This window comes from Ornithodoros turicata, chromosome 3 (genome assembly GCF_037126465.1).
Source record: "Ornithodoros turicata isolate Travis chromosome 3, ASM3712646v1, whole genome shotgun sequence".
Lineage (NCBI taxonomy): Eukaryota > Metazoa > Arthropoda > Arachnida > Ixodida > Argasidae > Ornithodoros > Ornithodoros turicata.
In genome coordinates this window covers 28,047,295-28,168,643 of record NC_088203.1, presented here as the reverse complement: position 1 = coordinate 28,168,643, position 121,349 = coordinate 28,047,295, and the positions used below count along the sequence as shown (strand labels likewise).

Below are 121,349 nucleotides of genomic sequence, written 5' to 3'. Positions count from 1 at the left end.
CGCGTTAACAACAGCCCGTGTTCTACGTTAACTTAACCCTACACAGCGACCAGCCGAGGGCCACACAGGCGCTAATGACATTGGTGTTGGGCTGTTCACGCTCACTGTTTTTGGCGCCGGCAATCTTTTCGATAATGCTCTAGTATGGTAGTATCCCAGCAAACACTTATCGTTCACCGATTGATCTCAATGCCCACACCCGGATGAGACGATCCATGCGTCGTCCTTGCGAGCACCGTCCGTGACTAAAACCTCTTGATCCCACACCCATCCACCCGAGAGCGAAATGCGAGCATTCAACTCTTGAGGGCGCGGAGGTAGTGCGAAACTGTGGTGACTGTATAAAATCACCTAACCATTTTGGCGTTGATGCAAGTGCTACAATGGAATTAGTTATTTGCTATGTTACTGAGTTTAGTTCAAAGTGCACATACGTAACGGTCACCGTGGTACAACGTCCAGCGTCCGCGAGGTTCAATCGTGTTCTGACCGGTGGCGTGTGATCGTGCTCGTACGAAAATTCCGGATCAAACTTGATCAGCCCGGATCTGGTTTTAATCAGGCCGGATCAAGAGGAATCCGGGGTCGTTCAGGTCTCTTCCAGTTGGTTCCGGGCTGGATCTGCCTTTATCCTACCCGAAGAAAACCGGATAGTCCCGGATTCCGGAACACCCAGGTTTTGATCAGGCAAGTACATGCTAGTCAGGTTTAGTTCGTAGACCAAACGCGAACTTGGCATTGGTCGGTGTGGGTCGGGTTAACACCAGGCCTATACTGGACCCAGGTTGTGGCTTTGGCCGTTTCTTCTTTTTTTTTTTTAAACTCATTAAAGGAGTTATGTACAGAGAGAGCGAAACTTTTCTAATGTTGGGTCTATAATGTTTGCGTGAACTCAAAATTCGTAGCCCGCCACTATTGGTCTATGGTGGTTATTACACAACACCGGGAATTAACCGCATTTAACCGTTCGGTTTTTCGGTTGCGCCGATCCAAAAAATAAAAACAAAAACAGCACTTGAAATACATTCATACAGACTTTTGCCTCAGAATGAGGTTGTTTGATTTGGTGTCATGCGTTAACTAAGCTAACTTTGTTAATTGAACTCGCGAATTAGTCAAGGAAAGTTAGCATTTTCCTGCATGGATTTGGAATCCTGTTGCCATAGCACACAATTCCAATCAGAGTCACTTGGTTTTTCACAAGATTTGTACAGAAATTTGACAGCCGAAGATACGTCGCTTTGGGAAGTATATGGTCGGTGGAATTTGGCGTTTGCAGAACTCTCGGCTCCCCTTTTATCTAGACAAAGTGGAAAGAGCGACACGTTTTATTCCGATCAAGGGTCTTGTCGCCGTCATTGTCAGTGGCTGAGGGCAGACACTTTGACAAGAGTATACGTGCGATTGTGGCGTGGTTTCTTTTGTTTGCGCACACGAGGAAGGGTATTTGAACGGAGCCAAGAATTCGGCAAACGCAAATACCAGCGATCGCGCTTCATCCAATAGCGAATTTGCGACTGCCAAATTTCTGTAGAAACCTTGTGAAAAACCGCGCGATTTTGAGTGCATTTGTGTGCTAGTGCGATGCGCTTCCAGATTAATGCAGAAAAATGCTTCCGTTGCAGGGCTAGTTTACGACTTCAATTAACAAAATTAGCCTATTTAACGTGTGACAACGGCCCCCCAATCAGTGGCAAAAGTTTGTATGAGTGCATTCCAAGTAGCTGGATAATTTTCTTAAGTGAAGACTATTTTTGGGAATCTAATGGCATCCTCTCGTGGAACCCAGTGTATGTGCTCCCTGTTTTGAATTAAGTTTTGATTGAATTAAGATAAATGAAAACAATGCACTACAGAAGGACTTTGCTTTGAAAATTTCCCTTTTTCCAACTGCACGGTGCACTCAGCATATACTTTGAAATCTGAACACCATGCCTTGTGCCCGATTTGTCGAAAATCAGGGGCACGAAATTAAACAACCTTTAAGTTGTGCGCGCTCTCACTTTTCTCGAAGCTGCACATATTTCAGTACGCATTTTGGAATTTGCATGCCGTACTATTTCTGCACTCTACCTCTTTCTTGTGTTTCCGGCAGCGCGTGTGGTAGCCTGCCACAGGAACATTTTGTTAATTCATACATATTTGTTAATCAAATAATGTTCACGCACTGCTACGTTTGAGTATTTTCGGTATTTCCGCCGCATTCGTTATGTCGCATCAGACATCGACAATCCTAAGTCATATGAAATCGCATTTGGAGCCATTTACTCAAGAAGAACAGCTTTTCCAAAAAGAAACCTCAGTCACACTGGCAGAACGTGAACAATGACGGACAGAAGGGCGACCATTGGCCAGCAAATTCTCTAGCCTCTATCCTCCGCGATGACCTGGAAAACTTTCGTTTCACCCCGCCGGGATTTTCCATTCTCCCGCCGGCTCCACGTGAAGAGGACGTCAAGCTTTGGCGCGATTCACCATGGTATTTCGATTCCTCCTGGTCAAGCGTCACAGGTTTGTTGTTCCCATTAGCTTTGGTATATTGTGTTGCGTTAGCTGTTTAGCTCACTGTACTTTGCTGAGGAAATTGCTGTGCTCGCAGACACATACTATCTGGAACTGTAAGCGAAAATCATCCTGGAAGTTCACCCCCCCCCCTTTTTTTTTCAACAGCGAAGGTGTGATAAGGCGAGCTACGTAACCCCACCAGGCCCGACAGGTGCTGGGAGAAATTAAGTTGATCGACCAAGTTACGGCACTCCGTGAGCAAGTCAGCACATTAAGAAAAAGGTTGTTGAAATCGAAACATATAGAGGTGAGTATGCGCCGCGATTTTTCGTTTCTGCCCTCAACAAGTACTCTTATTTTATTTATTTCTACCTGTATTTCTTCTGTACAAAACATGTTCACAGAACTAGATCGTCTGCTGAGCAATGCCAGGACACTGGTGCGGAAGCTACAAAAACTGCCTGGGTTGAATGCAGACCTCCAGAATATGGCGGCCACCTCATCGGCAATGGCGGTCCGACACGCATCATCTTCGGGTGGGTGCAACATGTCGACTGACAAACGACAACTCAAGTACGCCGGCTCCCAGGAAGAGGTACGTACCTGTTATTTGCCACTGTTTTTTCAATTCATCGTGTCAGATTCGGGCATATTCATTGTGGCACGAAAATTTTTGTCTACAAAACACTTCCATGCGTCCATGCAGGTCACTGAGCTCATGACTGGGTCAAGCATATTAGTGCCACATTGCGAGATTTCTGGCGTACGTCTGGGAAGGATTGCCACACCTTGTGAAGACGACGGGCACGCGGCTCCGTGAGCTTAGGGCGAAATGGCGAATGAAGCTGTTTCCGACAAATGTAAATGAATTTACTGCAGGTTTTCAATAAATGCATGTCATATACTCACACATTTGTTACGTCTTTTGAAACGCACGTTGGACATACGGATGACCCTGGGGTTGAGGCTGGGGTTTAAACGAACTGAGTCAGCTTATTATCCGATATCGGCTCTGATCTGTACACGGAATGATCAGGAATAGGTCACGTTTTGATCAAAAGCTATTCAGGGGACAATACAAGTTTGATCTGGGTTACGACACCTGTAATCCAGATGTGATCAAATTTTGAATGAAGCTGTGAAATTTTATTGGGAGCCGATCAGTTTCTGATCAGTGATCTGAATCATGTTTTGATCAAAGGTTAGTCAGGAGGCGGTACAATTTTGATCCGGATTTGATAACATTTTGAATAAAGCTTTATCTAAATTTTATCATATGCTGATCAGTGATCCTGGCCAATTTAGGAATCAAACCGGATCAACCATCCGGGATCAGGACCGGATTCCAATTTGATTCCGGAATTTTCGTACGGGATAGAGGATCATTTCCAAGAGAGGTTCTTCTCCCGTTCTAATTGCACTACCAACGCTGCGGGTTCATGGGGGTGAACTCTACCTCGCTATGCCACCGGTATATGCGATGAACGTTTTACTGCAATGAGTAGTGTGCGAAGGCAGTAGACACAAAATCATGGCCTGTCCAACTCCTAAAGCAATGGGGCCAATGAAACGCAGGAACTGGAAGCTCCCAGAGGAGGGGATCATACCTGAACCATCTCATTTCTGCACTCTAAAAACTGAGAGGGGGGGGGGGGCTGTCGAGGTAGCTTGCCGTTTGTTGGCCGCACTCAAGTGGGCATCGTCACGACTATAGCCAAAAAAAAAAGGAAAGTGGGAGAGGGGAGTTGAGGACTTCTAAAAACTGAACTTCAGTGTATAACAGGCTATACTCCAACCATGGCCACGAGCGACTGATCTCTATAGTATAGGCTGGATCGCGCATAGTGTACTCGACAGCGTGGTCACCGGCCGGCATATTGGTGGGCCCAACGCGTCCTGTCGTCTGCATTTAGTTCTAGCGGGGCCGCCCGTATTTTTTAAAATTTCCTTTAAATTAAAGGGCATGTCATGCCATGAAGAGACCAAACTATCCGCCATGAAGAGACTTTGTGTTGTGTCGTCTGTTTTTCGTCTTTTTCCCAGTCTCGGGTTTTTCGTCATGTCATGTCAGTTTGTTGCAGCTTTGAGTACACTTCACACTGACAGAGAAAGAGGGATAATTTTTCACAGGTAAGCTCTTTCTTTTGAGGAAAAATATGTTTATTCGTATCGCATGCGTCTGACAACTCGGAATTGCTTGCATTACTACTTCGCTGGTGCCATTACGTACTAAGAAAGTATGCGTGGCTGCTCCCATCAATCTCAAAACTATGAATTGTCTATAAACAATGCGCTTTTGCTATACAGGTTCCCCTCATAGTCGCTCAGCTGTGCCGAAGAAGCGGATGCAGAACCTGCGCCAATATGTCAATTTGTTCCACTGTTCTTGTAATTTGTGAGGTACGGTGGAAGTAAATAAACTGCCGTGTTAACCTCGTATGTGAAGTCGCTCCTACAGCGTGTGTAATAAGTCATGCGTGTGCATGCTCTTCGTGCAAGCGCTTCGAATTTCTGTAATGAAATACGCTGACAGCTGAACAACTGCAACGCACTCGTGACAATAACGTTATTTTCAGATTAGGAATGGGGAGTTTGATCGCCAAGGGCTATACTCCACCGCATAGCTGGTGGTGGTAAATAAAATAATGAGCACGTTCACAATAAGGATCGAGGTCTTATTGTAGAACACACACAGATACACTCGTAAAACATAATACGATAATGGAAAAAGTCAAACGAGAACCATACAACACCAAACCACACAAAAACGAACGAGAACCGCGCGGAACACCACACGAAAACCGAACAACAAACGAAAACAAACAAAAAAAATATACAAACGGAAGTTCCTTACAATAACGAACAGTGTGAAACCTTTCTGAGCAAAAAGAATTAATTTTATAGGTTGACATTCACCGAATTCACCTTCATGCGTATGCTCCCTGTGCAGACCCCTATTCGGAGTACAGGCAGCGGAGAAGAAAAAGAACGCAATTATCATTAAAAACTACAGGAACAACGCTGAAGCACGTTTGGAATGCATCAGCGAACAGATTCCTAAGAAAGATGCGTGCTAATCAGCAATGAGGAGCGTTCAAAGCGCAATAAATACTCCAAATCAAATCGCTTCCCATTGTTTCCTATGGGAGCAGCCGGCGCCAGTGGGCCCTCCAACATGGCGGCCGGTTGCCGAACCTCTCTCCCACGAGCCCCTCTCCTATGCGCGATCCAGCCTTTATACATAGAGATCAGTGGGTGCGTAGAGGGTGCATGATTTCGTCGGGGGGAGCAAACTGTTTGATGGGTCTTGGAGCAAGACCTGCCTTCTGCAGAAAGAGGACAAGGTTTCTTGCTTTAGCAGAACGTGCGGCAGAACTACCACACACACACACACACACACACCATTGAGACAAAAAGGTGTACGCTCCACTGTGTCTTCCAATCAGAAGTGAGCCAGGGCTATTATTCCCGGCAATGGTTGGCGCAGAGTGTGCTATGCGATGAAGCTGTTTTTACTGTGTTCTAAAGGGGCGACCTTTACGCCACAGCCATCTCTGCTTTACATCACACTCATCACCATCACACTGCTGCGGCGTCACGGTAGAAAACGAAGACACAAAGCCTTCATTGCACTCTCTCCCACACTCTTTCCCGCTCAATCTTATTTACAAACGCTTTATGCATTTAGAGGCATGTTTAAGCGCACATAATTCGAAGGAACCTGTTGCAGATGGGTTACGGAAAAACGATCACTGGCTAGTATAATGTCCCGCATATTAATCTCTATACTCTCCTTATGCGCTTTGCTATGCGGAGCAGAATGTATTCAAAAGCGGCCGTATCCATTATCAAAACCTTGCGGTAGGCACATGGGTCCTCGTCTCGTAGCTCCCGTAGAAGGCTATTTTGCAGACTGTGCTCTTTCCTCAACACCCATTCTTTCGTCCATATCGTCCTTAACCACTTCTTTTCATGGCAGCATTCACTATTGTCAATGAGAAGCCACCAATTTTCGCTTTCTGTCGTCCATTGCGTACCAAGCGCCGTGCACATAAAATTAATGCCGCAACCTTCAAGCGCAGCGCGAACGTTATCCCCGGCCGCTAAGCTGACAGCACATTGAAACACTATCTGTGTAGGCAATCCAGGAGGGCGTAGCCTCAGCGCCTTATCATTTACCATCTCGCTCCTTCAGTCCCTGCGCCGTCAGAAAACACGATCGTGTGAATACACGGTACTGTCGAAAAACGCGGCAGACCCGTCGTAGTTTTTCAGACAGAGCACCCAGTGCTGACCGCGCTTTCTTCGCTCTTCGGTATTGATGATTAAATAGCCGGGCTTGCATAAAACGTAGGCTTCGTCGGAATGCCTCTCAGCATGGAGGAAGCGAGGGGTTTCAGGGACACGAGTTCCAAGATTTCGCTCTCGTACATTTGTTCTATGGGAAGGTGACCGTACGGTCCTTGTCGACGCACATGAGCTTGGGACACTCGGAAATCAAGAGGACGGTGACCGTGTGTGGAAGGGCTTTAGCGAAGCGTAATTGCAGGCGAACGTTTCCTTTTCGAAGGAGAAGAACACCTGTCCACGTCCAAGTTGAAGTAGAGGAGAAACCCGTTCGTTTTAAATCGGTCGTAGCTGTACTTGAAATGTTTTTCACCCAGTTCTTGCAAGAAGTTAAAGTAGGGAATTTTGACGAGGTCGTTCTTAAAGTCGTACTCGGCTCGCACTTGCTGACCGTCCACGAAGAGCATCGAATGAGACAGGTCGTAATGGCGGAATTTGTAGGGGTTCGACTGGATGTCTCCGAGGAAGTCGGACGTGGCGAGCAGGACGACACATAATTTGGAAGGCACCCTTTCGGAAATGCATTGCGGGCAAGGTGAAGTGCTTGTTTTGGGCGCGCTAATTTACCAGCATTCGCACCGATTTGATGAGCGTTGCAGGCTGTTATCGCAGCGAGGGCCGTATTAAAACTACATCTGTTAGGCTTTCATAAAGCGGCGTGCTTTGTTCTTATCGAATCGCTCATGCCTTTAGCGTAGAATTAAATGGTGTGTTTGTTAGTTAACCGTCAGTTATTTTTGTAAGTGCATGATAGATTGCGCGTTTGTCGTGCTTGTAGCTGTGTTCAAGCTTAGTTTTATCGGTAAAATTCAGAGTATGTCGTATGAGTAATAATTTACTGAGAGGAGAAATGTGTGTCTGTTAGTTGTTGTTGTTTGTTAGCGTGTATCTTCACGATTATTGTGTATGCCCTTTGCTCGATAAAGCATGACATGCATTATAACTGTTATGTTGATGAAGGTGCTGAAGTTTTGCAGTCATAGCTATTATAATTCCAGCAGCAATACGGGTATCTGGGCGCTTAACGCAGAGGGTAGAAATTATCGTCTCCGTGAATCGAATCTGGATTTCATTGCAATTTGTTGGAAGTAAGTATGATTATTGGATTTTCATAGCCAATGTGAACAAAAAAGGGACGGTTGTCTGCATGCTCATGGAAGCAAATTTCGAAATGGAATGGTGAAAATGACTTTCGAATGTGAAAGTTACTAATTCTTGCTATGCTTCATCGCATGACAGGACGCGGAAGTCGCAGGAAGGAATGAGAAGTAAGAAAAACTTGGAGCGCTTAATTGCTAGTTAACGGTGTTTTAGAAGAAAAATCAGAAAGATAAGTCGTTTTTTGTGAATAGTGCCGCCTCCCACCCGGCTATTGTGGCAAGGGCTTTGTTGAGCTACATTTGTTAGGCTTTCTTCAAACGGGTGCTTGCTCTTGGAATCGCTCACGCATTTAGCCCGAATTCAGACAGCAGAAACGAATGGGTGTGTCTGTTAATTGTTGTTTATCAGTTGTTTGTCACTGTGTTAGCTTTTGTCAGTCTTGTAGCTCTGTTCAAGTTAAGTTTTCCTGGTAAAACTCAGGGTGCGTACTATTACGCGCTTCAATAATTTTCGGACACTAGAAATGGGAGTGTGTGTTTGTGTATGTGTTCTGTCATGGTTGGCAGTAGGCACCTTGCTTCATAAGGCATGACACGCATTATGACTTATGTGTTGATGATGGTGCTTAATTTTGCAGTCGTAGCGCAGAAAATCGGGCATCTGAGCGTTCAATGCAAATTTCCGTCTCTGTGAGACGAATCTGCTGCAATTTGTTGCATTTCAAGTACCGTATTTTCACGCGTATTAGCCGCACCGCAGATAAGCTGCAGGACTCGTTTTTAGATACATTTTGAAAATTTTTTTGCAGATAAGCCGCTCTCGCAGATAAGCCGCGGATAATACGACGCGACTGCTTTGTGCGCTAAACCAGTGATGCACATACAAAATCAATATAGACTTTATCGCTATGAAAACGGGTATCATTTATTCGACAAAAAGAAAAAAAGGCTAACATCAGAAATATTACAGAGCGGCTCACTAAGACATGTTCCAGAAGACATGATTCACTGTCACCCCTTTTGTTAAAGCTGCGTCGGGGAATGTATCTGTAAGGTCAGACCACTCGAATATGGACTCGTCCCTGTTCGGTATTGTTCGTGCAATGGCAGGGCGGTCCTGTTCCGAAAAACATGACGCACTGTCTGCCCTTTCGTTTCATCCAGGGTATTGGGAAAATACCAGGGAAAGATAGTCATCAGATAAGCCGCACCCGCGCATAAGCCGCAGAGCGTCCGTGAAAACAAAAAATATCGCATAAGCCGCGGCTAATACGCCTGAAAATACGGTAATAATATTTAAAGTTCATAGCGAACGTGAACAAAAGAGGGAGGGTTGTGTGTCTGCTCATGGAAGCAAGCTGCAAAACGGAATGGTGAAAATACGTTTCATATGCTAAATTGATTCATTCTTGCCCTGCGTCACTGCATGACACATCATGCCTGTAGCAAGCAGAAATGGGAGTTGAGGAAAACTTGGCGCGCCTTATGGATAATAATAATAATTGGGGGTTAACGTCGCGAGACAACTGAGATCGCGCTTTGTGGGTAGTGGGCTACTTTTAAAGAGCAAAATCAGAAAGAATATGATTTTCGCGCATTGAGTAAGCCTACTGATCACTTTGAGTGGTCCAGGCTCGCTTACTTTTTTTCTCATCTTCAATAGGGACAGTTATTTCAGACAGAAGCAACAGCGTCCATGAACAGAGAGATGATTAGTTTCTAGAATTGTTGTACAAAAACTGTTGATATGGTTCTTAATGATTGAAACTAGAAAACGCGCTTTTTGATATGTTTATTTAGTCATTTAGTAAGTCTTCGAGGAAATAGCGCTTAATTACAAGGCTCAGTTTTTTTTTTCTCAGCTTTTGCGCATGGATGGTGTTTCCCTTAATGAGTGAATATAATTTGTGACTGTTAAAAATTAGAGTAATTTCATATAATCTTCAATAACAGGAGCAAAGGCATTTTTTTGTACTAGTAGTAGTGTAAGAATGAAAATCAGTAGTAGCGCAGTAAAGAAAATAATATGGCGATGTAAATTCGATTAATACCTGGGAGCACGAAGCAATCCTGTCTGGCGCGCATTCTTCAGTCCTGATAGCGAGAGCGAACTTTGAAACGTTGACCGTTGGGGCGGGGGTTGGGTGCTCACAGGAGCAGCCACAAATAATGGGAGGAAATGATGACGTCAAACAACGCGGTGTCTGGTGGACTAGTACCCCATTTGCGTAGGGGAAGCTAGGGCAACGGTTGTGGTGTAGGTGCGCACCCGTCTGGATTTCGCTTTAATGCAAGATTTCCATAAACAGTGACGTCATAATTGGTTAATGTATTTAACGAATAACAGAGGGGGATTTGCGAAGCTCTCCTGCCTGGACGACCTTTGGAAGGGATGACGTCACAACCAATGACAGTGCAGAGCTCCTGATGCCCTGGCGGAGAAATCAACGGACGCTTCATTGCTTCGGTTGGTTCTCTGAGTGGCGGTCATGCTGTTGGTGCTCTCCTCGCCACGGATTTCGTGACGAGCGACTTTAGGACGAAGACTGAGTTTTTGACTGAGTGATGTGTGTGGAAATACTCCGGTGCCGGTAAGTTGTCGTTCTGTTGTCGCGTTGACCCCCTAACTGCGATTACTTCAGCGTGTGTGCGATGCGATTTACCTTGTTGCGATTAGCAGAAAGTCTTCTTGTTGTTATTCTTGTCCGTGCATGCCCGCACATGGTCGCGATGGTGAAAATCTTGTGTGTGCCTGTTTTCGCGCGCGTTTTCTACTCGTTAGCACTTTCTGGAGGAGGAGTGTCGTTGGGAGGAACCCGAGAGGTCTGCCTGCCTGATTAGGCAGGCATGTTTCTCGGGAAGGGAAAGGTGGTGGAGAGGAGGAGAGGAAAGGGTGAAGTGGAAGACGCTCGGGGGGAGGATAGCTGCGTCCATGGGCCGACTTCAGGGGAACTGTGCCGGCATACGCCTATTACACATCTGAGGGAAACCCAGAAAAAACCTCAGACGGCACAGCCGGCCCGCGGATTCGAACCGCGGACCTCCCAGTCTCCAAGCGCACGCGTTACCGCTGCGCCACCGGAGCTGGTGTTAGCACTTTCTTGTTTTGTTTTTTTCTGCATTCCACGAAAGTCCCCATGATGACAGCGGTGCTGCCACCTGACGTGATGCTTTCCAACCTCCCTGGTATGACGCTTTGCAAATGACGACGCCCATGGGCTGATGCTGTTACCGAACCAGACTCATTAATGAATTGAGTATGTATAGTAATGACGTGAATTATTAAATGAGTTTAGAAAGTGTATTTATGGGTATGTGCGCTACTTTTCATGTGTCTCATTATAGAAAAATACAACTTAACGATAATTTGATATTTTCTCCCTCTTTCGTTGGAATGAATAGTAATTGAATTTATTAATTGAAAATTATATTATACGCTCTATTATCGCATTCTTATGCGTGTATCAGGGATTTTAAGCGGAAAAAAAAAAAAAAAATTGGTGGTGTTGGAAAGCGCAAAATTAGGAGTGAGAGAGGAGGAAGGTATCAAATTACTCGTTAAGTTGTATTATTCCATTACTACTGAGCTCCACCCACCGATAAGCGCATGGGCGACCCTCCTCCCACGCGCCGCACGGAGAAAAAAAAATTCGCGAGTGAAGTCGACCCTGGCAGAAAAATGTGCGACGATAAGCCGATGGGTAACGCTCAAGTCACGCGCCGCCCACCGGTAAGCGCTCGATCAGCCCTCCAGCAGAGTGCCGCCTGCCCCGCGCAGGAAAAATATGGCGAGTGAAGTCGGCCCAGGGGTCAATAACCGCGCCTGGAACTAATGCTGCTTTTCCCTCGGCATGCCACAGTACTATTCAGAGCCAATATGCAAAGCAAATTGATGTAGCCAGCTGGATGCACACAGCTGCTGGCTTTCTGTACACATCGCTTTTGGTGTCGTAACAAAGTAATACCTACCTACCAACACTGCGTATCGAGTTCCTTGGACAGACAGCTTTAAAGTGGTAACCGCGTACGATGAATTCTCGACCGAAAACTGGCCGCCGTCACCGTTTTTCCGGTGTGCCGACGCGACGCAGCGGTGGACAGAAAAATCCGGCGAAGAGCGGAAGTGGCCGCTCGACGGCAGCCAATAGGACCGCTCTACGCGCGATCGTTCCACGAGCGGACGCGGCGCGCATTTCGGATCCCGTTATGACCAACCTGGGAATTGGGAAGCACGCTGTCGGCCGCCCGCTGCTTTCTGAGGGCGCCTTTGTAGCGCTTTCTTCGCGAATATGCTTTGACCGCAAGGACTACTGTGTGCCACTATAACTTTTCTATGTGTAGCAAAAAAGTTAAATAAGTTAATTGAAATCAAATTTAACACGGACTAACGAAACGCCCGCTAGGGCGCCACGATCCGCAGCAGTGGAAATCTGTGCATGCGTTTCGTCCCGCCGTTTTTCGGTCGAGTTGTCGTGCCGGTGGGAAAGTTGGCCGTTGTTTTTCTGCCGAGAAATCGTCGTACGCGGTTACCACTGCAGTTTGAGCTGCGTCCGACGCCGTCACATATCGTGCCCGCAGAACGTCTCTTACCTCATATGCATCGTGAACGAAACGTCCGGAGTACATGCGCGTTTTGACTACACGTCACTTTCGAGTACACGATTTTTTTGTTGAAAATGAATCGCAACAGCTGCTTTTCTACGTATATCCGCTTTCGTCGCATTGTCGTCGACAAAAGACATGTTACACCCGGGTTACGTTTCCACCACTTCCATATACCGGATATTCTTTTCGCAGGTGAGACGAACTAGAAATGCTCGACGGTATGAACGGTATGATACAAGTTCGTAAATATTATTATTATTAGGTCGAATCATCCACGTAAACTCCCGCTTGTTCTCGAAATCAAGATGCGAGATGTATTGACACTGTAGTTCGCCACATTTTACAATACGTGTCTTTCGTTTGACTACATACAGCAAATTTATAGCCGTCGCCGTGGTCCTCGAGAACCTTTTGCAGGTCGTCTACTCTCACCCCTGCAAAAGGGCGCGAGAACGGACGATTTTCTCCTCCACTCACGGGTCTGCCACCGTAACGTCGTAGGGGATGTCGCTGTTGGAAGCACAAATCGCGATATTCTGGCGCTGTTGTTATCAACTTAATTCTTGACGATTCTGGACGAGCGAATTCACAGTATTACGCTTTCAGCAATGAGGAATCGAATGGTACGCTTTGTAGATGGGCCAGGGTGTACGAGACCGTCCCTTTAAAGGATCGCAGCAAAAGCATATCTAGCACGACGTCTCTCCAAGCGATGTATTTGTTACTCATTTTACGTTAAAGACACTTTTAACAGTTGGAGTGGGGAAAAGTTTCTTCGCAGTTCTAACCGTGGGAGCAGTAACTAGTTTGGGTTGGTCTGTTGTCAGGGCAGCAATTGTGATTTCACGCTGCGCGCAGAGCCCACAGTATATCACATGGGAGCCAAAGCACGGAAACACGGCAACAAAGCGTAAGCAAGCAGCATCGTTTTCTATCAAATTTGTATCCATATATCCACAATCATCTTCCAGGCCTTCCACAAGTGATCGAGTCATGAAATTCGGTGAGTGAAGACGACCAAATTCCGTCGCACGTGTAGAAGTTACTTTCCATGTGTTTCTTAACCCAATGCACGATGGCGAAGCTGTCAGCAAAGACCTGGTCGCTGCAGACATTCGTCGTATCTAGGTATTCCATGTCGAAGATAACCCAGCTTCCGTCGAAGCCAAATTGTTTTGCTGCGTTGCACATCTGCAAATGATCAAAGACGACAGACAACCCAAGATATAACGTATTCTGCTCAGGAAAAAGTGATTCAAGCATAACGTGACGTCAGCACCACACTCTAAGAAAAAAAGGAGTAAAACGGGGAGTAATTGCAGCTTCTACTCCCCTAGTCTGCAAGTACTCCCCATTTTAGTCCCCTAACCCAACATTTAGTCCCGACATTTTCTCCCCAGGACTGCGAATTGTCACTAAACTTCGCGAATGGTCTCCTGAATGCAACAGTCTACGTAAATATGTGCCCTTGGTCAATTTGAACGACATAAGGCTGTATAACTCAGACAACGTAGCAATTTTCCAACAACACGGAGTAAGAAACAGTTACCGCATCTTTCTTCGCAAATTGTGCCCTAGTATGGCGTAAGATTTTATATCACTCGATATATCACGGTTGAAGGTTTGCTTCAAAGTATTTTCATGCATGCGCACCAATTATGTACCTGGGACTCTTACAACAGCGCGTAAAATGCGGTCTTCACTCTGTGACGTTCATTTACTCCCGTGCATTTACTCCCGAAAGGGACTATTTTTTTGTGGCAATGCAATTACTGCCCAAAAGGAGTTGAAGTACTCCTTTTTTTCTTAGAGTGCAGGTAGTTGATAAGTTGTGATGAAATATGTTATGCTCTTGGAAATCCTTTTGTATTTTAAAAGGAATAGTGATAACATGCTATGAAAGGTCACTCTTCTGCACAGCTCCCTAGTTTCTCCCTTGGAACCACCTCACGTGACGTGTCCCCCTCACAACGAGGGTGTAAGAGCTCGCCCTCGAGCGAGGAAGTTTCTGCTATTAATCCATGCAGAGAACGATGCCGCTCTGCGAAAACCCGCTCACTGGTGCCTTGCGAGATCGCAGACACATTGTCACGTGAACAATGCCCCTCACACGCTCAGGGACACACTGCCGTAGCATATTCGCAGTTCTATGGCACGAGTTCTACGTAACTATGATCATGAGCAACATCCAGTGATCAGTCGGTTGATTCATTTCAATCATCTAGTGGGCTTTAAAGGTACTGTAAAGCAGCACGGATCAAATGTCATTTCGTGTGGCTATTCGATAGTCCAAGCCACCAGGGCAAAAACTGCACAAGTTTCATTCCAATCGACGGTGCAATTAATTAAAAAAATGCAATGAAAGATTACGGGCAACACTGTACTAGGTATTCGGAATGAATCCGTACTCCTGACACACACGGCGGCAACCACATTGCATGCGTATAACACTGGGCCCGACAAAGCAATCCACCGTAAAATCCGCCCTTGCAATCCACACAACGATCCACATCTGAGGATCAACGGATAAGCGAGCTGAAATGAAATGCTGAGCCGTCAGACGTTCAAGAAGCCAGACAGCGTCGGGACTTGTTTGTTCATTCGAAAGAGGCCGGGAACAGAAGGAGCGCGCAGGCGCAGCAAAGAAGTAGGGAGAGCCTCCATCGAACAGCGGCCAGCGCAGGGTTACTTCGCATAGAACACTGTTAACAGGGGTTTCAGAATGCATAGGTAAACAGGAAAACTAACAATATGGTTACTAAAATAACGAAGTTTCCTATGTAATAGTGTGTAATACCAATTTTCAGTGTTGCCCGCTGTGCAACGGGTTGTTTAACACCAGGCGTCGCACCGCTCCACTACGCCGCAGTACCGTGTATCGCAAAGGGAGTCTGTTCATTAGGAGGAGCCTAAAAAACAGGCTCGACCTGTCAGTCAAATTGAGCGTTTTTCATTGGCTGCTGTTTTCTATGCGGGCCGCGAAGACACCAAAATTTTCCCGAAAATGGTGGCGTAGCTTGGAACGGCGAAACGAGAACTTCATGACATTTTTTTCCCCCAAATATCACGTCAATTTTATTCCGTAAGTGTACATCGTGTTGCAATTATCTTGCAAATCACATTTAAATTACGCTCCAGTGTCGATGTTTACCTGAAAATAATGTTTCGTCGTCCTTGTTAGGCCTAGCAACGACAGCGATCACAGGCAAATAGTAAGAAAAACGCTACGGATGGCCAACAATTTGCATTTGATGACATACTGTTATCCATATACACACATTAGCCCGTTCTTGATTCAGTCTTGTTATATTTCATAGTTAAAATACGTAGAATACTGGCAGTCTGTTCCAAGTAGCGGTTCTGCCGGCCAATCAGTTCTGCTAGCAAGCACTTCTGCTACTTCTGCCCTTCTGCTATTCTGCGTGTTCCCGACATTCCCCTCTCCATCCAGATGGCGCCGTTAAAAGTGGACGCAAAATCTAAGGTCGTCAGGGAATATCCTATTTAATCTGATCCAATCCAGGTTCCCGAAAATGTCGGCACCCAGTGAATACAGGTAATATATAGCTTGGGTAGCCTGGGATTTATAGCGAACTGTATTTTGGCTCGTGATTGGCCAGAGAGCTCAAAAAGTGGGTGGAGCTCCAGGTATAGGCAGGTCCCATTAATGGCCAGACTCTCTTTGGCATACACGGCACTGCTACGCCGCATCTTTCATGGCAAATTAAACATGGTTATAGCGCGTTGGCGGTCGTATGCTTCCGCATATGGTATTTAGAAGCAACAAAGTCTCTAGTCACATCACCGGCATATCATGCTTGTCTACTGCTTTACAGTACCTTTAATACGCGCTTAAATTTCAGGATATTTAACTGTCGTCCCGGAAGGCGCAGTGCTTTGGCAGCCGCAAAAGTAGCTGACGCTTATCTCATGAGGGCACCGGTTTGAACCACGATACTAGTCAAGAGGAGACAAAAACGGCGTAAATTCCACAGCCTCAAAACAAGATAAGGTTTAGTTCATCGTACGCTATCACCTTTCCCTACGTAAGGCATGGCGTTCATGGTTGTGCGCACGCCCATAACAGAAAGAGAGCTTCGCGCAGTGCGCAGGACCACCAACGCCATCCCTTACGTACGCTAAGGCGATAGCGTACGATGCACTAAAGCTCACTAACTGCCAATGTTAGTAGATCGCTACGGGGAGCCCGGTATGCTACCGCGTTACCGCACCTCATCAAGATTCTTCATTCATTCTTCGCGCATTCTGTCATTGGTTCCGGTTGACGGTGGCGTAATGAACGGTCTACGAACACTCGGTACTGAAGACTACAGCTCGCGGCATACTTCTCTGGATTCGAGAGCTTGCGGTTATTCCCGCCTGGATTATCCAGGCATTGCAATATTGTACGTTTGGTCGCACGGGATAGCATGCCGTACGTGTCGATTAGTGAAAGGAGACATTCTTGGAACACCTGTAGATTTGAGACAGGATATAAACCGCAAGCTGTCGATTACAGACAAATATGTCGCAAGCTGTACCACCGTGAGCTTTATGGAAGGAAACAGCGCGGAGCTGATAGCCTCGTACCTCCGCGTACCCACATGCGGAGAGTCTGCTTGGAAACGCGAACGCGGCGCGGTAAACACTTGCCGCTGTGCGGGAAAAGCCTCCTCTGCTTTCCGCTTTTTGGCGATCGCGCAGTGCACGATTTTTAGCGGCATCCGCACATGCTTGGCCAATCGGGAAGTAAACAGAAGTTGCGTGCGTTCTTGTTTTCTTCCGGCTTCCCGCACGGAGAGCATTGACGGCGTCGTTGACTGGAAGGTATGTCGCTGTGATGCTCACATTTTTCAGCCGACGAATTTACGACGGAAATAAAATGTCATTGCTGCCTACACTATAGAGCGTTGCATTAAAATGACTTTTTGGGTCTACACTGGAATAAAATTTGGGAATGCAGGTAAGTAAAGTGTAAGATATTCACTGTCAGTGTTAGAAATAAACATTGTTCGCAAGAAAAGATTGCGCTATCGCCACTGCGAGTGAACCTAAAGCTTGCGTTTCTTGCGTCTGCAATGTTGATTCCGCAAAAGCTCAGATGTAAGAAAGGAAACGTTCACTACAGTCAGTATAGCTAGACTTCGCTGTCGTCCGCCATCTTGTCAACCTTTCGCTGTGGATAGTCGCGGGCGGAAGCAGTATAGCTGGAGCGGCATGCACACGCGTCCGCTTGCGGTAGGCGGTTGCGCACATCTCTACCGCATGTGGGTACGTGGCCTTAAGGCGACGCTTTGCGCCTCGATCTGAGTGGAAGTGGAAAGTATGTAAACGGCGCGGCCGTACCTTCTGCCGCCGTCACTTCCGCCGCTCCGCATTAGCAACTGAAGTAGTAAGAGGGCGGTGAGAAACTACAGGGGGTTCACTCAGCAACCTGGACCCCTGGGCCCTGGCCTGAGCCCTGCGCGTATTTTTCCCCGCGCGGGCGCGTGTGCGGAGGGTTGTCCGCGTGCTTATCAGCGGGGGGAGGGCTGCGTGCGCGCCTACCCGCTCACATTTTTCAGCCTGGGACAACTTCTTTCGACATTTTTTAGCCTTGGCCGATTTGCTTCGCGTATTTTTTCCCGCACCCGGCGGCTGGCGCTCGGGTGGAGGCGCTTACCGGTGGGCGGCGCGTGGCCGGAGGGCTGCGTGCGCGTTTACCCTCTCACATTTTTGAACCTTGGCCACCGACTTTCGTCATTTTTCAGCCTGAGCCGACTTGAATCGTAATTTTTTTTCCAGCTACAACAGGTGTGCAGTAGGCTGTTTACATGCAAAGGATAGCCATACACAAAAGTACAAGTGAAAATATATTTATTGAAGTCATTAGTGTCAGAAATTATGTTATGACTCTGCGTGAATGCGAAAAACTTAGCCAAAAATCTGAAGCAGAAGAAACACAATACAATACACGTAACAAAGAATATACTTATTACAGGTACGATGCAATAGCATTGAAGGGGTATCACAGATCAAACACAATATTTTTTATTAGTGATAATCACGCAAGTTTTCAATTAAGCAGAAGGAGTTGCACATTTTAATCAAAGAAGATATTTTTAATAAATACTATTACAATAAAAATTAAAAAGTTTTATTATAAAAAGTCTAACATGACCACCTTAGCGGAGTTTTAAATACAAAGAAGATATTTTGAATCAATATGATTAAAATCAAAATTAAAAGTTTTATTATAAAGTATTATACGTGACCACCATAATGGAGCTTTAATTGCAAATGCCGATAGTTAATTGTGGACAGCAGAGAAATTTCGTTCGGAAAATATTCGTAACTTTTAATATCCACGACATCAAAATTCGCATGATGTTATAGTGTATACAGAAAATATCAATCGATTAACTTCTCTGACATCGTGAAAGAGTGCTCGTCAAAGTGAGTGAGCTAAAGCTTGCGTATTGTGAAATTACACATTCTACAACACTGATCATAAATCGCAACACCTGTTCAAATTGTAATTAAACTCTTACTGATGTGTGGCAGTCACCACTTCTCCTGAATGTGAATCGATAAATTTTAGCAATTAATCCACAATCAAATATCTTGTATAGTATGTGTGAGTGTATGCACAACTTTTTAATCTATATCTTTAGAAAAATGCAAGAAATAGCGTGCAGTTTTGACTTTGAAAATTTAAAGAAGAAAATGATCTTTAGGGAGGAATTTGCATTTTAGGACGTTATGAGCTAAAGACTTATAAGTATGGCCTTTCCATTTGTAGTGCCCGGATGCTATGACACTAAAATAATGTGATAGTTTTTGTGTATGGTTACGAGAAATCTCGAGTATATTTTGTGAATTGGATCTACGTTTATGTGTGACCTGCGCTGATCCGGTTATTATAATTAATACAACATATCTTCCATTGTGTTTATGCATAGCACTCATCTTCATTGTATATTGTTTAAGCGCTTCTGATGGCGGTTCTGTGATCCGCTTCTCCCAAAATCTGATTGCCACTTGGAAATTATTTCATGTACGTTTGTGTGCCGTGTGTTACAAAGACTATGTGATTAGAAATGTAGACTTGGCCTGCACGTCATGCTCGTAAAACGTTTCGTTTGCATTGTGGCATCTGATAATAGATTCGCTTTTCGCGAAGTCTTCGTATTATCTCCCAGGCACTGAAGCCGAATGCGATTGTAAAAGTCGATGACACTGTGTCCCGAACACTTTGACTTATCCCGCCGCAATTTGTTATCTTGACTTATTTCCCATTTTGCCCTATCTTGGACGGCTCATTTTTCCTATCCCGTCATACAAACGGACAACTGTGTTGACAAAAATATGTATTTGTTCCGCACTCCAATGGGGTTGCTTGTCAAAGACGCCTTTTCTTTACTATGTCTGGGCTAATGCAACTGATTGAGAAATATACATGCACTGTGGAATTTAATTCATGAAATCTGATACGTTTTCACATGAGATTAGTGATCCTTTTTGCAATCATAGACTGATGTATCATGTCTCTAAATTTCAATGACCGATCCTTCTCCGGCAATCCTATCCTTCGGGTGTTGAACTTGTACAGAGTGTAGTCGAATAAAACCTATTCGGTGGTCAGGTCTCATTCCATATGAGAATTCTTACACAAATTGTGGAATATTCGTTTCCTTAGCGATCACTGTTCTCAGTCTAGCCATGCTAAATGTAAGGTGTTTTTTCATTGTGATGCGAAGAATTCATTATAATGATGACAAAGATTACATTTATTGTTTCAGTTATACACTTGGTTATTTCGATAAATTACAGTTCTATTTCAAACTCTGAAGTTTTCGTTTGTTGTCTTCATTGATGAATTACGAAGACATTAAATAGTTTATTCTGGTCATTGGGCGCTTGAATTCAGCGTTGATTAACGCAGGCGCTATGTTGACGCCGTGTTTGTATTGCTTCAACAACTTGCACTTTGTCGCGATGAACTTGCACAGTCTCTTATTGATGTTTCCTTTCTTTGTATGAAGATTCTTGAATGGCGTACAAGAGAGTATTAGATGAAAATCGTCCGGTGGCCCACCGCAATTGATATGTTTGTTGAGTTTCAACAGGTGATAATACATCAGACCTTGCACGACAATATTGAACTTCTGTTGATTCGACATCACTGACTGGTAGAATAAAATAAATGTGTAGGGGCTCTAGGGTGGAATATATCACGTGATAAGATTTTATGTACTTTCCATCTCAGATATGTGTAATTTCAACAAATCCGTAATGAATCGTGCGATATAGACCGCTTGTATATGATAATTTGATCCGACTGCTTTCTTGATGAACGCATTGCCCATTGCAATGATTACAATCACATCTGGTCTAGTGTATTTCAATTCTTCGTTGGCAAACCTCAAAAACTCCGCCATTAATCCCAGTGGCCCTTCCGACGTTGATGTGCAGATATTTTTATAAGTATTGTAGATTCGGCATATAAATTCTTGCACCTTCAATTCTGTAGTTTGTACCATTTCTCCAAATACGACCATGTCTAGGACGTATTGAAATGCAGCAATAATGAAATCGTTTCGCGGCTCCGCCTTTTCGAAGCAGTTTTTTTATCACATCTTCCCATGACTTATGGTATCGAATACAAAATCTGTCCATCTTTTCAATGTAGAGCAATTGTCTCTTCTGTTTTCAAGTGCACATCTACACTTAATTAAAAGCATATCTATGTTTATTTTATTTATTAAAACTTTATTATCTGGTTGAGAATGCTATAATATCCACCTGTCGTGAGAATTATCGTTTTGACTCTGTTTCAAGTATTCACTCGACTGATATTCTATGAGTTGTGAAGTTACTACCTGAAATAATTGTCTTACATTTGTTTCAATTGTTCACTCGATTGACATAAGTCAGTACCTCTAAGATGGGAATGCCTCATACCTCTGAGTTGCATTTCACATTTGATATTTCTGTGTGGCGTCTACACTTAATTAAAAGCATATCTATGGTCATTTTATTGATTAAAATTTTTTAGAATGTTATTAATATCCACATGCCATGAGAATTATGGAAATTGATTTACAAAAAGATGTGATGAGTAAGAAAAAATGTGCACTTTCAATGATTCTATGTACAAGGCCATACTAGAGCCCGTCCCTCCCTAACTTGATGATGTTGTTGGGGGTCGTCGGGTTTCATCACACTTTATCGCTTGAATCCACTAGTTAATCATGTTTATTTATTGAAAATGACAAGTTTCAGTACAGATTCTCTGGTGTATTCACGCTGCTTGCTTAGAAATGATTTGTCTCAATTATTGTTTTGTTTCAGGTTCGACTGATATTCTATGAGTTGGACATTATGTATGCATGATGTATTAATTGTGTCGTATTTGTTTCAATTGTTCACTCGATTGAGATAAGTAAAAATAATCTCTGAGTTGGGAATGCCTCATATTTCTGAGTTGAGTTTCACATTTGGTTTTTTTGGGTGGATCATCTATATAGAACTTTCTGTTGCAAGATATTACAAAATTAAGATGTAATTAAATTTGTTTCTCGTTTTTTGATTGAGTATTGTTGCTACCATTTAATAATTTGGACTTTCTCTACATGCTCAATAACAATATCGCATCTGTACAAACTTAGCCGACTTGTCAACCACTCTGACGAAAGATTTCCGTTTCAAGGAAAGGATGCGAAAAGATAATGATCCCCGCGAGTGATATCGACATCTATTTGCACTGCACAATAAAATATATCGCCTTTGAACTCTCTTATCTGACCTCTAGAGCGCCCCGTTTGCTGGACGAAGTAATATAGCCCCTAACCCTGTGAGTGATAAAGCATGCGCGGTGCTATGGTCACATAGATAGACACATAAGGTCTCCCGGCTTTGAGGAAAAGAGTGAAAACCGAGATGAAAACAGTGCATATTTTCTACGTCTTCGACACCTCCATCAAGGTTCGTAGTGTTTGTTAGAATGAAAATTGTATATTGGTCGATTTTATGATGGTTCAATGATAGATTATTTTCCTCTGTTGTTGTTTCCGTGTCGCCGCGTGTTCCCCTGTTCTTCAGCGTTAAGTCTGTGCTATTTCGCCTTTTGATAGATTGATTAGCTATTATTTCTCTATGTGTTGGATGGTGCGCAGGTTTGGCTCTCTATTAATTGTAGCTGTTGATTGTGTTGTTTCTCGTTATTTCCTTACATCTATGGTGTTCACTTAATAAGAAAAGGATTAATTAAAAGTTGAGTAATGTTGGAATATGAAACTGAGATTCCCTATTCTGCTCGAAATGTTATGACAGATATTCACGCTATTGCAATGATGGTTCTCACGTATAGGAATATTAGACTTTTTATAATACAATTTGTAATTTGATTGTCATCATATTGATTAAGAATATCTTCTTTGTAGTGGTATAGATTTTATTTCCTCTTGTGTTCTTGTCGTTCGTGTTCCGTGGTCTTCCATACATCTATCGGCACCCGTCTTCAACAAATCAAGGCAGATAACATTAGATCTGGTTGTCGGCTAGGAGCGTGCTATGTGGTGAAGTTCATTTTTAACATGTTTATTTTCTGATGAGTTTGATTTTTTCTTCTGATTTTCTGTATGCTAGATTACTCTGTTTGGTTCTCTATTAGCTGTTGATCGTGTTTCTCATTATTTCCTTGCGTGTGTCCTATTGTTTACACGTTGGCAGATGCGCCGTTTAGAGTGTTTCTCTGCTATTCAGTGTTAAGTGCGTGCATGTTTCTCGTTTTGATAGATTGTTCTTCAACTATTTATCATTTGTGTACCTCTTGTTTACGTGTTGGAGTTTGGCTCTCTATTAGCTGTTGATCTTGTCTGTTGTTTACACGTTGGCAGATGCGTCGTTTAGAGTGTTTCTCTGCTATTCAGCGTTAGCTCTGTGTTGTATTAAATTTATCATGTGCATCAAAGTGTTTTTCTGCTATTCATCCGTGCATGTTTATCGTTTTGATAGATTATTTTTCAATTATTTTCCTGCATGTGTCTGTTGTTTACATGTTGGCAGATGCGCCATTTACAGTGTTTCTCTGCTATTCAGTGTTAAGTGCGTGCATGCTTCTCGTTTTTGATAGATTGTTTTCAATTATTAATCCTTTGTGTACCTCTTGTTCACGTGATGGGTTTTGGTTCTCTATTAGCTGTTGATCGTTTTGTTTCTCGTTATTTCCTTACGTCTATGCTGTTCACTTAATAAGAAATAGGATAATTGTGTAATGTTGGAATAATCAACTTAGATTCCCTATTGCGCTCGAAAATGTTCATAACTGTCACAAAACAGGTGGACGCCTCCCGTCTTCAATGATTTTATGATATTTAAAATGATAGATTACTATGTTGTTTTGATTAGGAATATCTTCTTTGGTTAAATGTAGTGTTATAGATTTTATTTCCTCTTGTGTTCGTGTCCCGTGGTCTTCCAGGTTCTCTGCTGTCCACAATTAACTATCGGCATTTGCAATTAAAGCTACACTATGGTGGTCACGTATAATAATACTTTATAATAAAACTTTTAATTTTGATTGTAATCATACAGATTAAACATATCTTCTTTGTAATTAAAACTCCGCTAAGGTGGTCATGTTAGACTTTTTATAATAAAACTTTTAATTTTGATTGTAATAGTATTGATTAAAAATATCTTCTTTGAATAAAATGTGCTACTCCTTCTGTTTAATTGAAAACTTGCGTGATTATCACTAATAAAAAATATTGTGTTTGATCTGTGATACCCCTTCAATGCTATTGCATCGTACCTGTAATGAGTATATTCTTTGTTACGTGTATTGTATTGTGTTTCTTCTGCTTCAGATTTTTGGCTAAGTTTTTCCCATTCACGCAGAGTCATAACATAATTTCTGACACTAATGACTTTAATAAATATATTTTCACTTGTACTTTTGTGTATGGCTATCCTTTGCATGTAAACAGCCTACTGCAGACCTGTTGTAGCTGAAAAAAAAATTACGATTCAAGTCGGCTCAGGCTGAAAAATGACGAAAGTCGGAGACCAAGATTCAAAAATGTGAGAGGGTAAACGCGCACGCAGCCCTCCCGCCACGCGCCGCCCACCGGTAAGCGCCTCCACCCGAGCGCCGCCCGCCGGGTGCGGGAAAAAATACGCGAAGCAAATCGGCCAGCGCTCAAAAATGTCGAAAGAAGTTGTCCCAGGCTCAAAAATGTGAGAGGCTAAGCGCGCACGCAGCCCTCCCCCCGCCGATAAGCACGCGGACAACCCTCCGCACACGCGCCGCGCGGGGAAAAATACGCGCAGGGCTCAGGGCAGGGCCCAGGGGTCCAGGTTGCTGAGTGGACCCCATGCTTGTACGACACCCCCATTACTACTAACTGATAATGGGTAGCGATGCTCTTACGGCCTGGTAGCATACGCTGTTAAGGATTCCGTAGTCGTGGCGATAAGCTCGAATAATCATGTTTACTCCATGCAAGGGGCAACATTCCTTCGCATTCTACACCTCTTCAGTGAGAGTTTTGCTTGTTTCGATCGCTCACTCTCATGCATTTGACTTTTGGGGGGCGTTCTTGGTGTTAAAGAAAAAGGAGTCATTTTAGGCCTTGTGGGAACCAAACGCATTGCCACAAAAAATAGACCACTTAGGAAATAAATGCACGGGCCCGCATTTCGCGGTCTCTGCTAAGAGTATCAGGTGCATAATTTTTGTGCATGAATGAATGAAAATCATTTGAATGAACAGTCAACCGTAACATGTCGAGTTATATAAAATCTTGCGGCACGCGTAGGGCACAATTTCGCAAGAAGAACCAATTATTGTTTTCCTCTGTGTGTGTGGCAAACTGCAGCTAAGTTAGCTAGGTTATACAACCTTATACAATCGAGTTCATGAAGGATCATATATTTACGTAGACTCTCGCATCCAGGAGTCTGTGTGCCAAGTTCTGTGACTATTTGATACCTTGAGTTTCACGCTTAGGGGACTAAAATGGGGAGTAATTGCAATCTAGGGACTAGAAGCTGTAATTACTCCCCCATGGGAAGAGGGGGACAAGGGGGGAATCATCTTCGCCCATATAAACTTCCCATAGTGCCCCTCCTAAAATAGTTTTCTGGCTACGCCGCTGGCGTCGTTATTTAGCTTCATGTAATGTTCGTTAAGTTAAATGTAGTGCAGGATGACGAGCGCTCATAATTAGCATAGTTACAATTTCGATTAAAAACGGTGGTTGTATTTTAGGAGAGCCTGAGAGCGTGATGACTGCGATTTTGATGCATGCAATCAGGTATGTATCATAACTCAAATACTTGCAGTAACGTGTACCCATTTCTTAAGTTACTCCAAATACGCTCGGTTCATTAATTTATTTCAAGAAAAAAGAAACTCGAGAAAAGGATGACCTTGGACTGTTCTGGTTGGGCGCTACATGCGCATTTCATCTAAGGTACACACAATCCCTTCGCTGTTCTGTGGTTTTGCCTGCAGAAGATAGAGGTGCTTTAGATTTAGTGTGACGGAGGACAGACTCTCGGCCTGAAGGACATTTTGGCTAATGCTCGGGGTCTGCGGAAGCACCAGGAGCGGACTGGTGTCTCAACGTCATAGCAGGCGAGGAGGGTTATGGATGTTAATTGAACTCGACGGTTGATCATTATGGGCATTGACCAGGAGACGTAGTTTAGGGTGCCTTGCTCGCTTAGGTTTTGCCTTTTGGTGCTGTTCCTCCGCATCTGAGCGCATCACTTTGTGCCAGTTAGACAGCAAATTCCACATATTGTAGATTCGTAGTGTCTTGAAATTAACTAGGTACATTGAAGAGTATTCCTACTGAAATAGGTTTCAAGGGTGAATCTTGTACAAGTCGTCAGGGCAGCCACCACAAGTCGCAGTCCAAGGATACCTAAACGGACGAGAGTGCGTGGCATTGCTCTGTATCAATAACGTCCATCTTTCCATCGTTGCCCGCAACAGGCGGTCTAAGTTTTTCGCCATGTACAGCCGATTCACATGGACATCATTGGCTTGTCTGCCAATGATGATCTAACGCGGGGAGCTACCAGGCCTTGCTGCTACCAAGTATTTTACATCACCGGCTTCTATACTTACAGTTTTTCATACCTTAAACGTTAGCGTTGCGTTGGTTTCGTATGCGAGTATCCTAGTAAAATTAATGCTGCGCGAGAGTTCTTGCACCCCGTGGATGTCCTTTGAGTGCTGAATGGCATACGTGTTAAGCTCACAGTGTCTGTAGCCGCCTCTACAAACCTGAAGTGAAGCAAAACACTCTCTTGAACAGCATTTTCCACACCTGCCACGCAAACGCATGTAAACATACATATATAATGACAGACATAGATAGTACAGCTAGGGACAAAAGTTTACGGAAAACCAGGGTGTCACATTTCTCCAATGGAGCGGCAACCTAGCAGCACACCGAGGTCGGCACACATACTGAACAATGGATGGAATTGCCGGCCACTCGTTTCTTATTCGATCTCTCCCTGATAGCTAGGAGGGGGCCGCTCCGATGAAAAAATACGCAGGTGCCGTGTTCCGTAAGCTTTTGTCCCAAGCTGTACCATCTCAGAACATCGTCATCTGTATGAAATTTTTGAGTAAATATTTTGTGTGTGTAGAGAATATGCTCACTGTTGAGCAGTTAAATTCGTGCTTCTGCATGATACCTGTAGAAAAGGTTCCACTTTCGCGGCCATTTCTAAACTCGTTCCGCATGTATTCCTGGGCATTGAGACGAGGAGCCACAGAGACAAGAAGACTTCATTCTTTCTTGCTGGGCGCGAACTGATGGCGCATTCCATTGGCAGAGCTGGGTCAAAGTTTTGACCCAGTAACGCGTAAAAACTGTTCCATTGGCAGAAGCTGGGCATGAGTTTAATGTTCCGTTGGTGGAGCAGGGACAAAAGTTTTTGTCTCATCAATTACCTCAGCGGTACACGATAGAGAAGAGGAGGAAAAATCCCACCCAGCGACGGGCGAAAATTGGTGTCCCAGTGGAATTCGCTACCAGATAGCAATGGGGGGCGTGATCCCAGCTCCCCACTCCCTTGTCATCCCTATACGATGATTGTGTGCAAGTCCCGCCTTGGGGATGGATGCACCCTCCCAATGGGTATAGCTGTTGAACCGGACGTCGGATGACCATCTGATTTGGTAGCCTTGACTGACAAGCTCTTCGATGTTGGATGTGCCGTGCAACACCTTGTCAATTTGACATTGCCTGCGAAACATGCTAGGACCTTGTTCTTCCACTAATACTACGCCCCCGCACACGCGCGAATGGTTCGCGCTGGACGCGCTTCATGAAAACGCCACGCAGCTCTTGTGTACTCGATCCTTTCTCCATCTGGCCAATTGCCGCTTTGCGGCTTCTTGTCGAAACAACCAGGTTTCTATGATATCGTCATTGACATAGGTGCCACTTGCGCGTATTGAATGCTTGATATTCCTGCCTCCAATAATTGCTGCAGGGGTCAGAGGAGTGGTACTCTCAGCATCCGCGTAAACATACGTTAGCGGACGATTGTTTAAAATTGATTCGATCTCCACTAGGATGGTTTTGAGTTTCTTTGGGCTTCACCGTTCGTCCAACAGCTTTTCGTAATGAGTACTTGATGCTCCTCACCAGGCATATAAATCATAACCAGAGGGGCTAGCAGAAAAGCTGGGAGATAGAGCAATGGGAGAGACAAAAGGAGCTGTACGGAGGCGAGACCTCCTCCCAATGTCGAAGTCCGGGAGGTGCTGTGAACGATATTGTGCATTCGGCCACAGAACTGGAACGCGTGAAGGCCAGGCGCATTCGGCGCCATGGTATCCAGTCCAATCCAAGTAGTGCTTCATTCCTCTGGGCGCAGTGTGCGGTCTGGTTGTTTTGTCTGCTCTCATCGTGTCCCCTTGGATTGAGTCTTATTCCGTAAGGAACGAGTATCGTACTGTTTAAGCCTCGTGCTGTGACATTCCAGAACGGCGCACGGAAGTCGAAGGAGACATCGTTCGTAGCATACTATTGGCCTACCGTATCTGTCATAACGGCTTACTTGTTGAGACGCCCCACTTCGCTGGCTCGGTTTCTAGTTATTATGAGTTCTGTGTCACCAGGCGTTCATAGAATCCCCCTCACCAGGATGATCGTTCAACGATGCACTGCCAACGAATTATCTTGGCTGCTGTGAAGTTCCGAAAAATCGGGTCTTTGAGCATAGCGTTGATGTCCTTGTTGGCTCGTTTGAAAGACGGGACATCGCCGCTGTAGGTAGCACAATCTCTGGCGCGCGATGAATCTTCGAAACGCCCTGAAGAAAACCGACCTCACCGACGTTCGACCATTTCTAAGTGCACCGCTCTCGCGGTCGAACATGTTTCACGAAGGTCCCCTTGCTGAATAATTCGTAAATAATTGGCGCCATCGAAGAACTTTCTCTTTGGTAAAGATCCTTTGGACATCGGCCATGAACTGACTAGTGAACGGCTCATTTGCATACGCTCACTAATTAAATAAACATCGTAACTTTCAAAGTTTACTTCGCACGTTTTCGGAACCACTGTTTTACGTATCGGGGCCTACAGCGAAAAATATTGCAAGAGAAAAAACATCGTGCTTCGAATGCTCTCGAATCGAATCGAGTTCCTCCGACATGTCAAGGAAAATGCGAAGAGTGAAAAGTTGACGCTCAATATTTTGAATTATAATATGCTTTGCATGCAAAAGCGCAAGTGAAACCCAACTGTTGCGGCACGTAAGTTTGATAAGGAGGAGAGTAGTCGCGAGTGAATGAGGCTTGTGCAGGGACGTAATGTGTGGTCACGTGACATTGGAAACCATTTTGCCACACCGGAGTCAGAGTAGGGGGATGCCGTGAGTTGTTGAGGTATGCGTGCAGTTACGAGAGGGAATTTTAATAACACACCCTGCTGCCTCATTCGGCATGCATAATACGCTTGCGACGCATCCCCATGTTTTCCCATGTCCTGCACAGGCCTCATTATCTTCTAGAGATCTTTCGAAAACACTGGTCTGTGGTTTGATATCGTATTTCAATCTCAACCTTTAAATACCACAGTTATTTTATACTTCGGAAGAAATTTGGTTGCAGGCTTCTGTTACTTTTACGATTATTGACCGATAAAAAAACGTAGTTAAGGAATATCTCGACTGAAAAGGGCGCAGACCTCGCAAAAATTTTTGAAATGTGAGGAGCAGCGGCTCTGTACCGCCGCGTGAAGGACGTGTTGCAAGCAACACTGAGCGCCCGTCCTGTGTCACTGGGTATAAGTCCGCTTGATCTCTGCTTGTATGCGTTCAGCGCCTTGTAGTTTCCTCGCTTTTTGCGCAAGAATGTCTGCCGTATGTATGTATGCCGAATGAATGTATGAATGTATGCCGAATGCCCATGAATGTATGCCGAATGTATGCACGAGTCTGCCGACACGTGCCGCAGAGAGGGCCAGTAAACGGCGTGCGGCAAATCGTACTACCGTTGCTGGAGAAATACCTGTGACGCTCCATCAATACTAAACCATACTGAACCTCGCATTACTTCCGTATAACTATTCGTTTCCCGCCTAAGCCTACTGCCGAACCGACCCGCCATACGCACACTTGCCAAAGTCAAACGTAAACGTCGGCGCGCAGAAGCCCGCTTATGCGACGTGCGGCACCGGAGACGGACACAGGGGAATGTGGTGTGGATGAGTGTGCATGTGTGTGGTGTGCATGTGTGATGGGTATGTGGACCAACCACACGCAACGGCACAACGAGAGACTCTGTATTCATGCGATGTGTGTGTGCTGCATGGAATACATCTCCCACAACACTATAGACTGCCCATTCTCGGCGTCGCCTGAATTGAACGGCACCCATACGAAGAGGAATCGTACTTGAAAACATAATAAGTCAATCACCCGATTCCTTTGAAGTCGTTGTTGCTCTCTGATTTTAGAGCTTCCTTTATCGTATAGTTTCCGAATAGTGCAGCCGACCAGCTAAAACTCCAGAAAGTTCGCTTCTTCCGCTTCTGGAGTCGTTGTCTTTCGTAATGCTATCTCATTTCATACGTATTTGGCCGTGCACCAAAGGATACGGTCATTTTTCCAATACGATTTTTTTTTTCGTTACGTGAAACGTCCTATTTTTGCAGACAAGGGCACAATACATTGCCAAACGGAGGAACACCCAGAGTCATACGAGGTCTCCTTTTGTTTTGGATGAGGTGGAGCAGTGGTCATAACAGCGGAAATGTGCTATGCAAGTTGAACATTTGCGCTGGAGGGGACGGAGAAGTCACATGGGCAGCGTTCCTCCACTCACCGGTCGGTGCGAAGTAACCAACGTGCCTGATGTTGTGGTTGCGGTTACTTCGTTGCTTCTTTGCCACGTGAGCCGACCCACGTGGGCTCTCCGCGTCCAGTTTGTTGTGCTGGAGGTCCGCCAGTCATGTGCCGCGTTAGGTTACGTCAGAGGCTGAGATAAAGGGGAGATTGAGGAGCTGCCCTGAAGGGCATGACCTACTTGCAGAACGTATTGGAAGCGGCCTGGTGGCCAAAAAGCGCTGACAAAAAGGAGTTGACATTCTTCAACGCAAGAAGAAGCTTCTGCAAGGGTGGGTTGTTCCAGAAACGCGAATGGATACGGGAGGATTGTGCCCACCCCACACAACCAAGGCACATCCTGAGGATGTCTATATGATGTCACCAACTGGACAATCAGATGTCCGTAAGATATCCCGGATTGTCCTGATGACATACTATTGGACATCATTCGTACTTCGATTGCAACAGCCGGGGACTTGGTTTGGGCAATCCTGGTGGCGTCCTTTATGACATTTTCAGGATATTTTTCTAGGCATCTCAGGATGTTTTTCTGGACACTCCAGAACGTTAATGCAGTATGCCCCCCTGCCCCGTATGTTGTGTATACACCTTATAATGCAAGCTGCTCCATCACACAAGCCTGTTCACTGTGACAAAACATTTTATTGAATATTTTGTACTCCCACTCAAAAAACCCATCTGTATATCACCTGGCAATGAGCTAGTTAACAATGTATCAAGTTAACACGAGTTCTTGGAATGAGCAGCTGATGTAGGAACTGGTGTTTCATCTAAGTGGGTGAGTATCCTGAGTAACGAAGGCGGTTAATTAAGTTACCAGCACCATAAAGGGCATATAGATTCGAGCTAGCCCAGGCACTTTGGTACACCAAAAATGTGAAAATTGCTCGCATCCTAACATGAAGATATCACAGGGTAGAGCTGACATGTAGTATAAACAGTAACTGCCACCAAGGAATATTGGAGGCATAGATTAAGTAGGCAATTGTACTGAAACAGGTTTGCCACACAAACTTCCGCTTGCCCTTTTGAACAACCCAGCTGAACTCTGCAGCAACGCAGTTCGTCAGAAGGTACTACTCGAGTATCTTTCGTGTAGATTGCTTTACTTCACTACCGCCAAGCTAATCAAGCTCTTGAACCTAAAAGCAGGAAATGTTCCAAAAGCTCATCACACTTACAGAAAAAGATTACCACTGACTTAACACAACACATAATTGAGACTTTTCCTCTCTTATGCGGAAGACTGTTGGTGTCCCTGCGGTCTCATGATGTTTCCTGCATATGCTGTATCAACATGAGTAGAGCCTGAAAGGGTTTAACCAGCTAATTCCCCGAATCTACAATCCATATTGAAGGTTGCCTGTTTAGGGTGAAATTAGTTCTTTTACAAAGAAAATTGCCCTCACCGGAACTTACTCAAAAACAAACTGAAGAAAACGAACTGAAAAGATGCACACTAGCTTGTTTGGCAGCAAACGCAATTACATCACCATTTCTATGAAACCTGCACAGTTTGCTTGAGTAATAGAGTCAGATTTATCCTGAACTTTAGCATAAAGGAAGATTTCTACCCAGAATTCGCATGAATTTAGAGCATATGGTTATTTCTGCGATTTTTCACCCCCGAATTTGGAAAAAAATATTTCCCGAAACCTTCAGGCTCCAGACATAAGCTCACGTAATTATATGACGCCTAGTTTGATATGTTTCTGCATACGTAGTTAAACTGACTGATAGAAAGAGTTGACTAGCACCGCAATGCTTCTGTTCCTGGGATCACTAGAGCCGAACCGAAACCATGCGATGCAAATCAGTATTTTCTAAGCGTTTACACAGAACATAGGCATATCATGCATCATTGCATCAGGTAAACATGGCAAGATTACGTTGGTAATACTAGAGATTTTAAGCGCTTCGAGTGGAGCACGAGTACACATCATGAATGCAGTTCAGATAACTATAGATAAATATCTGGTCATCACTATACCAGCCGGTTCGGAACTTGCGACTTGTGTTCTACACACGCCGCTTCCCCTTTGCCGTAATAGAGCTTCTGCAAAGCTTCAGGAACAAAATGCACAAGGAAGCACCTCACTACACAGATGAAAAGACGTTCACATTTTTATACGTTCGGAAGAGTTGAAGGACAGGAGGAAACACAATTCACCAGGCTGCGTAGACGCTACGCCAACAGAAGTTTCCAAGTTCAAAACCGACTCCGAGTTGATGCCGATGCCGCTTGGTCGCATGTGACGATGAGAGCACTGTGGCTATAGTTAAGTTTCGGTTTGAAGGACCGGGAAAGCTCACGTCTCGCAACGTAACTAAAGCCAGGAACTATCGTATTGCACAATCAGTTTTTGCAATACTCAGTTATTTGGAGTTGTCTGCACAACTTTGTAAACTTTTGGTATATATTTATTTTATTATTTTACTTATTTGTTTTATTATTTAGTTAATTAATTTATGTTTTATTATTTTATTTATTTATTTTTATCTTTGAGCATGAATTATTTGCACACTTTGGACAATTTCCTAAATAGTGTATTGAAGACACAGAAACCAAACAAAGGGCAATAACTGCAGTATTTGAATTCCCTCTAAGGTAGTGGGAAATTGAAGTGACTTGATATCCGCGCTCTCTAACTGCGCTGAAGAGTCTTATGACGTCTACTGTTTTGTCTCGTCACACACAATACGCCAAGAGTGAGTGACGGGAAATGCTTCAATCCCCGTGTAACTTCGACTTGTCTGCTCAGACGTTTTTGCACAAATCTTGCAGTGAAATTTGCCAAAGGACTGTGCAACCACAGTGGCACTTGACATTAACCATTTTAACATGCTGTTGTACATATCCTTTTGTGTTCTGTGCTGTTTGGGACGACACACAATTAGTGTGAAATCATTCATTAGTGAGATCAGATTGAGGCAAGACTCCATGCTTCATGCCAGTTAAGAATGGATCATCCAAGAGATCCACAAAAAACATTAAATCAAGTAATCAGAAACAAAATGAGTCTTGGGCTAATTATTAAAATATTCGTGTAGCATGTCAATAGAGCTTAGCTGTTTTGCCTTTTTGCTATACAATACGTACATTGTATTATTAATCTGGCATGCAAGTCAGGAGAGAATTACACCCACCACATACTTTTGGAATTCATACCACATGATTTCAATCGCAACTTCTGGTTTGACATGAGACATGAGCCACAGGATGACTGCAGGATATCTACAGGATGTACGGTTTTATTGTCCCAACGGACATCGCAAATAGACATCCACAAGACATCCTATTTACGTCACATTCCGACAAAGATATTCTGACCATTTCAGGACGTCCTCAGAAGGGTTCCCGTCCAAGAAGTGAAAAGACTAGAGCCTGGTTCTCAACTCCATAGTGCTGTTCTTCGGGTTTCGTCTACCTTTGCTGTACGGGTGTCGGAAAAGGGTAAGAATATACCGTTCGGCTAATTTCTCGTTCTAGCGATAGGTGCAGTGGATGCTTAGATATTCCGAGCATTTTGCAGTCTTCTGAACGGATAGTGGAGAAAGGAGGGTGCGAAGGCTACCACACCACTCCCAGGTGTGCCCATTACCAGGTGTGCGCGACTAGCTCGTCGAAACCAGCTGCAAGGCTGTACAACAAGCTGCTGTCCAGAGCATTTCTGCGGTAGCTGACGAATTATGATAGAAATAATAAAATGAGTTGTGATTTTGCACGACGTTGAGACAGGCGACGTTGTTATTTGATTTCGAAATAAAAGTAATATGTGTAGGCTATGAAACAGTGTAGGCCATTATGTGTAAACATTGTACAATTTTAAGTTTGTGCTATAATTGTAGCTCGCAGGTGTTGTTGTAGATTGGTTTTGTACCACTTACTGAACTCGCCACTTTTTTGTACACCCCTCATGTAATGTCCGTGGGCCCTTGAGGTACAAGAATAAATAAATAAATAAATAAACGCTTCAGAAAATAGAAACGCCTACGTGTTCAACCCCTTTTTCGAAACCACGATGGGGATGTAGACTTTACGAACATTGCGCGAACATGAGAGACTGACAATGTGAAATATGGGACATGAACACGGGTTTAGATGTTGCTTTTGCAGCACCATACTCTCGAAGGCTAATGAGAGCGGCCTACTTCGTGGGGCGCCCTTCCAACTGTCACCCTTTTATGCTATAGAGTAATGGACCGGTAGTATCCATGTCTACGTGCAGCGCTATCATTCCTTTTCCTTCCAAATATCTAACCAGAGTAGTGTAATGTGGGCTCACGCAGACACTAACAAAATAGTGTTGTTGGGACTTTGTTAATTGATTGTGTCAACTTTGTAGCATGGTCTTGACAACGACGAAAAGGAAGGTGGAGGCTCGCGTGCATTGTGTGACGTAATGCTTTGTTGGGCATTTTTGGTTCGATGGATACGAGCACGTCGAGTTTTCGAATAAACGCATTCAGGAACGGTTGGACGGGATCTGTTGCTTTGACGCTGATTACGAAAAATTACCCATCCGTAGTTACTATATGGTGCCGAAACCCGGGAGGACAGAGGACTCCTGCAACGACTTACTGAACTTTGGACAGCGTTGAAGGGCAGGCATGTATGTCAAACTCCACGAAAAAGCGACAAGCCCTCTTCGGTCTCAACTATCCCGTCTGCTCTGCTCAACGTAGCGAACGGTTTACTTGGCGGGTCAGGACACATTGCAACGAAGGACGCGGAGATGCTGATCGAACGCTTGCTCACGTTTCAACGCCAACTCAACGGTGTGGATGCATAAATTGAAGAAAGTGGCGTCGAGCAAGAGGAGCAAGACAAGATATGCGAGTACGACGATAAGGTGGTCACCTGCATAAAGTTGAAGTACAAAGGTAGTCAGGTTCAGCGAATGATGCCACCGCCTGCGATGACAGAACGAGGATCAGTGAAAGTGAAGCTTCCCAGGCTGGAGTTGCTGAAATTCCATGGGAAACAGAAGAACTGGCACCCTTTCTGGGAGCAGTTCGACAGGCTGCTTCATCGAAACGAGGACATGTCTCTGTGTGACAAGTTCAGCTACTTGAAGTCGTTGCTGACGGGCGACGCAGCTGCGGCGATAGCGGGACTGCATGTATCCGCGGGTGCTACAAGGACGCCGTGGAACTCCTTCAGCAACGTTTTGGAGCTGACACAGAGATCATACAAGAGCACATGGAGGCACTCCTGAACATTCTACCTATCCTGTCATCGGGGGATGTGCACCTGCTACGAAAGCTTCATGACCGTCTCGGAGCGCACATGCGTAATCTGAACGTTCTTGGTGTAGCTGAGGATTCCTACTGCTCCCTGCTTTATCCTGTACTGCTGCGGTCCCTTCTGAAGGACCTTGTTCTACAGTACAGTCGGAAGACAGCGGTGGACTCTACACAGTAAGGGACCAACAGTTCGTCGAGCAACGAAAGCGGCGATAACGTGAATACTAGGACTTCAGAGTCCGCAGTGACGAAGTATGGGAAGAAGGTGGCGGATCTTCTGCAATTGCTGGGGATTTAAGTGGAGAGCCGAGAGCGTTTAGCTTCAGTGCAGAAGACCGACAACGGGGGTCACCCTAAGGGCGTGACTCACAAGAAACAGGCGAGACAAAACGCAGCTTCAGCAGCGGCATTGCAGCACGTTGAAGGACGACCGAGTTGTTTATTTTGCGAATCCAAAAAACACGGAACCGAGGACTGTGACGCCGATATTGTGTTGACCAAGAAAAAGGAAATACTAAAGTTGGAAGGGAGATGCTACCGATGTACCAGACCGTATCACCTGTCACTAAGGGGTGCAAGAGAAAGATACTCTGTCAGCGATGCCCAAGACATGCATTTTCAGTTTGCGATCCGGGTTACCAGCGGGGGGAGCCGCGCAGGGATAGTGGAGAAATAGAAGACGCTGTTAACTCATCAGCAGCGGTGAGTCTGCACTCTACCGCTAGCAGCACAGAGAATACCACGGTTCTCATGCAAACCGCAGCAGCCTGCGTAGCTGGCCGAAGGGCCACGTCGCTAGCAAGGATCATTTTTGATGGAGGAAGCCATCATTTCCTTATCATGAAAAGAATGTCTAGGAAACTGGGGTACAAATTTCTGGCTGAAGAAGATCTCACCGTGGAAGTCTTTGGAGGTCGACTCTCCGAGCGCACTTTCAGAAGGGTGTTGCTGACACGGGAAAGAAGAACTAAAGGGAACTTTTCGATTGAAGTTCTCGAGACGGACAAAATTTGCGAACAGTTTCTACCAAGAGTCAGCAAGGACATAAAAAAAAAAACTGGAAGACCTTGGTTTGCTGGTCGCGGACGTACAATCGGGTGTGGCGAGAAGCATTTCTTTATCCTGTACTGCTGCGGTTGCGACTATTACTGGGTGTTCGTCAGTGGGAAGGTTTTAAGCCTTGGAAAGGGACTCAGGGCTACTGAAACAGCGTTTTGTTGGTGTGTCCAGGGTCCGGTCAGTGGAGACGGTGCGGTGGTGCACTGTAACAACACTCTGTAACGACACTGTAATGACAACCTGGAGAGTAGCCCCAACCTCAACTCGGATTTGGTCGCCTTATTGCTAAATTTCCGGAAGTATCGGGTAGCGTTAGTGGCCGATATTGAAAAGGCGTTCCTACAGATTAGCGTCAACGACAACAACAGGGACGTGCTCCGTTTCCCCTGGCTGCAGGAAACTCTTACACCTGGTCATCCTTTGCAGGACATCGTAACGTTTCGGATGACAAGGGTGCCGTTCGGCACAACGTCGAGCCCTTTCTTACTAGCAACCACTCTCCAACACCACATCGAGACTATGGAAGTAAAGTACCCCAGCACCTGCCAGCTGCTCAGGACGTCTCTCTACGTCGACGACCTCCCAGTTGGAGAATCGGCGGAGTCAACCGACAAGATTTACCGAGAAGCCAACGACATCTTCTGAGCAGCGTCCATGAAGCTCCACAAGTGGGCGTCTAACAGCAGTCTGATGAGAGGCCGTATTCAATCTGAAGCGACGGGAGCCGCGCCATTGGGTGAAGTCACTGGGGTCCACAAGGTGCTTGGTCTGACGTGGAATCCAGCAGTGGATGCGTTGATGTTCCTATGAGCTCCAATTCGCGCAGCAGCGGAAGGCTACAAAGCGGTTCCTTCTTCAAACAACGGAAAATACTTTACGACCCCATGGGATTCCTTTCACTTTTCCTTGTGAAGGCAAAGATTTGATTTCAACGGACGTGGCAGCTCAAGCTCAACTGGGATGATGCTGTATCGAACGACATAAAGCAGAAAGGGCACAAGTGGTGCGAGGGTTTACCGCTCCTAGAGATGATACAAGTTCCACGATTCTATGCGCACGGCGTGGATGGCAAAGTTGTCCGCCGGATGCTGCATATCTTCGCGGACGCCAGTCCCTTAGCATACGCTGCAGCTGCATACATTTGCGTCAAGGATGCAACGGGTGAAGCAACCACTTCGTTACTTCTGGCACAAGCGAGGGTTGCACCGTTGAAGAAGCTGACATTACCCAGGCTGGAACTCATGGCGTGCCTCATCGCATCGAGGCTGCTTAAGTACATTTCCAGCCATCTCAAGTTGAAGACCGACGAAATTCACTTATGGAGCGACACCATGATTGCTCTGTACTGGATCCAGGGGAACGCAACCAGGTGGAAACCTTTCGTACAAAATAGAGTGGTCGAAATTCAAGAAAATGGTTCTTCTCACCCTTGGCACTATTGTCCTAGCAAGGAAAGCCCAGCAGACCTCTTGACCAGAGGAATCACGGCCAAAAGCCTAGTGGAGAACAAACTTTGGTGGAAGGGCCCAAGATGACTGGTTTACGGAGATAACCGGTGGCCAGTAGAGCAATCGCCAACACGGTCCTCCGGCGAAGAGCGTGAAGAACGGAGAACTGAGGTGCTGAGCGCAGTTACATCACCGGTGCCCGTTCTTTTGGAGGCAAGCAAGTTCAACTCGGCGGTAACACTTCACAGGACTACAGCATGGATCATGCGATTTGTGCACAACCTCCGGAGTTCAGAGAAAAGGATCGGTCCGCTTTCCACGGACGAAATAGAAGCGGCGGAGGCCTACTGGGTCAAGAGAATACAACACATGACGTTTCATCGTGAAATGAGCAATATAAATACGAACGTAAAGCTACCGAATGAGTCTCCTCTCAGGGATCTGGCGCCATTTCTCGACACTGACGGGCTTCTTCGTATAGGTGGGCGACTTCATTTCAGTGACGGGACGTATAACGAACGACACCCTCTAATCTAACCGGGAAGCCACCACTACACCAAGCTGCTTGTCATGCAGGTGCACCACCGCTTGCTGCATGCCAGTGTAAGGGACACACTGGTTCACATACGTGAAAAATTTTGGCTCATACGGGCGCACCAACTGGTTAAGGGCGTGATCCACCAGTGCATCACCTGTAAACGGCTCCAGGCTAAGGCAGCTGACCAGACGACGGCCCCTTTACCAGCGGACCGGATAACGAAGTCACGGCCATTCGAAGCCGTGGGAATTGACTTTGCGGGACCTCTGGTCGTCAAAGTGGACGAAGACGTCGGCAAATGTTACATCGTGTTATTCGTCTGTACAGTTACGAGGGCGCTGCACCTGGAGTTAACCAGCGATATGTCGACCAGGGCTTTCCTTCAGGCCTTACGGAGATTCGTCTTTCGAAGAGGACTTTGTCGGGTCATCTATTCGCACAACTTTCTGACGTTTAAACGAAGCAAACGTGAACTGATGGGCCTGTGGAACGCCGATCATTTCTCTACTTGTAAGATCGAATGGAAGTTCATCGTTGAACGGATCCCATGGTGGGGCGGCTTCTACGAGCGACTAGTAAGGGCTGTGAACTTCCCTGAAAGAGGTTTTGGGAAGGCGGCTTCTGGACGCTGAAGAGATGCGTACAGTGCTAACTGAAGTAGAGGCAGTGGTAAACTCACGTCCCATGGCCTTCATTTACGTGGACAGTGCAGAGGGCACCCCCCTTTCTTCAGCGTTTTTCTCGTGGGAAAGCGGTTGACGTCGCTACCAACGCCCAAGCGCGACGAGATTACTTCTACTGAAGCTACGCTGCACGGCCCATGAAGCAGTTGGCAAGAAGATCTTGCTCACTTCTGGAAACGGTGGCGCAAACAATATTTAGGAGAGCTTCGTTCAGCTCATGCATCCAAAACAACCAAGTCTTCATCGTCAACATCACTAAAGATCGACGACGTTGTTAACCTGCACGATGAGCATCGACCACGTCAGCTGTGGAAGTTGTGCAGAATCGAAGAGCTATTTAGCGGCAGGGACGGCAAGGTCAGGGCGTGCAACGTACGGCTACCAAACGAGACAACACGTAGACGACCCATTCAATTGCTTTATCCCCTGGAACTGTCGGACGTCTGGAAATGAGAAAACTCATTTGGGGGGAGTATGTTGCCACTTTGTTAATTGATTGTGTGAACTTTGTAGCATAGTCTTGATAACGACGGAAAGGAAGGTGGTGGCTCGCTACATTGTGTGACGTAGTGCTTTGTTGGGCCTTTTTGGTTGGATGGATACCAGCACGTTGAGTTTTCGAATAAACGCATTCAGGAACGGTTGCACGGGGTCTGTTCCTTTGACGGTGCTTACGAAAAATTACCGATCCGTAGTTATTATAAGTGTATTTGGAAAACAGCTCAGCGCATGAGGCCCCACAGTCCGCTGCAGAAAGAGATTGGCGCTACCTACCTGCACCAGCAGCCTCATTTTGCTATATGCATGGGTATACGAAGCACGAATGCTTTAACCACTGGGCAAATATGGTTTAAAACCGCCATGTGGTGCGAGAAATGAAAGGAAGCAGCAACGAGTCCCATATAGAAACATCAGACATACCCTGAAACTGTAGGATGCTATGTACATTTGTGTTGGTTACACGCAGTCTCGTTCTAACCGCAAAACTCACATATGAAGCAGTTCTCATGCTGTAGGCTTGCGTGCACTGGGGTATGTTGCGTTGGCCTTCACTCCACTCACATAGGTAGCATCCTGGCATCCGTATCATGCGCCCTCGTGGGCTGAATGAAAGCATAGATAGCGTACTTGACGGCAAGAAGACGCTACCCTTGAATTCCAGTGCGTCCACCTGTGTTGAGAAAGAACGCTTCCATGGAATCTTTCGGTATGATATCTCAGGATTTGTAATCAGCATGAGGATACGAGTAAGTACCGTACTGCCCCGTCTAATCGAGCCACCAGTGGGAAAGGGACTTCGGCTGTATTTCAGTTCTTACAGGGCTAAAATACCGGGAGTACAAAAAATGTAATCGAGGTAGGTATTAGCTGTGGTTCCACTCTTGTGGTCATCGTAATCTTTTTTCATACTCTCTTTCTTTTTTTTTTTTTTTGCAATTTCAGGCAATTTATGCATAGGTCGTCTTGGACGGTTCAGTCCTTACTCTATACAGCTGGTGTTCTGGTACGAAATGTAAAACCCAGTCTTACTAAACGGGGGTTGGTAATATCGCCCACATATGCACCGACATAACATTGTTTAAAAAATGTGAGAATCGATTTTTCGATTAGCGGCCGTACGACTGCCCTAGGTCTGCTGTATCCCTGTAGAAAGGAACGGGAGCCAATGCCGTCCCCTCTCAGGGTTATGCGAGAGAACTTGACTGACAATCTCTTAACACGTGACACATCACAGCGTATTAGTATAAGGCAAATGTCTTTTTCATTCGAGTGTTAACAGTCAGCTTTAGTAAACCAGTTTGCAACGTCTTTCTATTCACAATGGGGCCGCCTTAATTCCGTACGTCAAGAAGGTTCTAAGCGCATCCGGCGCGCTCTACCATTGGTGATAAAGGCTTCTTTCAAACCCTACATGAAAAAGGCCCAAAGATCCCACACGCTACACGCCGTGTAGCCAAAGCGGTGTCATCTATAGGCTCAGGCTGGACGTTGACGCCACGTACGTGGGCGAGACTAGCAGGAAACGAGACACGCGGATTGAAGAGCAGAAACCGTGGAAAGGGCGACCAACGCAACTAGGTCAAAGACGTAGCTCGTGCACCACTGCTGGACAACGGGACACGTGTTCGACTAAAAGGCGCGGTCACCCTGGCACGTGAACAGCGGTGGGGACCTAGAAAGTCCCTCGAATCCTGGCATATCCAAAGGGACCAAACAGCATGCAACGCCAACACTGGCCCACTTCCTGGACCACACTTCGGCCTCGACAAACCCCTAACTAGCAGGACTGATCTGGTTGCCCCTCAATTCTCGTCCCTAACTGTCTCCCGCATAGGAGACCGAACGTCTAAATAAATGTTTTTTTGTTGTTGTTGTCGTTCTTGTTGTTGTGTTAAGTCGGTGGCAGTGCTGTATTCTCCAGTTATGATACCCGGCTTTTGGAGCGTCTTTGCTTACATCCGGGTACTGTACACGATACGATAATTCGAGACGATATCACGATACGACGGACAGACGCTGTTGACGTTTTACTACACTGTGGAAGCAGACGGTACGGATAATTAACATCACATTGTTCCCATATGAGAAATCCCCAACCGGGAACTGTGAAGCGTTTCGGTGTTACGCTGTTGAGAAGTGTTACGCACCTCCATCTTGATTTTCGCGTAGCTACCCTAAACTCCTCTTCTCGGGGGACCCGCAACTCGCGTGACCCCTTCGATATGCTATAGTCAAGCGGCGTACGCTATTACACGAGGAGATTCGTACCCGCGATGCGTAAGCGGTACTCCGGTAACGCCGCGCATGCGCCATAAGAGCAACGACGTACCGCGTATCATATTGGAGATGCAAAAACGGTCTACTAAGACCCTCTATTGTCGCAGAACGTACCATAGATGGCTGGTCATCAATCTCGCTACCGTTCCAGATCGACATCCCAGGGAGCTTGCAGATAGGCGTGCAGGCTGGTTGCATGCAATCCGGTGGCGCCATGTATGTACTTCTAAACAATACCGCGTACGGATTCAGTTTTCTGTGTGGAGAAAAATTCAAAGACTGCACATATCCTTATGTCATTGCGTTTATGTCGTAAAAAAAGATGTCTAGGATGTGATTGGCCTTCACCTTCTTCTAATAAACTCAGCTTACCTGACGAGCCGAAGAACGTGGTCCCTCAAAATCTGACCACACGTCTTTGCAGCAGAACGTAATGGTGAAACACCTATCATTAAAACGTCGAGGGTATCTTGGCCTGCTTGGGGGGAGGGCGATCCTGGTATGCCGTGCAAGGCCTAAACAGATACAAATATTGTTGGTTTTCAATATCGATATAATGTGCAGGAGTCAGAGCATGATGCGATATTACGATAGGTCACCGTGCACGTGGGTGGGCAAGGTAATGATGGCATATACACGATTAACCAGAGATAGGCAGTGAGTACTTATTAACCGGAGTAAAAACTGCTTATTGAACTACTGAATCATTGAGGATAGCTGAAACTATTTTACAGCGATAGCTGTATGAGGGAACCTGTTTGTGAAGGACAGCGTAGGTCCTGACTTCCGACTCAGCGCTCCATTGGTTGTCGCAGCAGCAAATCGGAGAGCACATGAAAAGACGTCAGGAGCCACGCTGCGTCGTTGTCGTAAGTTACGTCCTTGTAAAAAAGAAAAAAGACGGCAGCCGTGCGCGGTTCAAGTACAGACACCACCACGACCTGCTCTATAGAAGCACGACCATGACACTCGCCGATCCCCCTATGGGTCCGCTGTCCGCGGCCCGAAGCAGGGAAAACCGGTTTCGCGCTCAACATGCTCGCTAGGGGGGCCACGTGCGCACCCCACGAGCGAACGGGAGAGGGCTGCTGTAATATCGGCAATGTTTATTAGCATTGTTTTGTGCGTATGTCTACGCGTTCTTTTCGTGTATCCTGATGCGAAAGACGTGTAATGTGCATGCTTAGCGCAAGTTAGTTCTACTTTATGCAAAATACATGAATTTTCGCGCCTAGAGCTGCCTTGCTTGAGACAGTGCTTGTACAGGATGTGTGGTATCCCGGGGGCCCCATTTGACGAATATCCTTGGTAAAACATTCATCGCTTCACACTGTGCTTCAACCGATGATAATACGAAGTTGAACTGAGATGAGTGATTGTGTGTTTTGTGGCGCAAAAGCATCACGGCCATAAAACGCCACAAAGGATGTAGTAATTGATGTACGCGGCTGTATTGCCATGCGCGATCGTGCTCCAACATTTATGCGTGGACCCGTAGTTACTTGACTTTGCGAATGAGTATGTTAGCTGTCATTTCATTGTCACTACTGGACAGCATGCAGTTTTAGTTGGTTTTAATTCAAAGTTGTACAAAGAACACAGCACACATAACTGAACAGACACTTCTTTTTATTCCATTTAATTTTGTCTGCTGACTATTTGGCAGAAATCTCACCGCATCTACTTTGCTTTTTCATTACAATCACGTGGCGCATACACTCGACACCTTCAGGACCTTTCGCGGTACGAAATACTCGGGTCCGACACTCCTTTCTTCGACTTGCAGAGTGGGACGGTGCAGTACACCATCACAAACCACTCAATGGACGACATGCGACTAACCAGAACTTCACACGGTAGAAACAGGCACCCAAGTCAGGAACGAAAACTACCGTATCAACACGTGGAGCGGCGTCTGATGTGGGGGTTACTTGTGACGCCGCGACCTTGCAGCGGCCACTAAGAGAAACATTTTCTCCGGCGCTGGAGAGGGGCGCAAGTGTCATGGTCGTGTTCACCACACGCTATATGGCGGCCACGAAGAGTGTGTACGGCGTCTGCAGATGGGGAGTGGAGAGCACACGCCGCTGTAGAACGCGAACGGTACTCGCCCTTTCTATGTGTCAAACAAACCGCCGCCACCGGTGATTGGCTACCCCACGCGCACTTCCGGTTGTTCGTTCCCGACCGCCTCTCCGTGAAGTGTTTACGGCTTTGTGGTCGGTTCTTCCGCGATGTGGCTTGTAGCTATACGGTTTCGTCCAAGGAAGCTTATTGCTATTGCTATAATTGCAACTATTTATTGCTGTGCGTTTAGTTTTCGTAAATGTACAGTAGTTATGTTAAGAATCTTGATATCACGTCGCAAGAGCGGCACAGACAGAAACTGCGTTTCCGAGATGAGGAGCTTCCAGACCCCATGGACGAAGATATTCGGAAGTACGTCTTCCGAGGAACCTACAGGCTGCGGGCACGCGTGGAGATCGCGACATTTTCGTGCATTTCGTCGAAGGCATGAGATACTACACCAGATAACAATTCAAAACCTACAAAGTGCATGACAGCTACAACTTGTTCATAAGTGGAAAAGTAATATGTGTGCCTTCAAAGTGGGAACTGGTGGCTATGGTGTTACCTTATTTGCGAGTACAGTAGAAGCCAGACAAAAACTGTCAAAGCTTTACTATTTCTGGACCTTGATGCAGAACGATGGAACAATTCCCAACGCGCATTGCACCTGCGTGGCAGGGTAAGTGTTGCCTGGGAAACATTTGAGTCTCTCGGCAAGCGTGTACTTCCTGCCTACTACCTTATCCGTTAAAATCAGCGCGTGATGTACTGTAACGAGCCTCCAGAACCTGATTCATTATTTCTTGGCAATGGGAAACAGACCAGGTTAATGGTGGTCGTTTGTTGTTCATAATGATTGACGGATGTTTTGCTTGCAGCCTTTGTGAGTGCTGGAGTCATGTTGCAGCAATTCTGTTCACGGTGGAGGCCGACATAAAATATGGATTGAATCATCCATCACCCACAGTTTCAACCAATCTTCAGATGAATTTAACTTGTATATTTATTACACTCAGTGCACTACCATAACATAGAAATATAGATTAAAAACCACGTACAAAATTCGTTTTTGCGCTGTTCTACACGTCTTTTCCTTTTTGATCAATAACTACTTTTTACTTTAATTAGCCAAACAATAAAAGCACTGAGTCTTAGCATTGGACTCCTGCAGGCAGCCCTCATTTGAAATATAGCCAAAACCAGGAAAGAGAAAACGACAGACACCTTGATCACTGGCTGTACAAGAACTATGTACTGACGGCCAGTCAAAGGGATTGCTAGAGGCAACGAAGGTAATGCAATCGAGCTCGAATTACAAAAACAGTGCAGTGACAGCTAGGTCCTTCCGATGTTTCAACACCAACCATTATTCGTTGCAGAAACTTGCTCCAAACACGGTCTTGTTTATAAGCCTTACTAGCAGTGAGGACACAAATTTGTATTCGTATTTATTTGCCTCAATGATACAGATAAGCAGACATAACTGTGGGGAGCCAAATAGCCAAAACCCAAAGGGCCAAAAAATTCATCCACGGAACTGCTAAACAGCAAGTGCAGCACCCTAAAGATACGACTGTTGAGTGCTCCATGAGTGAAACGCAGAGCACAAACTAACGTCATAAACGAAACACGTGAATGAAAAATATATTCACAAATAGAACGAAAAAAAAAAAACAGTCATGGTTATCAACACAATGTGGTGTAACGTGTGCGGCATGTGCTGCACGTTCTGCTACATGTGGCATTCGTAGGTTGCATAGTGCAGCACATACTACACTCTTAGAAAAAAGGGTGGAGCAGTTACACCTTTCAGGAAGTAATAGTTGTCGCATATGTTGCGCCTAAAAGGTTGCAAAGTCCTACCTGTTTCCGATTGGGTAACCGCTTCTGATTCGGTGAGTGAGGGGGGTGTACGCCTTTTTGTAGCAATTTGGATATATGATAAATGTTTTTACCATCCTTTTAGACCCTGTATCAGACGCTATGTTGACCTAGGTGGTAGAAATTACCACGGCCTTTCTTCTTAAGTGTAGAAGGGTCTTGTAAATAGTACACGTGTTCGTGCCACCTGGCCTTTTTAAATAACATGTGGGAAGAACCATTTCAAAAATGCGAAATGTTTTCAGTCTCCTTATTGACCTTTCTACGTGAATTCGCACGCTTGATAGCTTTCTTGAGGTGGTGACCTCAGCGCCTGAAAGTTGGTCCTTGCCGCTCGTGAAAGAGGGCATGTGGCTGTGGTATGACACTTGGTATGAGTAATATTGCTCCACGCCTGACTGCACTGGTTACAAAAATATTGCAGTCACGGGCTAACCATTCCTCCATTGGTACTCGTGCAATAAAAATACTAAATACTCAGTTTTGAACAGTATAGTTTGTGCTCGTAGCTGTTGCCTTGCCCAGACGGAATATACGTATGGCACGACCTCATCCAGCCATCATCCCGTAATAAAGTCGTTGTTGTAGCTGTTGCTCTCTTCTCCGTGTGGATCTTGAAGCGGCCACCCATCACTCCTCTCAGCGCAGAAGGGGTTCTCGACAATGGACGACTGAGAACCATTGATCTGGAGTATCAGGATTTTCTCTACTCGGCTTTAGAATATGTATGGAACTGCGCATGACACCAAAACGTAGCGCATATCATTCTCCCAGAACCAGAAAATAGTGTACTTTTTATTGCAATACTTCTCCACGCGCAGCTTACAAGTGCCTACGTTTTTCTTTTCGTAATATTGGAAATGTTACCTGCCCTCAACTCTTATGGTGAGCTCTCATGCGCTCGGAATGCGTGTGGCAGTCAAGAACGTCAGGCAAGGCGTCGACCGAAGGGACGCGAGTTGATGAAACCTTACCACCAGAACGCTTTGCTGAGCGGTCAAAGGGGTTGTGGCATCTCACCTCAAATGACTCCGGATAAACGCTTACTTGCATCCACGTACACCCACGTTCTAAGCCTTAAGTGAATGCACGTCTTACCTCGCGATTATCTAAACTCATTGGGACCCGATATCACACCAGTCAGGTGGGAGAAGTCACGAGCTTACGAGCAGCAATAAGTGTCTTTAATACGTGCATGATGCCATGAGTCCAATACATCAAGTGTCACGACCCCTTTAAGATAGTTCAGATTGAGAGGTGCCAAACGTCGAGCTGGTCCTGTTGATAATCCATAAGGTACTGTATCGAGCGCTAAGAACATACACGTAACGCTTCGGGTATTAAAAGCGCTATCAGAAGACAGAGAAGGCCAGAAGGAGACTAAAAGGTCGAACTCGGCTTCTTGATCGATGAGGTACTTAAAGGAAAGGTCACATCCTTCCCAGTTGATTTTCAAACTATGGTGTCATTATATTTGTCGTTCACCACTAACCACGGTATCGAAAATTCCACGACAAATGGTGAAGCAGTTTGGCTGCTATTCGATGGAATACGTGAAAAGAACAGATATCGGCCTCCAAAACTCGGTTTGTAGCGTGTTACCCCAACTGATGTCAAGCTTGAGAGTTCGAACCCCGCCGACCACGCCAGCAACTTGGTGGCGGGGTACAGGTTGCTTTGGCACGCCGTCTTCCGAGCGCCGTCCTCCGCGAGGGACATTAAATAGTGTTTGCTCTGTGTTGAGATTTGAGCGCACGTTAAGTAACTCTCAGGTGGACAAAATTCGTTCACAAATCGACCACTGTGACGTCGGTGATAATCATAGTGGTCTCGCATCAGCTTTGAAACCCAGTTTTACTCTCAAAACACATAGGGAAAAAATTCCTTGCGTCACCTCTGCCATGCCGTCAAAAATCGTCCTGAAGAAAAAAACAGAAAAATCTTTTCATGCCCCTGGCTCGTGCTTTCTTTGACGATGGGGGTTAATTCCGGACGCGAACCATCCCTTGATGATCCGTCCTCAGGCCACTCGGAGTAAAAATCGAACCTGATGTCTCGGTACCCTATGGGCATCCATCTCGTCCACCTCGTGCTCGAACTACGATTGCGGTCTTCGCTGCTTTTCTCAGACTCCACGGCAACGTCTCTCTGAGAATGCTGCCCGATGAAGGGAAGAAGTCGGATAGCTCAGCTGGTGTAACATGACGACTGCGGTCTTCGCTGCTTTTCTCAGACTCCACGGCAACGTCTCTCTGAGAATGCTGCCCGATGAAGGGATGATGTCGGATAGCTCAGCTGGTGTAACATGACGACTGCGGTCTTCGCTGCTTTTCTCAGACTCCACGGCAACGTCTCTCTGAGAATGCTGCCCGATGAAGGGAAGGTGTCGGATAGCTCAGCTGGTGTAACATGACGACTGCGGTCTTCGCTGCTTTTCTCAGACTCCACGGCAACGTCTCTCTGAGAATGCTGCCCGATGAAGGGAAGATGTCGGATAGCTCAGCTGGTGTAACATGACGACTGCGGTCTTCGCTGCTTTTCTCAGACTCCACGGCAACGTTTCTCTGAGAATGTTGCCCGATGAAGGGAAGATGTCGGATAGCTCAGCTCGTGTAACATGACGACTGCGGTCTTCGCTGCTTTTCTCAGATTCCACGGCAACGTCTCTCTGAGAATGCTGCCCGATGAAGGGATGATGTCGGATAGCTCAGCTGGTGTAACATGACGACTGCGGTCTTCGCTGCTTTTCTCAGACTCCACGGCAACGTCTCTCTGAGAATGTTGCCCGATGAAGGGAAGATGCCGGATAGCTCAGCTGGTGTAACATCACGACTGCGGTCTTCGTTGCTTTTCTCAGACTCCACGGCAACGTCTCTCAGAGAATGCTGCCCGATGAAGGGAAGATGTCGGATAGCTCAGCTGGTGTAACATGACGACTGCGGTCTTCGCTGCTTTTCTCAGACTCCACGGCAACGTCTCTCTGAGAATGCTGCCCGATGAAGGGAAGATGTCGGATAGCTCAGCTGGTGTAACATGACGACTGCGGTCTTCGCTGCTTTTCTCAGATTCCACGGCAACGTCTCTCTGAGAATGCTGCCCGATGAAGGGATGATGTCGGATAGCTCAGCTGGTGTAACATGACGACTGCGGTCTTCGCTGCTTTTCTCAGATTCCACGGCAACGTTTCTCTGAGAATGTTGCCCGATGAAGGGAAGATGTCGGATAGCTCAGCTGGTGTAACATGACGACTGCGGTCTTCGCTGCTTTTCTCAGACTCCACGGCAACGTTTCTCTGAGAATGTTGCCCGATGAAGGGAAGATGTCGGATAGCTCAGCTGGTGTAACATGACGACTGCGGTCTTCGCTGCTTTTCTCAGATTCCACGGCAACGTCTCTGTGAGAATGTTGCCCGATGAAGGGAAGATGTCGGATAGCTCAGCTGGTGTAACATGACGACTGCGGTCTTCGCTGCTTTTCTCAGATTCCACGGCAACGTCTCTGTGAGAATGTTGCCCGATGAAGGGAAGATGCCGGATAGCTCAGCTGGTGTAACATCACGACTGCGGTCTTCGCTGCTTTTCTCAGACTCCACGGCAACGTTTCTCTGAGAATGTTGCCCGATGAAGGGAAGATGTCGGATAGCTCAGCTGGTGTAACATGACGACTGCGGTCTTCGCTGCTTTTCTCAGACTCCACGGCAACGTCTCTGTGAGAATGTTGCCCGATGAAGGGAAGATGCCGGATAGCTCAGCTGGTGTAACATCACGACTGCGGTCTTCGTTGCTTTTCTCAGACTCCACGGCAACGTCTCTCAGAGAATGCTGCCCGATGAAGGGAAGATGTCGGATAGCTCAGCTGGTGTAACATCACGACTGCGGTCTTCGCTGCTTTTCTCAGACTCCACGGCAACGTCTCTCAGAGAATGCTGCCCGATGAAGGGAAGATGTCGGATAGCTCAGCTGGTGTAACATCACGACTGCGGTCTTCGCTGCTTTTCTCAGACTCCACGGCAACGTCTCTCTGAGAATGCTGCACGATGAAGGGAATATGTCGGATAGCTCAGTTGGTGTAACATCACGACTGCGGTCTTCGTTGCTTTTCTCAGACTCCACGGCAACGTCTCTCAGAGAATGCTGCCCGATGAAGGGAAGATGTCGGATAGCTCGGCTCGTGTAACATCACGACTGCGGTCTTCGCTGCTTTTCTCAGACTCCACGGCAACGTCTCTCAGAGAATGCTGCCCGATGAAGGAAAGATGTCGGATAGCTCAGCTGGTGTAACATCACGACTGCGGTCTTCGCTGCTTTTCTCAGACTCCACGGCAACGTCTCTCAGAGAATGCTGCCCGATGAAGGGAAGATGTCGGATAGCTCAGCTGGTGTAACATGACGACTGCGGTCTTCGCTGCTTTTCTCAGACTCCACGGCAGCGTTTCTCTGAGAATGTTGCCCGATGAAGGGAAGATGTCGGATAGCTCAGCTGGTGTAACATGACGACTGCGGTCTTCGCTGCTTTTCTCAGACTCCACGGCAACGTCTCTCTGAGAATGCTGCCCGATGAAGGGATGATGTCGGATAGCTCAGCTGGTGTAACATGACGACTGCGGTCTTCGCTGCTTTTCTCAGACTCCACGGCAACGTCTCTCAGAGAATGCTGCCCGATGAAGGGAAGATGTCGGATAGCTCAGCTGGTGTAACATGACGACTGCGGTCTTCGCTGCTTTTCTCAGACTCCACGGCAACGTTTCTCTGAGAATGTTGCCGATGAAGGGATGATGTCGGATAGCTCAGCTGGTGTAACATGACGACTGCGGTCTTCGCTGCTTTTCTCAGACTCCACGGCAACGTTTCTCTGAGAATGTTGCCCGATGAAGGGATGATGTCGGATAGCTCAGCTGGTGTAACATGACGACTGCGGTCTTCGTTGCTTTTCTCAGACTCCACGGCAACGTCTCTCAGAGAATGCTGCCCGATGAAGGGAAGATGTCGGATAGCTCAGCTGGTGTAACATGACGACTGCGGTCTTCGCTGCTTTTCTCAGACTCCACGGCAACGTCTCTCTGAGAATGCTGCCCGATGAAGGGATGATGTCGGATAGCTCAGCTGGTGTAACATGACGACTGCGGTCTTCGCTGCTTTTCTCAGACTCCACGGCAACGTCTCTCTGAGAATGTTGCCCGATGAAGGGAAGATGCCGGATAGCTCAGCTGGTGTAACATCACGACTGCGGTCTTCGTTGCTTTTCTCAGACTCCACGGCAACGTCTCTCTGAGAATGCTGCCCGATGAAGGGATGATGTCGGATAGCTCAGCTGGTGTAACATGACGACTGCGGTCTTCGCTGCTTTTCTCAGACTCCACGGCAACGTCTCTCTGAGAATGCTGCACGATGAAGGGAATATGTCGGATAGCTCAGTTGGTGTAACATCACGACTGCGGTCTTCGTTGCTTTTCTCAGACTCCACGGTAACGTCTCTAAGAGAATGCTGCCCGATGAAGGGAAGATGTCGGATAGCTCAGCTGGTGTAACATCACGACTGCGGTCTTCGCTGCTTTTCTCAGGCTCCACGGCAACGTCTCTCTGAGAATGCTGTCCGATGAAGGGAATATGTCGGATAGCTCAGTTGGTGTAACATCACGACTGCGGTCTTCGCTGCTTTTCTCAGACTCCACGGCAACGTCTCTCAGAGAATGCTGCCCGATGAAGGGAAGATGTCGGATAGCTCAGTTGGTGTAACATCACGACTGCGGTCTTCGCTGCTTTTCTCAGGCTCCACGGCAACGTCTCTCAGAGAATGCTGCCCGATGAAGGGAAGATGTCGGATAGCTCAGCTGGTGTAACATCACGACTGCGGTCTTCGCTGCTTTTCTCAGACTCCACGGCAACGTTTCTCTGAGAATGTTGCCCGATGAAGGGAAGATGCCGGATAGCTCAGCTGGTGTAACATCTCGACTGCGGTCTTCGTTGCTTTTCTCAGACTCCACGGCAACGTCTCTCAGAGAATGCTGCCCGATGAAGGGAAGATGGAGAAGAAGGGAAGGGGGGGGGGGGTCTTTTCATGACGCTGTCGCCTATATTTTTTGTTGGCCGCAGGGCGGCGAAGTTTGAGAACCACTGCTGTCTCCGATAATCAAGGAAAAACCTGAGAAAACACTTCTTCTAGCCTACGGCATACGGTGTCCTTCCGAGTGAAAAATAGCAGACGACGTTTCTCCAAACCAGTACAGTAGTGACGTCAAAATGACGCAGCAGCTGGTCGGCTCGGTCCGAGCATTGCCACCGTTGCGGACGAGCGCGATTTTTAAAATCAAATTCTGCGATATTTATGCATCTGTGGAATGAATCATTTCGCACGGTACATTTTAATAGGCGGGTTAACGGATTGGCTTGGAAAAATGGCAGTGTTTGCAGTGCTTTCTTGTCTCACAAGCTTTCTTGTCTCACTTTCAAGCTCACATGGGGACCACACACGTACCATGCGCATCTAACAACAAACGTTTACTCGGGGTAGAAAACGCTTAAAACATCGAAAGAAATTTCCTCCTTGTCAATAAGGCCAATAGACGGCTTCATGACACAACCTGCCCTGCCCCCTGATAGCGTTTCACGCTACTTGTATGTGCTGTATCTGCTTAGTACTCGATTGATGGATGAACAAGCCCAGTTCGACGTGTTAGTCACCTCTCATGTGGGTTATCTTAAAGGTGTGAAATGCGTTCCACTACAGGACCCATATGATGTGTGGAAGCTTTACTTCAGTTTTCATGTGGTGCCTGTAAGGGACCGGGTTCAGTCGCAGTTTAATGCTAAGTTTAATCGCAGAAAGTCGGCCATTCAGCCATCAGCAGCCATATGACGCCTGGCGCTCGCAAATTGCTAGTGTGGCGCCCGGGCTGGATCACGAGACCTTTTGCACCCGAACGTGACTGCCGGGAAATTAGCTGTTTTAGTCGATTGGATCGCACAAGGGCATCGTGGTCGCTCATGTTCCGGTTCCGTCATCTGCAAACCCATGTTAACTTCGGCATGCGGGTCTTGCGGGGATAGTGCGGTCCAATTAGAGCCAATACAGGTCCCTAACTGTGCGGATGTGACGACACCAGATACAGTTGTGCAACGCGCTGCCCGGCCTGGACGGGATCAATACAAAAAGTGCTAGCTGGCAGGTTCCAGCCGCTAGGAAAACGCAACACGAGCACGCGAGATTGCCAAGTTTTAACCAAGCGAATACAAGTGCTCAAAACCTGGCAAAATCTGCCGGGAAATGGCTACACGAATTCGCCATAACAATACGCTGTCCCATGAATAGCGTGTCATCCCCAGTTTACAAGTAACAAACGTGTTAAATAACGCTGAAAACATACACTGCTTGTCTCCTGCTTTGCGGTACCAACTGCTGCACAGTTTCGAGCTATTCTGTCGTACGACTGCACTGAACATACAAACATTTTGCGATTAATGATGTACGGTACTCGCCTTGAGGACTTTGATGATGTCCGTTGTGGCATCATGCGTTCGATCGCATGCAAGCATCGTGTCAAAAACTGAGTAGCTGACAACCCCGGATGACTTGTATGTGCTAATTACATTCCTGTCCGCCTGGTTCAAGAGATGTGTGTTCCAAAGATTGACATGCCTGGAGAGGTGAAACTGAATTAGCCCTCGAGACGCGGTAAGCTGATTTCCCTCAAACTTGTCCAGAGAGCAGCTCCTCGTACTCTCGTCTTTACTCCACGAGAATTATGCACATCAATGGGTGCCTTAAGTAAGCGTCCATTCCTCGGCGCACCCAAAGGGAGAGTATGAGACACCCGGAACTGCTTTGGGCCATTACACTGCTCTCTCAGTGATGTAGCTTCCTGCTGTCAGCTCATGCTGTGCACAAACTGAAGGTGTGGTGGTTTTATTTGGACGACAGCGATTTCCAGGATATTTTCTCGTAATAGCAAATGAGACGTGAACTATAGAAATTTTAAAGAGACACCATAGGAGATATTTTCTATTAAGGTGACTGTTTGGTGCACCAGGTACAAACGGCTAGAGCTGCCTGAAAAGTACTTCTAATTAGCTTGAATGATACGCTTGGAAGTAAAATACAGAGGGCAAGGTAGGTCAAGGCAAGGGCTTTGATGCAGCTGGCATTGAAGCCCTGCATGACCGGCGTATAACTGCCGACGTCCGCGTGAAAGTGGGTAAAAAATTAGTTTCTCGAAATGGGAGAATTCGGTAACATAGTACGTCTGTAGTTTGCTTCCAAGCGTACCACTCGAAGTAGGGTAGTTTCAGTTATAATCGACGAAGGGGCGCCGGTGACATTTTTATTTTCTTCAGGAAAAAATAAATGTTAATCCAAAAAGAAGGAAAAGAAGCCTAGTCGCAAGTCCCTGCAATATTTCGTTCTCAGTCTGCGAGGCTCCAAACAAATGAGCGCGACTTGGGTAGTTCCAGCTTTTCCAAATTTTGCGCACTGGATCCTCCGAACGGCTGCTCTCTTCTGAAAGCAATTTTTTTTTTCATTGGCAGAATGGGTGGTGAGGATTTGCTTAAGATAATTAAATTCGGTGGCAATGCCCGAAAAAAGTTCGAAAAAAAAATCGCAAAAACGCTTCCGAGGACGTTCGTAGCGCAACTTTGCCCATTTCTTACGGTGTCCCACAATTTCCGAATATGACGAAACTTATGTGAGATGAAAGGGTTTTTTTTATTCTTTCGTTGAGTATATAGCGCGTTATCATATCTTCAAGCATCTGTCTACAGTGACGCCGTAGACGCGAAGGGGTGCCAGAAAATCGCTGTTTTGAGGGTCGTTTTTCTCAAAAAGGCCATCTTTAATTCTGTTTTTATTTTGTGGATACATGCCTTGGACACCGCTCTTTCATATTATAAAACAAAATTTCTGCTTATTTTATTTATTCAGGGCGCGTGAATTCTTTTCCCGCGCCCTGGTCGATTCGAAGTGCCTGGCTAATTCGAAGTGCCGGAGAATGGTACTTACAATGGTGCTCTTATTTTATTTATCTTTTCTTGCTGAAGAGTATTGCATTACGGGCTGATAAGATTGGTTGACGCGCACCCAAGGATCGATCAAGGATAGTTACTGCAAACATATATTTATTATTACAGTCTTGCTGTAGAAGCCCTAGCACCAACCGCTTACGATTACATCTGTCCCAAGCGGCATTGAACGTTTGTGTTTATTCGATCTGTCCTAAAAGACTGCCGCAATTATAGCTGTTCGCAACGTACGACGCCCCCAACTCTTGTCCAGCTATATGAAGATCGCAGTCGGGAACAGGACGCACAGCGGACCACTGTCTCTTTTTTTCGCTTCTCTGAACGCACTTGAAATGAAACACTTCAGAATGCACTTGCGGCAGCAGCAGTGAAGTTTCTTCTTGAGCAGATTAAACAACTATTGTTATCGTTACAGATAAGTCGACGACATCCCGTGGGTGTATTTCTTGAGTTCAAACCGGAAGACTGCGGTTGATGGTGCATGTGTTGGTGGGAGTTTTCCTTGTCCCTGCAGATCGTCAGATCTACTTGCGGCAGCAGCAGTGAAGTTTCTTCTTCGGCAGATTAAACAACTATTGTTATCGTTACAGGTAAGCTCGAAGACTGCACCAGGGCGTATTTCATCTGAAACTTGACGCTGCTACAGTCCCAGCAACTTTCAGCAGTAGTTATATATGTGAAGTGCGTGTTTGGTCCTCAACTTTGGTGTCCGTTCTGCAGATAGGTCGACGACATCTGGTGGGTGTATTTCGTCAGCTCAAACCGAAAGACTGCGGTTGATGGCGCATGTGTTGGTGGGGGTTTTCCTTGTCTCGATTCTCTTTGCACATCGTCAGATGCACTTGGGGTAGCACCAGTGAAGTTTCTTCTTCGGCAGATTAAACAACTATTGTTATCGCTAGCGGTGAGCGTATGATCTAATGTATTTTTCACCTTTGTGACTGCTATATTCGACTGCTGCTGTTGCACGTGCATAATGTGACATTTGTTCTTTTGTACTGTACTTCATTTGTTGTTGTCGGAATGAGTGACTCTACCAAAATCACAATGAAAGAGTTACACAAACTACTCATTGAAATGTCGGCTAAGGTTGACGCTCAGTTCACCGAAACGCAACGAATATTTCAAAAATAAGCGACATGGATCGAAAATTCGGTGCTAAACTGGGGGAGCTCGAGAAGTGTGTGAATTTTGTGAGTGACTCATTTGATAGGCTACATGAGGCTCTGAATCACCTGACAAAAACATCCAATGAACATAAGGCCGAACAGGAAAAATTAAAGCAAGAAAACTGGCGCCTCCATAAAGACTTGGTAAGGCTATGGAGGACAGAACAAAGACGGCTAGATGCGACGAGATCAGCTACGGAACTGATCGTGATTTTAATTCGGCCGCGAGCCTTGAGCTCACTTTCTCTTTCTCGCCACAATGGCTTGTTGAACTCTGCCAAGAAAGCGAGCTGACGGATTTCTCGAGGGGGGTAGCGGCTATTGATCGGCGTATATCAGTGGCTTGTGATCAATATAAACGATGAATTGCTTGTCTTCCAAGAAATATAGGAAGTTTTTCACTGCGGTGAATGCAGCCAGAAGCTCACGACCGAGCGTGCTATCTGTATTTTCCTGAATACATTCTGAATCTGTATTTTTCTTCCGCTGGTGAGAGTTTCTTGGTAAAGAAAGCTAGTGGCTGCCAATGGCCACCGACGTGCTGCTGCAAGACCGCTCCAAGTGCCCGACCGGAGGCGTCCACCATTACAGACGCGGGAGCTTCGCAGACAGGATGGAATAACGTTGTTGCTGATGCTAAGGCACGTTTCGCTTGGTTAAACGCGTTGGTTTGCTCCGGTGACCAAACGAGACCCGAAGGCTTACTGCGGGCATTCTTAAGGAGCTCCTCGAGTGGACGGAGGATTGTCGCACAATGGGGGACACCGCCTGTAGAAGTTTACCATGCCAATAAATCGTCGGAGTTGCGTACATGATGTGTGTGTGTGTGGGGGGGGGGGAACTCCTGTACTTTAGTGGCTTTGCTAATCCCGCTGGCATCGACCCGATGACCTAGAAATTCGAGCGCGGGGACTCCAAATTCGCATTTGTCGGCGTTGATAAGAAGACCGTGGTCGGTAAGGCGGTGGAATAACGCACGGACCTCAATCAGTACGTCCTCGGGTAGCACTGACATCACGTGATGAAACTTTGTTGTTGATGATGTGACGTGGCCCAATGTGAACTGGCATTCTGCCTGGCTAAACCACAGATCAGGCCGAGGGCGGATGAAGATCGCGAAATGCGACAGAAGAGGGGCTGGTGCATTGTCGTCCATGGTGAAGAACGTCCGGGTCACGACTATGGAGGACAGAACAAAGACGGAGATGATGTATGTGTTCTTCACGGGAGGTACTGGCCACAAGGAGGTCGTCAGGGTAAGCAAAAACGAAGGGCAGGCCCCTCGTGATATTATCCATGAAGCTTTGGAACGATTGGGCAGTTCAAATGGCATTCGGAGAAACTCGAATAGGCCAAAAGGATTCACGATTGCTGTTTGGGGGATGTCCTCTTCTGCCATGGGTATCTGGTAGTATGCCTTTGTGAGGTCAATCTTTGAGAAAATCTGGGCTCCTGATAGACTCGCCGTGAAATCCGATAAGTTGGGTAATGGATAGCGGTCGGGAACGGTTGCCAATTTAAGTGCACGGTAGTCTCCACGTGGCCTCCAGTCGCCAGTTTTCTTAGGAACCATGTGGAGTGGCGATGACCAAGTGCTGGCTGATGGGCGAAGGAATCCGACGGCTAACATATGATCGAATTCTTGGCGTTCAATTGCCAGCTTTTCGGGACTCAGACGTCGGGCCTTAACGAAAACTGGCTGCCCGGATATGCGGTGGACTACGGGGTGTTTAACGGGCTGAGTCCAGTCCCACTGCGACGATAGGGACGGGAATTCCTTCAGGATCGCGGCATAGGCCGCATGTTCCGGAAGGAGAGTGGCGAAAACCATTGAAGGAAGGCTTGTGGTCACTCCGCTGATGCTAAGGCCTGTAAGAGCGTCAAGAAGCCTTCGCTGGCCGACGTTAACCAATATGTTGTGATGCGCCAGGAAGTCACTGCCCAGAATGCTGTGCGTTGTGTCGGCAACAAGAAAAACCCAGTGAAATACTCTTCTCAAACCAAAATCAAGGGTCAAGGAGCGCCGGTAGTAAACTGGAATACGTGATCCATTTACTGCCCGAAGGTACATAATTGGGCGTCGCTTGCGGTCGGCAACAGAGGCGGGGAGGACGCTAACTTTTGCCCCGGTATCTACTAAAAAACTGCTGCCTCCCGAGCCGATTTCTGACGTAGAATAGGCGACATTCTTGCCGATGATTATGGGAATCGCTCGTCGCCGCTAGTGATCCCCGCGGAAGTTTTCCTGCCAGCCGCAGGGTGCCTCACAGCGCCTTGCGCGATGGCGAAAACGGCTATGGTACCAGCCGAGGTGCCGTGGTGGGGGCGATCGGGCAAGCTCGGAATTTGCACGGTTCGGGCTGCTGTCGCGGCGCGGGCGGGAACGGCTCAGAGGGCGAGGAGAGAAGGAGCGGCGGCGTGGAAGGTTGTCGAAAGGAAAGTCCTCTATAATGTCGGCAAGTCGGCGCACCTGGTGACGTAGAGACGCGAAGTCTGCCTGGCCACTCACAGAGACTGCCGCCTGAGAGAGAGCACCGGGGTCGTTGCTGGGTGACTGGAGCGCAGAGATTCTAGTTGCAAAATCATTGCTTCGGCCTAGCTCCATGAGTTTGTCTGCACGCTCCGCCAACGCCTCAAGAGTGGTATCTTCCGAGGCGGAGAGGACCATCTGGACCGAAGGTAGAAGCTTCGACAGAAACATTTCCCGAATAATCCTGGTGTCGAGGAGCGGCGGGGGGCCACTGAGCAGGTACCGCAGTCGGCGGAGTAGTTGGGAGGGTTTGCAGCTAACGGCTCATTCGATGTCAGCTCGCGCAGACATTCCCGGTCGGACGGAGAGGCTCTGCTAATTATGGTGTTTTTCAAGGCCTCGTAGGGGTCGTCGGAAGGAGGGGAGCTTAGGATGTCTGCGACCTCAACCAGTACGTCCTCGGGTAGCACTGACATCACGTGATGAAACTTTGTTGTTGATGATGTGATGTGGCCCAATGTGAACTGGCATTCTGCCTGGCTAAACCACAGTTCAGGCCGAGGGTGGATGAATTGTGGTAACTTGATCGCGAAGTGCGACAGAAGAGGGGCTGGTGCATTGTCGTCCATGGTGACGAACGTCCGGGTCACGACTATAGAGGATAGAACAAAGACGTCTAGATGCGACGAGATCAGCTACGGAACTCATCGTGATTTTAATTCGGCCGCGAGCCTTCAGCTCACTTCCTCTTTCTCGCCACAAAGCTTACTGCTGATTTAATTTTACTGAAGCAGTACATTCGTAAAAATAATATCGAAATACGTGGTCTTCCACCTCGTGCTGATAAGTTCCCAGACACAGTTATAGAAGTGGGAAGTAAGTTGGGTCTAGAGCTGGCGGGTAGCGGTATCAATGCTGCCCATAGGGTACCGATTAAGAACGCTAACTCTCCTAACATAGTTGTCAGCTTTGTTTCTCGATTTACTCTTAATAGATTCCTGGCTATGGCCAAGCACAAACGGCTGACTACTGCTCACTTTGGATTCGACTCGGGGTTGCCGGTGTTTATTAATGAACACTTATGTCCCGAGCTAAAGGTTCTGTTAGGTAAAACAACCCAACGAAAAAGGGAATTATAGCGGAAGTTTGTGTGGGTTGCGGATGGCAAAATATTTATCAGAAGAACTCAGGGTTCTGAAGCCATCCATATTAACTCCAAAAGCACTCTGATGCAACCTGAGTGAAAAATACATGCAAGAAAGAAAAGAAAGAAAACTCTGAGATAACCCGCATACCACAACTCGCAGCCCCCAATGGACGGATTATCTCCGATGAATAGAAGGATTACCCATTGTGTAGGGTACACCACTAGAGGGCGCTACGAGCGATGCCTCACCACTAGGGGCCGCTGCTGTCGCATTCCGCGGATGACGTCATTGCTCCTTCGTGGAGCATGGTGAGAGATAGCGGGAGGCATTGGATGGCGATGCGAAATAGAGCGCCCCCTTGTGCAAGGCTGTGGTGGCGCTGCGGGCGACAGGACAGACGCTCTCGGTGGCGGCTCTCCACGGCGTTGTTATGGTCTCGTGACAGCGATACGCGGCGTCGGCGGCAAAAGGGTTTTGGGTCCAGCGTTGTGTACGAGTCTTTGAGCGGGTTTATATTAATCTCACTCCGTTTATTGTTCAACTGATGGTTGTTGTTTGAGAGCTCAATTGCTATGCTGTGAGATTGTGGTGTACGACACGCATATATACGGCATACGACGATATAAATAAATACGTATAAACAAAAGGACGTGCACGATAAATTACGCCACATTATTATAGCTTCCCGTGTTGCTACACTTTGCATTATAAAGGCGCTTTCGCGAACCAGTCCGTTCACAAACAGCCGTGTGCATCCCGTCGTGTAGATATTAAACTTGGATACTTTCCTTTTAATTACCTAATAACGCTTTTGCGACTCGAGCGCGTATATTAGCAGGCTCGAGACTCGCACAATATTATTTTGGTGATGGTGCATATGTTCAGACAAGAGCGGAGGAATGTTGTTCCCCCTTATTTGCTTTATGTATTTATTCACTTCAGTATATCATTCTCACATACTAGTTTAAATTTAATTAGCGATTAGTAATACTGCAGTATATGCAATTTAGCACACTACAGTGCTGTAAGATATATTGTAAGCACCTTGGCTGCAGAATCACTGGGTGGATATCTGTAAAATATTAGTGCCTTCTTTTCTGTGGTGGTCACTGTCACTAATAGTGATTCAGTTAAGTGTTGTGCCAATTCCAATGTAAACAGTCATCTGCTATATTGGAAAGTGAGTGATTATGGTCAAACAAGTCTCAATAAACATGATACCTTCTACAATAATAGAAATTTCAAAAACATGTGGTCTGCCTTATTGTTGCTCATGTTACACCGGTGTGTTCATGACCCCATACTGGCTCAGATTTTGATTCGATATCAGGTGTTGCACACTAGATGTCCAGCACGTTGAATATAAAAGTTATGGAAATGTTTGAGAAATTTTAAAAATACCTAGATGAGCATGACAAATGTGCATGATGGAACAGCGGTTTGCAACTTGTTGACATGCCGTCTACCTTATTCTTGCTCATGTTACACCGGTGTGTTCATGACCCCATACTGGCTCAGATTTTGATTCGATATCAGGTGTTGCACACTAGATGTCCAGCACGTTGAATATAAAAGTTATGGAAATGTTTGAGCAATTTTAAAAATACCTAGATGAGCACGACAAATGTGCAAGATGAAACATGCTCCCCGAAAGAGCAATGACGTCATCCGCGGAATGCGACAGCAGCGGCCCCTAGTGGTGAGGCGGCGCTCGTAGCGCCCTCTAGTGGTGTACCCTACACAATGGTTAATCCTTCTATTCATCGGAGATAATCCGTCTATTGGGGGCTGCATTGGAAACAACACCCTCATGTCATATCTAATAAAAATACACACACCGCCGCCCCTAACGCCATCCTTGCTATATTGTCTACACAATGAGTAGGCATTGTATCCTGGGACACACACTCGTTGTCCAACGACTAAGTTTCCGAAAAACTTAGTACGTCATATTTAACATTGAGACTAGACAAAAAAGATAAGGTAAGGTCAAGGTTTCTCTTTGCCCCCCTTACCTTATCTTTTTTGTCTAGTCTCAATGTTAAATATGACGTACTAAGTTTTTCGGAAACTTAGTCGTTGGACAACGAGTGTGTGTCCCAGGATACAATGCCTACTCATTGTGTAGACAATATAGCAAGGATGGCGTTAGGGGCGGCGGTGTGTGTATTTTTATTAGATATGACATGATTAGTTTTGTAGAAGTGACATTTCGTTCCGTGTTCCCGATGTATGTGAAGTATTGCTTGTGCAAGTGGGACAGTCCATCCTTCTTGGTTGTGTATAGCGTTCACCTTGGATAAGTTTGAGAATATACTATTCTCTGTTACGCTTGAAAAATTATCTCTTTGTGTGGCGGGGATCTTTAACATTGATTTACTAAAACCGTGTCAACCTTACACTCAGCTAATTGAATCATTCGGTCTTCGTAATATTATTCAACTGCCTACCAGAATATGTGACACATGTGCCACGTTACTTGATCACATTCTTATAAAGGATCAAAGACTCATCGAGGCTGGTGTGCTCGATATCGGGGTAACTGATCACTGTGCCACTTTTGCCAAGCTACAAGGTTCCCCTGTATGTAGCGCACAAAATTTAAAACGTCCTCGAATTTCACTCTCTCTCTCTTACGCGATAATTTACTCTTACGATAATACTACAAGCCAACTGGTCAGTAATAAAGGCCGTTGACGTAAATGAAGAGTTCACTCTATTTCTTGATAAATTACGATCAATTATTAATGTTTCTAGTTACATTCCTCAGTATCGATGTTTTGGATGTCAGCAACGATTTTAGATACATTAAAGCAGAAATCTTATTGGTACTCAAAGTGTAAGAAATACAAACATAACATATACTACCGTTCGCAGTTTAGGAAATATAGTAATTTGGCAACAACCGAAATCCGAATTCGAAAGAAACCATATTACTCAAACCTTATCTTGAGAAGTTCTGGTAATGCTAGGGAAACTTGGTCTGTAATTAATTCAGTTTTAAAACGTAATGTGCAATGTATAGTCCGTGACGATCATGTAGGCCTAGTTGACAAGTTTAATCACTATTTTACAAATGTTGGTCATGACCTCGCGCGAAACTTAACGCAGAGTGTACTCCCACTCTCCTTTACTAGAATTGGCAAAATAAGTAACACTTTTACGATGAAGTGTTGTAAAAAACCTGAAATCTTCTGTCTCCTCTGGGATTGATGGCATATTCCCGTTACTGTCTTTGACGTTCTCGGTGGCACATTAACCGTCTGTACAGCCATTCTATTGAGGTAGGCCAATATCCCGATATATTAAAAAGGGCCAAGGTTGTTCCCATTTACAAGAGTGGTGATCGTAATGACTATCGTAATTACCGACCTATCTCTGTGTTTTCTGTAATCAACACAATCTTCGAAAACCTTATTAGTGCGAGGATGAATACCCTTTTAGAAAAGTTTCATATTCTTTCTATCGCGCAACATAGCTTTCGGGCTGTGCGATCCACTTCTTCAGCTGTGGTAACTGCCCCTGAATTTATTAATACCACGTTAAACGACAACCCTTTGGTTGCTGGAATCTTTATGGACCTGAAAAAAAAAACACCTTCGATAGGGTGGACCACGATATCCTGCTGACAAAAATGGAGCGGTATGGCGTCCGTGGTCACGCCTTAGTTTTTTACTAGTTACCTGTCTTCACGTACACAGGTAGTCGTACTCAACAATGCTATATCCCAGCCTCGATGTATATAAATAGGAGTACCACAGTACTCCGTTCTGAGGCCAATATTATTTTCTTTATATATTAACGATCTTCCGAGCGGCCTTAAAAATTCCACATGTGTAATGTATGCTGATGATACGAGTTTCTTTATACCTGGCACAAGTGTTGCACAAATTCGATCGTGTGCTGACGGTAATTTACAATATATTAATGAATGGTTTAGATATAACAAACTCACGTTAAATACAGATAAAACTTGTGCGATTGTCTTTCATAGCACTTGGTCTAAATTACAGACCTTCACACTCAACCTTACCATTCACCGGCAACTTGTACAGCAAGTTAATGAAGTTAAGGCGGAATCACTTCTTCAGAAATCTAAGGGCGATTTTCGTTCGCACAAGACACGTGACCGCTCTAAACGATCATCATAACATTGGTACTGAATCTTCTTTTAGCTTATCTCTAGTCAAAGACGTATTTTTTAGAGGACAAGGTTGAGCTGTTGATGTTTAATGAACTAAAGTTTGGTGCGCCTCGAACATATGCTGCCATGTCGATAGAGTGTCGCACACTAAAATATTTGCGAATTCGGGCTGAATACAAATCAACGGATAGTCCTCGAATTCTACAAGATGTGTCGTTGACAACGGCAATACAAGGAGAACACGCCAGTACTTCTGTTTTGAGGGTATTTTACACCGTTTCTGAGCACTGTGCGAACAAACTTTTTCTATTGTCTTGCGAAGAAGTGATTCCCCCTTAAATACCTTGGTGTAATTACCGACGAGCATCTCCAGTGGAGGCCTCACATTTAACATGTCTGTCAAAAACTTTCCAAGGCTTGTTCCCTCCTCTTACTTGCAAGAGAACCGTTTCCTTTTAGTGTACTACGCTGTATTTATTTCATACTTGGTAATTCACATTTGGTTTACTGTACAAAATCATGGGGCCATAGCTATCAGTCCTATGTTGAACCTATTCTTAGGCTACAGAAAAGATGTTTGCGTATCATGACTTTTACAAACCGTCGCAGCCCCTCCTTGACCTTATTCCGAAATTTAAAAGTTCTTCCTGTTGATTATGTTGTGAAACAGCCTACAACTTTACTTATGCACAGTATTATTAATCGTAATTTTCCGTTTTCTGTTCATTTGTTACAATCCAAATTGAGGCCTACCAGAGAGAGAGAGAGAGATTTAGGGAACTTTAACCTTCGAAAGGTCAATAATGTTTATGGCCGTAGATCTGTGGCATTTCAAGGTGTTAAAATATGGAACGCCCTTCCCATAGACACAAAACGTACGCGTAATGTTGAACCCGCCCTCACCAGATTCTGTTTTGATTGTCTACAATAGTTGTGTTCTAATCAGGTTATGTACTCCTCATAAGAATGTTTACATGTGTTGTCCGTATTGTCCGTATTGCTGGACTTGACCACCCCACCGCCGACTATGACCACCCCACCGCCCACTTGATGAAATGGATATTTGAGAAATAAAGAATCTCCCGTGCACCCCCAACCCGTGAGGACCAAACGGAATTACATAAATAAAAAATTACATGCTTACATAAAGCGCTGACCTCGGACACATATGGACACCGCAAAGCGCATGTGAAGAGACTTCCATGCGAGACTTCCTGTTCTCACGTACAGCTTCACTGCTCAACCCTCAAATGATTAACCCTATGGGGAGAGGTGGGTTGGCTGCAGTGTGCATTTTTGTTTAAGTTAGTCATAAGTATCGAGGTACGTCTTGGTTTTGTCATCCTCTAATGACGTAGCCTTCGGCAGAAGGTAAACGGGTAAAAAACGCGGTTCTCCGACTCGTAGGATCTAAAAGCGACCAGGGCGCGGGAGAAGAATTCGCGCGGCATGAAGAAATAAAATAAACAGAAATTTTACTATATAATATCAATGAACGATGTCCAAGATATGTCTCTACAAAATATAAACAAAATTGAAGATGGCCTTTTTGAGAAAAACTGCCCTAAAAACAGCGATTTTCTGGCATGAAGGTACGATTTTCGAATGCGGTAATGGACGAATGGTACGAAGGTAAGGATTTTCGGATGCATAAAGGTACGATAACCCGCAATAAACTAAACGAAAGAGTAAAAAAAAAGCTCTTTCATCTCATATAAGTTTCGCCATATTCGGAAATTGTGGGACCCCGTAAGAAATTGGCAAAGTTGCCCTCGGAGGCGTTTTCGGAATTAAAAAAAATGTTTTTGGGCTTTGCCACCGAATTTAATTGTCTTAAGCAAATCTTAACCACCCATTCTGCCAGTGAAAAAAATTGTTTTCAGAAGAGAGCAGTCGTTCGGAGGATCCAGCGTGCCGAATTTGGAAAAGCTGGAACTGCTCAAATTGCGCTCATTTATTTGGAGCCTCGCAGACCGAGAACGAAATATCGCAGAGACATGCGACCAAGCTTGTTTTGCTTCTTTTTGGATTGGGACTAAGATTTATTTTTTTTTTGCTGAAGAAAATACAATTGTCACCGGCGCCCCTTGGTCGATTATAAATGAAACTACCCAGATATATATCAGGTGGATCGCGCGCTCAACGGAAACCATGTCACGCTTCGAGCGCCAAGTGCTTGGAGTGGAGTATGAAACACTCGAGCTCCGGGGCGCCTGCTTAACACACCCAAAGTTGTCGTCGAGAAGCCCACGGGCGGGAGCATGAGCATCGAGCATAGAATAAAGTCATGAGGAGAAATCAAAGGGCACCTGCACCCCTAGGCACCTGCAGCGGCGGCCACGAGCCATAGCATATTTTGGGACATAATTCCGGCGATTCCTATGAAATGCGAGTAGAGATTGGGTGCAGGGCAAGCTGTTACTTCATGATGATGTAGGAAAACTGAAAGGCGGGACAACACACAGATACCCAGTGAATATTGAATAAACGTTATCAAATAAAACGTTTTTAATAAAAGTTTCTCCTAACCGTCTTCTCATAATTGCACACGAAAACGCGGATTTTTGATATAGTCTGGTCGTCTGTTCTGTCGTATTCCAAAGAAAGCTAAAAATAATTGGATGACCGTTAGTTCCCCGACTGATTGTATTGTAAAGTTCATATTATGTAGACTCTCAGTTCGTAGTGGTACCCTCGAACCCACTGCACTCGTCTGCATCCAAAACTGTGCCAGCTCAACAAAGCATCGAAATTGCTCCAAAACAAATATCGTCTGCTGTTTTTCAAATTGGCTAAGTGCAAACCAAACGTTGTTTCCGAGTGCTCACAGTGAGAACAAATGTGATTTAACTACATTTCATTCAACTTACGAAGCTGTGTTTATCGATGTGGAGCTCACCGGTAAAACGCCTTGACGGATACCGTCTGGCAGCCTCCCAGGGTTTAAGGCCATATTTCAGCTACGGCCTTTTCTTTATGCCGTTGCCTTAAAGGCTGTATGTGTGCCCGTCTGACAGAGGTATTATGTGTTCACTGGATGAATAGTGTGGCAAGAAGAAAAACAAAGCGTCCATTTGGACAAGCCTACGAAACTACACATGGACTGGCTAGCACGCTGTTTCTCGTAACGGCATTCCAAGATCAGAAATCAATCAATAATCAGTGGTGATACGATCTTAATCAATAATGGGAACAAATTATGCATCATATTGGTGGGGGGCATCAGAGTTAGCGAACTTTTTTCATATGCAACTGAAGACTGTTAGGAGTACCATTAGTAAAGAGGTTTCGAGTAAAAGTTGCTCTTAGCACTCTTTTCATTATCGTTTGGAATAGCTTGGGCATTATGGCAGTGATTTACCCAGACCCCCTACCACCCTAACACCACCACCACCACCACCACCAAAAAAAAAAAAATCTGGAAGAGGCCCTTAACACTTTGTGAGATTGTACAACAATTTGTCAAAAACAGGTAAATACAACCCGGTGCGGAGCCCGACAACCCCCCAGCGACGAAATTCTGGGTAAACCGTTGTGTTATGGTTTGTACAAACTCTTTTGTTATGGTTTGTACAAACTCTTTGTACAAACTGTACAAACCCACTTTGATGTTGTACCCCACAACACCATCTGAGGAGCAGCGTAAAAATTGACAACACGAGATCATTCGCGGTATGGTTCTGTAATCGTCTTTGTCGTTTTACCATTTTGGCAACTGATAATGGCAAACATCGGCTGAATAGCCCGCTTTGCCCGTACAGGGGTCTGCTCCACCCACCTTTCACTGATATCAACTCCATACTTGCTGGCAGCAGGGTGGTCGCTGGCGAGCTTCAGAATCCATTGCCAGCCAAAGGAGCTTTGGGCAAACGGTGTAGGCGTCTCCACTGGACGGTAGAAATAGAAGGTACACAGGCCCGCGGGTGGAACTACAGTGTCGGTGGTCAGACTTGGGTCTCCGATCACGCACACCAGAATATTCCGTGCTGCACCGGAAGAGAGAAGGTGGCAGAGGTGACATAAACCCGTCATGTTACAAAATATCCTCAAGCGGGTGCTTTTCGCAAAAATGTCACCTTGACGTGGCCCCACGTCATACTCAACGTCATTTTGAGGTCATGCGACGTTTTAGCGCTGGCCGACTTCCTTCCCTCGGCGCAAAACAAGAGATGAACGTACACGTAATTTGCCAGCGAAGCTATATACTGCGCTTTCTTCCGCGATATGGTTACCCATTTCTCTTGTATACAAGTATACATCGCATCGTCTGAGTGCGTCTTAACGCGGGATCGCAATCACACCTTTGGAAGTGGTCAACAGTACGAGGCCTTATGCGCAATTCGGATAAAAATTATTACCGAGGCCGAAAGACGTTCAAAATGGCGGAGAGAAACAGCAAACGATCTGTTTACAAACGGTTTGGCCGCCGCCGATCATAGGTACGGTCATCTTTAAGGCCACGTGTGTATTGTCGCTTGTTGTGATGTGTGGCCATATGTGTGGACCTATTTCAGAGCGCATTGCGTTCGCCGAGCACGCTTTCCTCTATGCAGAAATACATTGGAGGGCACCCCTGCGGTGTCAGAGACACAGAACTGTGTGCTCTAAAATGAAGTACATCGTAAGAAAAATGGGGAGTCATGGCGTGTCGTTTCCGCGTTTTACCCCCTGTTCACCGGCTCTCCCCTCCCTCGCACCTGTTTTACTCCGCCATCAACCGTTTGCGCGAGAAATGTCCGCAAAAGGTGCACTTTTGTGTCGCCAAGTGCAGAAGAGAACCACGTGATCCCTGGCGCAATACGACTACCCCACCGTTATCATTGCCGCGAAGAGTTCGAAATTAACCCTACCTGCCGTAACTATGTGAGTGTGGTTGACAAAGAGGAGACCGTCTCTAATACGTTGCAGTGATTGCCAACGTGAGCAGCACAAACACAGCTTGAAGTTGGTGAAGCTTTGAATCAGCAGTTCAATGTGGTCATTTCACTTCGGCGTATCCAGTTTTTCCTGTGTTTTCCCAGTTTTTTCAGTTGTTGCTTATCTTCCGTCACCCCCTGTGTGTCAACCAGGTGGGTGAACACGAAACTGACAACCGGATAGCTGGTCCAAAGAGTGCATTGGTACTCTGCTCCGCGCAAGAAATATGTAAACCGAAACCAACTAATTCCTGGGAAAAATCACTAAGTATCGACGCTTTCTTTTTCCCCTTGGAATATTTTCCGCTGTAGGTCCCAATGCGTAAAACAGAGGTTCCGTAAGCGTGCGAAGTAAAATGTAAAAGATACCATGTTCAATTAGTGAGTATAATTATTTATATCCAAATGAGCTGCTCACCATATACTCAGTTTGTGGCCGATGTCCCAAGGATCTTTACCAAAAAGAAATTTCTTCGATGGCGCCACCGTTCACGAATTATTCAGCCGGGGGATTTTCGTGAAACACCCTGTATATGCATTCTTATCCGCTAATCCATTCACCATGTGAAGTATGATCTCAACATTAGGTAGGACAACGTTGTATCAACTAAGAATCACGGCAAAAAGAAATATAAAGGAATAAAAATAATAACTGCTCCCACGCCTTAATAATAATAACTGCTCCGGCATGACGGAGAAGCTATCTCTGACGTTAAAAGTAACCGGCCTTGGAGTGAGCAAAGGATCTAAGAGAGCTTCTCCATTGTGCTGGTACTGAAGGCGTGGAAGCAATTGAACCTCTGTATGCAATAAGTGGATAAGTCGATTTATCCCGTTTTTGCTATTTTGGCTGCAATGACATCTACATACCAGTATGTACTTGGCAAAGGAAATTTAGGATGATATTGCAATTTATTGGCCCGCTACAGGAGCGTAACAAACGGGAAACGCATCCATGTCAATGGGACGGACAATCAGATCAGGGCCCGTTTCTCGGTTTGAGATTTTTCGACTTATCCCCTTATTGCATACAGAGGTTTTATTATTCATTCTTTTTTTTTTTTTTGCCGTGGTGGTTAAAGTGCCGTGGTCTCTTAAAGAGACGTCAAACGGCTTGCAGGGTCTCTGTCTGGCGACAGTTTGACGCTTTTTCTTCTTCTTTGTTTTGTCTTTTTTTACGCCTGAAATGCACCCCCGTTGAATTTAATAGGCAGAAATATGATATGTTTCAGATAGCAGGCCTCCCTGCGAGCCGTTCTCCACTCAGAACACGCTCGCTTCGTATAGACCCTTTAACCGACATTGATTAACTAACTTCATAGTTAGCGGCTTTCCGGCAAAAGTGGTGTAGCAGAATGGGGCTCAATCCTCATTGAAAGCCAGTCGGATTTTCAATAACACTGGTGGAGGAAGCACGTACGTTGAAATATCCATCGCTAAATTTTGCTATGCAAATGAGTCGAAACCGACACCGCGCGTCTCAGGAGCGTGGGAAGCACACCATTTACTCCACGTCAGAGGGCCACGCGCTCTGCAGCAATGGAGGTGATTGGAGTGTGTGCTTCGCAGCCCAGATAAGCCTATACGACGATGAAGGCCATACACGCTGTAAAATGAACTGTATCGTATAGCACGCTCCTAGCCAACCACCATCTTGAATGACATCGTTATCTGCCCTGATTTGCTGGAAACGGGAGGCGTACGGCGTTTTTGTGACAATTATGAACTTCATAAGTGTCACAAAAAAGGCGTACGCCTCCTATTTTCGACAAATCACGGGAAAGAACGACGTAACGAGGTCATTTGAGATTATGGTTGGCTAGGAGCGTGCTATGCGGTGAAGTTAATTTTTAAGAGTGCACCTCCACAGGCGCGCGATTTGGGTTTCGGCTAATCTGTATAGCAATTTTCGACTATTCATATTTCAACGTACGTGCTCGTCACATGATTTTCAAACAATAGAATTGTTTTCGCATACCCAACTACTCTTTTTTTTTCTTCCTCAACGAGTCAGCTGTTCTGCCGGTGCCGCTCCAATGACATCACACACGCTGGGGCAAGAGATGTGATGGACATTACGTGATGCCGTTATGGAGAGACGGGCGGACAGAAAAACGCTCTAGGCGCTCTAACTTGCGTGAAAAGAATTCACAATCCCTGAGTAGCTAATAGAGTGACGAGCCGAGAGTGACGTTCAACGAAAGAACTACACCAAGAAGAACGTTCGATGTTTACGGGGTTGTCACTATAGCCGTAAACATACGGTGGGCAGAAGTAACATGCCCAATTTGTATCGATATGTGCCGCTCCACTGACATAGAGAAGACTGCAGTCAAGCAATGCAGTTTTCGTGCCTTCAGCAGGAGTGTAAACCCTCAGCGATTCCAGTTGTGATGACTACTGAAGATCCCCTACAGCATTTCAGAGGGATTACGTCTGGTCTCGTAATCTCTAATTTTTTGTTGTAAGTAGTATCGATTCAGGTCTCTCGCAAGAGGAAATGGCACAGGAAACTGAAACCAAAATGTAATTCAGTTACAGTTACTCTAAAAAATGTAGTTGAGTTACCCTTGAGTTGCTGCCGGCGGTGTCCGAAGAAACTAGACAGATATTACAATATGGTCCGCGACATACTTAAACGTAATGCTGTTCATGCCAGAAGTTCATAATTTACGCGAAGAACAAACTGATCTGAGCATTTAAGTGAACAACGTAGCTCATACAGAAAATGGAAAGTCGGAACAGCATGAAGATAGCACATCTAACGCTAAAATAGCGTGGATGGAGGCAAGCCGGTGGATTATAATTCATGATTGGGGAAGCCTGAGCTTGGGCACCTAAAAGGACGAGACAACACCAATACCTCTTGTTGGTGTAGTGTTGTCCCCTTAAGTGCCCAAGCTCGAGCTTCCCCAATCATGCTCGTCTAACGTAGATTTTATATGAGCAGGCATCTAGCACCAGACATTATACTCATTACTAAATTGGTGCCATGAATACCACATATTAAAACAAACTTATGAACTAATATGTTAAAAAGACTACATGCACTCTTCTAAGAAAAGGTATGGCAGAGATATAACGAAGGTATAAATCAGGGCTAAACTACCATATTTATCCCTCATCACCAACCTCTATACTCCGTTTAAACAATGTGAAAGGGTACAAATAGCCGCTATACCGCTATAATAATACCTTCCAGTTGAGGGTATAATACGGCACTTCTCTCTTACGTTTATACCTTCTACATTTTGTATAGCTGTAGCTTTGAACCTGTGGTGTGATGATCTGTAATTGATGATATGATTAATGATCTGATTAATTTGTGATGATCTCAGTTATGCAGTAACTTATTTAAGAAACACAGTCAGTAATACAGTTGTATCTTATTTGATAGGAAGCGAGTTATAGCAGCGTGCTATTTGTTCCTAAAATGACCAAATTTACGTGTCCTCACTCATAGAGTTGCTCCCCGGACGAAGGCGGTCCCATATTTTGCGAAGCCAGGATCCATTATACGAGTATCTGTTCTCCACCAACGCTGCTATTTGCGTAATCTGCACGAGCTCTCATTTCCGTTTTATACCTGCTGTTTGTGAATATGAGTTTGTGGGCACGTTTATGTGCGTGCGTGTCCAGGTATTTTCTTCCTTATTTTCCTTCTCGCGGTAGTTGATGTTATTAAGGCACGTGTCGCTCACTATTAAATATTCTTTTGTTCCGATTTTCTTTCGAGCTGGATTAGGAAAGTGCCACTCTGACATAGCGCTGAAATAAATCGAGCATTCCCGTTTGCAAAGATTACACCCCGGGTTTAAAAATATACCTCAAAGTGAGGATATATGTTATACTCTGATGTGCAAATAATATAGCTGCAGAGAGGTGTAAAGTTACTATACCTCGAACGAGGTATAGTGTTTATATCTCAAAAGGTATGCGCCCTGGGACAAGCCATTTATACCCTGAAAGGTAGAACATTTTCTAACAGTGAAATTGGTTGAGGTTGACCAGTGTGGAATTGAACAGTTACAGTGAAATGAACTTTGTTGTTAACCTTGTTGAGTAGGCCATGTTTTAAATGAATGCTGAAACTGGTGCGGCTCTAAGAAAAATGAAAAACCTGATCCCAGCAGAAAAGCCTCAGCCTTTGGAAAGAGGCGATACCACAGAAATTTACAACAGAATTGTTAAACCACGCAGAAGGTAACTCTGCCTTCAGTAAAGGATACAGGAAAGTGTATTTGCATTACAGCTACAGTAGTGTATTACTCGATAAGGAATTAATGAGCTATTACTTTACTGCTCTGGTATAGACTTAACTGTCTATATTTACGTAGTATAAAAATATTGTTGAAACCAGGAAATATAATACGTAGTACATATTCGTTTGGTGACTTACGACGTGGGCGTATCGTTCTGTAGGGCACACTGATTGTCTTGTCCGTAATGGCTGTATGCGGGTTTACTCCGGTGATGGCTGATAGCATCGTGGAACTCAGCGTCGTTAACTTTTTACTTGTGCCCCTGTAGCCTGTATCTGAGAAGACAGATAGATTATACACCTTTGCATGGCAACAGATGCGGTAATCGCGTAGAACCTCTGGCACCTTGTGCTGTGAGTAACACACTCCCTTGCAAAGGAGCGCACGTAATATTTACTCGACGAGAATTAGGTAATCTGAGATATTGACATCGGAAATGACGGTCAATACTTAAACAAGCTTGAACCCTTGTTAATATTGCGGATACTTTTTGCCTGTGCATTACTCCCAAAACGTACGTTTTCAGTAGTTACGTAATTAAATCCCGACAAGCGGGCATTGTTTAGGAGTTCGTGTGATTTGATATTTCTGTCCTATCTCCCTGCGAACGTCTCGTAAGGGCCCGTACCCACATGCGGCAGAGATGCGACGTGCGGAATCGCCTTCAGCATGCCGTGTGCATTCATGCCGTCTCCGCTGGACCGCGTCCGATTGGTCGAAAATGTGTAGCATGCCGCTAAAAATCTTGCGATGCGCTATCAACGAATAGCGGCTTTTTCCCACCCCGCGGCAAGACAATAACAACAACAACTTTATTTAAATGATGATGAGTGGGGAGTTCCATCGCCAGGGCCTCGACTCGACCTTCTACTCTAGCTCGCGGCTGCTTGTGGCTCGAGGGTCCAACGAGCGTAAGGGTCCAACGAGAAGGAGGATCCAATCGGGTCACGTGACGCCGTGAACAAGTATCCAACCTGAACTTGGGTCCAAGCAGAGACGGAAGATCCAACGGGAACAAGGATCCAACGGGAGGAAGGATACAATGCGAGACGAAGGATCCAATGATAGAGAACAACAATAATAAATGGTAAAGTTGAGAGCTCCGACACAACGTAACAAAATTTACTTAGAGGTTTCGTCCCTCATGAAATAGACATCGTTAGTGCCAGGCCATGCGAGAGCCTATACCTTTTGGAGTTCAATAGTTCTTCACAATGTCGGCCCCTCTGCCCTTTGGAATATTTCCTCCCGAATGTCTGACATGCCACCTACGCAGGTCACACGCGTCGACTCCATTGTTTGAAGACGATTCATCGGCTAAACAACTTACGACCATTGCCCTTCTGCTTAATTTGGTTGTGGTGGTCGGCTTGTGCGCATCTACCGTTTCTGTATGAATTCCAACTGGAGTACCCCGACGTATTAGCCCTCCCACAATAGGACCCACGACATCATTCAGTACCAATGCAGGAGGTGGACGAATTCTGTACTGGAGTTTTCGTTCAAATCGAAGCATCCGAGAGACCCTTCAATCAGCTACTATCGGTGCATAGCATACTACAAGGCCAGCAAATCTGCCAGAAAGGGAGGAGTGCGACGCCCGGTTGCCCACCTGTGTTGGTTACGGACCCTGACAATCCGAGGACACCGCACAGCTGCACACCACAACAGGATGCTACAGCTTCTCAAGTTCTGGGCAACAGGTATCCGTACGAAGTTCGGACGGAAAGCGAAAGCGGCCCCGTCAGGCATACGACGAAGCGTTGTCGGCCGTTGACGTCCGCTTTTCAGATTGTGACACCAACGTCCGGCAAGATATCAAAGTCAGTATGACGGCGGGCCACGGTTCTAAGCGGAGCGCGGTATCATCGAATCGTCATTTCACTGACCCACGAGGAAACTCACTGGAAGTATTGCTACCCCAGCTCTGACTAACTGCTGACGGAGAACTCCATAGAAGTAAAGTGAGAAAAAGAGCCTCAAAGTCTCATGAGGCTGGCTGGCAGTAGTGGCCGTGCAATGGCATTCCTCAATTACATTCCTTGTAAATTAATTACATTCAGCCAGGTATGAATAACACACACGAATGCTACCGTTCATTTTGATTTACGGCTCCGTGCGTATCCGCGCTTTCCGTTCGCAGTGATGTGCATACAACCGATGCATAGTATAGTCCCCAACCGCACCCGCGCAATGTTTTTCGGCCATCTGTTTATTGCGGTATTAACAAAAACAACTTTATTTCAGGCTAATGGGCGGGGAGTCAATTCGCCGGGGGCGATTGCGGTATTAATCTTTCCCGCAAAGTATAGGGGAACGCGTGAAGAAGTTTCCAAAGAGCTAAAGGATCCGGACGTACTGAAAGATCCATCGTGTTGGAGTATACAACGAGCAGGAGGGTCCAAACGTGCTGGAAGATCCAACGTGTCAAACTATACAACGAACGGAAGGATGCAGCGGTGGATCCTCCAGCTCGTTGGACCCTTTGACATATAAATGCTCGCGGCAACGGTTTACCGCGCCGGGTTCGCGTTATACCGCAGACATTGCCCGCATGTGGGTATGCGGCCCAACACAGCATTACGCACACAGAAAATTGGAGTCAGAGGCTCTGAAAATGATGTTTAGCACTAAAAACTATCGCGCAATGGTTTCCACGAGTGAAAGTATTGGTGAGGTAATGTGATAGGATAACTACGTCAGAGACGTGTGTTTAGAATCGTTTATTAGGAAAATTTTGTACAGAAGTGACTTTGAAGCAGAAGCAAGAGCACAGCATGACTGAAAACAAGAAAGAAAAAAACAAAACGAAAACAAGTAAAGCAGTAGATCGTGGAATAAAAATAAAACTAAAACTGTCCTGGAAGAATAGCAAAGCGCTGTCCGATTACTTACCCCGGAATGCTGTATAGAGACTAGGCACTTACCAGACGTGGTGACGTAACATCTAATACAGCTCACCGTTCAGATGTCTGACGCTAAAGCAAGCACCGTTATTACCTTATCGTGTTAGTGCGTTTACTGACAAGCTGCAGTGCACGAGCAATCACTGCGCCACAATGTTAGTACCAGAAGATATTACCTTCAAGGTGTTGCGTGTCAAAGTTGGTGCCATGGACGAGAACAAGCATATCTGGAAAATATACTGTGAAGTAATGTGCACCACTTCTCTCCACTACACGTCCGCTCCACTTCGTTTAAGTGTTCACCTGTCATCCTGTGCTGAAACTAAATAACGTATTACAACAGCTAGTTCGGCTTATCCTACCTTGCGCTCTCGCTCCCATGGAAAACTTCCTTGGATAAACAGCACATAACAGGAATGTTCCCTGGATTTTCATTTCGGGTGGGGGGGGGGGGAATGACACCATACCAAAGTATATGACATGACCCTTTTGAACAGCATTAGGAACCGGAGTGGCGTGTTTCCCCAGCTCCTTCACCTTGTCCCTCTATAGTGACTCCGATCCCAATCGCTCCAAATGACATCTCGTCAAGCTGCACATGTTTGCAAATACCCTCGCGGGATGCAGTCCTATTCTCCTCAGGCACCGCTTTCCTTTTGGCGAGGTGCTACCGCTTGGCCTTTTTGTACGCGAGACTCGGTTCATCACACACTCCTCGAGGTGAACTATTTTCTGAGTAGGTTGTTTGACCCTTTCGAAAAAGGCTCTAATCGGTTTTAGGCGAATTCGGAGACCCCACGTCTTCGGTTCCCCAATGACACAACGACTTTTCCTACTGGCCTTATTGATACTTAATGCTAAAAGCCTATGTCCTGCTGATCATGATATGTCACGATGATTCATCAGCTCCCGTGGCCTAGTGGTTACGATGATGGTATTCTACACTCTAAGAATTTTTTCTAAAAAACGGAAGAATTACTTGACTCGTTACTGTAAAATTTTACGGGTCGCTTACGTTATCCTAATTTAACGGAACTTTCCGGGAATAGCGCACTTTCGGCCATTTTCGACGCTCCGCGCCGCTGTTTACCAGTTGGGATCAGCGTAGAAACGCCGACGAACACCGGCAAAGCAGCAACACTGTGTCGGCTCATCTATGAACAACTGGCGAAATAGGAACGCGTCGTTTTGTTTGTGCTTCCCGCTGCTACATCTTCTGCTTTTTTTGTCTTCAAAGGTAAGCATGACTCTGTATTGTTAACATGAGCATAAAGTAGCGATGTCTGAGGTATTGTTTACTGCATTTTACAGGTTGCAATATCCAACCGAAGTGTATGCGTTTGTGTTATGCTCCTTCCCGCGCGAAGTTAACATTTCGCAGGACATTAATTTGCCTTGTGTAGAGCAGAACACTTCGATTTGCTGGTTCGTAGCTCATTTTATCGCGACATACTAGGAATACGCAGTTTTCTAACTCTATAATAGGTTGTGACTGGAATGAGTAGGTTTTGGTTTACGTTAGCGTGCTTCTTCGCCGTCTAATTGCCCTGTAACGTTATTTGAACACTTTCCGCGTTTGGCAAGAGATACGTTATTGGTTTTTAAGTTTTCAGTGTCGTTGAGCGGGGGGTTCAGTTTCGGCTGTACAAACTGCCGCGCGAGCAGTCCCGCCTTTTTGTTGGTTTCAGTTTTAGTTCAGTTAGTTTGACCTGTTCCAAGGAATAATCATTGTGTAGTAGAGCTGTGCACGGAGCGTGGGTCGGCTGGACCGGGGTCGGGCCGTCTATTCAGTGCGCTGTGGGCCGGGCCGACATCGATTTTGGTTGGCCCACCCTGCTTGACTGGCCCGACAGGGCCATGTCAAGCAGGTAATTACTCACGACGAAGAATGATCACGCAATGTACGCATGTTTGCTCTTGTATTTTTTGTTGTTGTTTGTTTGTTTAGGGGACGCCCCGTTTTTGAAAGAATAAGTTATCAGAGCCGCATAGACGTCATTTTTGCATGCCTACGTTTGGTGCGGTGGGGTCCAAGTTTTGTGAGTGTTTTTTCTATGCCCTCGTTGAGATTTAGACCTTCGGCGAACGCGGCCCTTCCGACGCAAGTATACGCTTTTGAGTTATTTTTCTGTGCCGTGTCGCATGTTTTATCGTCGTTAAACGCTGTACCTCGACTGTTTACGCGCGGTTACCGTCAACTGGGATGACCGTCACAGCAAAATTGCCTTGTCATTGAATGGTATTTGGGGTATTTCAGCTGCATATTCAGAAAAGTGGAATGAGAAATAAACGGAAAAGAACGAATGATTTTAACAGAAAGAACAGAGAATAACGGATGAAACAAGGATGGACGCGGAATGCCATGTGAAACTTATACAAATTTTGCCGCGAGTTTCTTCAAGATGATTCGCAATTTTTGACAGTAGGCAGGGCGGCAGAAGCTGAGGTCAGCATCGCCTAGAACGTGACCCGGGGAGGGGGCGGACACCCCCAATCTGTACGTACATGGCCTGGACTATAACCCACTGAGGTGCTAACCTAATGTATATGATATGATTGAACTCTCCTGTGACTTTCACAGACGACACCCCCCAAATCCGGTAGGCTTAGCCAGGATATGTTCTTCCTGCCATAAAAGTACTGCCGATTGTGTTTTTAAATGCATATAAAAAGGTTATGTGCTATTTTTATATTTCTCAATTCGATATATGGTCTTCTTTCACTCCCGCGCATTAGCCCATAAGCCCGTCAGCGGAACTACACCCATACAATAAAGGCGTAACCCGATGGACGAGTTTCGGAAACATAATCCCAACTATATCCCCACTTAGTAAAGCGCTATTACTTGGGGACTGCAAAATTGACTAGCTGCCAATATTTCAAATAGATCCGTCGAAGAAATGACTTCCCTCGACACCGCTAAACGACATCCTAATACTCACAAGTTACACGTACGTCCTTCACGATCCTTAGCGAACTGCAATTACCATCAGCTGTCCCAAGGATCTGTATTCATGATATGGCTGGAAATTTAAAGACATCTACGGCATATGCGAGCAGGCTGGTAGGAGAAAAACACTTAGCAACCGCTAATCTCGTGCTCACGCTCCTGAGGGGCACGCTTAATAAAGTCCGCTTTTGATGGCGATGGGTTGGTACAGCGTTCTTGTTAACCGCAAGAGCTGCGAAATAGTGCACGTAAATTGTAGTTAAATTTGTAATGAGTCATTACAAAAATTACATTCGGCACATGCATGCTACACGAACGTACAAATTCATTCAAACTGTAATCAGCCCGAACATCTTGGTGCCTACCCGGAGGCTATGTGAAGTTCCGTGTCCTGAAGTGCGTTATTAGCAGCTCTGCCAGCATTGATGCGGCTCCTTCCGCGTTAACAACAGCCCGTGTTCTACGTTAACTTAACCCTACACAGCGACCAGCCGAGGGCCACACAGGCGCCAATGACATTGGTGTTGGGCTGTTAACGCTCACTGTTTTTGGCGCTGGCAATCTTTTCGATAATGCTATTTTAGTATCCCAGCAAACACTTATCGTTCACCGATTATCCCATTTTGATCTCAATGCCCACACCCGGATGAGACGACCCATGCCTCGTCCTTGCGAGCACCGTCCGCGACTAAAACCTCTTGATCCCACACCCATCCACCCGAGAGCAAAATGCGAGCATCCAACTCTTGAGGGCGCGGAGGTAGTGCGAAACTGTGGTGACTGTATAAAATCACCTAACCATTTTGGCGTTGATGTGAGTGCTACAATGGAATTAGTTATTTGCTATGTTACTGCAACATTATTACGCAGAAACACATTGAGTTTAGTTCGCAGTGCACATACGTAACGGTCACCGTGGTACAACGTCCAGCGTCCGCGAGGTTCAAACGTGTTCTGACCGGTGGCGTGTGATCGTGCTCGTGACAGCCGCCCTTTTTTTCGTCCCCACGCTGGTGGAAGGATGTCAACCAACGGCAAGTGTGCATGTTTCCGTGCCGTATAATCGGATTCATCAACTACGCGCGCCCGACTGTAATTAGGACAACGTGGAGGTCGGATCGCACGGTCCGACGCAACGTTAGTGCTCGCGTGAATGAAAGCCTACTTGCTTTAGCTTGTGCCAGTGAAGGAGATCCAAATGTCTCGGACACATGTTACAACCGTTCTCCACAGCCTCCTTAACGTGAGGAGATCGTGCATGAAAATTTCAGGACGTCTTCAGCCGGCAGGCCTAGTGAGAGCGAGAGATCGTTGTTTTTCTAATTTGAGGTTTTATGGAAATAAATATTTTCAAAACAACAACAAACTGTGACTAGCTGTAACATGTGCAACCTGGTGTGGGCATATTCTCTGGGCTCACGACGCTCTGTGTAAGCTGTCACAATGAAAGCAGTGACTGAACGCCATCATTGGAATGACGGTCAGTATGGCGATTCCAACAAGTTTTATTCCCCATATCTGGCCTACGTTTAACATCGGTAAACGAGCGTCGTCTGCCTCTTCGCAACTACACCTTTCTACACGCTACCCCAGGAAGTTCTGTCCTGCACGCTGCCTTAGCGCGGCGTGCAGGGCGGAGCTTCTTGCGGTAAGGTGCGAACGGCAGGAACGCCCCGCCGTACGCAGTGGCTACTCCGGAGAACGCGCGCACTATGATCCCAACTTCACCCCACGGATTATCCGTGGGAGCACACAGCGAATTCGAAACCGCGGACAAGTTGAGCATTTTTCACGGGTGTTTCGGGGATTTGCGCACGTCCCAGGTGCGATCGCATCATCGCATTTTGTGATCCATCGTTCCTCGCACGTACGGACTTTGGTTTCCTAACCTAAAAGCGTTTGGGCAGTTGAGATTTTCCACCGTAGACCCACGACAAAACTTAAGTCGCCGGCGTCACGGGCGTCGCGAGCGTCGCGAGACGCCGCACAAGAGGTGCGACTTTTAACGTGTGACGTGTGACTTTTTCGTGTGGCACGAGTAAACAACCCCACCTAGGCCAGTGGGAAGCAATACCGACGTACCACCCCACTGCTACGTATGCGGGGGGAACTTCCGTCGTGACCGTCCGCACCGAACCCCGGACACCCTCAGTAAACCCTAACAGGGAAATCCAGGACGCCGACGGCGGTACTTGCAGATGACTCAATTCCGTCGTTGGCTGTGGAAGGCATCGATAAGAGGCAAGTGATTTCTACCCATGCTATAGTCTGATAACGCCGCGGGCTCTGTCGCTGTGGCGTGCCAAGCGCAAGATTACAGTCGTAACGTCGGACCATTTGCTGTGGCACGGGCTCATGTCGTCACGGACGCGTCAACAAGTCGGCGGGATTTGCTTCTGTTCCCACGTATCTCCATCGATCTTTCTCTACCTTCTGTTGAATTTCTATGACCCTGTTGCACACAAACTGCGGCCAGCGGTTTGCGTCCCCTCGTATCCATTGCAAAGCAATCATTGAATCTGTCCAAAAGTAATCGGAGGTTGTGAGCTTGAAATTGTCCCGCAAGTAGCTGGCGAGACGAGCTGACACACCAAGTAGTTCCATACGAGCTTGAGTCATCTCCTTCACTGGTGCTATTCTTGACTTTGCTGGGATCAGTTGCGTTTTGTATCCGTCCGCGCAGCCGCCGAGACGTGGATAAACAACGCTACCGTACGCGCCGGGGCTAGCATAACAGAAAAAGTGTAGCTGTGGCTGGATCTCAGTGCTCATGTCCGATGAGTAACAACGTGGTATTTCAATGTCGTTGAGATCCTATAGCTCGTTGTGCCAAGCGCCCCATTTACGAGCGAGGTCATCTGGTAGCGGATCATCCCACTCCAGCCCGTGCTTCCAGATTTCTTGTAGGAGCATCTTTCCGGTAACGGTGTACGGAAGGATGAAGCGCAATGGGTCATATATTTGTGCCACCGAGCGCAGCACCTGTCGTTTCGTGGTCATGTCGTTGTATTCTCCAGAAGCGTAGTGGAAGTTAAGGGGGGGAGACAGCGTGTCCTGCTCCTGGTTCCAAGGAATGCCAAGTACTTTCGTTGCGTTTCCAATTAAAACAGCATCCGGTTCGGACTTCAACTTCTCGGACTCCCTTTGGAGTCCGGACACGCAAGTAGGTGACAAGCAAGTAGGTGGCGATGTTTATTGGATGGTGTTCAGGAGGAGAATGAAATTAAGCGTGAGCAGTCGCGTGGGCGTGCAGGCGCTGAGTCGTCGTCTTCAACATAGTATTCAACAGCCTGCCAGCCACAGATGAGAACGACGGGGTATTTCAGGATTTTGGCTGTTTTTCTTGTGACTCGAGCTTGTAGAGGTGCTGCACGGGTCTTCTAAGTGTCGTTCTACCAGGAATTCTGATCAGACACACTCTAACTCGTCCATCTGACCCAGTGAAAACTTTGTCAACGATACCCATTTTCCATTGAAGCCTGGGACAGTTGGGCTCTTTGACGAGAACTACGTCTCCGGTTGGAACGTCGCAGTCGTTTATCCCTTTGGAGTGGTATGCAAAACGTAGTTCCGAAAGGTATTCTTTCCAGACTGCACTCAGGTAATGCAGGTGTTTTTTCCATGTCTTTCTTATCTTTGTGGACGATGAGTCACAGGGTGTGTTCCGCGGTGTGGTGGATAGATGCAAAAATACTCCAAAAGCCGGGAGATGACATAACGAAAGAAAGAGAGGACTCCGACTTAAGTAGTTGTTATTTGTTGTATCCGAGTTGTTATTTGTTACGTTAAGTCGGAGTCCTCTCTTTCTTTCGGTGTGGTGGATTCCGTCCATGGTGGTGCGAGCAGACGTCTTCCCATTATCATAGTTGCTGGAGTGAGGGTGTCGGCTCGAAGATCTCGTTATAAACAAAGGTTATGGGTCTCGAGTTCATCATCGCCTCCACCTCAGCCAGCAGAGTTTGCATTTCGATGGGGTCTACGACGTTCCTGGACAGGGTTCTCCTCAATCTGATTTTACGGATCTTATTAGCCTTTCATAAAAACCACCCCACCAAGGTGCGCGCCCAGGTATGAATTTCCACCGTATGCCGTTACGTGAAGAATAGTCCTGCACCAGCGGGTCCGTCAGGATCCTTTGTATGTCCCGAATTTCTCTTTCGACCTTTTTGAACGTCAAGGCATTGTTCGAGTAGATGGTTTGGCAGATTCCCCTACGAGCTGTAAATCTTCGGAAGGCTTGCAAGAACTTCACCGCCGACATGTCTTCGCACAGCTCAAGGTGTACAGCCCTTGTGACAGCACAAGTGAAGAGGACAATGTAGCCATTGTGGTAGTTGCTCCTTCGCGTAGCTGCACCGAAGTGTCACGCACTCCGGAGTGGAAAACTTGGCGATGGGACTGTAAAATCAAAAGACGCGGATAATGCGAGTGAGTTGGCAGTATAATTGGATGACGTTCCGAAAATGTTTGCCGACTACCACCTATTCGTCCTCCAAGTCTGAGGATGCCGTCGTCGTCAATAAATGGCCTTAGATCTTTGAACTTCGATTTTCGATAAAGTGCCCTGTTGGCTCCAAGTGCGCTGATTTCGTCCGCGAATGCAGATGCTTGTTCTTGCTTTACCCAGTAGCGTTCGGCCTGTTGAATCTCAGTAGAGCTTAAGGGACCGTTGAGCCGACCTATTGCTCTGGAGTTCTTGATGATTTGAAGAATCCACGCGGTTACCCGTGTGGGATTTGCTCCTGCAAGTAGCCTTCCCCACCGGGTTGTGGTCTAAGTAACCAGTACGTTCCCTATCGCCAATCAAGAATGACTCCGACACCAGACTGGAATGCAACTTACATCATTTATTGGTCTCGAACAGGTCTTCCTCCTGCGCTGCTCCGGTCCCGAATGTCCCCTTTTCCCCGTCGCTCCCTCCCGTCTCACCTCCCACTGACCTCAATCCGCGCGACAGAACGGCACGTGCGGCGATCTTGGTCAGTGGAAGAAAACCTGCCCGGAGGGCAACTGAGGAGGTTGGGGGGCCTCAGACAAAGGGCCGCCCCCTCCTCGCGACCGCGTCACCACACTCCCCCCCACCTAAGGCCTCGACGCGGGGGGTTCCCCCAAAAAGTCCATGAGCTCCTGCTCAAATCCGGGGGGGTCCTGGGCCTTGGAGACGGGGGGCACCGGGCTGCTGGCGGCGGCAGAGAGGGGAGGGCGGTCCACAGGGCACAGGAGCCCCGGCCGAAACGCCTGCAGCACCCGCACTGCAGCCGCAATGGCGTCCTCCGGGTTCGGCAGTGCTGCCGGCGGGGTGGTAGCTGGGGGGGCCGACTCCGCTGACGGTGCCGCCCTGGAAGCCTCGGCGGCGCGGTGTCGCTCGCCCTGAACGTGGGTGGCCAGGTGGACGACGAGGCCGCCACACGATCGGCACAGGCGGTCTGCCTCCTCCTCGGTGTAGGTTGCTGGAGGCTCCGAGGGGTGCCTGTCCGACAGGAGGCGGCCGCGGAAGGTGGCAGCCACGGACCCAGGGTCGGCCCCGCGCAGTGGTCTCGGCTGGTCGCGCCACCGTCGCGACGAGACGAAGCAAGCCGTCTCGTCCCCGACGAGGGCTGTCCAGGTGGCGACGGAGTGTCGCGTCGGGGGGGCCTGGGCAACAGGTCTCGCCAGGTTCTTTCCGGGAGGCGCTCCCACACGCTTGCCCTTAGGCTTCGAGTGGACGCCGACTTGCTTTGAGGGACCAGAGGTCTTCTTAGGTGCCCTGGAAAGAGAAGGAAGTGCGGAAACACGAAATGTTATCGCGTGCGCAAACTGTGCGCGCGAGAACGCTGCTCCGCAGTCCGTGCCCCGCCGCGGGTAGGACATACCGGCCTACCGCGTTGTCTCAGGTTATAACTACCCAAGTTATCACGAGGGTGAGCCGGAGGGCAAATAGCTATGCCCGTAGCATCATCCTCCTGGTCGCGCTCATGATAGCGTTTCAAATCGCCGACGTGAACGGGACCAGCCTCCTCGGCCGTGTCCACACGACTGAGACGGTACGACAAGCGGGATAATCGGGAAATCACCCGAAAAGGTCCCTCCCAGCGCTGTGCCAGTGACGCTGTGAAACCTACAGCAGCGTTGCTCAACGGGTGTGTGCGCTTCAAGACCAAATCCCCTACTTCATATGACAGAGGACGGTGCCCCTTATCGTACTGACGCGCTTGTTCCGAGCGGGCGGCGTCCAAGCTCTCTCTTGCGGAATTCACCGCATCCGAGAGCCGACTACGCAGCTCGCTCGCGTACCTCGACAGATTCCGAGCAATCGGCTCCGTGCACTGTCTCAGTCCGTTCTCCAATGGGAAAGCAACCTCCTTCCCAAAGTTAAGGTATGCCGGGGAAAACCCCGTTGACCTGTTTACTGTCGTCCTCGTTGCAAATCCCAACTCAGTAAGACGCACATCCCAATCCTTGTGCCTGTCGGTTAGAGCTACCAACATATGCTTAAGGTTGCGATTCACTCTTTCAGTAATGTTCGCCTGGGGATGATACGGCGTCGTTCTCTTGTGCTGAATACCAAGTGCAGCACAAGAGTCGACAAAGACTCGGCCAGTGAAATAACTGGCGTTGTCAGTGATCAACTGTGCCGGAAAACCGAACCGGGAAAAAGTCTCCATCAGCCGGTCCCATATCCGCTCCGACACCAGCTTCCTAAGCGGGAATAACTCCACCCACTTGGAAAAGTGGTCAGTAACCACCAACAGGTACTGATTCCCCCGTGGACTTCTGGGAAATGGACCCATTACGTCACACGCTACTATGTGCCAGGGGTAGCTACTGACTACTGGCTGCATGAACCCTGGGGGTTTACCACCCCTTGGTTTTGCTTTCTGGCACACGGGGCAGCTCCGGGTAAAGCGCATAACATCCTGCCTCATCCCCGGCCAGGTCGCGACGCGGCATAACTTATGAAAAGTCTTGCTGCCACTGCCGTGACCCGCAAGGGCTGAGTCATGGAAATAACGCATAAACACCCTTCGCAATTTCCTGGGAACTACGACCTTGAAGGGGGAAACACTCTCGTCCTCCTCGTCTAACCCGGGCACATATCGCAGCAAAAGCCCGTCCTCACTCAAGAGATATGAGTCGAGGCACCCGTCGTCATCCCTGCCAGCGTTACCGGTGTCAGCTGCGCTATTATCCGCCAGCTTTTCCGACACCCGCTGACATAAACCGTCCGACTTCTGTGCCTCTAAGAGCTCTTCCCTGCTTACGATCGTGCCACAAGACAAGGAGTTACCTGCCCGATTCAAACCAATCGCGGCCACGAGATCCCCCTCCTCGGTCTGCCGTTCCACGCCTTCCGGGAGATTAGCGTAATCGCACGCGCACCCAATCTCCCCTCCTCTCTCTTCCGCTGGGAGAGAGGACCTCCCGCGTCTAGCGGCTCTAACCAGGTCCAAGTCACCCACACAACCGGTCGATGACCTGCCCTGACACTGAGATTCCTGCTGTAATTCACGGCTGTAACCCAGTGGCGCACGGGACAAAGCTTCTGCCACTTTGTTCGCGTTTCCTTTCAGGTATTCTACATGGTAGGAATAGCCCTGAAGTGCTAACGCCCAGCGTGCTAATCTGCCTGACGGTTTCTTCAACCGCTGCAGCCAAGAGAGTGCTTGGTGGTCGGTCTGAATGGTAAAAGTTGTCCCATCCAAATACATGTCGAACTTTTTCAAGCCAAACATTACCGCCAAGCACTCCTTCTCCGTAACGGAATAGTTCATCTCCGCCGGCGACAGTGTGCGACTAGCGAACCCGACCGGGCATAGACCACCGTCGTGTTCCTGTAGCAACACTGCACCAAGCCCGTAATCGCTTGCATCAGTTTGCATAACGAACGGCTTGTTAAGATCTGGCAACCACAATTTAGCTGTATCCGCTATAGCTTGTGATAAGGAGCGAAACGCCTCCTCCTGCCTAGGCCCCCAAGCCCACTGGGAATTCTTCCGCAGTAGCTCGTACAGTGGTTTTGCTAAGGACGCGCAATGCGGGATGAACTGGCGATAGAAGCCAACCATTCCTAGGAACCTCTGAAGGCTCTTGACGTCATGCGGACGAGGATAGTCGAGTATGGCCCTCAATTTATCCTCATTCGGACTTAGCGTACCAAGATCAACTACAAAACCAAGGAGATCCACCTTGGGGGATGCAAGCTGAACTTTGCCGGGATTAATGGTCAATCCCGCGTCCCTCATCCGACTTAGCACATTGCCCAAGTGAACGAGATGCTCATCGAACGACTTAGAAAATACCACTACGTCGTCCATGTAAGCCATGGCATAATTGAACTTCGCGTCATCCAGCACGACGTCCATTAGCCTCTGGAAACTAGCGGGCGAGTTGGACAATCCAAAAGGGAGTCTCGTAAATTCAAACAAGCCTCTGTGACACGTGAATGCCGTCTTTTGGATGTCCTCCTCCCCTACAGGAATCTGCAGAAAGCCCCTGCTACAGTCCAAAATCGTGAACACGCTGGCATTCCCCAACGCGTACATGATCGACTCGATGGACGGAAAAGGATAAGCATCTCTGACCGTCACGGCGTTTAACTGGCGATAATCCACACACAGCCTTGCCGTCCCATCTTTTTTAGGTGCCAGCACCACCGGGAAAGCCCAGGGGCTCTGCGACCGCCTAACCGCGCCTGTCGCAATCATCTCATCGAGCGCCGCGTCAAGGAGATCCCTCTTACGCGCGCTGAGGGGCCTGGGGTTACACCGCCAGGGCCTCGCAGTACCAGTATCAATCCGATGTTCTAGAACATCGGTTGTTCCTGGGTGCTCCGTAAACATTTCGGAAAAGGGTAGCAAAGCGTCCAAGAGCCTGGCGCGCTCAACTCCTCTGCCCCCGAAAGACGCTACCACCCGCTCGATATCCTGTGGGATTCTCCCCACAGTTTGCACAAGCTTAGTTTCTGACGAGTGGGTATCCACACGACTGGTTAAACGGCCAGTCGGTGAAGGAGAGGCGAAAGGAATCAGTGGGCTTAGCGGTCCCCCACACCGATATCCGTTTGCCTTTAAATCGAGAATCAATCCCTCTCGGACAATGAAATCTCGTCCCAAAATAACTGGGATTGACAGCCCTGACAGGTAAATGAACCGTTGTCTGCACCGTCCCCCGCTAAAGCGCATTGTAAGTCTCACTGCGCCTGTAGCACTGGACATTCCCGATGCTAACCGCAAAGGGATATCAACCTTCCTGACGCGGACATTTCGTTCACGACAGTGCGCGTACACGGCGTCTCCAATTAGCGAGAGCGTGGCACCGGTATCCACCAGGCCAATGTACTCTTTCCCAGCTATTGTTACGCCTATGTACGGACCGAACACAGGAGCAGACTCCTGAACTCTACAAGCTATTGGGGCGAAAACTGATCCATCCTCGGCAAAAGACTGCGGCGAGGTATGAAACACACGCCCCGAGCTCTCTCTGACTGCCGACGACGGATTAGGGCTAACCCCAACTGCCGCCGCCGGCGTTACTAGTTTCCCTGCGCCGATCGGAAATTTCCCCGACGCATAGGACAGTCACGCTTGTAATGCCCTGGTTGATTACAGCCATAGCATCTGGGCTGCGCCCGCCCGCGGTCCGCCTGTGGCATTCTGCTACTGGGGTCCCTCTCTACCTGGTTCTGTCTATCCTGAACCCTCCGAGCAGTGGATGTTCCACTCCTCGGACCGCCGCGTGAGTTTTCGCCAAACCCCGCACGTCGCCTCTGTTCGAAGGAGAAAGGATCCAGGGAGCGCGGCGGGACGATGACGTCCGACCGGCTTCCCGCGTCCGCAACCATGGACGTCGCTTCCCTTCCCCGTGGAACGGAGTCCTTCACACCCGCCCAAGCGCAACCCGGCTCAACTGATAGTTCCGGGCGCGGTGGAGGTTGGTACCGCAATTCAGACAATAAATCAGCCTGAATCACACGAGCCTCTCGTGCAAGCGCATCAAGATTCTCGAAATTTCGCCCCCGTAGATACGGACGGAAGCTAGGATGGCTCTGCCGTATAACACGCGAAACCTTATCCTGATCTGTGGCCGTCGGGTCGGCCCTATCGTAGAGCTCCTGAATTGCGCGCACAAATTCAATGAGACTCTCGTCGGCGTGCTGTGTGCGAAAAGCTAACTCTTCGCGCACACGCATTGCGTAGTCGGGTGGCAAAAATTCCTCCCTAAAACGCTGCCGGAAGTCCGCCATCGAGGTGAAAGGCTTCTGCAGCCTTCGCCATCGAGCGGCGTCCCCCACTAGAGCTACTGGCAAGACCTGCCCTAGCACTACCTCGTCGGACGCTCTAGATGCAACCTGATAGGTCTCCATCTCCAATAGGAAGTCAGCTACCGACTTTCTATCAGAGTATCCCGAGTACGTCGGAATTGTCATACTCGGGTGGAGCCGTGGGGGAAAAGTAGAATGCGGGCTAGTCTGCGCCGCATTCAACTGCTGGGTCAATGAAGCGACAATATTTGTCACTTGCAGCAATAAGCTAGCGGTATCAACCGCTTGTGGAGTGGGGAGAGGTGGAAGCACACCTGCCCCCGTGTTGGTTCCGGCATCGCCGTTGCCGCCACGTGCTCCTGCCTCGCCGGGGTTAATAGTGTCCCCGTTTGTTGCTGACCCGGACTGATTTTCCATGGATCGCGTATGCACTACCATGCCACGAGGCGCCTAACACCCGTGTTCCCCCAAAATCCTAACGGGGCCCCAAAATGTAGAGCGCTCAGAACCACTCTCAATTGACGACAAAGGAACGTAGGCCTACGTTGGGCGCCAGATGTGGGATTTGCTCCTGCAAGTAGCCTTCCCCACCGGGTTGTGGTCTAAGTAACCAGTACGTTCCCTATCGCCAATCAAGAATGACTCCGACACCAGACTGGAATGCAACTTACATCATTTATTGGTCTCGAACAGGTCTTCCTCCTGCGCTGCTCCGGTCCCGAATGTCCCCTTTTCCCCGTCGCTCCCTCCCGTCTCACCTCCCACTGACCTCAATCCGCGCGACAGAACGGCACGTGCGGCGATCTTGGTCAGTGGAAGAAAACCTGCCCGGAGGGCAACTGAGGAGGTTGGGGGGCCTCAGACAAAGGGCCGCCCCCTCCTCGCGACCGCGTCACCACACCCGATGGAGGTGATTGACATTGCTAAAGCGTTCCAGATCTATCACCGCATCCGAGCACGATGGTGCGATGGCCTGGAGCGCAACCTGCTCTTTATGAACGTGAGTCTGTGTCGTCTCATTGACTTCAGGAGATGGCCACTTGTCATCAGATTCCACCAGCCATGATGGTCACCACAGCGTCGACTGTAGCAATTTCTTGGGACTTGTTCCTCGCGTCAACAAGTCTGCGGGATTTGCTTCTGTTTCCCACGTATCTCCATCGATCTTTCTCTAATGATAATAATAATTGGTGTTTACGTCGCGAGACAACTGGGATCATGAGCGACGCCACTGCGGTCGGTCTGTGGATTGCTTTTGCCCACCTGAGGGTTCTTTAACGTGCGATGAAAGCTCATCACACGGCACCCCGTATTTAACGTCCCTCGCGGAAGACGGCGTGTCTAAGCAACTTGTACCCTGCCACCAAGTTACTGGCGTCCTCGGCCGGGTTCGAACCCGCGATCTCGGGATCAGAAGGCGAACACGCTACCAGCTGAGCCACCGAGGCCGGTCGATCTTTCTCTACCTTCTGTTGAATTTCTATGACCCTGTTGCACACAAACTGCAGTCAGCGGTTTGCATCCCCTCTATCCATTGCAAAGCAATCATTGAATCTGTCCAAAAGTAATCGGAGGTTGTGAGCTTGAAATTTGAGCTTGAAAGCCCCATTTACGAGCGAGGTCATCTGGTAGCGGATCCTCCCACACCAGCCCGTGCTTCCAGATTTCCTGTAGGAGCATCTTTCCGGTGACGGTGTACGGAAGGATGAAGCCCAGTGGGTCATATATTTGTGCCACCGAGCGCAGCACCTGTCGTTTCGTGGTCATGTCGTTTTATTCTCCAGAAGAGCAGTGCAAGTTAAGGGAAGAGACAGCGTGTCCTGTTCCTGGTTCCAAGGAATGCCAAGTAGTTTCGTTGTGTTTCCAATTAAAACAGCATCCGGTTCGGACTTAAACTTCTCGCACATCGCATGACTGTTCGAACCCCATTTTTGGAGCTTAATGGAAGCCTTGCCAAACAGCTGTAATGTTGCGGCGTACATCTCCACTGCCTCCTCTTCGTTCGCCGCACCAAACATTACGTCGTCCACGTAAGTGGAATTTTCAAGTAACTTTGCTAATCTCGGATGTTCGCTGGCATACAGCTGGATGCGGTGCTGTAACGTGGTTGCCAGGAGGAACGTGCTAGGGGCCGTGCCGAAAGTCACCCTCGTCATGCGCACGTTTCAACGTTAGGTAGTCTCCGGCCGAAAAGAAACACATATTAGCAGAGCAACGCCGAAGCTTCAGATGTCGCAAGCTGAATCACGCTGCAAGACATTGCAGAAGCCGTCCGAAGTGCCACAAGTGTGCCGCACACCACGCAACGATGATGTGTGACGCAGAATATAAACCTCGGCCATCTGCCCCCGCTCCCCGAACGTCCGCGACAGTCACTCTTAAGACCACAGTCAACCGCTCCCCCCAACGCATTCTACTTCAGACCGCCACAGCCTGGGCACACGCAACAAAGAGGAAGTCTTCACGCGCCTAATCTTCGATGGCGGCAGTGAGCGCACGTTCATCACTCGTGACTTGTCGCAAGCGCACGGCTGTCAGATCGTTCGCACCACTGATCTCTATGTATAAAGGCTGGATCGCGCATGGGAGAGGGGCTCGTGGGGGAGAGGCGTGCCTTCGGGCCGCCATGTTGGTGGGCCCTAAAGTGCTGTGTGTGCCCATAGAAAACAATGGGAGGCAACAGAGATTGTGAGTATTTATTGCGCTGCTAGCATTGATCGTTGTTTGTCATCACACAATTTTGTAAGGTGCCAGTATACTGATGTATCCTAACAGTGTTTCACAGGTGTCATGCCGTTCGATTCTTAATTACGTTATGTTTTGCATTCCGAAACTAGACCGTCACTGCAGTGCAGCTCTGGGGATTGTACTACAGCACGTTTCCCAGCCAATATTTCAATAAGAAACGACGTGAGATTAACAACAACCATGTATATAATATCCCGTACTGCGTTCTGGACAAAAATTGTTCCATAAAGAACGGCCCGGGAAAAGATATACTCGCATGGCAGAAAGAGATCGTTCTGTAGAGTCACAGCCGTTGTTTTAGCCGTGTATGCGTTTAGTATGATTTATGTCAAGCATCGCCTTAGAAAGAGTCTTTTAGTAAACGACAGCGGTGCTTTGCCTCGCAAATATGGACACACCGAAGCAGCCCAAATAATTACTTCACGCAATATTAGATCACACTCGTTAGGACAGTTAATCAGGTAGTGATGTAAGATTAATCAATTAAGTTACTTAGAAAGTGGTAACACCTCCTTGAGACACAGGACTTATCTCTTTTTGAAGTACAGCCCTTCTATGTTTGTTTGCTTCTTCCTTTATTTGTTCTGATTATTTGTAGGCGCGGTTGTGCCAAACTGAATGTCCTTCTCCAGCACTCACATGCTTTTGTTGAATACAACTTCAGTGTGAGAAAAGCTGCTTGGGGACGGGGTCCTGCTATCCAGTGCTGACTTTGTCATGCTTGTTATGTGGAGCATGTTCCAAGAAATGCAGCTCCACGTATGGTCTTCAAATTGCAACAGGACTATTTGGAGCTTGAAACAGTTGTGATTTTGTCATTTTGGCCCTCGTGTACCCAGTGTGTGAAACGCAAACAAAGAAGTCTAACACGATATGCTTTTGTAATGAAGATCACTGATGATGAGTAAAGAGAATGTACGAGTTCTAGTTTATTCAATATTTTATATCATTCATTATATTCCGCACCAACAAGCTAACTATTAATAATAAAAAAACTGAATTCATTCTCTTCCATAGCCCTCGGAGGAAACTACCGCTGCTGCCAACTTTAACGCTAAATGGTAGCTCTCTTTTACCTACTGGCAAGGTAACGTTCCTGGGAGTAACGTTAGATACCCATTTCAAGTTCACAGCACACATCTCAAACATATGTCAGCGTGCGGCTTACGGCCTTCATGCGTTATCCAAGGTCAAATATTTTTTTCCACTCCATACACTTGTGTCATTATATTACGCTTTCATACATTCCCCACCTCTCTTACTGCATCACATCATGGGTATCCACATATATCTCTCATCTCTAAACCGCTTACAAAGAAGAGCTATTCGTATCATTACATTCACTCCCACAGTATGCAGCAGTCGCCACCTCTTCATATCACTGCGTATTTTGCCACTCATGCAGCTGTTTCATTTCTGCGTTCTACTGCTTCTGTACAAGCATTTGTCAGGTGTCTTCAACAATCAGTGTCTTGCAGTAGTCGTTCCATCTAGATCACCTTGTAATTTTCTCCTGCCACGCACAACAACCAACTACGGGAACCAAACATTCACCTTCGTTGCTGCCAAATTATGGAACGCCTTGCCCGATAACCTAAAGTCAGTACGTTCGTTCCAACGTTTTCGGATCATCTTACGGAACCATTTCATGAATTAGTTACTCATATTCATACACATTCTTTTCATGCACGCTTTTTAAACTATTTGTCTTCTTTCACCCATGGGCTTTTTCGCCTACGCTGTTCACCTTCATAAACGTCACATTTTTGCTCAATCTCAGTTGTTTTTATTTCTTATATTTATTTAATTTGTTTGCTCTTTTACTTTTGTGCGTATTGTGCTTTGTCCCATACTGTGACAGTACATCGTTATATTGGATACCTTGTTCTGATGTTGTCGCCACATACATGATATTCAGATTGTTTCCGGGAGGCCCCACCTCTAGCTATGCTACGGGGCCCCCACTGTGTACTATGTATTGCAAATACTACTAACAAAATTGAAATGGAATTGAAATTATTCAATATTTTATGTCAGGTTTATACAACATCAAGTTTATTCAAGTTCAAGATTTATTTCTTGCACTTATGCGTTTCAGGATACAATGGACGTGCAGGGAGGTCGCAAAAGACTACATTTATTGTTTTGTGACCTTGCTACAATGGCAATATATATTTTAGGAATGACAATGGTCTGGTACGCTCTCTAAATTTGTAGCACTCAATTTTAGGTTGGAATGAGCAATGAATAGCAACTTCCCTCCTGATATTTTCTCATATATGCTAAATTTTAAATTTAATGTGATCGAATATGTGATAATATAATAAGAATATATAAGAATATAATATGTGATAAATGAATGCGATCAACAGTAGATGTAAACAACATGAGTAGCCATAGAAGTGCATTTTCAATAAATAATTTTCTTCTTATAGCGTATATGTACATGCCTATTAACTGAAACAATTATCACAGTTCCCTGACAAGTTTTAATTTCTGAGAGTGTACTGTAGAGGCTCTACAACAGTTCATACAAGGTATTATATAGATGGGTTGCACCGGCCCTAAAGAAAGAGGGAAAAAGCACTAGGAAAGCTATGGTGTGACGTCACGTGCAACCCATGTATACTGTGAATGCCTTTAAAAATCCCATGTGACACATATGCCTTTACTTTCTGGAGGTGCTGTGGTAGTCAAAGTTTGTGGGCATTACGCAGGTTCTGCACCCATTTCTTGAGTATGTCGAGGCAGCCGTGAAGTAACCTGCATTGATGATGATTATTCCAATTTTTATGGTGCATCGACAACAAAGGAAATAATACATCAGAACATTGGTTTGGGTGTAACCAGTTAAAAATGAATATGTTGTTTAATAAATGCATTGGACAAATGTTAAAACATCAGTTTAAAACATGGTTTACAATTCCTGTATCTTCTAAAAATTAAAAAGATTAAAAACTATTCTAAAAAGAATATGGGGAACTCTTCTAAAAAGAATTATAATCTCTAATTATTATATTGCTGGGTGAAGGAGCCTAAAGTGTAAGGTGTGTTTCTGATGGTGAACATGTAAGAAATATGCAAAACTGAGAGAGGCTAACCACAGTGCGTGCACTGAGGTTGTTCCTTCCTGTAAAGTAGAAACCAGTGGATGAGGAACGTGATACTTACCTGTACACCCAGCCGTATCACACTGCACAGATTATTCACTGGGTAGCCCTCATGACGAAACCTGTATTGAGAAACCACTTTTGCCTTAAAAACTGCTACAAATAGCGCGACACGCTACAAATTATTACTATCGTAACAAGCTGACGATACAGCTCAGACACAAAGGCATTATTGAAGTCGCGCCACACCACCGTTACGTAGGATTCTTTGTCACAAATCAAACCAAGGCACAAAACAATACCAATACATGAAAAAAGGTGACAATCGTGGTCTCATTATGACGTAATACCGAACTTGTGCGCGAAGGTAATTCAAAGAAATGAATGTGGCACTTGCTTCCGCAGAGAACACGGTGTACCATGCTAGCAATGCATGCAAAAAAGCGCTCGAGTGCTCGCACATATATTAATGACAGCACTACCTGTGTAGTGTAACGTGTTCTTTCAAGCATATTATGCACTCAAACTGTATTTGCCGCCGGGTAAAATGCAAGTGTGCTCGATTGAACGCGGAAGAGCGATCAAGCAACCTGCATCCAGTGCTCGTTTTGGGCAAAAAAACACTTCATAATGGTCCACTAAATATACAGAATGGACGCCTATTTATTCCTCGATAAAGAGTGACTTACCTGTATAAATTTAGGCCCTGTATCCTTGCCAGTACGGTTGGTACGACCGTAATTGCAAGAAGTTGCCATGATCGCTGCGGCGACTGTTGTGGGTACAGTAAGATGGCGGCCGGTTTCTTCACGCGCTCCCTATCCGCGATCCAGCCTTTTACAATCGAGATCAGTGGTTCGCACAGAGCACGTCTCCATTGCGGCATTCGGAGTTCAACACAAACGTCCAGAAGTACTGGAAGCAGTTGAGCTCAGTTTAAGGACTGCGCATGGAAGAGGTGAACGTCAAAAGATAACAGCCCTGGTGGTGGAACAGATATGCTCGCAGGTCTTGGAAGTTCCACCCGATGTAATCAAAGAGCCTATGCAGCAGTACAAGCTGGCAACAGCCGACTGTTGCGACGGCGCCCTACGTCAACAAACAGAGATCCTGATTGATGCGGACAACTACTGGGAATTTGTTACCGGGCGCACTCTTCCTGTGTATCAAGGTGTACAAGCAGTCGAGAGGACACTTGGCTGGACGTTGCAAGGACCATGCTCTCTACCGAACGTGGTGCGCACAGCACGCTGTCACACGGTGACTGTGTTGCACCTAAGTCAACATAACAAAGCGGTGAACGATATGATGGAGCAAATTTGGAACTTGGACAGTATCGGCATACGCTGCGATGAGACAGACGAACGCAGCATCAATTTGTCCTCGATAACTTCAAAACGTCCATTCAGTTGAAGAACGACAGGTATTCAGTTGCCTCGCCGTGGAAACCAGTTGTGTCATTGCAAGACAATAAGCACATTGCGGAGCAACGTCCTTCACAAGTCACGAGGCGTCTAACCAAGTCACAAGGTTTAATGGCGAGATACGACAAAGCCATACGTGAATATCTTGCCTCTGGAGTAGCAGAGAAGGTTACCCAGGAAATGGATCGGGCCCAAAATACAGCACACATATACTATACGCCGCATCACGCAGTCATCAGGGAGGATCGAATAACTACAAAGATGAGGATATATATATATACTGAAATATATATATATATATATATATATATTTCATATAATGACGAAGACAGTGCCACTGTCGAAACGTCGACCATTCTTTTTTTAATCTATGTGTTAAATTGCCCATTAAATAAATTAGTTTTTGTTACCGTTCCTGTAATCTGTAGTCCAAGTCTTATTATTTCACTTTTATTTCATATATATATATATATATATATAAGTAGTACTGTGCCTGGCCGAGAGAGGCCGCATGAGAAACTACAACATTGCCACCAGGGCAGCGACACCGTCGTTCGCGTATATTTCCCCGCGCGGCGCGTGTGCGGAGGGTTGTCCGCGCGCTTATCGGCGGGGAGAGGGCTGCGTGTGCTCTTACCCTCTCACATTTTTCAGCCTGGGCCAACTTCTTTCGTCATTTCTCCGCCTGTGCCGACTTCCATCACAATTTTTTCCCGATACAACAGGTGTGCAGTGGGCGGTTTACGTGCAAAGGATAGCCATACACAAAAGTACAAGTGAAAATATATTTATTAAACTCATTAGTGTTAGGAATTATGTTATGACTCTGTGTGAAGGAGAAAACAACTTCGCCAAAAATCTGATGAAGCATTGAAGGGGTATCAGAATTTTTTATTAGTGATAATAACGCAAGTTTTCAATTAAGCAGGAGGAGTAGCACACTTTTATCAAAGATGATATTTTTAATAATACGATTACAATCAAAATTAAAAGTTTTATTATAAAAAGTCTAACATTATTATACGTGACCACCATAGTGGAGCTTTAATTACGAGTGACGATAGATGTATGTAGTTAATTGTGGACAGCAGAGAACCTGGAAGACCATGGGACAGGAATGACACGAACGCAAGACGAAATAAAATCTATAACACTGCATTTAACCAAAGAAGATATTCTTAATCAAAACAACAGAGGAGGAGAATAATCTATCATTTTAACTATCATAAAATCATCCTCGTGACTTAATCTAGTCGAATCCCATACAGTTTTCATTCTAAGAGACACTACAAACCTTTACTTTGTTTTATGAATCCAACACAGAAAATATATTAAAAAATGAACTTCACCGCATAGCACGCTCCTAGCCAACAACCAGCTCTAATAATATCTGCCCTGATTTGTTGAAGACGGGAGGCGTACACCTGTTTTGTGACAGTTATGAACATTTTCGAGCGCAATATGGAAGATAAGTTGATTATTCCAACATTACACAATTAATCAATTTCTTATCAAGTAAACAGCATAGACATACGGAAATAATGAGAAACAAAACAATCAACAGCTAATAGAGAAGCAAAACCCATCACGTAAACAGGAGGTACACAAAGGATTAATAATTGAAAAAAAATCTATCAAAACGAGAAACATGTGTGCACTTAACACTTAATAGCAGAGAAACACTCTAAACGGCGCATCTGCCAACGTGTAAACAACAGACACATGCAGGAAAATAATTGAAAAATAATCTATCAAAATGATAAACATGCACGGATGAATAGCAGAAAAACACTTTGATGCACATGATGAATTTAATACAGCACAGAGCTAACGCTGAATAGCAGAGAAACACTCTAAACGGCGCATCTGCCAACCTGTAAACAACAGACAGTAAAATATTATTGAAACAAGATCATCAGTTAATAGAGAGCCAAAATCCAACACGTAAATAAGAGGTACACAAAGGATAAATAGTTGAAGAACAATCTATCAAAACGAGAACAAGCACGCACTTAACACTGCATAGCAGAGAAACACTCTAAACGGCGCACCTGCCAACGTGTAAAAAACAGTCACATGCAGGAAAATAATTGAAAAAGAATCTATCAAAACAAGAAACATGCACGGATGAATAGCAGATAAACACTTTGAACGGCACACCATCCACACGTAGCAATGAAATAACAAGAAATACAATCAACAGCTAATAGAGAACCAAACAAATGCACCAAAGCAAACAAGAGGTACAGAAAAGAAAATAATTGAAAAACAATCTATCAAAACGATGAACATGCACGGATGAATACCAGAGAAACGCTTTGTACGATGCATCTGCCAACATGTAAACAACACAGAGGAAAATAATAGCGAACTATCAAACATTAATAAATTGAAATGGAAATAATATATCCTTTGAACTATCATAAAATCAACCTTGCGACCTAACAATACAGAATTTTCATCCTACTCGGGCACTATAAACATTACCTTGACAGAGGTATCCAAACACGCAGCACAGCTAAGCTTTACACAGTACAACCAGACTGGAGCCTGGCGGGGTCACTCTCTCCCTCTATACAGCCCAAAGCGAATAATCCGCACATCCTTGTCAATCTATGGAGTGGGGAAACCCTCTCTCTTTTTCACATTCTTTCCTCCAAAAGGAAATATTTTTAGGACTGGTGTACAGAGGCGAAATTTTTTATTGATTGCAAATAGACACTGGAATTATTCGATTCTCAAGAACACAATAAGTATTCTATCAACAAACAATAGCACGCAAAAAATCTAAAAATAGACTTTTATGTCAGTGCAAACCGGTTTTAGAGAAACATTATTTATTATTAAACAATTTAGAGGTATGTTACATCAATCTTTGTTTACAAAGAAGATCACTAATATTTTGCGAAAGCTTATTTTATGAATTAAATTGCACAGTGTATATATTTTCTCAGACGATTGGACAGTTGACAATACTATATTGAAAGGAATCTATTATCAAATGACGCGCAGGCGGAGTCTACAATTCTAATCATCATAACATGCGGCACACAGTTCCAATAAGATTTTGGGAGAATCGAATCACACAACTGTCATCAGAAATGTTTAACCACTGAAGATGAGCACTATGCATAAGATACATAATTATAATAAGTAAATATTCCTTTTGCAAACTTAACCGAAGCAGCACACATAAACGTAGCTCCAATTCACAGAATGTACCCGGGGTTTTTCATTAGCCATACTGAAAAAACTATGAGTGTATTCATTATGTCACGGCATATGAGGCACTACAAATGAGAAGGACATACTTTAATTTTAGAATATTTTATCTCATAATCAAACGAAACGCAAACTCCAACACCAAATGTTCTTGTTCAAATTTTTAAAGTCAAAACTGTACACTCCTTCTTACAATTTTTTAATATATAGATTAAAAAGCTGTCTTCTATTCTATTCTATAATTTGAAGGGAGACTACACGAGAAGGGACACTACATCGCGTCCTCGTGTTTTGTCGGTTATCATTTGAAATGTGACGCCTCTGTGGCTGACAAGTTAAATCACGCTCGTGGTTGTAGATGTGTTGTGAGCTGCTTCCAAATGGTGTTTACAAACAAGGACTTCTGGGGTGTGCCGAGAGGCAGATGCAAAGAGTGCGAGGACTGCAAGAAATACATGGTGGAGTCCGGTAGTCGTCATCTAAAATATGAATACTGTGCGCACAGCCCGGTTTCACATAACAGGATACGTGAAATAGGTAAGTGCGTATTTCATCAGGATCGTTCTAAGTAGATTCGCTGTTGATCCCTGTCTTATGGCAAGTCATACATGATGTGCTTGCTGTCTGCGCACGTGTAAGCTGTTGGTCGCAGTGATAACGCTCGGCCTCAGCGCATTCTGCTTTCTTGCCAGCTTTGCTCTCTATATCGACTTTACTTCGTATCTCTCCGTGTCGCCGATACCTATAGTCATTTTGACATTGGGTTTTGTGTAATCAAATTTAACTACGAGCAAATTGTTTCCATTCAGCGTTGAAGAAGAATGATAAGCGCTATAGTCTGTGTGTCGTAGCAATGACAACGAAAAGAAACTGGATTTTTCGTAGTACATTGTTCTGAGAAGTATTTAGTTCTCTTATCGTGGGGTTATACTTTTCATTTCGTGTTTTTCTGACGGACTTAATCTATTTTGGTGTATGGGCTAATTGCTAAAGAACTAGTCTATTCATTATGTCACGGCATATGAGGCACTACAAATGAGAAGGACATACTTTAATTTTAGAAGATTTTATCTCATAATCAAACAAAACGCAAGCTCCAACACCAAAGGTTCTTGTTCAAATTTTCAGAGTCAAAACTGTACACTCCTTCTTACAATTTTTTTAATATATAGATTAAAAAGCTGTCTTCTATTCTATTCTATAATTTGCTCCATATCTCCGAATACGACCATGTCTAGGACGTATCGAAATGCAGCGATAATTGAATCGTTTCGAGGCTCCTCCTTTTCGAAGCAGCTTTTTATCAGGTCCTCCCATGACCTATGGTGACGAGTACAAAATCCGTCCATCTCTTCAATGTATAGCAATTGTCTGTTCTGTTTTGTAGTGTGCTTCGACACTTAATTAAGTATCGGTGCTAATTTTATTTATTAAAAAATTATTATGTTATCGCGTTTAGAATGTTATTCTTATCCACCTGACGTTAGAATTCTGAAATTCAATTTACAAAAAAGATGTGATGTGTAAGGAAAAAACGTGTGCTTTCAATGATTCTACGTACAAGACAGCGCTAGAGACCCTCCTTCCTTAACTTGACTCGCGGGAGCCCGTTTATGGCTTTCAACTATACATTGTATATCAAGGCCATTGTTGGATTCCCCTACTCCCTGCGGGCGTAACCTTAACGAAATTGTACGGGAACTCAGCTACCCTCTCTCACTTCGTTTCCACTAGTGGGTCCTGAATGAAAAAGACATGTTTCTGTGATGTATATTTGCGCTGCGTGGTTACGAAAAATCTTTGCCTAAATTAATTACTGCTTTTGACTTTGTTTCAGATGATCACTCGATTGGTATTAATAAAAATATTATACTAGTTGGGAATGTATTCTTAAGTTGTGTGCATTGATTTTCACTGTAGCAAACACATTAATTTGTATTTCAGATGAGTTGTTGGTGGCTTCTGCGTGTAGAAATTACTATTGCAAAGTTTACATAAAACGATGTAATTAAATTTGATTCTCGTATTCGAAAAAGTATTGTTTCTATCGTTGAATAAATTTGACTTTCTCTTTTTGCTTCAGATATTCACTCGATTGATATTTTGTGAGTTGAGAATAATGTATGCATAACAGTTTTGTCAGATTTGAAATACATTAAAATGCATCGTTTCCCGTTTTGGTTGAGTATTGTTTGCGCCGATAATATTTCTCATTTGCTTAGATAATGTTTCTCTAAAACCGGTTTGCACTGACATAAAAGTCTATTTTTAGATTTTTTGCGTGCTATTGTTTGTTGATAGAATTCTTATTGTGTTCTTGAGAATCGAATAATTCCAATGTCTATTTGCAATCAATAAAAAATTTCGCCTCTGTACACCAGTCCTAAGAATATTTCCTTTTGGAGGAAAGAATATGAAAAAGAGAGAGGGTTTCCCCACTCCATAGATTGACAAGGATGTGCGGATTCTTCGCTTTGGGCTGTATAGAGGGAGAGAGTGACCCCGCCAGGTTCCAGTCTGGTTGTACTGTGTAAAGCTTAGCTGTGCTGCGTGTTTGGATACCTCTGTCAAGGTAATGTTTATAGTGCCCGAGTAGGATGAAAATTCTATATTGTTAGGTCGCAAGGTTGATTTTATGATAGTTCAAAGGATATATTAATTATTTCCATTTCAATTTATTGATGTTTGATAGTTTGTTTCGCTATTATTTTCCTGTGTGGTGTTTACACGTTGGCAGATGCATCGTACAAAGCGTTTCTCTGGTATTCATCCGTGCATGTTCATCGTTTTGATAGATTGTTTTTCAATTATTTTCTTTTCTGTACCTCTTGTTTGCTTTGGTGCATTTGTTTGGTTCTCTATTAGTTGTCGATTGTATTTCTCATTATTTCATTGCTACGTGTGGATGGTGTGCCGTTCAAAGTGTTTATCTGCTATTCATCCGTGCATGTTTCTCGTTTTGATAGGTTCTTTTTCAATTATTTTCTTGCATGTGACTGTTGTTTACACGTTGGCAGGTGCGCCGTTTAGAGTGTTTCTCTGCTATTCAGTGTTAAGTGCGTGCATGTTTCTCGTTTTGATAGATTGTTCTTCAACTATTTGTCCTTTGTGTACCTCTTGTTTACGTGTTGGATTTTGGCTCTCTATTAGCTGATTATCTTGTTTCAATAATATTTTCCTGTCTGTTGTTTACACGTTGGCAGATGCGCCGTTTAGAGTGTTTCTCTGCTATTCAGCGTTAGCTCTGTGCTGTATTAAATTCATCATGTGCATCAAAGTGTTTTTCTGCTATTCATCCGTGCATGTTTATCATTTTGATAGATTATTCTTCAATTATTTTCCTGCATGTGTCTGTTGTTTACACGCTGGCAGATGCGCCGTTTAGAGTGTTTCTCTGCTATTAAGTGTTAAGTGCGTACATGTTTCTCGTTTTGATAGATTTTTTTCAATTATTAATCCTTTGTGTACCTCTTGTTTACGTGATGGGTTTTGGTTCTCTATTAGCTGTTGATTGTTTTGTTTCTCATTATTTCCGTATGTCTATGCTGTTTACTTGATAAGAAATTGATTAATTGTGTAAGTGTTGGAATAATCAACTTATCTTCCATATTGCGCTCGAAAATGTCCATAACTGTCACAAAACAGGTGTACGCCTCCCGTCTTCAACAAATCAGGGCAGATATTATTGGAGCTGGTTGTTGGCTAGGAGGGTGCTATGCGGTGAAGTTCATTTTTTAATATATTTTCTGTATTGGATTCATAAAACAAAGTAAAGGTTTGTAGTGTCTCTTAGAATGAAAATTGTATGGGGTTCGAATAGATTAAGTCACGAGGATGATTTTATGATAGTTAAAATGATAGATTATTCTCCTCCTCTGTTGTTTTGATTAAGAATATCTTCTTTGGTTAAATGCAGTGTTATAGATTTTATTTCGTCTTGCGTTCGTGTCATTCCTGTCCCATGGCCTTCCAGGTTCTCTGCTGTCCACAATTAACTACATACATCTATCGGCACTGTTAATTAAAGCTCCACTATGGTGGTCACGTATAATAATGTTAGACTTTTTATAATAAAACTTTTAATTTTGATTGTAATCGTATTGATTAAAAATATCATCTTTGATAAAAGTATGCTACTCCTTCTGCTTAATTGAAAACTTGCGTGGTATCACTAATAAAAAAGATACCCCTTCAATGCTATTGCATCAGATTTTTGGCTAAGTCTTTTTCTCCTTCACACAGAGTCATAACATAATTCCTAACACTAATGACTTTAATAAATATATTTTCACTTGTACTTTTGTGTATGGCTATCCTTTGCACGTAAACCGCCCACTGCACACCTGTTGTATCGGAAAAAAATTGTGATGGAAGCGGCACAGGCGAAGAAATGACGAAAGAAGTTGGCCCAGGCTGAAAAATGTGAGAGGGTAAGAGTGCACGCAGCCCTACCCCCGCCGATAAGCGCGCGGACAACCCTCCGCACACGCGCTGCGCCCTCCGCACACGCGCCGCGCGGGGAAATATACGCGAACGACGGTGTCGCTGCCCTGGTGGCAATGTTGTAGTTTCTCATGCGGCCTCTCTCGGCCAGACACAGTACTACTTATATATAATTGGGGGTTTACGTCGCGAGACAACTGAGATCATGAGCGATGCCACAGCGGTTGGTCTGTGGATTGCTTTTGCCCACCTGAGGGTTCTTTAACGTGCGATGAAAGCTCATCACACGGCACCCCGTATTTAACGTCCCTCTCGGAAGACGGCGTGTCTGAGCAACTTGTACCCTGCCACTAAGTTGCTGGCGTCCTCGGCCGGGTTCGAACCCGCGATCTCGGGATCAGAAGGCGAACACGCTACCGAGTAAGTCACCGAGGCCGGTTATACTGAAAAACTATCACCCTTTTCTTAGCGTCATAGCATACGGGCACTACAAATGGAAATGGCATACCTTAATTTTATAGGTTTTTAGGTCGTAATGAGGTAAAACGCAAACTCCACACTAAAGATCTTTGTTTAAATTTTCAAAGTCAAAGCTGTACACTCTTACATTTTTTTTAAGGATATAGATTAAAAAGTTGTGCATATAGTCACAAATACATTCATCTACAACTTCATTCAACTACATCGCAATGTGGGTTCTCTATGCCATGGAGATTAATAATTACGAATATTTTCCTAATGAAATTAACTTAATGTTGAGTAATAATGAGCGTGCGGTACCGCGTTAACGCATCGGGGCGCAGAATGGCGATCGGTTTCGTTAACGGCGTCGGGGAAACTTCGCCCTGGCGTGTTGCCGAAACGTCTTCGACGACGCGGATGAGACCGAGTTTTAAGTAAATTCCATTGGAAAATTATTCGTAATTATTAATCTCCATGGCATAGAGAACCCACATTGCGATGTAGTGTATATAGAAAATATCCATCTCTGCGATTGAAATTATGTGTCATCGCGAAGGATGCTTGTCAAAGTGAACGAGCTAAAGCTTGCAGAGCAAGATATTACAAAAATCTGAAATACATTAAATTTGCAATGTTTCTCGTTTTGATTGAGCATTGTTTCCGCTGATGATGGCATAATGTATTTCTCGCTTGCTTATATCTTGTCTAAAACCGGTTTGCACTGATATTGATGTCTGTTCTTAGACTTTTGCTTGCTACTCATTGTTTTGATAGAATTCTTACTGTGTTCTTGACGACCGAATAATGGTAACATCTATTTGTGATAATTGATCAATAAAAATTTCGCCTGTGTGCAAATTTGACTGCTCATGAGAAAATCCCCGTTTGGAGGAAAATAACGTGTAAGAGGGTGAGATTGAGTCCCCCCCCCCCCCCCCCCATAGACTAACAAAGGATATGTGGTTTCTTTGCTTTGGGTGTCTTTTTTTAGGCGATACAGATTTTTCATTAAAAAACTATAAGGGCTATAGACATGCTGTTTTCACTTCCATCATCTCTGGGGGCAGGCGGTCGTTCTTGGCAATATGTTGCTGAACCGTCAAATCACTAATTACCTAAAATCGTTAATTAACTTTTTAATTATAAAAGCTACGAAGTTGTCCCAATGAGAACATCTGTTCCTTTCGGTGACCTGATATCGTAGCCGTTTTCAGAACAAAAATCCGTTTGGTAGATCATCTGCAAAAAATTCGTGAAGGAGCTTCTTTTTGTTTTGTTTGTTTGTTTATTGCGCATCTTCGAGGACCCGTCTTTCCTTCACCTCCAATGTGAGAGGGGGAAAGAGCACACTGTCGCCTCTTGCGTCCTCGAAAAAGATTAAAGGGGGCACTAAACTGATATAAAAGCGATGTTCTCTAAATGTTCTACACTCTAAATCGTTTTACACCTTAAAGGGTGTAAATCAAAATGTTCATGGTGCACACCTTTTACGGTGTATTTTAGCACCCTCTTGGCAATTGGGGTGTGAAGGGTGTAACGCCCAGTAAAACTGTTGGGTTTGTGGCAATATGCTGGTAACTGTGTTTTCACAATTAGCAGCATATTGCGTATAATCACATTGAGGTCCATATATGTATGCACATCAAGGTGACTAAATATGTGTGCAAACATGCACAGCCGACATACAGACATCATGTATGGCGTGGCAGCTGTGCATGGCAATGAAGCATGGCAGCTGTATATAGGTTTTCGTGAAACTGTAGACCTTCTCATGAGCAGGCACCTCCCCCATATGCATGTTCATTACTTAGAACGCTGCATTTATTCGCTGCATATTTCTTCAAGGCTTTGCAGTGTTGTACCCACAAATATCTAACCCCTGTAAAACGCATTACGTTGTTCATTATCCGCGACTCATCAGGATGTTTGGTCCTTTCCTATCTGTATGGTTGTACGCGTTTCGAAGGGAAACACCAGCATTTTAAAGATGTTGCTAGAAAAAATCGACATTTTAAGAACATAACCCTTTCATTAGTAAGAAGACATCAATTTTATCAAATGTATGTGTGGTCGCAGCCCATCATGAGAATTGCCACATCTACTGATGGTTCCAATGAGATACTACTTCAACATGCCGCAGAAGCAATTAAGAGTTACATTCATGACCGTGATATTCACGCAGAATCTATTGTCTATGTGAAAAGTGCAGTTGATAATGATAACACATTTGCTGTTGGCTTGCCAAATAATCTTCCGAGGAGGACTCACCCGTGTTCATTGAGATTGCAGGCATACATGTTATTAACTCTGATACCATTTTTCTCATACAAACATTAACTACAGTTGAGTATGATGAGCACTATCATGTATTTGTTCTGTCTTGCAATGAGGAGCAACGTGTTTTAAGAAATTTAAGCACTATCTCAACAGATCTTCTAAATCTGCGTGCATTACCAGATGGTAGACGTGTTGTAAATCGAGGGCATGCACTTTTTTAATGTAACTTCCTGCTCCCTGTTGTTGTATATATTTACTTTTGTTCATGTGAACGAAAACAAACGTACTCCCTTTCTACACCCAGGCGACACACTATCACCATATATTTCACCTGAGGGTGTAGTACACCACTGTTACACCCTCAGGAACTTCCAAAACAAAGTTGTAGGATGTGAAAGTGGTGTGATCTTTGTTAATACACCTATTTTACACCTTTAAATGTGTGAAACGATTTAGAGTGTATAGCTGTTGATGAATGTTTCCTGAAATTGTTGTGGTAACTAACGTCACATTGACCGAGTAATTACAAAACACGTCGTGCACTCTTTTCTAAGAGATGCCCCGCCCTCTGGGTTTCTCAACAATGCCGACTACGTCATTTTGACGTTTCGCTCGAACCGCCAGGGGCATTTCTTCGTTTTTTAAGAGCGTCTTACTGTAGTGCTCTCACATTATGTTTATGAGGAATCTTCAGATGAAATCAATTCGTCTTGTACCTCTTGCAGCATCCCCCGGGAACCCACCGGAACTAATTTTATATGCCGCACTATATCTTCAACAACGAAACCACTCCGCTGTGGCGCCCGCATGTCCGGATGTGCGGCAGTACTCTCGGTTGTTCGTGTTCGTAATTTCGGTGCAACGTTTATCCCAGTCGTTTTATGTAATTAGTTTTCCTTGATTTTCTTCTGTATTGTGTCTCTGTTTTGTTTCTGCTTGTGCATTTTGTTGTCAATATAGACACTTGTACATATAAAACTTCGACTGCATCATGCCACCGACTTGTATGGTGACAACTTGCCCGCATAGACGGGCGAAGAACCAGCCTGCAGGTCTCCGTTTTCACAAAGTACCGAACGACGAAGTCAGGAGAAAAGTTTGAATCCAACTTTCCGGTCAAGCGAATAACAGTGAGAACTTGCCCGGAGTTCCGTACGTTTGCCAGGAACATTTCGCTGTGCGCGCATACCACATGAGCATCACGGACCCGGTTAGCAGGCGACTTCGTCCAGACGCAGTACCTTCCCTTCGCCTTCCAATTCATGACCCTGAATTTCCCTCAAAAAAGGCGCTCAGCTCCAGTAAGTATATTTTGCAAGGAACTATGAACACGTTGCTATTGAACACAGCGTATTGTGAATGTTGTCTATTCATAAAAACATACAGTGGAATTAAGCTACCTAAGCGGGTCGAAGCAACAGTGTGATGAATTAATACGGAATTTTTTTTCATGAAGGTAGACACTGCACTACAGCCCAGGCAAAACATTCCCCTGCCTATTTGTGTTCCCCTCGGACACCCCAATGCTACAAACAGCAGCAGTACTGTGCAACAGCATCCTAACGTTCATTCGCCAAGTAGAGCACTGGTGAGAACAATATGCGCTGGTTGACGAAAATGTCAATGGTCTTTTGAACTGCTTCGCAGATGCCGCAGCAGACATCAAACTTTGGCCCCATTGGTGTCCCACTGCCTCCTGCACAAACGGTTAGTAACTATTTACATGTCACTTATGCTATTGTTTGTGCATGCTTGTAATTTGTGACAAATTGTCGTGTTTGTATGGTGTGTCCATTTGCTTTTTTTACACAAGCACTGAAGCAGCAGCATAGCGCGAAAAATGTTTTGGGAGGAGGATTTCAGGGGGAGGTTTGAACCTCCAAACCACCACCGTGCCTATGCCACTGCACTGAACTGCAAGGGAAAGATAAAGTTGAAAGCCAAGGCATTACTTTTCAGGTTTGTTGTCCTAATGCTGTTGCCATCCTAACCGTGTCTGCTGCACATACTCAGTCAAGGGCGACCGTTGCAGTGGTAAGTTGTATCTCAACTTTGACAACAACAGTATTCCAATAAAATTGCCTTTTCAGAAGCAAAGTGCCACTGTGTCCACCCAGACCGAAACTTTTGTTATGCATCGTTCTGTTTGTGAGTGCTCTTGAAGTTTCGTTTGCATGTTTTTTCCCATTGGTTTTCAACAGGGAGCGTACTACAGCAACCAATAACTTTTACTTTCCAGACTCGCAATCAGACAACTCTGTAAAAAAATACTTCATGACCAACAGTGCCAAACTGATCCATTTCTACCACCAGCCCAGGCTCAGTCGACAGAAGTAGCTAGCAGACAGGCTCAATCGATAGGTACAGATACGGAAGACATGTTGATGTCTGATGAAGAAGACTCTGATGACTGCTATGGCGCCATCTGAATAGGCAAGCAGCAGGTGAGTTTTTGACAACTTGTATCAGACGTCGTTCCTTATTCCACATGTTTCCTAGTGAGGACGATATATCTGAAGCAGTGCATCGGCCACCTGAACAGAACAGGAGGTTCATTGTTTCTGAAAGCTGCCTCATGGAGTTGTTCCGAACCTGCCCAGCATGCTTTGCAACGTGTTCCAACAAAGTCCTTCCTCAGGGCACGCGGGTTACCATACAGAGCAGATGTCAACATGGCCACCTCCGTTCATGGAGTAGTCAGCGACTGATAAATGGGAAGCCAGAGGGAAACCTCACGCTGTTTGGTGCCATGTTTTTTTTTCAGATGTCAGCGTAGCCCTCGTACTCAGAATGTTGAAGCACGCTAACATTCAAGCCTTTAGCCTCCAGACTTACAAGTACCAGCAGCACTTCTTGTACCCAGCTGTTGAGAAGGTCAGTTCGGAATAAGTTTTTTTGGATGGGTTTCTCTCTCTCAGACTTGTGCTGACGTCACTGGAAACTTAATGTGTATTGCTTTATTATGTCTGTATGCTGGACAGTGGTTCTTTTTATTATGCTATTTATTTACTTATTTATTTGTTTTTTGCCAGATGTGGTTGCATGAGCAAAGTGATCTGATTGAACAACTGAAAGGCCAGTTAGTTGACGCATCTGGAGACGGGAGATGTGACTCGCCAGGGTTCTCCTCGAAGTCTTTGACCTACAGCGTACACGTTGACCAAATTAACAAGATAATACAGTCTATACAAGTACAGCTGGGTGAAGTAAGTACTTGTTGGTAGTGTAAGATGGGATAATGGAAAGAAAAACTTCTAATGATTAATTGCTTGCTGGCTCGATAGATTATAGAATTAAAATGCTTTTTTGTTTGTTTCTTCGTGTTGTAGTCTGGGAGGACAATGGCGAGTGTGCAGATGGAGAAAGAAGGCCTTATCAAAAGCCTTGCATTCCTGAAAGGGCAAGGTGAGCACATTTGCATCATGAAATTTTGTGGGCCCTGCTACACGCAGCATTTTGGATTCCTGTCTTACAGGGATAAAGGTGAAATCCTTCACCACTGACCGCCACCTCGCCATCAGGAAGCACATGCAGGTTGATGAGCCAGACATCACACACCACTTTAGTAGTATGTAGGGGTATCGAGGGAGACCGGATGCGAGTTAGCTCTATGGGTGTCTGGTTCGAACCCCACAGCGTCTGGGACACCGTCGCGTATTTTCCATGCGCGGCGCCTGTGCGGAGGGTTGTCCGCGCGCTTATCAGCGGGGGGAGGGCTGCGTGCGTGCTTACTAGCTCACATTTTTCAGCCTGGGCCAACTTCTTTCATCATTTTTCAATCTGCGCCGACTTTTTTTCGCGATTGTTTCCTGTGCGCGGCAGGCGGCGCTCGGGTGGAGGCTCTTACCAGTGGGCGGAGCGTGGCCGGAGGGTTGCGTGGCGCTTACTTGGTGGCCGGAGGGCTGCGTGCGCGCTTGCCCGCTCACTTTTTTTTTTTCAGCCTGGGCCGACTTCTTTCATCATTTCTCAATCTGTGTCGATTTCACTCGTAATTTCTCCCCGCTACAATGGGTGTGCAGTAGGCTGTTTACATGCAAAGAAGGGTCATACACAAAAACTACAAATGAAAATATATTTATGAAAGTCATTAGCGTCGAGAATTATGTTATGACTCAGTGTGAAGGAGAAAAACTTAGTCAAAAAATCTGATGCAATAGCATTGAAGGGCTATCACAATTTTTCTTTATTAGTGATAATTATGCAAGTTTTCATTTAAGCAGAATAGGTAGCACATTTTAATCAAAGAAGATATTTTAATCAATACGATTACAATCAAAATTAAAAGTTTTATTATAAAAACTATATCATTATTATACGTGACCACCACAGTGGAGTTTTAATTACAAAGTTCTGATATGTAACTTCAAGAACAATAGCTGGACCGATTTCTCTAGTGATTTTTTATTATTTTCTTCCAGCGCGGTGGGTGGTGCGCAGGTGAGGGGCTGTCCGGGTGCTTACCAGCAGGCCAACGGGCTCAGTCCTCCCTGGGCCGACTTCTTTGGCGATTTTTCCGCATGGACCGACTTCTCTAGCGATTTTTTTTTCAGCGCGCGATGGGTGGTGCGCACGTGAGGGGCTGTCCGCGTGCTTACCAGCGGGCTGAAGAGCTGAGCGTACACTTATGGTTGTACACACTGGGCTGACTTCTTTGGCTATTTTTCAGCCTGGGCCGAATTCGTTCACATTTTTTCATGCGGCGCGCAAGTAGGGACATGCACACTGACAACATCGGGCCACATCTTTGGCGATTTTTCTCCCTGGAACGACTTCTTTCACAATTTTTTTCAGGTGGCGCGTGTATCAAAATTAAAAGTTTTATTACAAAAAGTCTAACATGACCACCATAGCGGAGTTTTAATTACAAAGTTCTGACAGATGTACGTAACTTCATGCACAACAGCTAATATTCCGTTATGACACATTTAATCAAAAAGATATTTTTAATCAATATGATTACAATCAAAATTAAAAGTTTTATTATAAAAAGTCTAATATTCCTATACGTGACCACCATACTGGAGCTTTAATTACAAGTGTCGATAGATGTATGTGAACAATAGAGAACCTGGAAGACCGTGGGACACGAACACAAGAGGAAATAAAATCTATAACACTACATTGGTTAATCAAAACAACAGAGGAGGAGAATAATCTATCATTTTAACTATCATAAAATCATCCTTGTGACTTCCCCATACAATTTTCATTCTAAAAGACACTACAAACCTTATTTTGTTTTATGAATTCAACACAGAAAATATATTAAAAAATGAACCGCATAGCAAGCTCCTAGCCAACAACCAGCTCTAATAATATCTGCCATGATTTGTTGAAGACGGGAGGCGTATACGCCTGACAGTTATGAACATTTTCGAGCGCAATAGGGAAGATTATTCCAACATTGCACAATTAATCATTTTCTTATTAAGTAAACAGCATAGGCATACGGAAATAATTAGAAACACGATCAACAGCTAATAGAGAACCAAAACCCATCACATAAACAACAGACAGATGCAGGAAATAAATGAAAAAAGAATCTATCAAAACGATAAACATGCACGGACGAATAGCAGAGAAACACTCTAAACGGCGCATCTGCCAACGTGTAAACAACAGACATGAAAATGTTACTGAAACAAGATCATCAGCTAATAGAGAGCCAAAATCCAACATGTAAACAAGAGGTACACAAAGGATAAATAGTTGAAGAACAATCTAACAAAACAAGAAACTTGCACTGGTGAATAGCAGAGAAACACTCTAAACAGTGCATCTACCAACGGTAAACAACAAACACATGCAGGAAAATAATTGAAAAAGAATCAATCAAAACGATAAACATGCACGGATGAATAGCAGAGAAACGCTTTGAACGATGCATCTACCAACATGTAAACAACACACAGGAAAATAATAACGAAACAAACTATGAAACATTACAATTTGAAATAATATATCTTTTGAACTATCATAAAATCAACCTTGCGAGCTAACAATATAGAATTTTCATCCTACTCAGGCACTATAAACATTACCTTGACAGAGCTATCCAAACACGCAACACAGCTATGCTTTACACAGTGCAACCAGACTCGAGACCCGGTGGGGTCACTCTCTCCATCTATACAGCCCAAAGCAAGGAACCGGTTGTCACTCTGTGGGGTGGGGAAATCCTCTCTCTTTTTCACATTCTTTCCGCCAAAAGGAAATATTCTTAGGACTGGTGTACAGAGACGAATTTTTTATTGATCGCAAATAGACATTGGAATTATTCGACTCTCAAGAACACAATAAGAATTCTATCAAAAAACAATAGCACGCAAAAAATCTAAGAATAGATTTTCTAAGCAAACGAAAAAATATTATCGGCGCAAACAATACCAAACGAGAAACGTTGCATTTAATGTATTTCAGATCAGACACAACTATTAGGCTTTCATTATTCTCAACTCACAAAATATCAATCGAGTGAAAGTCAAGTTTATTCAGTGATAGAAGCAATACTAATTCGAAACGAGAAACAAATTTAATTACATATTTTTATGATAACTTTGCAACAGTAATTTCTACACGCAGAAGCCACAAACAACTCATCTGAAATGTAAATTATTGTGTTTGCTACAGCGAAAATCAGCGCACACAGCTCAAAAATACATTCCCAACTAGCAGAATATTTTTATTAATATGAATCGAGTGATCATCTGAAACAAAGTCAAAAGCAGTAATTAATTTAGGCAAACATTTTTTCATAACCACACAGCACAAATATACATCACAGAAACATGTCTTTTTCATCCAGGGCCCACCAGTGGAAACGAAGTGAGAGAGGGAAGCTGAGTTCCCGTGCACTTTCGTTAAGGTTGTGTTTTCGTTAAGGTCTTGTATGTAGAATCACTGAAATCACACATTTTTTCATTACACATTACATCTTTTTGTAAATTGATTTTCATAATTGTAACGTCAGGTGGAACATTCTAATAGCAATTATAAAATTTTAATAAATAAAATTAGCATCGATATGATTTAATTAAATGTCGAGGCACACTACAAAACAGAACAGACAATTGCTATACATTGAAGAGATGGACGGATTTTGTACTCGTTACCATACATCATGGGAGGACCTGATAAAAAATTGTTTCAAAAAGGAGGAGCCGCGAAACGGTTCATTTATCGCTGCATTTCAATACGTCCTAGACATGGTCGTATTTGGAGATATGGCGCAAATTATGGAATTCAAGATGCGAGAACTTGTATGCCGAATCTACAATAGTTATAAAAATATTTGCACGTCAACATCGGAAGGACCACTTGGATTGATGGTGGAGTTTTTGAGGTTTGCTAACGAAGAATTGAAATACACTAGACCAAACGTAATTGTAATCATTGCAATGGGCATTGCATTAATCAAGAAAGCGGTCAGATCAAATTATCATATACAAGCAGTCTATATCACACGATTCATTACGGATTTGTTGAAATTACACCTGCCGGTTGAAATGGAAAGTACATAAAAAATCTTATCACATGATATATTCCACTAGAGCCTCTACACAATTATTTTCTTCTATCAGTTCGCGCAATGATGTCGAATGAACAGAAGTTCAATATTGTAGTGCAAGGTCTGATGTATCATCACTTATTGAAAATCAACAAACATATCAACTGCGGTGGACCACCGGACGATTTTCATCTAATACTCTCTTGTACGCCATTCAAGAATCTTCTTACAAAGAAAGGAAGCATGAATAAGAGACTGCGCAAGTTCGTCGCAATAAAGTGCAAGTTATTGAAGCACGGCTACAACATATCACCTGCGTTAATCAACGCTGGATTCAAGCGCCCGATAATCAGAATAAATTACTTGATGTCTTCGGAATTCATCAATCAAGACAACAAACGAAAACTTCGGAGTTTGGAATAGAACTGTAATTTATCGAAATAAATTACAGTACTGTAATTTATTTCAATAAATGTTGTTATATCCTCTTGTTTCAATAAACAAGTGTATAATTGAAATAATAATTGTATTCTTTGGCATCATTGTAATGTATTCTACACAGCGCAACGAAAACAGCTTATGACTAGATTGAAGATTGCTAAGGAGACACTACGTACAAGGATCTTCGCATGGAATCAGCGCTGGCAATCAAAGAGATTTTTACACGACCACACTCTATACAACACCGACACCTGAAGGAAAGAATTGTAGAAGAATCAATAATAGAAATTTAGAGGCACGTTACATCAATCTTTGTTTACAAAGAGGATCATTAATATTTTGCGAAAGCTTATTTTATGAATTAAATTGCACAGTGTATATATTTTCTCAAACGATTGGACAGTTGACAATACTATATTGAACGGAATCTATCAAATGACGCGATGCAAGTGATGGACATGCATGATGCGCTAGCGGAGTCTACAATTCTAATCATCATAACATGCGGCACACAATTCCAATAAGATTTGGGGAGAATCGAATCACGAACTGTTAGCAGAAATACTTAACCACTATACAATGAAGATGAGCACTATCCATAAGATATGTAATTATAATAAGTAAATATTCCTTTTGCAAACTTAACCAAAGCAGCAGACATAAACGGAGCTCCAATTCACAGAATGTACCCGAGGTTTTTCATTAGCCATACTGAAAAACTATGAGTCTGTCCATTATGTCACGGCATATGAGGCACTACAAATGGGAGGGGCATACTTTAATTTTAGAAGATTTTAGCTCATAATGTAACAAAACGCAAACTCCAACACCAAAGGTTCTTGTTTAAATTTTCAAAGTCAGACCTTGCACTACAATATTGAACTTCTGTTCATTCGACATCATTGCGCGAACTGATAGAAGAAAATAATTGTGTAGAGGCTCTAGTGGAATATATCATGTGATAAGATTTTTTATGTACTTTCCATTTCAACTGTTAGGTGTAATTTCAACAAATCCGTAATGAATCGTGCGATATAGACTGCTTGTATATGATAATTTGATCTGATCGCTTTCTTGATTAATGCAATGCCCATTGCAATGATTACAATTACGTTTGGTCTAGTGTATTTCAATTCTTCGTTAGCAAACCTCAAAAACTCCACCATCAATCCAAGTGGTCCTTCCGATGTTGACGTGCAAATATTTTTATAACTATTGTAGATTCGGCATACAAGTTCTCGCATCTTGAATTCCATAATTTGCGCCATATCTCCGAATACGACCATGTCTAGGACGTATTGAAATGCAGCGATAAATGAATCATTTCGCGGCTCCTCCTTTTCGAAACAATTTTTTATCAGGTCCTCCCATGATGTATGGTAACGAGTACAAAATCCGTCCATCTCTTCAATGCATAGCAATTGTCTGTTCTGTTTTGTAGTGTGCCTCGACATTTAATTAAATCATATCGATGCTAATTTTATTTATTAAAATTTTATTATCGCTTTTAGAATGTTCCACCTGACGTTAGAATTATGAAAATCAATTTACAAAAAGATGTAATGTGTAATGAAAAAATGTGTGATTTCAGTGATTCTACATACAAGACAGCGCTAGAGACCTTCCTTCCCTAATTTAACTTGCGGGAGTCAGTTTATAGCTTTGTATACCAAGACCATTGTTGGGTTCCCCTACTGCCTGCGAGCGTAACCTTAACGAAAGTGTACAGGAACTCAGCTTCCCTCTCTCACTTCGTTTTCACTAGTGGGCCCTGAATGAAAAAAGACATGTTTCTGTGATGTATATTTGTGCTGCGTGGTTATGAAAAAATGTTTGCCTAAATTAATTACTGCTTTTGACTTTGTTTCAGATGATCACTCGATTCATATTATAAAAATATTCTACTAGTTGGGAATGTATTTTTGAGCTGTGTGCGTTGATTTTCGCTGTAGCAAACACAATAATTTACATTTCAGATGAGTTGTTTGTGGGTTCTGCGTGTAGAAATTACTGTTGCAAAGTTATCATAAAAATATGTAATTAAATTTGTTTCTCGTTTTCGAATTAGTATTGTTTCTATCACTGAATAAACTTGACTTTCACTCGATTGATATTTTGTGAGTTGAGAATAATGAATGCCTAATAGTTGTGTCTGATCTGAAATACATTAAATGCAACGTTTCTCGTTTGGTATTGTTTGCGCCGATAATATTTTCTCGTTTGCTTAGAAAATCTATTCTTAGATTTTTTGCATACTATTGTTTTTTGATAGAATTCTTATTGTGTTCTTGAGAGCCGAATAATTCCAATGTCTATTTGCGATCAATAAAAAATTCGTCTCTGTACACCAGTCCTAAGAATATTTCCTTTTGGCGGAAAGAATGTGAAAAAGAGAGAGGATTTCCCCACCCCACAGATTGACAACCGGTTCCTTGCTTTGGGCTGTATAGATGGAGAGAGTGACCCCCACCGGGCTGCATAGATAGAGAGCGTGACCCCACCGGGTCTCGAGTCTGGTTGAAGCATAGCTGTGTTGCGTGTCTGGATAGCTCTGTCAAGGTAATGTTTATAGTGCCTGAGTAGGATGAAAATTCTATATTGTTAGCTCGCAAGGTTGATTTTATGATAGTTCAAAAGATATATTATTTATAATTGTAATGTTTGATAGTTTGTTTCTTTATTATTTTCCTGTGTGTTGTTTACATGTTGGTAGATGCATCGTTCAAAGCGTTTCTCTGCTATTCATCCGTGCATGTTTATCGTTTTGATTGATTCTTTTTCAATTATTTTCCTGCATGTGTTTGTTGTTTACCGTTGGTAGATGCACCGTTTAGAGTGTTTCTCTGCTATTCACCAGTGCATGTTTCTTGTTTTGTTAGATTGTTCTTCAACTATTTATCCTTTGTGTACCTCTTGTTTACATGTTGGATTTTGGCTCTCTATTAGCTGATGATCTTGTTTCAGTAATATTTTCCTGTCTGTTGTTTACACGTTGGCAGATGCGCCGTTTAGAGTGTTTCTCTGCTATTCGTCCGTGCATGTTTATCGTTTTGATAGATTCTTTTTTTCATTTATTTCCTGCATCTGTCTGTTGTTTATGTGATAGGTTTTGGTTCTCTATTAGCTGTTGATCGTGTTTCTTATTATCTCCGTATGCCTATGCTGTTTACTTAATGAGAAAATGATTAATTGTGTAATGTTGGAATAATCTTCCCTATTGCGCTCGAAAATGTTCATAACTGTCAGGCGTACGCCTCCCGTCTTCAACAAAACATGGCAGATATTATTAGAGCTGGTTGTTGGCTAGGGGCTTGCTATGCGGTGAAGTTCATTTTTTAATATATTTTCTGTGTTGAATTCATAAAACAAAGTAAGATTTGTGGTGTCTTTTAGAATGAAAATTGTATGGGGAAGTCACGAGGATGATTTTATGATAGTTAAAATGATAGATTATTCTCCTCCTCTGTTGTTTTTATTAACCAATGTCCCACGGTCTTCCAGGTTCTCTGCTGTTCACATACATCTATCGACACTTGTAATTAAAGCTCCACGATGGTGGTGGTTAGTATAGGAATATTAGACTTTTTATAATAAAACTTTTAATTTTGATTGTAATCATATTGATTAAAATATATTTTTGATTAAATGTGTCATACAGGAATATTAGCTGTTGTGCATGAAGTTACGTACATCCTGTCAGAACTTTGTAATTAAAACTCCGCTATGGTGGTCATGTTAGACTTTTTGCAATAAAACTTTTAATTTTGATACACGCGCCACCTGAAAAAAATTGCGAACGAAGTCGTCCCAGGGTGAAAAGTCGCCAAAGATGTGGCCCGATGTTGTCAGTGTGCATGTCCCTACTTGCGCGCCGCATGACAAAATGTGAACGAATTCGGCCCAGGCTGAAAAATAGCCAAAGAAGTCAGCCCAGTGTGCACAACCATAAGTGTACGCTCAGCTCTTCAGCCCGCTGGTAAGCACGCGGACAGCCCCTCACCTGCGCACCACCCATCGCGCGCTGAAAAAAAAAAATCGCTAGAGAAGTCGGTCCATGCGGAAAAATCGCCAAAGAAGTCGGCCCAGGGCGCACTGAGCCCGTTGGCCTGCTGGTAAGCACCCGGACAGCCCCTCACCTGCGCACCCCCCACCGCGCTGGAAGAAAATAATAAAAAATCACTAGAGAAATCGGTCCAGCTATTGTTCTTGAAGTTACATATCAGAACTTTGTAATTAAAACTCCACTATGGTGGTCACGTATAATAATGATATAGTTTTTATAATAAAACTTTTAATTTTGATTGTAATCGTATTGATTAAAATATCTTCTTTGATTAAAATGTGCTACCTATTCTGCTTAAATGAAAACTTGCGTAATTATCACTAATAAAGAAAAATTGTGATAGCCCTTCAATGCTATTGCATCAGATTTTTTGACTAAGTTTTTCTCCTTCAGACTGAGTCATAACATAATTCTCGACGCTAATGACTTTAATAAATATATTTTCATTTGTAGTTTTTGTGTATGACCCTTCTTTGCATGTAAACAGCCTACTGCACACCCGTTGTAGCGGGGAAAAATTACGATTGAAATCGACACAGATTGAAAAATGACGAAAGAAGTCGGCCCAGGCTGAAAAAAAAAATGTGAGCGGGCAAGCGCGCACGCAGCCCTCCGGCCACCAAGTAAGCGCTCACGCAACCCTCCGGCCACGCTCTGCCTACTGGTAAGAGCCTCCACCCGAGCGCCGCCTGCCGCGCACAGGAAACAATCGCGAAAAAAAGTCGGCGCAGATTGAAAAATGATGAAAGAAGGTGGCCCAGGCTGAAAAATGTGAGCTAGTAAGCACGCACGCAGCCCTCCCCCCGCTGATAAGCGCGCGGACAACCCTCCGCACAGGCGCCGCGCATGGAAAATACGCGACGGTGTCCCAGACGCTGTGGGGATCGAACCAGACACCCATAGAGCTAACTCGCATCCGGTCTCCCTCGATACCCCTACATACTACTCACTTTGATATCTGGCACATCTCAAAAAGGAAGTTATCTGCAACTGCAGTTGCAATTTTAATCATGGTACGCAATTTCAGGTGTGAAAAAGAAGCTGACCAGTGTTAGCAAAAGTGCCTCCTGCCGAAGCCTCCAATGGTGGATCCAGGGCACATCCAACCATTTGTATTGGTGTGCCAGAGCAGGTGGTGGTAATGGCCAGATCGCAGTTGACGCATGGCTCAGTATTCAGAACCATGTCGTCAATGTGCACGATGGACATTCCGGCACATACCGACGTTGCCTACAACCCATCACCAATGGAGACTGGCTCGACCCTGGCTAGTTTGAGCAAGCTTCGTAAGACGTTTTTATTGTGAATAACCCTGTGACTTTATCATATGCACTAATTGATTTGCAGGAGCAAAAACACTGAGAGGAAGAGACGACACAATGAACAGTGCAGTGTTCGTCGTGTCATCGTCTCTTCCTCTTCACATTTTTGTTCCTTCAACACAGCATCTGTCTTGACAGGCCCATGTTTTCTTCTTGTGAAACTAATGGATTTCTTAGTCAGCCAATATTGTTACAAATTATTTGTTCATTTATCATACATCATATTGATAACACAGCAATGCACTATTTAGATTCACAAGCATATGTGAAGTTCAGGGATATCACAGGAGACAGACGGCTTCTTTAGGATGTGGCACAGATGTCACCGAATACCCAGACATATGCACTTGAGTCCTTCCACAGTCTACTGATTCGCTTCGCACCGAAGTCAGTTGCATTTCCCCCCGAGGGGATGCTTGCCAGGTGAGTAGCTTTTGTTTGCACATGGCTGTGGATGGCACATGGTGAAACAAAAAGAAACA

At 45.3% G+C, this 121,349-nt stretch overlaps 3 protein-coding genes, 1 long non-coding RNA gene and 1 pseudogene across 6 annotated transcripts; 1 reads left to right on the top strand and 4 right to left on the bottom strand.

The window, feature by feature from the left end:
• Positions 1-13,468: 13,468 nt before the first annotated feature.
• LOC135388338 (uncharacterized) lies at positions 13,469-79,760 on the bottom strand. 3 transcript variants are annotated; one of them, XM_064617830.1, is made up of 9 exons: positions 76,835-79,760; positions 73,890-76,730; positions 68,353-68,560; positions 54,105-54,264; positions 43,051-43,193; positions 42,793-42,934; positions 40,892-41,071; positions 26,692-26,838; positions 13,469-13,748 (listed from the first exon to the last, which is right to left on the bottom strand). In XM_064617830.1, the coding sequence occupies exons 2-9, from the start codon at positions 73,975-73,977 to the stop codon at positions 13,518-13,520; spliced, it is 1,299 nt and encodes a 432-aa protein (XP_064473900.1). In that variant the 5' UTR covers positions 73,978-76,730; positions 76,835-79,760; the 3' UTR covers positions 13,469-13,517. The 3 variants fall into 3 exon arrangements, with proteins under 3 accessions (XP_064473900.1, XP_064473899.1, XP_064473901.1); XM_064617829.1 differs by having other exon boundaries at positions 73,890-76,885; positions 79,601-79,760; XM_064617831.1 differs by lacking the exon at positions 26,692-26,838 and having other exon boundaries at positions 73,890-79,760.
• Positions 79,761-84,690: 4,930 nt separating this feature from the next.
• On the bottom strand, positions 84,691-88,427 carry LOC135389242 (uncharacterized). The gene is made up of 2 exons (XM_064619307.1): positions 85,882-88,427; positions 84,691-85,354 (listed from the first exon to the last, which is right to left on the bottom strand). The coding sequence occupies exons 1-2, from the start codon at positions 88,425-88,427 to the stop codon at positions 84,691-84,693; spliced, it is 3,210 nt and encodes a 1,069-aa protein (XP_064475377.1).
• A 692-nt stretch (positions 88,428-89,119) lies between these two features.
• On the bottom strand, positions 89,120-90,265 carry LOC135389241 (uncharacterized). The gene has a single exon (XM_064619306.1). It carries the CDS (start codon positions 90,263-90,265, stop codon positions 89,120-89,122), a length of 1,146 nt encoding a protein of 381 aa, XP_064475376.1.
• Positions 90,266-95,244: 4,979 nt separating this feature from the next.
• On the bottom strand, positions 95,245-96,490 carry LOC135390117 (uncharacterized). Its single transcript, XR_010421717.1, has 3 exons — positions 96,396-96,490; positions 95,768-95,828; positions 95,245-95,359 (listed from the first exon to the last, which is right to left on the bottom strand). It is a non-coding gene; the product is annotated as an uncharacterized LOC135390117 (long non-coding RNA).
• Positions 96,491-110,324: 13,834 nt separating this feature from the next.
• LOC135389240 (uncharacterized) overlaps positions 110,325-121,349 on the top strand; it is an 11,240-nt pseudogene continuing 215 nt past the window's right edge.

Bases quoted from the DNA above. Each gene is read 5' to 3' on its own strand.
- LOC135388338 (XM_064617830.1), bottom strand. From the start codon at position 73,977: ATGCTATCAGCCATCACCGGAGTAAACCCGCATACAGCCATTACGGAC. The intron at 42,935-43,050 runs GTAAGCTGAGTT...TTCTCCACACAG, and splicing joins CACGTTCTTCGGCTCGTCAG to AAAACTGAATCCGTACGCGG. The intron at 26,839-40,891 runs GTGAGTTTTGCG...GCTTCACTTCAG, and splicing joins GCATGAGAACTGCTTCATAT to GTTTGTAGAGGCGGCTACAG.
- LOC135389242 (XM_064619307.1), bottom strand. From the start codon at position 88,427: ATGTTTACGGAGCACCCAGGAACAACCGATGTTCTAGAACATCGGATT. The intron at 85,355-85,881 runs GTACGCGAGCGA...TTCTCTTTCCAG, and splicing joins ATTGCTCGGAATCTGTCGAG to GGCACCTAAGAAGACCTCTG.
- LOC135389241 (XM_064619306.1), bottom strand. From the start codon at position 90,265: ATGGAAAATCAGTCCGGGTCAGCAACAAACGGGGACACTATTAACCCC.